At 38.8% G+C, this 144,179-nt stretch overlaps 2 protein-coding genes across 4 annotated transcripts; both read left to right on the top strand.

The window, feature by feature from the left end:
- Window positions 1–59,801: 59,801 nt before the first annotated feature.
- TSPAN2 (tetraspanin 2) lies at window positions 59,802–120,917 on the top strand. 2 transcript variants are annotated; one of them, XM_070745693.1, is made up of 8 exons: window positions 59,802–59,981; window positions 81,957–82,059; window positions 108,653–108,750; window positions 111,597–111,671; window positions 112,292–112,387; window positions 115,312–115,383; window positions 116,931–117,014; window positions 120,356–120,917. In XM_070745693.1, exons 1-8 carry the CDS (start codon window positions 59,913–59,915, stop codon window positions 120,419–120,421), a joined length of 663 nt encoding a protein of 220 aa, XP_070601794.1. In that variant the 5' UTR covers window positions 59,802–59,912; the 3' UTR covers window positions 120,422–120,917. The 2 variants fall into 2 exon arrangements, with proteins under 2 accessions (XP_070601794.1, XP_070601795.1); XM_070745694.1 differs by lacking the exon at window positions 115,312–115,383 and having other exon boundaries at window positions 59,809–59,981.
- A 13,123-nt stretch (window positions 120,918–134,040) lies between these two features.
- Window positions 134,041–143,860, top strand: LOC139165706 (mitochondrial glutamate carrier 1-like). 2 transcript variants are annotated; one of them, XM_070748933.1, is made up of 11 exons: window positions 134,041–134,060; window positions 134,503–134,628; window positions 135,302–135,357; window positions 139,464–139,554; window positions 140,351–140,474; window positions 140,630–140,631; window positions 140,844–140,891; window positions 141,696–141,818; window positions 141,905–142,059; window positions 142,823–142,898; window positions 143,424–143,860. In XM_070748933.1, the coding sequence occupies exons 1-11, from the start codon at window positions 134,041–134,043 to the stop codon at window positions 143,581–143,583; spliced, it is 981 nt and encodes a 326-aa protein (XP_070605034.1). In that variant the 3' UTR covers window positions 143,584–143,860. The 2 variants fall into 2 exon arrangements, with proteins under 2 accessions (XP_070605034.1, XP_070605033.1); XM_070748932.1 differs by lacking the exons at window positions 140,630–140,631; window positions 140,844–140,891 and having other exon boundaries at window positions 140,351–140,469; window positions 141,617–141,818.
- The last annotated feature ends 319 nt before the right edge of the window (window positions 143,861–144,179 follow it).

Below are 144,179 nucleotides of genomic sequence, written 5' to 3'. Positions count from 1 at the left end.
TCTTCCTCTCTCTCTCCTTCCCTCTCACTCTTTCCCTCTCGGCTTCTGGGCAGGTTTGGAAAACTCTGAGTTGATGATGATTTTTAAGTGAGCGATTGCTCACTGCTCAGCTTAGAGGGAACTATGGCGGGACCTCGTCAAAACGTTGCCAGAAATTTCTGAATTCTACACGGGAAGAAACCCGAATATGCCAAGACTGTCATACCTGTACCCGTGAAAATCTACAAAAACAATATATATATAGTGTGCATATATATATATAAGTTACTTAAATGTGTTTCTTGAAACCCACAAACGTACATGTCTTTTATGCATTAAAATACTGTCATACATATATATTTCTATATGTATGACACACACACACCCCAAAACATAATACTGTATAAATATATATGTATGACAGGATTTTGATGCATAAAAGACATGTACGTTTGCAGGTTTCAAGAAACACATTTAAGTAACTTATTAATGCATTAAGTAAACACATTAAGCAAGCATAAAAAAAATAAAAAGAACAATTGTTTCCTTTCCAAGAGAAATGATTAATGAGAACACAGAATGTTATGCAAAAAGAATCCTAAAAGGGGGGGGGGAGAGAAAGGAATGAATTTTATTTTATTTTATTTTTTTAAAAAAAGCTCCGAAAAGGAGGAAGGAGGCCTGTGATAAAAATAGAATGGGAATTTCTCTAACTCAATGTTAAAACATTGCAGGCAAAAGAAAAAAGAATGAAATCTAAAAACAACAGTCCCATTTTTTTGCTCTCCAGGGAAGAGCTGAGCACAAAAAGGATCAGAAAATAACAACATAATGCACTGAATGTAAAAAATAATACAGGACGAATTCCTTGTGTGTCCAATCACATTTGGCCAATTTAAAAAATCTATTCTATTCTGTACTACTAAGATACGATGAGGATCAGTGAACAACGACAGATTTGACTATCTGATTAGTTCCATCATTTCTTGTCTATTTTCACCTCAAAGAGTAGTAGATGCTTAGAACAAACTTCCAGCAGACGTGGTTGTTAAATCCACAGTAACTGAATTTAAACATGCCAGGGATAAACGTATATCCATCCTAAGATAAAATACAGGAAATAGTATAAGGGCAGACTAGATGGGCCAATGTTTCTATGTTTCTACCTCTTAATATCTAAATTTTATTTCTGTATTAATAGATATTAACGTTTTTCCTTTTGTTTTAAAACTTAGAAATCTAGGCTAAAGGTTTTTATTTATTTATTTCCTCTTGAAATAGGAACTAGGTGATTATGAAGATTCCTTCAGTTCTATTTCCTTGCTCTGCAGAATTTGTCTCTATCTTTGGATATACACATCAACCTAAATAATAGATACCTGGCTACTCTATAAATCTATTACAACGTGGATACAGAAGTTATATAAAGGCTGGCAACTATGCATGGTCAGAAGTGGCTTTTGAGGAAATACATAAGTGCCAATCAGATAGTTCTGACAGATTTAAAAAATTATTTGAGATTTTTAAAAGTTGTCAAAAGAGTAGTAAAAAGCATTAGCAGTCATGCTTTTCACGAGGGGTTAACACTGCTGATTCTGCAAATAAAAACAACAACAACAACAATAATAATAATAATAATAATAATAATAATAATAAGCTGTAATAGTATTTCAAAATCTCTCTAGAGTATTTATTTCAATGTTCTATATCTTGGCATATCATAATGAAGAGCCAGTAAAATTATGGCAATGTGCATTTATAATTTTGTGAATTATCCCCTTAATAATTCAAAATGGCAATTTATTTATTAGCCTTTCCCAATCTTTGCCATACTAGTTTGGGATGATGACAATTGTGATCCAATATATCTGGCTGTGCAATTGACATACCAGTTGATTATTCTTTATGCGCTTTACATTTATTATTGTTACTTTAAAATTACATTAATTTGCAATTTCTTGACATAAAGATCAGAGACATGTGCAGGACATAAGGAGGAAGTCAGTAACAATAATTTCATGTTTATGATTTTGAATGAAGGGCAGGTTTCCTCCACCATTTTAACCAAATACATTTCAATCTACAGTATTTTAATAGTTTGTGTACTTTTAGCAAAAGCCAGGCTTTTGTTAACAAAGTTGGTTATTAGTATTAGTATTCGTATTCGTATTCGTATTCGTATTCGTATTCTGCTGTTGTAGGGGATTGTTATAATTTATAGTATTTCTAGTGGAGGGGAAATCATATTTTCCTGTTATTAATTAGCGGTATGTATCTTTCATCAGAGTGTGCATTTACCCAGTGATCAGATTTGGATTCAGGGATTTTCCTTCCTCCCTCATTATGTACAAAAACCCTATTATTATATTTTTATATTTTTTTGTAGAATATATAGGTAATCATACAGTAACACAAAAAGATGAATTAATATAGTTCTCAAAGTGGACCAAAACCTATTTTTGTGGCTCTTGGAAGGCACCCCTATCGCAATCAACAAAAGTAACTGCTACACATTTTGAGGTTAAACAAACCAAAACCATAATGTAATAAATAAATTAAAACGTATATCAACTGACATCCCTTAATCTGCTTCTTCATAGCCACTCACTAGGATCCTCATAGTTTCCAAAACTGTGCAATAATCCGTTCAGCTACCAAAACATTGTTCAATTTTAACATAACACAAAGAGGGAATACAAGAATACAAATAAATGTATTTAAACTTTAGAACCGGAACATTTGTTTCCTGGATTTTTTAGAGATATTTATTTAAGATTGCAAAAGATCAGTACACTTCAGGGAACTACAGTACTTGCTCTCTGAGACAGTAGGAGGTTGAGAAGAGGAGCATAAATCGCCTGATATCATGTCTGGATGGGGCTCAAATAGTGACCAGCAGAAGAACGTCACTGAGTGTGAAACATTCATATTCTCTGGTTAGAGTACATTCAGTCCGGACTGATAAAGGTTTAGAATTGCTCAGCATGTCAAATCCCTGTTTGTCAAAGCTTGTGCAATTGCAGAGCTTCCTGTCACCAATGAATACCATCTGCTTTGGAGAAGCCTCTGTTGACACAACGTCTTGCCTATATTATGAGTTTGCCATAGGTCACTGCAGACTCGGAGGGTGATTGAACAATGCCACCTACTCTGAACACATCTGGGGATGTTAACAATGGTGTCATCACTTTACGTCTATGAGCTGCTTTGACTACTAGGGCAAACGGCAAGAGAAAGAAAGAGGAAGTAAAAGGTCTTCACATCCTGTCTCTGGGTTTATTTCTTACTCGGCAAACCATTAAATGCATTAAATGAATTTCTATGTTTGAGACTGAAAGTCAGGTCTCTGACTGCCTCTTTCTCTATTTCTTTCTCTTTCTCTTCAAGGCGCAATTTGGTTAAAAAAAAGGTGTTCATAAATCTGATGTTTGTTTCAAATACTGTATAATGAATGCCTGCTAGCTTTCGTTAATAATTGAGCTAAGCTACTCTACATAGATTATGGGCCCTTTTTTGCAACCTAATTATGGTATTGTATACCACCAATACATACTTGACAAAACAAAGAAATAAACAAATAAAATAAATATTTTTTCAGCACTTTTGCTTATGTTCAGAAGTACATCTTCTAAACAATGGTTCTCAACCTTTCTAATGCTGTGATCCTTTAATACGGTTCCTCCTATTGTGGTGACCCCCAACCATAAGTCTAGTGCCAATTCTCCCAACAGAGCTTTAAGCTGATTGGCAGAAAGATCAGAGGGACACCCCACTGTAAATGCCTGATAGGTCAGATTGTAAAAATATGTTCCAAGGCGCCAGAATAGAAGCTTTAGTTCCTAACACCATGGGAAATTTGTCTTTTCCCCTGGTCTTAGGCGACCCCTGTGAAACGGTCGTTCGACCCCCAAAGAGGTCCCGACCCCCAGATTGAGAACCACTCATGGTAAATGCAAATCTCCAAACAGTCTAGGAATTGTTTACCGTGGCATAATATTAGTACCTTTAGTTGTAACTAAGCTGATTACATGCACATATTTTGGCTGACTGATGAAGTTTTAAATGTTGGGGTAGGGGTCATAATTAGTAACAATTTTGCCCTGTAGTGATCATAAAATTCAGTTCACAACACTTGACTGATTCAACAGATAAATCCATCTTGATTCAGGCTGAATCAGAAGCTACCAGACTTGAGTCAGACCCTTAAGCCAAAGTTTAAAAGGGCATGAATGCAGTGCCTACCACTGATTAGCACTGGAAAACCTCAAAGGGATATCATTTAAAAAAAACCCATTTAACAAAATGAGAAGATAAAAAGATCCTTCTGGGAAAAATACCCTTCTCCGATTTTAGAATATACTCAATGATGTTAAAATGTGGATTATTGAAATTTTGACTTTTTAATTAAGAAAAGAGCATACATTTTTAATTATTCTTAATTGAATACAAACCCTAACAATACAATTGAAATTGAAATTATCATGAATCAAATGAGCAAAAAAAATTAACAAATGTCTGTTAAGTATTTTACCTTTGTCCTAGTATTGGAGAATGGAAGCTAAAAGTCCCTCCCTCACCTGGGATAAAGCCATTTCTCAGTATCAGATAGTTGGTGTTTTTATAGCATCTCTGCAAGGACTTTTTGTATAGATCCAGTTAAATGTGTTCATAATAAGAGAAATATCCTCAGAAAATGTCCATGGCTTTAATATTCATTACCAGCACCCAAAATAGTCCCTGGCAAGCAACTGATAGCAAATACGTTTTTTTTTTCCAGAACAAGCATATTGTTATCTATTTTGTAGACTTTTTTTATCCCATCTTTATTATTTTTATAAATAACTTCAAGGTCTATGGAGATTCTCAATTATCTAGGTCATGGTTGTCCTAAAGGTGCTTTTTCCAAAAGGCAACTGGACTTGATTATTTTTGGCTTTTGGAAAAGCACTTCAGGTTACAAGGTAATTCAAGGTATATAAATATTATACCTACTACTACTTCTTCCTCTTCCTCTTTTCCCCACAACCACAAACCTTTGAGGCCAGTTGGACAGAGAGAGTGACCCGCCCAAAGTCACTCAGGCCAAACTGGCTCTAGTGATATTGTCAATATACTAAAGGCATCCCATGAACTCCAAATGTTCAGTCCTAGCAGTTTCACATGGATATCAAATCCACATAAGGGACATAATACTATTAACAGTACTTCTTCAGCACCACTTTCTAACAGAAATGAATGCCAGGAGGATATAATGACCAAACATCTCACACTGTTGAGGGGCCAGGAAAAATAGCAGATTTTAGTTATACTCTTATCTAGCTTCCAGTACAGTGGTACCTCTACCTAAGAACACCTCTACTTATGAATTTTTCTAGATAAGAACCAGGTGTTCAAGATGTTTTTGCCTCTTCTCAAGAACCATTTTCCACTTGCAAACCAGAGCCCCCGAAATGGTAACCGGAAAAGGCAGGGAGAAGCCTCCGTGGGGCCTCTCTAGGAATCTCCTGGGAGGTAACAGGGCCAGAAAAGGCGGGGAGAAGCCTCCATGGGGCCTCTCTAGGAATCTCCTGGGAGGAAACAGGGCCAGAAAAGGCGGGAAGAAGCCTCCAGGGGGCGTCTCTAAGAATCATCTGGGAGGAAACAGGGCCTCCATCCTCTCTGTGGTTTCCCCAATCACACACATGATTTGCTTTTACATTGATTCCTATGGGAAAAATTGCTTCTTCTTACAAACTTTCTACTTAAGAACCTGGTCACGGAATGAATTAAGTTCATAAGTAGAGGTACCACTGTATGATCCACTAAGATGGCCTAAATAGTCTCAATGTCATGTTCTGAACTAAATTCTAGAAAGGCTCCAGGTTTTATCCAGATACATCTGGAACTGTGAACTGTCACATTTTCAATTTTTATGTCTAGCAATTGTATATTTAAGGCTGGCTTATAATTTTATTTTATTTTTTTTAATTGTCATTACATCTTGTACATCAAAATTAAATGCCATCTTCAGTGTACATTGTAGCTATAAAAATAAAACACAAACATACATCCTTCACATTCAATACGATTGAATTGGAAACCCTGATATTGCATTAACATTACACTATTCAGTAGAATTCAGTATAGTACTGCTCTGGGATAGAAGCTGTTTTTCAGCCTGTTTGTCCTTGTTCTTATTATCGTATTTATTTTATTATACGTAAGAATAAGGAAATCCATTAAGAGGATGTTTTCCGTAACAATGTTGATTAAATTTGAGACTGAAACACTGATCCAAGGACAAGTTGATTTGTTCATATTCTTATTTAGGTTTCTTTACACCAGTTATATCTGCAAAGTTCAAAACAATACACAGTAATAATATTAATAACAAGCAGCCTAATGTGCTTCAAAAAGAATCAGTATAAACAAACACTTCCTTCAACCCTTAAAATTTTCCTGATAAAGCAAGTCTTGATGGCCTTCCAAAATTTCAAAAAAGTTGGGAGAACCCGAAGAGTAGGGGGAACATGTTTCCATAAGAGAGGGAAGGGTATTTAACAATAGAGAAGATCTTTATCCTCCCTTTATAATATAATTATGTAAATTAGACGGAATGATATACAACAGAAATCTTGGCTGGAAAAGCTTTGGGTCTGCATTCAGGCACAGCAGTTCTATCTAAAGTTTCCTTGGTTTACGCCAGTCTTCCTAAACCCTTGAGCTCTAGATATGTTGATACTAACAGTTCCAGAATTGCAAACTTCTTTAACTTGATGAACAGTTCTGGCAGTTCTACTTTGCAATACGGACGCCATCAGATTGGGAAGATTAGTGCATACCCTTCTATAACATAGTATTCTCTAAAACACATTAAGAACCACTCTTTTCACAATAATCCAGAACACTTAAAATATCCATTATATATTATCACCAATAAAACAACCACTGCAAGAAGATTTCAGTAAATTAATACATTAACTTACCATCCATTCAAATCATTATAATATCACAGTAAATTTAAATTTCATTACAACTTCATCAAAGAGTAGGGCATCTTTAGTATTGGCACTTAAGCTTCCTCCTTGGATGTGATGGGTTCTTGGAATGGATTTCAACCATGAAATGGCTGCTTGGATTTCTTTCTTTGTGCCCTGTTTCCAGTGATGGGCTCCTATGGTCAGGAACGCATTTCCGGTAGTAAAATTTGGAGCTCCGCCCCATAGCACCCAATTTGCACTGAAAGATGTTGAAAAAAATGCATAAGCCATGCCCACAGTGTGGTAGTAAAATTTTTGGTAGCCCATCACTGCTTGTTTCTTTGTGGAACATGTAGTTGCTGAATGGTTGAAACCAGATGTAAACAAGGACCACAATCCCAAATTCATTTTAAATAAATGATTTCTAATACAATTGGTAAGAGTAATAGGCAAGCGAACCTGAGCTGGAGGCAGCCAACCAATGACTGGCTTTCCAACTGTACACTCTTTCCTATGATGGCAGATATAAATCTCTGCTTTGCAACTGTTTCTAATTCACTCTTTTCTTTGTCTGCCAGTTGGAAAATGAGGCTTTCATGTAAGCGTTTTAGACTCGCTTGAGCTGCCAGCTACTGCCAGAGACATTTTCCAGGAGACAAACAAGAAAGGCAGCTTTCTTAAACTGTTCAGAACATTATCCATCTCTAACCCATATGATCTATTCTGACTGGTAACAATTCCCACATTCAGGGGAGAGTTCTTTTGCATCACTTGCTCTGTAATTCCTCCCCTCTCAACTGGAGGTGATGAGGTGGAAACCTCAGCCTTCTGCATTCAACTGATGTGCTGTACCACTGCACTATGGAATGAAGAAGGTTGTTTAAATTATTCTGTCCTACTCAGAGTAGCAAGGGTAAAGAATATAGTTATAAATGTCTGGTTTGCCAAGGCACTTAAACAAAAAACAGATATTTCCTCCCTCACTATACAAAATGAAGAGGCAAATCTTTTTAGAATCCATGAAGCAAGCTCAGATAATTTCAACAAAGGCCACACCAGTTTGTTGACTTGCAAATAATCACATTTTCTGTTCCTCCTGATTTTCTACCATTTCACTTTATGTTCTCAGGTTGGTTCTGTAATAAGCATGAGCTGCCAGGAATTTTGACATGGAATGAAATGAGTTTCAGGTTGAATAACGATTGTTTAGGTGAATGTTTTGCTCTTTGGAATATCTTGTACAGACTCTGAATGTGTTCATTTGTGGCTCTTTCTCTGACTACCAGAATGATAAATGGCTCACACTTGGCTGTTTTGTAGGCCTTGTTCTTGAAAATGTCTGATTTCTCTTTTATTGAGACAGTATTCCTGCCAAAGAAGATAATATAATTTGGAATTCAGTATAGCTGTCCAAACTTTATTCTTGGATTAAGAAAAACCCTGATAGAACCATTGGTGTTAGATTCAGAACATCATACTGCTTTGTGGTCAGCGATTGGTTACATCTAATCAAAATTACTCTATATAAGAAAGTCTATTAATCAGACCAACATATATCAAAAGCTGAATAATACTGGATAGTGCAAAATATACCTCAGCAGCAGATCAGGAGAGTAGCTAAATGCTAAATGAAACCAGACAAGTGATGGGAACTGTTGTATCCTGGAATGGCTACCTTGTAACTCTGTAAATAGTTTGTTCCTCTTTCTAGCGCTGTCTGAGCCGAAGCAGGAAGTCGCTCCTGATTGGCTCAGACGCGGCCGGCTCTAGCTTTGGCGGGAACCGCAAAAGTATAAAAGGAGCGGTTTCTCCAGGCAGAGTCAGTCGGTACTCGCTGAATTGTCACTTTACCTTGCTGAGCTGTCACTTGTTCTCTGAGCTGAATAAAAGTACCGATTGCTTGAACCCTGCCTCTGGGTCTACTTCACTGGCGACGAACGGACGGAAGAAACATCGCGTGCAACATGAACAAAGTCCAGATCGGCCAGGCTCCGGAACTCTTCGATCCCGAGAAAACGACCTGGGACGAATACATGGCCACCTTCGAGATCTTCCTCGAGGCGGCGGGAATACAGGACGCCGAAGCCGATCGAAGACGGGCTATTTTCCTTAATTACTGCGGCCCAGAAATCCGTGGACTGGCCCAAACTCTCACCGAACCGCAGCAAGCAAGAACCGTAGCGTGGGACGTCCTACAGGAAAAGCTAGCGAGCCATTTCAAACCGACCAAACCGGCCATGGTTTTTCGGCATCAATTTTCCATGATGGCTCAGAAGGAAACCGAGTCGATCAACCAGTTTACAACGCGGCTTCGAACGGTACTTGCTCAATGCAAGTTTAAAGACCCGGAAGCTCGCCTCACCGACGCCTTGGTTTTCGGCATGAAAAGCAGCACAGTGAGAAATAAACTCCTCACCGAAGAAGAGCCGACTCTACAAACCGTGATTAAACGAGCGCAAACCGCAGAAGCAGCCGACGCAGCGGCTAGGGAATTGAAAGAGCACGGAAGGCGAGAACTCATTGCCAAAATTGACTCCGCGTCTTCCAGCGCCGTGGAATCAGACGACCTCAGCCAACCAACTCACAGCGGGGACAACTGCCTCCTGGTGCAAGACCAGCCGAGACACCTTAGAGCTACTCACCCAGCCCCCTGCGCGGGCTGCCGGGGAAATCACCAGCGCCATCGATGCCCTTTCCGAGACTCTACATGCCGCCGCTGCAACCGTAGAGGCCACATCGCCATCGCTTGCAGAGCAACAGCACCGGAAGAAACTTTCGCCACGCCGCAATACCAGCGACCACAAAACCAGACCCCCCAATCGCGAGAAAGGAGACCGTTCCGCAACTCGGGTCAAAGGAACTACTCAACCGCTAACCGCAACTACTATAGAGGTAACTCTCAATTTTCCGTGAATAACACGGCAACCAAAAAGGGGGCTAAAATTGTTATCTCATTGTTACTAAATAACCAGCCTTGCTCAATGGAGCTGGATACGGGCTCTAGATACACCATCATGCCCTGGGAAAAATTTAAACTGTATATGCCTAATGTGTCTAAGGCTGACCTAAATCAAACCTCTTTGGTGATCAGAGACTTCCAAGGGGGGGTAATCTCGGTCCTGGGAACAGCAAATGTACCTATTGCATTCAAGAATGTTAAATGTACCCTTCCCATGCTTATTGTAACGGGGGCCAAGCACTCTCTTCTGGGGTTAGCGTGGATGGAACCGTTGGGGATCGAGATTTCGGGTGTGTGTAATGTAAACTGTGATAATATGCCTAACTTTGTGAAAGAGTTCCCTGAAGTGTTCAGCCCCACCTTGGGATTGTATAAGGGGCCCCCTATATCATTCTCTATTGACCCCAAGGTCCCACCGATCAGACTAAAACCTCGCAGGGTCCCCCTTCCGCTTCTCCCCAAACTAGACATACAGCTGGATAAACTCATTAGCCAAGGTATTTTGGTCCCTGTGGAACAGGGGCCATGGGAAACTCCCATAGTTACACCTCTGAAGCCAGATGGTTCTTTAAGAGTTTGCGCTGATTACAAATCGACCCTGAATAAGGCACTCCAACACCACCCCTACCCCATCCCGGTTGTGCAACAACTTCTACACTCCCTGGGGGAGGGGAAAAGGTTCGCAAAGATCGACCTGGCGCAAGCTTACCAGCAACTTCCGGTCGATGAACAAACAGCAAACGCTCAAACAATTGTAACGCACAGGGGGGCTTTCAAATGCACGAGGTTACAGTTTGGGGTAAGCATAGCCCCAGGAATATTCCAGAGCATTATGGAACGCCTATTGTCAGGGGTAAATGGGGCCATTCCATACTTTGATGACATCTTAATTGCAGGGGAAAACCAGGAACAAGTAAACAAAAGAATAAGGGAAGTACTTAAGAGGTTACAGGACAAAGGGTTAAGAATCAAGCCTGATAAATGTGTCTGGGGAACCAACAGTATAGAATTCCTTGGTTATAAAATAGATAAGGAAGGCATCCACCCCACAACAGAAAAGCTGAAAGCAATTAGAGAAGCCCCAGAACCACGAGATAAGAATGAGCTACAGGCATTTTTGGGCCTCCTTAATTTTTATTCCGTTTTTTTAAAGCAGAAGGCAACAGTAGCAGAGCCTCTCCATCGTTTACTCCAGAAGGAAGCCCGCTGGACATGGGGGAAAACTGAACGTGAAGCTTTCTCTCAAATAAAGGATTTATTAACTTCTAAAAGTGTAGTAGTCCAATATAGTGCTTCACTACCCATTAGGCTCACGTGCGACGCTTCGCCGTACGGCATAGGAGGAGTCCTAGCTCACGTTCTACCTAATAAGACAGAGGCCCCAATAGCATTTTTCTCAAGAACCATGACCAGCACAGAGAGGAATTATAGCCAGTTAGACAAGGAGGCCCTAGCATTAGTGGCAGGGGTAAAGAAGTTCCACAATTATATTTTTGGAAGAAGTTTTGAACTAGTCACTGACCACAAGCCCCTACTAGGTCTGCTAGCCCCCAACAAGCCCACTCCACCTTTTATGTCTCCAAGACTAATCAGATGGGCTCTTTTCTTCTCAGGGTACCAGTATGAGCTCACCCACAAGGGGGGAAAGGAAATCAATCACGCAGACGGCCTCAGCAGGTGCCCCATAGCAGACTTAGTGGAAGACCCTGTTCCTTCCACAGATGTGTTAATGATAGAACTCGAGGATAACCCACTAACCACGGCCAAAGAGGTAGCTGCACACACGCAGCAAGATCAAATCCTTAAACAAGTGGTGAACTGTGTTCTAAAGGGATGGCAAAATGATGTTGTGAAACCTGAATTGTGTGATTTTAAAAACAAAAGGTTTGAGTTATCGTATGTTAAGGGTTGTCTGTTGTGGGGAGATAGAGTGATCATCCCTAAAAGCCTAAGGGAAAAGGTACTCAAAATGTTACATGTGGGTCATCCTGGGATTGTCAGGATGAAGAGCCTGGCAAGGGGGCATCTATGGTGGCCAGGGCTGGATGCTGATATTGAAAATTGGGTTTCAAAGTGTGACCCGTGCCAAGAGTCACGGCCTAGTCCCCCCAAAACAACTCCGGCTGAGTGGGAACAGCCTGCTGGCCCTTGGTCTAGAATCCACATTGATTTTGCTGGCCCAGTGGGTTCCCAGTATTTTTTAATAGTGGTTGATGCCTTCTCCAAATGGGTGGAAATAATAGCAATGAACAACATAACCACAAGTGCCACCATCAAGGTATTGAGTAGACTGTTTGCATCCCATGGTTGCCCAGATATCTTAGTGTCTGACAATGGGCCACAGCTAACAGCCAGGCAATTCGAATTGTTCTTAGATGGCCTAGGGGTCAGGCATGCCCTCATCTCGCCTTATTCGCCCTGGGCTAACGGATTGGCAGAACGTTACGTTCGGGTGGCAAAGGAGGCATTGCGCAGGTCAGGCCCTGGGGATGTGCAACAAAACTTGGACCAATTCTTACTAACCCAGCACATTACCCCTAACTCACACACACATGTAAGCCCTGCAGAGTTATTGATGGGAAGAAAGTTGAGGTCACCACTAGACAGGTTAAACCCAAGGTTCTGTGTTAATAATAACCAAATGTGTGTAAAACCTGAAAGAGAAATGTATTTGGGACAAAATGTATATGTAAAAAGTTTTGATGGAAATGTAAACTGGATGAAAGGAATTGTTGTTAAGCAAAATGCACCAAAGACTTATATTGTAAAACTAGAGGATGGTCGTTTGTGGAAACGACACATAGACCACATTCGGAAGCGAACAGAAAATCAATTGCCACAAACCACTGACATGGACTCTCCCCCTTCAACAGACTTTAGTACATTGCCCGAGTTAAGAAACACGCAAAGAGACTTATCGGGCCAGGGGGAACCATCCAGCGACGCCGAGCCATCCTCGTCCTCCGAAGCCTTCGTTGGGCCCGCCAGGCCAAGTCCGCCGCGCCGGGAGAACAGCGGCGAGCCATCCTCCACAGTCAGTGTCGAAGGAGAAATTGAACTGCGCAGGTCAGCGCGAGCTCCTCGGAGGCCCCACCGATTGGACGACTTTGTCACATGGCTTTCATGATGGATGTGTCCAACTATGAGGGGAGGGGTGTTGTATCCTGGAATGGCTACCTTGTAACTCTGTAAATAGTTTGTTCCTCTTTCTAGCGCTGTCTGAGCCGAAGCAGGAAGTCGCTCCTGATTGGCTCAGACGCGGCCGGCTCTAGCTTTGGCGGGAACCGCAAAAGTATAAAAGGAGCGGTTTCTCCAGGCAGAGTCAGTCGGTACTCGCTGAATTGTCACTTTACCTTGCTGAGCTGTCACTTGTTCTCTGAGCTGAATAAAAGTACCGATTGCTTGAACCCTGCCTCTGGGTCTACTTCAGGAACATAAGTTGTTTTCTGCAAGAAGATGGAACATGGTTTCATTTTCTTTGAATAGTAGGGCTGGAGAGGCTCGTTTATACTACCTAGGCCAATTCTCTACTCAATGCAGAAATCCAATGTAGAAGACACTGGCAGAGATTTCTGCCCTAAGAGCAAGAACAGTGCCCTACTGGATTGGACCTTTAATCCATCTAGTCCATTATTCTGCTCTCACGGTGCCCAACTGCTTAAAGAAGACCACTAATCTCCCAGAAGGCCTTCAGATGCAGTCCTCAAAAGCTAATAGCCCTTGAACTCCATCTAGTCACTACTTGGACCTAATATTCAATAAAGGAACACTTTTCTTATAATTCTATCTAGTTTTCCTCCTCTGCAAGCTATGTAGAAATGTGACATTAAAAGTTATAGTTTGATGAACCCCAAAAGATGTGAAGTAGGAGTAACATTTACTACTTCTAGTATTCCAGGGTCTTTGCAAATCAAATAGCCTCTGAAGAAGAAAGTATTTATTTTTATGGTGTAAATCAGGAAACAGCGGGGAAAAGCCCTTCAGGCAATAAAGGTTGATGAACTCATGAAATTGTGTGAGTTCTCTGACAGTGAAATTCGCTATCATGCTAAAGGAATGTAAATGTACAAATGGATCTGAGCAATCACCCTTCCCCAAGCCACAGCTGGATTGCACATCAGGGACAACTCAAGCAAAACAATGAACTGGCACTGAGCAGAGAAAGGAAATGACAACTGGGAGCATTTTGTGGGCAGACTTTCAGAGCAGCTGAGGTGAAAGTGCAAGTTGGAGGCCATAGGCAGCCTAAAAAGATGCTTCACAAAAGAAGCTGGGAAGACAAGCAGAGATTCCTACATTTGTTCTAAGAGAGTATATCTTAGTAAAGCAAAGTGGGAAGGAGAGAAAAGAGTGATAGTTGGCTATTTGTAAGCTGCCATAGTTTTCCTGACATATTGAGGCTCAACTGTAGGAATACTATTTATATTTAAAGCCCACTGCAACAATATCGCCAAAAAGGCTTCCAGAGTTGTTAACCTGATCCTACATAGCTTCTGCTCTGGCAATCTCACACTACTGACTAGAGCCTACAAAACTTATGCCAGACCCATTCTCGAATACAGCTCATCTGTCTGGAACCCACACCACATCTCAGACATCAATACTCTCGAAAACGTCCAAAGATATTTCACCAGAAGAGCCCTTCACTCCTCCACTCAAAACAGAATACCCTACGAAAATAGACTAACTATCCTGGGTCTTGAAAGCTTAGAACTGTGGCATCTAAAACACGATTTAAGTATTGCCCACAAAATCATATGCTGCAGCGTCCTTCCGGTCAACGACTACTTCAGCTTCAACCGCAACAACACAAGAGCACGCAACAGATTCAAACTTAATATTAACCGCTTTAAACTTGACTGTAAAAAACATGACTTTAACAATCGAGTTGTCAAAGCGTGGAACTCATTACCAGACTCAATAGTGTCAACTCCCAACCCCCAACATTTCTCCCTTAGACTCTCTACAATTGACCTCTCCAGGTTCCTAAGAGGCCAGTAGGGGGTGTACATAAGTGCACTGGTGTGCCTAACATCCCCTGTCCAATTGTCTTTCCTTATCTCATATATCATATATATTCTCTCCCTCTCATATACTTCTTTTCTTTTTAAACTTTCTATCTTTATATATATTACTTAATGTCTATTCTCTTCCATATATATTGTATATTGGACAAAGAACAAATTAAAAAATAAATAAATAAATAAAAATCTGCCAATTATCCTAACATGAAAAATGAAATTAGCAATGGAATGACTATATGAAGCATACAACAGTGTCAAGAGGCACAAGCTCAACCCTGACAAGAGGGAGTAGCTGTGGGTTTTGCCTCCCAGAGACAATTCCACCTGTCCTTCCATTACCCTGGGGGTGGGGAATCTTTATCCCCTTAGACAGGGTCCACAACTTGGGAGTCCTCCTTGATCCACAGCTGAGACTGGAACAACATCTCTCAGCTGTGGCAAGGCGGGCGTTTGCACAGGTCTCCCTGCTGCACCAGTTGTGGCCCTATTTGGAAGGGAGTCTCTTCTCAGTCACTCACAGCCTCATCATCTCACGGTTGGATTACTGCAATGCTCTCTACATGGGGCAACCTTTAAAGAATGTTAGGAGACTGCAGTTAGTCCAAAACACATCTGCGTGAGTACCAAGACATACCCATGTTTCATCATAATTCTGTGAGCTGCATTGGCTATCGATTGGTCTTCAAATGCAATTTAAAGTATTGAGTATTACCTATAAAGCCCTACATGGCTTAGGACCAGATTACTTATGGGACCACATAGTGCCTCACGTATCCCAGCAACCGGTTACAGCCCACAAAGTTGGCCTTCTCCAGGTCCCATCAGCCAAGCAATGTCGCTTGGTGGGGCCCAGGGGAAGGGCCTTCTCTGTAGCATCTCTGACTCTTTGGAATCAGCTCCCCCCAGAGATTTGCGCCGCCCCCCACCCTCCTGACCTTTCGCAAGGCCCCCAAAAAACCTCTTTGCCGGCAGGCTTGGGGCCCTTGAGCATTGCCTTCATGCTCCGGCCGACAGTATGAATGACTGATTATGAATGAATGTTAGTTAAATGTTTTTTATTATGTGCAGTTTTAGATTAGGTTTTAAATTGTTTTTAGGTTTTATATTGGGTTTCTCAAATTTTGTAACTGTATTGATTTTATTATGTAAGCTGCCATGAGTCCACAGGAGAAGGGCGGCCTAGAAATCCAATTAAATAAATAAATAAATATATTTGTTCTATCAGGAGAGGGGCGGCATTTGTTCTGCGGAGAGGGGCGGCATACAAATCCAATAAATAATAATAATAATTATAAAATAAAAATTATTTCTAGAAAACTCAGGAAATCATTTATGAACTTTTTGTTAACATGCAGACAGGAACAACATTATTTTTTTAATTTGGGATTGTGGAAATAACTTAATTATTTATCTAATCTTATAAGGAGTGGGAAATATTAATTTGTGTGTACTTGTTACAAGGAAGAACAGAAGCTGTTCTTATTTTTTATTTAAATCAGATCCTTGCTTTAATATTGAGATCACTATAGCTTTAACAGGAACCAAAAGAAAGTCTGAATGTAGTAATTCTAGATTTAGATGAGAGATAGTTTGTGACTAAGTAATTCATATTTTTATGTTTTGCTGCTCCTTGAGCCATGACCGAATCTCTAAATTCTGCAAAGTAGCATTTCATTTGTTTCAGAAAAAAATTCCAGGGGTGTGGTTTTTGTATTATTTTCCTCATATTGTTCCAGGAGAAGTCCGTTATGTCATGTAGTTTTGTCTGTTCCAGAAATCTGACTAATGTAATATCATACACTAGAGTGTTATAAATACCACAAATAATGGATTCTCTGGACTGTGAAAAAGAAAACAAAAAGTTTATTCTGGCAAGTGAAATAACCAAATAAAAAGAAAGCTATGGGATAAAGGAATAATAGAATCATATTCTGGGTCTTCCGAGATTTCTAAATGACTTGTGCACATCATTAATATTTTTTGTTAAAAAAAATGAGAATATTCACAACTTTGCAAAAAAAAATTCCTTCAATTGTCTATTTTTAATCTTACATTATACTGTGTGTGTGTGTAATATTCAACATATTATAATGTTGTTTGGCGGGACCCAGGGGAAGAGCCTTCTCTGTGGCGGCCCCGACCCTTTGGAACCAACTCCCCCCACCATCCTAGCCTTTCGTAAGCTCCTTAAAACCCACCTCTGTCGTCAAGCATGGGGGAATTGATACTTTTCCCTTCCCCTAGGCTTATAAAATTTATGCATGGTATGCTAGTATGTATGATTGGTTTCAAAATAGGGGTTTTAAATTAACTTAAATATTAGATTTGTTTACATTGTATTATTATTGCTGTGAGCCGCCCTGAGTCTGCGGAGAGGGGCGGCATACAAATCTGATTAATAAATAATAAATAAATAAATAATATAATGACACTTATATTCTTTTCCAAAGATCCCAGGTCCTGTTATAAGATATGAGCTCTATCTGCTATGCTACTATTTCATATTTTCTCCCTTAACAGAATTGGTAAAGAGAAAACATGAGATTTACAAATGGGCAACAGCAGGATCTGACAACTGACCCACCCAGGAAAAAGTGTGCGGGTGAAGCAGGCAACTTCGGAATCAAAGTCACATCTGGAAGCATTTTTTGGTCTGAACTATGGAGCAGATTTGTACAAAGAGCAAGATAGAAGCTCCTCCATACTGGGAAATTCTACTGGATTATTGTGTCACAGATGGCCCCATTTGGCTGAGAGCCTCCTGTGGAACTTAAGTCACATAATTGTTCATCTAACTAGAAGTAATTATGAAAACTTGAAAGTAAAAGAGAAAGGAGGGAATTGGAGGTTTAGTTTTGAGGCCTCGTGATGAATCTGTCTTTTTATGACATAAAACAGCCTATCTGAATGAATATGGATTGGAAAGAGGTGAATGTGTAGTTTCTAGGAAAGGTAAAACAAAATAAATCCAAAATCTTACAAATGTACTAAACAGATAAACAAATGCTGTGTTTTGTAGGGTTACAAACAGCTTGTCTGACCAGGATTTCTAGTAGTTTTTCTTAGATAAATCTTTGGTGCCTGTTAATGCAACTGACTCTTTTTAAACTTTGTAGAGGACATTGCTTTTCTAGCTCTGTTTTTGGCAGAGAGATATGTAAGGAGAGCCAGAAGTAGTGAAGTAATTTTCTGGCAAGATGAAACTTTTCTTGCAAAGAGCTTTCGTGTTAAGTTGCAAGATTCATTCAGATGCTCCTTATGTATCAGTGTTTTATTAGCACATGGTTAATCATTAAAGAACAGACCAAAGGAGAGGCAGGTAGTCTGCAAGATTGCCCAGGTTGAGAAATGTTCTTGCCAGCTGCCTGGAATGCCAGATGCAAGTAGGTAGTTTATAAGCTGTAGCAATCTACATAATATGTTCTGACATCGTGGACCTAAAATGCTAAGGTGAATCTCTAACATCTCAACCAGCCCATCCGTAGCTGGTAGAAACTGTGACAGTTGAATTGGAAATGGGTCTGGGATATTGAAATAAAGAAGTCAGAATAGCAGAGGTTCACCACAAGTGGTTGTCATTATTATTTGCAGATGGTTGATCAGGTTTACTTTGACAGAGCTCCAGTTATAGACAGATCATTGGGAGATAATCTTACCAACTGATGATTATTTGGATTCTTTTTTATTTATTTATTTATTTATTTATTTATTTATTTATTTATTTATTTATTACTTAGATTTGTATGCCGCCCCTCTCCGAAGACTCGGGGCGGCTCACAACACGTGGAAACAAATCATAAATAATCTGACAATTTAAAATATTTAAAGATTTAAGAAAGACCCCATATACTAACAGACATACACACAAGCATACCATATATAAATTAAACATGCCCAGGGGGAGATGTTTCAGTTCCCCCATGCCTGACGGCAAAGGTGGGTTTTAAGGAGTTTACGGAAGGCAGGAAGAGTAGGGGCAGTTCTAATCTCCAGGGGGAGTTGGTTCCAGAGGGCCGGTGCCACCACAGAGAAGGCTCTTCCCCTGGGGCCCGCCAACCGACATTGTTTAGTTGATGGGACCCGGAGAAGGCCCACTCTGTGGGACCTAACTGGTCGCTGGGATTCGTGTGGCAGGAGGCGGTCTCGGAGATATTCTGGTCCGATGCCATGAAGGGCTTTATAGGTCATAACCAACACTTTGAATTGTGACCGGAAACTGATCGGCAGCCAATGCAGACTGCGGAGTGATGGCGAAACATGGGCATACCTAGGTTTGCAGATCTTGTGATGACTTGATCAGTTGTTTGCTTCGTCTTTGCCCTTTCAGGCTGATTAAATTTGCCAGATTATACTGAATTCATAAATAAGGGGGTGGGTGATCAAAACAATCTTGACAGCTGGGTTTTTCCACTTAAAATTTTACAACTGCTGCCTACTTAAAGGAATAAAACCTTTCCTGAACACATTATAGCTTTATAGCTCCCAGTGCCTTACGAAAGTTCAAAACATTCTTAAAGATCCATCTCATCCTGGGCATCCTTTTTTTTTTTTAACTATTATCAATTGGCAGATGGTACAGGATTTTATTTATTTATTGGTTAGGTTTGGTTTGGTTTGGTTTGGTGTGGTGTGGTGTGGTGTGGTTTGGTTTGGTTTGGTTTGGTTTGGTTTGGTTTGGTTCGGTGTGGTGTGGTTTGGTTTGTATGCCACCCATCTCCCTAGGTCAGTGATGGTGAACCTATGGCACGGGTGCCACAGGTAGCATGCAAGCTGTTGCCCTAACTCATCTCCAACGTGCAAGTGTGTGCCAGCCAGCTAATTTTTGGCTTGCACAGAGGCTCTGAGAGGGCATTTTTGGCTTCCAGAGAGCCTCCGGGAGGATGGGGGAGGACATTTTTACCCTTCAGAGAGGTCTTTGGAGCTTGGGGAGGGCACATGCCATTTCTGGCCTCCAGAGGGCCCCATGCCATTTCTGCCCTCCCAAGGCATTGAATTATGGCTGTGGGCACTCTCGCATGCGCAATAGACCCAGGGAAGGCTTCTTCAGGAGGGGTCTCACAATTGCTTCCTTTAATGGTTGCAGGAAGGACTCCTCCCTCAAGGAGGTGTTAATCAAAGCCTGAAGCCAGCCTTGTGTCACCTCCCTGTTGGCCGAAACCAGCCAGGTGGGGCATGGGTCCAATAAACACGTGGAGGAACTTGTCCCTCCCATAGCCTTATCCACATCCTCAGGAGTTACAGGCTCAAATTCATCCCACAGAATAGGAATAAGACCTACCCTTGTCACCTTGGTCAGAATTGCCCAATCAAAATCCAGGTCCATCCGATCTGGGTGACTTTATCCGACAGAAACTGAATAAATTCCTCAGCTCTACCCTGCAAGGGCTCCTATGTTCCCTCTGCATTGAGAAGGGAATAGGTCACCCTAAAGAGGGCAGCTGGGCGTGAATTCATGGACTCAATAAGTGTGGAAAAATTGGGATATTTTGCCACCCGTATTGCCACTAAGTAAGTCCTAATAAAGGCTCTTAACAGTGTTCAGTCAGATTCAGAGTTACTGGTTATTCAGCTTGCTCTAGATGTCTCTTCTGGAACTTCATCTCCTGGAGGTCCTCAGAAAACTGTGGAGCTTTCCTGGATTCATTGCCACAGAGAAGTCGCAAAGGTGCAATCCAGTCCAATGCCCTGATGATGTCCTGTTCCAGACAACCACCAGGGACTCAGCTGGATTGTGGGCAAGGGAGTCAGATATTTCCCCAAGCTCCCTCTGGAACCCTTCAGGGTCCATTAGGTGCCTGGAGCAGAACCACTTAATCAGCTCTGTCTCCCTGCAATGGAGGAGTGGTGCCTTAAAGTCCAACCTCAGCAGAAAATGATCTGATTATGACAAGGGAAAAGTCTCTATACCCCTTAATTCCAGATCATGTCTCCATTGCCTTGAGAGGAACACTAGATCAAATGTGTGTCCCCTCTATGAGTTGGACCCTGAACTATTTGGGGCAGGTCCGTGGTTGCCATGGAAGCTATAAACTCTTGAGCCGCACCCAATGATTCGCCAAGTGATGGTAAATTGAAGCCCCCCAGCACCAGGGGTGGGCTACTGCCCAGATAGGGGGGAATGCAGTGGGGAGCTCTATCCCAGAGCACCCAATTTGCACTGAAAGATGTTGAAAGAAAATGCAGGGTGTCCTGCATAAGCCTTGCTCACAGTGTGGTAGTAAAAGGTTTGGTAGCCCTTCACTGCCCAGCACCATAAACCTGAGGAACTCCACCACCAACCAAGCTACTGCCTCTAGCAGCACAGTCAGGGTTGTTGTAACACAGCTGGGAGGCATGTAAGTCAACAACAAACCCAACTGAACTCATGAGTCCAACCTCAAGAGGAGAGATTCACACCCAAAAAACTCTAGGGCAGGGATCCTGCGAGGGCAAAGACTCTTCCGGACAATAATTGCGACTCCTCTACCCCTTCCCTGGAATCATAACTATGCAATACCTGAAACATGTCTGGGCACCTCTCTGAGAGGGGAACACTCCCCTCATGGCCCAACCAGGTCCCAGTTATAGATGCTGTGTATAAATAATAATAAATATTTGCCTATTATTTGCCTGTACAGAATAAAACGCCTCATTTGGCAACAATTTGCATTCCTGAAATAGCTACAGATAAATTATTTATCTGTTCTTCCTGAAAAATAACTGGTCCTTTGGGAATGATACCAAAACTAAATGATGGGAACAATACCAAAAATTAAAGGAAGGAATATACTGCATTCCAAAACAGCAAACTTCCTTTTTCGAGTCCAGATGCTTCTGTATTGCATTTAATATGGTGGTAGACATCACAAATAAATGGGACTGCCGTAGTTGAGGCGTATCTGAGGACTTGGGAGTTGTTTGGGCTTTCCTTCCACTTGGCTGGAGGACATTTTATGTTGCAGAGTTAGAATAAAAGGCCATTTAAATTGCTGGGCAGCGATGGACTGGGTGCAGCAGCAGAAAACAGCCATTTGCTCTTTATGCTTTTAATACTAAGAAAGAGATTTAAAAGGCAGTTACTTGCCACTGATGGACTGCTAATACATTGCTTAGGAAATTATTGGTGTTGGGGACGATTGAGATTAAGCTTTCTCCAATTCTTTGGGGTTTTTTCCCCAAGCAAAATTTAACAATTGAGTCATACAAAACAGACTGAACTAGCTAATAACACTTTCAATGCTAACTAATTAAGTATGCTTGTGAGATGCAGAAAATGATTCCTTATGGCTGCATAAGGCCCCTGGGCCAGGAGTTTCACACCCCTGATTTGAATGGTAATATCAAAAGATAATAATCTGCAAACACTGCAGGTAAGGGATACAACAGAAATGAGAAACACTGATAATCCAGCTCTCACAAGAGTGACAGCAAATCAGGTTCTCCTTTTGCAAGGATGGAGAAGCGAGATGTAGGAGCAGTTCAGCACCTTTAGGGTGCCTCGGTGGTGCAGTGGTTAGAGTGCAGTGCTGCAAGCCAATTCTGCTGATCAACGTATGCCAGCAGTTTGGCAGATCGAATCTCAGTAGGCTCAAGGTTGACTTAGCCTTCCATCCTTCCAAGGTTAAAATAAGGACTCAGATTGTCGGGGGCAATATGCTTACTCTCTGTAAACTGCTTAGAGAAGGCTGTAAAGCATTGTGAAGTGGTATGTAAGTCTAAATGCTATTATTTAGCTATTGCTATTATTTAGCTGAAAGTAATACAAAATGCCTGCAGACTACAGGGAAGCCACTTTTAAAGGCTTTCCTGTAGCTGGCTGGCAACTGCAAGCAGTTTGTTTCTCCTGCTGCTAGACTAACCAAGCGGCTATGCAAATCCGTGCCGCATATAGCCGTATGTAACACCCCTCCCCTCTTAGTTTGCAGATATTCTGATTGTCTCTATATACAAATTACATAGTAATGCAGGTAGTGGAAGGTGCCATACAGTTCTACTGGGCCTGCGTGATTCATTAGTCCCTGGGAATTCGTTGGTGGTGGACATGCCATCTATTGCTCCTGGCTCCATCTATGGAATTATCTGGTGGCAGCCGCTCTCGTGTCATCGCTCTCTAGTCCGGGATAACTTTGCTGGATTCTGCCTGACTCTGGTAGGTATCTGCTCATCTGCTAGTCTCCTCTGGTGTTGAGCCTAAAGATTCTTGGTTTGTCTTGTGGAGTTTCACACCTGCTTGTTTTGCAGGCCCTGCGGGGTGGAGACTCTGGCTGTTCCAAGTTTTTGAGAGGCCAAAACTCATCTGATTGGTGAAGCCATGAATCCCCCAGCCTCCTTCTAAGCTGGTCGATATGTCATCTCCACACCCGTCCATCTTCTAACTCGACATGGTATGATTTGGGGCCACTGACTTTGATTACCTTTGCCTTGGGATCTTCGTTGTAATTATGTGCAAAGACAAGGTCACCTGTTTCCAATGACTGGGATATTTATCTAGAGTCCAAAGATTTCTCTGGGTTGTAGTTTGGGTTCAATCGGTCTAGTTGTGACCTTAATTTATGGCCCATCAGCATTCCAGCAGTGCTTCGATTTGTGGCTCCACATAGAGTTATGTGTTTGATTCTTTTGTTCCTTCCAGCAGGAACTGTTTGATTCTTTCTTGCCAGTTTCCTGAGCTCATTCTAGTGAATGTCCCACCATTTTCTCCATTTGGCCGTTACTGGCCAGATTGAATGGTGGGATGAGGATGTGCCTTATGCCAATTCAGCCAGGAACAACTCCATGTCCTTATCGGTCAGTTGGGGCCCATCATTTGAAATGAGGACATCTGGGAGGTCCTGGGTTGTGAAGATCCTCCTCAGTCCTTGGATGGTTGCTTCTGTTGTGGTGGTGTGCATGTTCATGACCTCCAACCATTCAGAATAGGCGTCCACCACGATTAAAAAGGTTTGTGTTGAATATGTATTAAGTTAATGTAAACAGTTGAATGTGTATTGTTGAACGGTGATTGGTTGAGAAAGTGACAGTTGCGTTTAAGCGGGAAAATGAAAGTATAAAAGAGGCGAGCTGAAACTGTTTCAGTCAGTCGCGTCTAGAGCTGAAGTCACTATTGCAATGATCTTTCCTGCTGCTGAGAATAAAGAGATTTAAAGAAGCTGACTGCCTCCGTATTCTTCAGTTTGCCCAGCCATCAGTCCCACAAAGTCTATATTGACCAGATCACCCGAACCATTAGCAACCCCCCTGGTGATTTTGATGTCACAGATCCGGTTCTGTCTGTGCCGGTCCATGCGCACCGCCATCTGTTGGAGGGATTTTTTAGCAATTATTTTCATTGTTTATATGGCTTCTCCTCATCCTTTGCTGTGAAAAAAGCCTTCTCGGGCTTAGCCCCCGGGTTAATACCGACTTTTCTTTCTTCATCTGTAGCACAGTTGAGCAGCTCCTCAGCTGTGTTTCAGTTTAGAACCACCTTCTGAGCATGCGCGGAAGTGAAATTGCATGAAGGGACCCACATATGCATATGAATGAAGCCAGCGCATGCACATGAAATGTCACAATGCACACCAGTAGCGAAGGTAAGTGGAACTCACCCTGAGCCAGTCATGTTCTTGTGCATCAACCACCAAGTGCTCTAGGACACAATTACTGATCACTGATTTTACTGGTTATTTGTTTGCAAATATGACTGCATGTCAAATATGAGTAATAAATATTTGCTGACTATTCTTCTACTTCCATAAATCTAGTGGAATACAGCTCAGGTGCCCTCTAGTGAGACAAGAGATGCATTGCGTCTGGAATCTTTTCGGGGAACTACAGTATTTACTAATTCTGGAAAAGGAATAAACAGATGAAAGTAATGTTGTAGTTTTTCTCTAGAACAAGAATTATTTTATATTTGTTAATATATAAATATCAATTAATAGTATAGATAGATATATTATTTCATATTACTAGATATACTCAATCTCTAATATTTTGCAATGAAAGAGATAAATATTACACAGTGGGAGAAGCATCCGAGGTGGGAGGGTGGAGCCTTTCACTACTGGCGCTACTGGTTCTAAAAACCAGCCCAAACTGGGAGCAACCCACTTCTGGTACCCTAACTGCAGCTTAAGAAACCATTTTCATGGCCACAAGCAAGGGTTTAAATTAACCTGTGTTTTATGGGGTTTTCCTCCAGTTTATACTGACAAATTGGTTATGTGGTTTGATTTAATTAAAAGAATTTTTATGAGCAAAGTTGCTAAATTAATGTATGTGTAAACATACATTAATTTAGCAACTTTGCTCATTAAATTCTGATGAATACACATATCTATAAAATCACATTGATTATTCCATAAACTTTAATCCACAAAAGAGATAGTGAGACAATTAGGGAGAGGAGGGGTAAAAAATTCTAAGGATTTGTTTTTTTTTTATTTACTTACTTACCTTACTTACTTACTTACTTACTTACTTACTTACTTACTTACTTACTTACTTACTTACTTACTTACTTACTTACTTACTTGCTGGATTTATATGCCACCCCTCTCTGAGGACTCCTCTGATTAGGAAGAGAAAAGGTACAGTACAAAAAGTCCAAAGATGGGGTCTTTAAAACATAGACAGAAACCTGCATGTTGAATCAGTCCTTTCTTTTTATAACAATGTTATTAGCATTTACAAATACAGTATAAAGGTAAAAGTTTAATACAAACTAAGAAAAATATAACAAGAAAACAAAAGTACAAAGCGATATAAAAATAAGGAGAGAAAGAGAGAGAGAGATTCCTCCTTCCTCCCAGACAAGCATAAACAACTTCATGCTTCATTTAACACCTTCTCTGACATTTCACTATAGTACTAAATGATTCTTGAAGCAAAGTTGAATCTCATGGTAAATATTGTCAATGTTGACTGCCATGCAAGGATTCAGGCTATGCTAAATCAGCCAACAAAAAACCCTCTAAGCTATATGTTACCATTAAAACCACAAAGCATTTAACGTGTCTAAAAACAAGTTTAAGAATTTAATACTAAGGAAAAGTCCCGGAAATATGGTACTTAAATCTAAATATATTTTCATATGAATATACTAAATGAGAAGATAATGCTTAAAGTCTGCACTAAGTCTGCATTATTATTAATCTTCTCCTCCCACTAATGACTGTATGACTGTAACTTTGTTGCTTGTATCCTTATAATGTATATTGATTGGTTCCTAATATCATTTGATTGCTTATTTGTACACAGGCTATCATTGTGTTGTGCCTTATGATTCTTGACAAAACCTACCTTTTCTTTTATGTACACTGAGAGCATATGCACCAAGACAAATTCCTTGTGTGTCCAATCACACTTGGCCAATAAAAATTATATTCTATTCTGTTCTCTTCTGTTCTGTAGGATTAAGGACTTGGACTCATCATTTGTAATCCTAACATTTTTATCAGGAATGCAAATACAGTTAATAAATCTTTGACACAACAGAAACCTAGAACCTTTCTTTTTCCATTATCTTCCTTCTAGCAAATCTTAAAATATGTATTGTTTACAAGCCTAATATATGAACTGCAGCATTTTCATTTTGAAATGCAATTTTGGATACTTCTATCCCTTTTGGAAGTATCTTTCTTCCAAAAATGTCCCTCTTTTGAATGCTGCTGCTAAATCGATGGACTTCTCTCTTCCTCTATATATTTGCTAGTACTGTACCTTTGTTCAGTGAATGTTTATATCTTGGCTTGAACTCAGACAATCAGCCAGGAATTTTAGAAACTGACACAGAACTCCCCATCTGCTGATTATTTTGTAAAACATGCCAAACAATGAGAATGATAAGCTTACAAGTTACCAAGACTTCTAAAAGTAATCTCTGTCTACAGAATTGCAGAGAAAGTTTATCCCCTTACAACTTTTGTATATTTGACTTTGCACAAAAAGAATGCTTAAAAGTTTTTATATTCCATTCTAGCTTTTTAGCCCCAACAATTGTCAGTATCCACTGATTTGATTTTCCTTCTTCTGTATATACATATATGAACATATGTATATACATACGTACTGTACATGCATACATATTTGGAAAGGTTTTCCCCACTTCAAAATGTTGGTATTTCTGCAAAGTCTGCTGCTACTTCTCTCTTGTTTGTGAAGGCAGCTGCTCTGGCTTTGTGTGAAATCAAACCTGAAAAATATGACATTTTGCATTTTTAATACTTCCGTCTATCTGCCAGGGATATCCTATAAGGGAGTTCTCTTGAAGTCAATAGCATGCTGTCAACTTAAGTCAAATTCTGTTGCTGTCAACAGAATACCCTACGCAATTAGACTTACAATTCTAGGTTTAGAAAGCTTAGAACTACATCGCCTTAAACATGACCTAAGCACAGCCCATAAAATCATCTGCTACAACGTCTGTCCTGTCAACAACTACTTTAGCTTCAACCACAACAACACAGGAGCACACAACAGATACAAACTTAAAGTAACCCGCTCTAAAGTCGGCTGCAAGAAATACGACTTTACTACTGAGTAATTGAGGCTTGGAACTCACCAGCAGATTATGTAGTATCATCACCTAACCCCCAAAACCTTACCCTTAGACTGTTGACCTCTCCTGATTCTTAAGATGTCAGTAAGGGGTGTGCTCAAGTGCACCAGGGTGCCTTCCATCCCCTGTCTTAATGTTTCTCTTTTACTTAGTATCATGTATATAAATATTATTATATCTTTGTATACCACCAATACGTACTCGACAAAACAAAATAAGTAAATAAAATAAGTATAGATATACCGCAAGCTTTTTAACCAATTGCTTTATTGGTGAAAGCTTTATTGGCAGTAGCAACTTTTTTACTTCCCTGCTCTGTTTACATGTGATCATTTCATGCAAAAGGCAGCTCATGGCAGCTTAGATCTTTTTCTTTAAAAATATATATATTATCTTTTGGTCCGGTAAAACCTTAATGACAGTCATTTGGATGGGAATAAATATATTGGTTCTTTCTTACAAAGTTTCTAGGTGAGCCTTCTCCAGTTCAAAGGCCTCCTGAGGTCTTCCCAAAAGGCCGGTTGGAAATTCCAGTAGTCTCAACATGCATCAGGTTGAAGAAAGCTATGTGTCTAAAGCTTTCCTGGCAGGGCTCCTGCAGCCTTTGTTTAAGGGAGGTGTCCTGTTAATGGAATGGGTCAGTGGTGTTGACTCAGAGTCCCCACAGTGGAAGTGCTGTTTTGTGATTCAAGATGACAGACCTTGACTTACCAGAACAATTTTTTTCCCCAGTTAAGAAAACAAGATACTTACCGTAAGTTCATGAAGCCAGACTTAAAAAGCTGGCTTTCATTCACACATACACTAACATCCTTAAACCTCATCTCCCTTTGATCTTACTTCTTTCTGGTGTTTGCTTTTTTCCCCTAAGTGCCCTGCAAAAGAATGAGATGAACTCGTATCATCAGTTAATATGTACAGTAAAGTCCCCAGAGTCTCTGTGATATCCTGAAAGGTCACTGATAAATAATAATGATGATGATGATGATGATGATGATGATGATGATGATAATAATAATAATAATAATAATAATAATAATAATAATAATCTATTAGATTTGTATGCTGCCCCTCTCCAAAGATATCCAACAGGAATTCCTTACTTTTTGCACCCAAAAAAAATAACAAAAAGTTGAAAAGATCTAAGGTTCTAAAAAGCAAATTATTCTTATGGACAGTAGCAAGCATAAGAAGAGGTTCTTGGATAAGTTCCAGCTTCTGTGTTATCTACTTTGATGTCTATTGTAATTTTGAAGTGGTCAGTTATATAGTTGACCATGGTTGCCGTTGTTCATATTGGTTTTCTCTGTCTCCTATAAGTTTTATTCCTTAGGGATGCCCTAACATCTTACATTCTTTTAAACTCATGCCCCAATGTCAATGAAAAGCCATCAATAGTCACATTATCTTGCAGCTGAAAATGCAGTGAAAATATGCAGGACACTGCAAATGCAAGAATGAATATGAATAAAGGCTAGGCTAATAAGAGATGTATCAGAATAGTCTTTGTTCCCCTTGAGTAAAAGAAACTACCTTATCTGCACTAGCAATAGATACTGCCAAGGAGGAGCTCAACTTTACAATCAAAATTGTTTAAGGACCAGCCCGAGAGCCCTGTAGGAGCCAAGAGAGGAACCAGCCTAGAGCTGTGATGGCGAACCTATGGCACACATTCCAGCGTACGCTGGTCAGCAAGGGAGGCCATTTTCACCCTCCACAAGATTCATGAAAGCCATTGGAGTCTGTGAATAGTAAAAAATCAGATCCAACAGGCCTACCGGAGGTTAAGAAATGAACTTCCAGTAGGCCCATTGGGCCATTTTTTGCCTTCCCCAGGCTTCAGGAAGCCTCCTGAAGCCTGGGGAGGGGAAAAAACAGCTCTGTAAGTCCAGAGTCTTCACTGAGGCCTGTGTGCATGTACAGTGGGGCAGCAGAGAGGTTGTGCATGCATGCATGGGGGGAAGAGTTGCATTATGGGTGTGGGCACATACGTATGCGCTATCACACATTTGCCCTCCGTTTTGGCACCTGACCAAAAAAAGTTTTGCCACCACTGACCTAGAGTCTCTACATAGCCACAAACAGACAAAGCCCAACCTCTCTTGAATTCTGTTGACACTTCTCTAATATCAAAATTGTGCTGTTAGCTGAGTAGATTCTTGTTCATAGTCATGGTAGTAATATATTTGTTTAATTGGAACTTCATATCTAGTCCTGATCTTTTGCATCTTGTTAAGGAGTGTGCAGAACCGTTGAGTAGTGATGGGCGAACCCAACGGTGTTCGGGTTCAGTTTAAATTCGGCCGAACTTTACGCAAAATTTGGCTGAACCCAAACCGAACCCGAACTCGAACCCAAACGGGGAATCCCTCCCACGAAGAGATTCCGGGGCGGAGCTTTGAAGTCACTGGCAGGTTGCTAAGGACGCTAAGGTGATCACTTCCAGGAAGTGATCACCTTGGCGTCCTTAGCAACCTGCCGGTAATGTCAAAGCTCCGAACACCGAACACAACACCGAACTTTGCCCGAAGTTTGAAAACATTTCGCGTTCGGGTTCAGCATACCGAACACCGCAAAATTCAATACAGACCCGAATTGTGTGGGTTTGGTTCGCCCATCACTACTGTTGAGTTATCAAGGAAATGCACAGAGAAAAAAGTGGGATTCCAGCAGACATCCAGGATATATGAGTAATTATTCAGTCATACAAGACAGATACATTAAAGTTTATAAAATAGTGTTTACTTTAGAAATAGCAGTCAAGTTAAACAGTCCAGTCCTACACATTCAAATCAGTTAATATCTCTCAATACAATAATAATATTACAAGCCTATCTTTGTCTTACAGATCAGACATACATTACAGCTTACAAATAAAACAAAACTATCATCAAATAATACAGCGCTTACTACATCGGTCACCGTGAATGAGCAGAAAGAACAAAGGGAGCAGAAAGACAATCATGCTTTCAGCTCCCTCTTATGGCAATTTGCAACACTACCTCTTAAATCTATAGAACTTCAATACATACAAACATTCATTGTTAACTTGTTTATATATTGCAAACCCAACTGTTTTATACATCATCATCATCATCATCATCATCATTATTATTATTATTATTATTATTATTATTATTATTATTATTTAGATTTGTATGCCACCCCTCTCCGCAGACTAAGTACTAACACATCTGACAAATCCCAAACAATTAGTTCAATTTAATGAGTTATGTAGTATTTTATCAGCATATTCTGAGAATTGTAATTCTAAAACATTTGCAAGGACAATAACTTAAAAAGTTCATTTAAATTACTCATAAGGCTTAGCATGCCTCCTTCTTCATAATTGGCATCTCAAGGTTTGCTTGGGTTCTGTTTGTACTTCTACTCTGAATCCACGTAATCCTACTTCCCAGTTGTTGGCTTGTCTCCTTCTTTGTGTTTTCCAATTCTTCTAAATCCCTTTTGCATTTAATCACCTTCCTTGGACCAACACTGAAATCTAATCCTGTTCTGAATTATATAAAATAAATAGCATAACTTGAGTTTTCCAGATTCTCAACAATTTATAAAAGCAACTAATGTCCCCAAATCCTTTCAAGAACCCTTTTGTATAATTGCATTAGCTACTATGTATGTCCAAGGTTGGTCTTATGTTTAAATAAACAAGTACTAAGGATACAATATATGATTGCAAGATAGTAAGGCCAACTGAACTCCATAATTGGTTGAATACACACATAGAGGACTGCTATAAATGTTATTTATTTTGGAAAATCTAACATATTATCAAATCCTAAGAGTTTTACAAATGAACTTTAGCTGCATAATCACCACCAGACTCGCTGTCCCTGTGTGCATCCTGTTCTCAAATTCTCATCATGTCTTCCCCAGCCTGTCCTGTTCTCACCACCTGCCCTCTTTGCTCCCCACCCCATTCCACTTCTCAGTCTATGGCAGGGGTAGGTAAAGTTGGCTCTTCTATGACATGTGGACTTCAACTCTCAGAATTTCCAAGTTAGCATGATTGGCTCATGAACTCTGGGAGTTGAAGTCCACAAGTCATAGAAGAGCCAACTTTGACTACCCCTGGTCTATGGCATCTATCAACCATAACCCCCCCCCCCTCTATTTCCCCTCTATTACAAACCTAGCAAATGTTTGCCTTTGCCCACAGGCATTCAGCAATTTAAAGGCTACTATGCTGCCAATGGGGAACAGACTCCTACATAGGGCCCTTCATGGTCCCTTTCAACTCTAACAATCAATCAATCAATCAATCAATTAATAAATAAATAAATAATCTGCCCCCTCAAATACAGGCCAAAGTGGGTCACAGATCACACCATATAAGCAATCCTTCCATTAATCCTAGGCTTCACACAAGGGAGATCCAATGAGCTGTCTCCAAAAAACTGTTTGTGTCTATGTCTTAATAATTATCATTGATAGGAGCACCAGCAAGGGATATATTGCCTTAATGGACTTCCAATGAGCAGTGGATGATCTGTTTAGGGAAAGAAGGTTGGCTATTGCTATGTTTTCTCTCAGAAATCCATTAGGTAACAGAGCTATGGAATTGTAGGTTTAAGGCTGAACTGGCCTAATGTAGGCTACAAAAATGGTGAAAGGTCTTAAGCATAAAACTTATCAGGAAAGATTTAATAAACTCAATCTGTATAGTCTGGAGGACAGAAGGAAAAGGGGGAACATGATCGAAACATTTAAATATGTGGAAGGGTTAAATAAGGTTCAGGAGGAAAATGTTTTTAATAGGAAAGTGAACACAAGAACAAGGGGACACAATCTGAGGTTAGCTGGGGGAAAGATCAGAAGCAACGTGAGAAAATATTATTTTACTGAAAGTAGATGCTTGGAACAAACTTCCAGCAGACCTGGTTGGTAAATCCACAGTAACTGAATTTAAACATGCCTGGGATAAACATATATCCATCCTAAGATAAAATACAGGAAATAATATAAGGGCAGACTAGATGGATCATGAGGTCTTTATCTGCCGTCAATCTTCTATGTTTCTATGCAGTACCCACGACAATTTGCTCCCCTAAGCAGCAAACATTGCCCTAAAGCACCATATCTACATTATAACCTAATTTATTTTTGCACCTGAAATGATAATTTAGTTTGTTCATGGAGCTGTGCTTTTGGTTAATTTAGCTGCGTATCACCCAGACAAGAAAGAGAAGTGGCTGTAGAACAGCAGAGACCCAAAATCCAGCCAAATTTTCACAATTCATCAAGTCCTGTGCCCACCTAGCATGATGTTGCGAATGAATCCCAGAGGCTCTTTTTGTTAAAAGAAAACCATGCCCAGTGAAATCTCAGGTCCAACCTTAAAGACTCGGCCGGTTGTCAAGATAATAGTGTAGCTGGGTGGCCATTGCCCAGGAAAACAATCTTCCAGCGTATCATTTTTTTTTTCTGACCACATCACCAATCAACCTATTCTGTTACATAAATAAAAAGAAACCCAAGCAAGTATGCAATCCCCTTTCCCTGCTGAGGTCTCTCATTACAACATTCCAGTCTCAGCATATTTTTGGAGGACCACAGAAATGCATACTTTAAAATCTGTCTCGTAAACTTCCTTGACATTGAAGTGTGCACTTTGGAACCAGTCACTTTCTCCCCTCATTCTGCACTTTGGGATGGTTTCCCAACTTCTACTGGTTCAAGGATAGGAACTACCACCACATGCTGCTCTCGAGAGCAGGCAGCGAGTTGAGTCCTTGTGGGACCATGGTGCTGACAGGATGAAGTGAAGTTTAACTGGCTGCAGGGATTACTCTTGGGATAGAAGCAAATGCAGTTCTGCTGCTGATTTATAATGAAGTATAAATGAGTCACAGGGGTCCAATTTTCCACTTACAAACTTCCTACTTACTGTATGGAAGTCACAGCCGCCACCACGCTGCCTCCAGCAAAAGCAGGATGGGTTTAAAGAGGGATCTTTACCCAGTAAAGCAGCACTGAAGAGGTAGCAGCCACTGAAATGTTGAAACAGCAACATTTAGAACGTACAGAAAAAGCATGTCATTGTTTCTCTCTTTGAGGAATATGATCAGTTTTATTGTACGAGACAACCGTTTGTAATAATCCAGAAACTGACAAATATGTCACATATATTTTTTGAGTGAGTCAGTTTCAGTTAAAACGTAATGATTCTGGGAGATTCACAATTCAGAAAATATATTATGATTTTTTAAAAAATTAAACATTTTTAAAAAACAGTAAAACCAGTGAAAAAAAGACCTATTAAAAACATCCAATTCAAGAAACCAAAGAAATTAGAAGATAAAACTTTTGACAAATTGCATATTCTGTAGTAATCTGCATGACTGATGCTAACTAAATGCCAACTAAATGTTCACTAAAAAGAAAAAAATAATAAGATTCATTTGATGTATATTCTAGCATGAAGCCCTCTATAGTATATCATGTGACAGTTCCATAAATCAAGAGTGATGATGATTATTATTTATGATGACCACAAGCTATGATCATAATAGCAGCTGCTCTACCTTTATTTATGTTCTTTTATATGAATGTAGACATCATTTTATCCTTGCAATCCAGATTTAAAAAAAAGAGGCAAGGCAAATTATGGAAGGCTATATTGTCTCCCAGGAGCAAAGAATCTGCAAAAAGTGGTAATCTCCCTATTGCCTCACAATATCCTCATGTAGATTTTCCTATCAAGAAAGGTTAACTGCATGGCTCTTCATCACACAATGCATTTGTCAGATGATGCATTACCCATCTATTCTAAATCACTACATTTAAGGTACTGTTCCTGGAAATGCTAGATTAGATTTTTTGTAAATTAAGACTTAACCACCAATTTCATCATGTACCTTCTGGGCTCATCTAGCTTAGTCTTTATTCTGAACAAACAACTGACCAGGTAAAACCTGGATTTATCCAGAACATCATCATCATCATCATCATCATCATTATTTAGATTTCTATGCCGCCTTTCTCAAGGTGACTCAGTACGGCATACAACAATATAAATGCAACAATATATAAAGAAATCAAAATTACTATAAAAGAATGAGGACCCGGATTGTGGGGGCAATAGGCTGGCTCTGTTAAAAAGTGCTATTGCTAACATGTTGTAAGCCGCCCTGAGTCTAAGGAGAAGGGCGGCATAAAAATCAAATAAATAAATAAATAAATAGATGGATGGATGGATGGATGGATGGATGGATGGATGGATGGATAGATAGATAGATAGATAGGTAGGTAGGTAGGTAGATAAATAAAATTATGCATATTACTAAAGTATTTTTAAAAACTCCACACAGTCCTAGGCATTCATCCAATTCAATCATACATAATATCGGCTGGAGATAATCTCATCACTCAGGGCCCCCATACTCACCAGCAAAGGTAGGTCTTAAGAGCTTTAGGAGGGAGGGGCAGTACGTATCTCCAGAGGGAGTTCATTCCAGAGGGCTGGGGCCACCACAGACAAGGCTCTTCCCCTAGGCCCTGCCAGCCTGCTTCCACCCACACCTTCTGCTCGCACGTCAGGCGGGAGGTGGCTGCGTGAGGCCAGGAAAGAGGAAAGAGGAAAAAAGCAAGGAGTGCGGACGCAGCAGCAGGGGGAAAAAGGAGAGCCGAGCCGAGACCAGTAATCCAGGAAGTGACAGCCACTGATCAGCTGGAGCTGCACACACATCTTCATTTCCGCCGGTGGAACTGCATTCCACCCCGTCTTGTCTGCTGCCTACCCCTGGTTCCGGTAGGGAAAATAGAGCTGCACGCACAGCTCTGCGTCCCCAATGTGCACATGTGTGCATCCGAGTGAGATTTTGCTTCTGCACAAGCACAGGAAGCAAACTCTTACAAGGGGAGGTACGTGCACGTGAGATTTTGATGATTTTTTGCTTCTGCACATGTGCGGAAGGGGGAAAAAATATCACTGAAATCGTACGTGTGTCCCCTGCACATGCGCAGAAGCAAAATCTCGCTTGGATGCACGCATAAGGGACCAGAGTCATGAAGCTCCACAGGAAGCAGACCAGTACCGATGGTAAGTGGAATCCCCCCCTTGGTAGAGACTGGTGGGTGGGCGGGGCTACATTCAGTGCAGGGGTGAAATCCAGCAAGTTCTGACATGTTCTGAAAAACTAGTAGCAGAAATTTTGAGTAGTTCAGAGAACTGGCAAATACCACCTCTGGCTGGTGGGAAGGGAAGAGAAGGGTGATTTTGCAGTATCCTTCCCCCAGGAGCGGGAAGGGAATGGAGATTTTGCAGCATCCTTCCCCCAGGAGCGGGAAGGGAATGGAGATTTTGCAGTATCCTTCCCCCAGGAGCGGGAAGGGAATGGAGATTTTGCAGTATCCTTCCCCCAGGAGCGGGAAGGGAATGGAGATTTTGCAGTATCCTTCCCCCAGGAGCGGGAAGGGAATGGAGATTTTGCAGTATCCTTCCCCCAGGAGCGGGAAGGGAATGGAGATTTTGCAGTATCCTTCCCCCAGGAGCGGGAAGGGAATGGAGATTTTGCAGTATCCTTCCCCCAGGAGCGGGAAGGGAATGGAGATTTTGCAGTATCCTTCCCCCAGGAGCGGGAAGGGAGATTTTGCAGTATCCTTCCCTTGCCATGCCACCAAGCCACTGGCTGGGTGGAGTCACTGAAGCAGTCCGTGTGAACTTAAATAGACCCCAGAGGATGGTAGAGAACAGGAAAGCCTGGAGGAAAATTGTCTATGGGTCATGTTGCATTGGACACGACTTCGCAACTAACAGCAACAGCAAATATATAAATAAATAAATCGTCTGGGTTCCTGAGTTTGTCAAAACATTTTGGGAAAAGAAAAAAGAAAAATTTCCTGTTCCCTTAGTGTGTACACAACTGACTCAGGATAAATTACTTCTCAACACCAGCTTTGAACCTGTTTTTTCTGGGCATTTTCCAGATCCTTTTGATGCCCTCTGGCTCCCAAACCTTCTTGGAAACAAAATATCCCCAGGATTCTATGTATCCCAAGTAAATAACTGAAGCCAAACTTAACATTTTATGAAGCCTTCTCCTATTTTATGACCTATTGTTTCCTTTGGCCTATCAGCCATTAGGGAGAGTCTAGAGCACACCAAATATTGAGATGATTAATTTTCAGGACTAATCATATGCCTCATTCTCCTGCCAACTAAAAGTTGTGCCCATTTTGTGAGTAGGCAAATGCTTCTAGTTTCTCCTGCCTGAAGGGTCAATCCTCCTTAGGATATTTTTTGGTCCTTCTTATTGATGGATGGTCTTTGTTAGAAGATGTTGGTTATCACCTATAAAGCCCTACGTGGCTTAGGACCAGACGATTTATGGGACCGTCCCCTGCCACAAACCTCCCTGAGACCAACACCCAGGGTTGGCCTTCTCCAGGTCCCGTGGAGAATGCAGGTTAGTGGGGCTGTGGGCGAGGGCCTTCTCTGTAGCTGCCCCAGCTCTATGGAACCAACTCCCCTCCGATGTCCAGACTGCTCCCACCCTACTAGACTTTCAAAAAGCTATAAAGGCCTGGCCATGAATGCTAATATAGTGTCATATTGTTAGCAATATGAATGCTAACATACTGTGAGTGTTTGGTATGGACGTTTGTGTGACTGGATATTTTATCGGGTTTTATAACAGGTTTTAATGTTTTTTAGTACTTAATATTGACTTCTTTATTATTGTACTGTATTTTATATTGTTGTAAGCAGTGAAGGCCTACCAAAGTTTTTACTACCATACTGTGGGTGTGACTTATGCAGGACTCCCTGCATTTTCTTTCAACATTTTTCAGTTCAAATTGGGTGCTCTGGGGTGGAGCTCCATTTTTGCTACCCCACTGCATTCCTCCCTGTCCGGGCAGTAGCCTATCCCTGGTTGTAAGCCACCCTGAGTTCCATTTAGATTGGGCAGCATAGATGTCGATTAAATTGAATTGAATTGAATTGAATTAAATAAAAATTAAATTAAATTAAATTAAATTAAATTAAATTAAATTAAATTAAATTAAATTAAATTAAATTAAATTAAATTAAATTAAATTAAATTAAATTAAATTAAATTAAATTAAATTAAATTAAATTAAATTAAATTAAATTAAATTAAATTAAATTAAATTAAATTAAATTAAATTAAATTAAATTAAATTAAATTAAATTAAATTAAATTAAATTAAATTAAATTAAATTAAATTAAATTAAATTAAATTATTAAATTAAATTAAATTAAATTAAATTAAATTTTCCATGGCAAGGCTTTTCCATATATTAGTGCTACCAAAAAGAATTTGGAAAGCTATCTTCGGTCCATAAAATAATGTTTTGCATGTAGCCCTGTTCTTTGGGCCTTTCCCAGCCAGGTGCCTTCAGTAGCGTCATGTGTTTTACCTCAGGGAGGTAAAACACAAAGGGCATGGACAGGATGGGCATGGACAGTTTGTCACTCCTGTCAGGGCCACCTTTGATGGCCCAAGCACTGCCAATTATTCTTCCTGAGCTCCGTTTCCAGTGGCAGAGGATTGGAGGAAGCCATGGCAGTCGAAAATGGAGCTCCGGAGGCCATTTTCACTGGCAGAAGCACCATGAGCCAGGCCCTCGCTGTTTCAAGGGCAATCCCACAGGCAGAGTTGGATTCCACTTACCCTTATCACGGATATGCATTGTGATGTTTCACACAATGATTCAGCCCAAAACACAGCTGAGGAACTGTTTAACTGTGTTTCAGGTGAAGAAATAAAGATTGGTATTAACCCAGGGGCAGGCAGGAAGGCTTTTTCAAAGGAGAGGGTATGGGGAAGTGGCATACAAATCTAATAAATTATTATTATTATTATTATTATTATTATTATTATTATTATTATTATTATTATTATTACTACTACTACTACTACTACTCTCAGGGGTGGCATACAAATCTAATATATTATTATTATTATTATTATTATTATTATTATTATTATCATCATCATCATCATCATCAGAACACAGAAAATTTCAGTGAAAATTCTGAAAAAAAAGATGGCGGCATGCACAGACCGCCAATGACCAAAGCAGATCTGTGACACCATCTTCATGTCACCAGCAGATTACTAATGGTTCGGGCAATATAGTCCGAATTGGGAAGAACCAACCCTTGCCCACAGGCAACATATAAAAGTACCCACGGGCCGGATCTTGGCACTGAGTCTTGATTTGACACCCCTGTAATAAGAGTATTTAGCATTGAGATATTTTGCTCTGAAATTTTATGCTTTATGCTCTAAAACTGTGAAGATAACACTGGGCATAAATAAAGTTACACTTTCTAACTCTCACCAATATATGAGCCTCGGGAGAAGGGTGACATAAAAACATAATTAATAAAAATAAATAAATCATAAATAAATTAATAAATATTTGTTTGGACATTGTGGAAACAAAGTGTTGCTTTACTTTTCTCCTCCACAGTGTCTCTTTAAAATGGTACAGAACTGTCCTCAATGTTTTCTGATTGAAAAATGCTTCCACAAAGGCAATCTCAATAATCTACTGTACCTTGTTTTTTGCTTGTCCTCATGTTCCAGGTCAAGCCACTAGGGGGCGACATATCACAATTAAACTCCTGGAAACTTCATAGGCTTTTATTGGGTCTCTTGTGTATGTGGTGTGGGTGTGTTATTAATTTTTTACACATATACAAATCCAGATGTGTTTATATGGAGAGAAGCAAAGATCATTCATTTAGATTAAGAAAACAACTGCCAGACAGAATATTAACTACAAATAATCTGTTCTTTCCCTTCTTTTCCATTCAAAATAATATTCAATATAAAACACAATTCTAAAAATATTTTTTAAAATTTCCCCCACTGTTATGTTTGACTTAGAAGTATACTACAATCAATAAATGTTACGTTACAAAAGTTAAGACCAAGCTAGGGGTTTAAACTGTTTAGAAAAGCCCATTCTCTTTTCGAACTGAAGTATTTTTCCCTCAGGTTTTTCCCTCTTAACCATTTTCCACATACTCAGTCCATCAATCTGGCTATCATCACGTTAAAAACATAAATATTTGGTTTTACGCACCAAAATTCAACTAATACATCACATTAAGCCAAAGATTGGTTTGTTTGTGTTGTTTCTTTAAATGATGGCCATGTGTGGTTTGACTAACACATCATGGGAAAAAGTAATAATGACTTAGTATAGTACATTAGCCAGTGAATGTGACTAATTTCTCAAGGTGTCATTTCTAACCTCTGGGCATATTGCTGTTTCCCTAGCTTTGGACTTTCAGGTCTCCAAGTCTGGAATGAAATAATTGTACAAAGGACTGAGTTTACTATATTCAACTTGGATGGTTGCTCAGTTCATGAGCCAGGAATTCCAAAACTGGATTAGGGCCATACTGAGAGAGACCGGAAGGATTGAGTAACCTGTGGGCAAATTTAAAAATCAGGTTGCCAGACAGTAGCACAATCATCAACCTAAGATCAATAGCCAATATTTCTAATAAATCTGTATATGTCTATGTGCAAGGCACAATCATTCTCAGTTTAAGGACCGCAAACTGGCACATTTGGCCAATAACAGGCACTGCCCAAGAAAAACAGAAGAAGAGAGGCTGAGGTGATTTGAGCAGAATTAAACCAAGAGCCAAAAGCTTCCACATGATTGCCTGGAACTTGAGATTACCCCGCAATTCCAAGAAAATTGCTCATTTGAGATGGGAGACTAGATTTTATTTCATTTTCTTTTCTTTTAAAGAAAGGAATAATCTTCAAAGATCCAAATTAGTAAGTAATACTACCCACCGAAACAGGAACCTGGGAGAGTTTGTGCAATGGAGAGTCCCAGTTATATTGGGCTACTCACAAAAATATTTTAAAGAAAGAGTCAAGTCTAAAATCTTACTTAGAAGCAATATAGGATAAAAAGTGATAATCCAGAGGATGCATTGTATGTACAAATGTCATGGGAATCACTAATGTTTCTTCATGTGCCCTGTTTCTCTTTAACTGAACATCTCTAGTAATAGTAAATTTAGATTTTCAGATTCAGTGTTCCCTCTACTTTTTTTGGCGGGGGGGGGGGCGGAAAAGTATAGTGTCTGAGCAGCAGTCCCTTCGGGTCTGGGCGGCACAGAAATAATAAATAAATAAACAAACAAACAAACAACAAACAAATAAAAAACCCACCCTGTTTTGCCTCAGAGAATTTCAAAATAAAATACTATACTGTGTGTCTATAACAGTGAGCTCATAATAGGGCAACTCTATCAATATCAAAATGCCACTTAAATAGTTGAGCTAGTTTCAAACTAGATTTTGATTTTCTTTCTCTCTTCCTTACTCCCATTCTTTTTCTTTCTCTTTTCCTTCCTCTCTTTTTTCTATGTTTCTCTCTCTTCCTCTCTTCCTCTCTCTCTCCTTCCCTCTCACTCTTTCCCTCTCAGCTTCTGGGCAGGTTTGGAAAACTCTGAGTTGATGATGATTTTTAAGTGAGCAATTGCTCACTGCTCAGCTTAGAGGGAACTATGGAAGGAATGCATTTCTAAGGACACCCACATGTGCCCCAGAATGAAAGCACAAACCACTCTGTACTCTTAATTGTAGATATATCCCCTTGTATTCCTATAATCAAATACATTGGAAATTGACAACAGAGATGGTATTTCCATTGTCGGTCTTCTGTGATAACTTTGTAAAAGGTGTTAAAGTTTAAATATAACAAAAGAGCTGATTTGGTACTTTCTTGTTTTCAAACAGACACCAAATTATTAAAAATTGTTGTAAGCTGCCCTGAATACCACAGTATTGGGCGGCATAGAAGTCTAATTGAATACATAAATATGTCATTTATTTTCTAGTTTGGTGGGAAGGGAACTATCTGAACTTTTCTGCTGCAGATGGCAAAATAACTTGCCAAACTGGGTGGATTTACTGACTTAAGATGTGAGGGATACCATTCATTGCTATGCTTCATACACAGAAAGATATCTTGGATGTCTATGTGGTTCTACTTACCAATGTATCATAGCAAATTGCCCCCAAAGATATAGTCCCAGTGATCAATAAGGACCCACAGGATTGGCCTTGTCTGGGTCCTGTTGGCTAGACAGTGTCAGTTGGTGGGGCCCTAGGGGAGGGCCTTCTTTGTGGTGGCACCAGTTCTCTGGAACCAGCTGCCCCCAAGAGCCATACTGCGTCCACCCTACTAGCCTTCCAGAAGGACGTGAAGACCTGACTTTGCCGGAAGACTGGGGCCATTGATCGGTACGGTACCATCTAGAGCCAGCCACAAAAGGATATGAATGGTATTTTAATTGGATTTTAGACTGTCTTTTATATTGTTTTTATATGTTGTATGCCACGTAGAGTTTGGAAGAAGTAAATGAGATTAATATTTTTTTAAAAAATAAAAATAAAATAAATAAATAAATAAAGTGGGAAGGTTGCAGGACCATGATGGCTTTTGTGATGCTAGCTAATCCTGCAGCTGGTTAAGCAGGCAGTTGCTACAATTAGGGTCCAAAAGCCAGGCTCCAGAAATCAGAAGAGCCCCTACATAGCATGTCCAAGAAATGTGACATTCACTGGAAGGGTGGGCATCTGTCCCTTGTTACACAGCCACAACACATCTGCTTATAGGCAGATGTTTCCCTCTAGGAGATATTGCTTCTCAACAGTTCAAGAGAGAGGGAAACTTTTGCTGCTGTCACCATTCGAAAGCTAAATTTAAAAAAGGTGTGTTTTGAGGAATTGGCCTGACCACAGTCAGAGTAGATACCTTTGCTTCTCCTTCGTCTTCCCCCTCAAAACCCGCAGCCTACTTTGGGTGAAAGAGTAATTTTAATGGCACAATTCCATGACTTCCCTTAATACATGTCGCTCTTGTTGATTTATAACACAAAGAAAGAAGTTATCTGCAATTGTTTCACACCTAAGAGCCAAGCGAAGTGAGAGTACAATCATATAAAATGCCTACACTACCAAAATGCCTCAAAGACTGTATTGGACAAAGGATATTTATGGAGACTTGAAGTACTACCAGAAATGGGGATCTATTGAGGAGTGCTCCAGCAGGGAAGGCTGTGTTCAGTCAGGCGGAGCTGAGGAATGTAGACATCCAGCTGTTGTGGTGACACAATTCCAATCACATCTCATTATTTAGCAGGCTTTGGGACTAGAAAGTTACTTAAAGATTCCACTGCAATACTGACTAAATTCAAATGCTCCCTGAAAGTTTTCCCTTGCCTGATGGCTCCCTCTGCAGGTGAAAAGTTGAAACAAAAGCCAGTGCAGCAGGTAAGCAATTTGTGGCTTTATTTCAAATCCCTACTAACATGAGGATCCAGCTTAGGTGGTTTAAAACCATGCAGAGACCACAGCTGAATCAGCAAGTATCTCATAATAAACGACCATATTACATTCATCTGTCTTGAATGAAAAAAGAACTACGGTAACCCTGATATTTGTTTTCACCATTTTAAGATTCTGAAGAAGTAATCTGTGGCATAAGCACTTCCACTGTTGTTGTGATAGTCCCTGCCAACAGAAAGGTGTGAAAGTGAAGGAAAAGAGCCTTTTACAAAGTGAAACTCTTACTAACAAAAAACACATCACAACACAATTGTTTCTAGTATTTTCTCTTGGGTCATCTGCATCTCTCCTGGAATAATTTCACCATACAAGGTGTGCAATGGAGGAGAAATAGCAGCCCATTTACTGTTCTTTTCTTTTAACCTGCTCATCATTTTAACCTACCTAGGTATGCCCATGTTTCACCAACACTCCGCAGTCTGCATTGGTTGCCGATCAACTTCCGGTCACAATTCAAAGTGTTGGTTATGACCTTTAAAGCCCTTCATGGCACTGGACCAGAATATCTCCGAGACCGCCTGCTGCCGCACGAATCCCAGCGACCGATTAGGTCCCACAGAGTGGGCCTTCTCCGGGTCCCGTCAACTAAACAATGTCGGTTGGCGGGCCCCAGGGGAAGAGCCTTCTCTGTGGCGGCCCCAGCCCTCTGGAACCAACTCCCCCCGGAGATTAGAACTTCCCCTACTCTACTCTCCTTGCCTTTCGTAAGTTCCTTAAGACCCACCTGTGTCGTCAGGCATGGGGAAACTGAGATATCTCCCCCGGGCATATACAATTTATGAATGGTATGTGTGTATGTATGTGTGTTTAGAAAATGGGGTTTTTAAAATGTTTTTAGTAGAAATTTAGATTTGTTGTAAATTGTTTTTTCACTTTGTTGTGAGCCGCCCCGAGTCTGCGGAGAGGGGAGGCATACAAATCTAAATAAACATAAAGATAAACATATGATCTAAACCAGAGGTGGGATTCACATAATTTAACAACCAGTTCAGCCAGAATCAAAAATGTGGGTGTGCATGCACGCCTTGCGCAAATGCACACTGCATCAAAAACACAGCAATTGTGTAGGGGACGATAGATTCGGTCACGCAGACATGCATGCTGCGTCAAAACCATGGTGATTGTATAGGATGGAATAGCTGAGCACATGCTCACGCCTTGCACACACGTGTACTGCACCAAAAACACGGCAATTGTGTAAGACGGGATCGTGCCAGGGTGGGGTGGCTGACCCCAGCTGCTGGCTGTAACTACCAGTTCACCCCAAAAGATCCAAACCAGCTGAATTCCACCCCTGAAAATTCAAAACTTAAGCAGGCTTGCACTGAGGATGTCCAAAAGCTGAAAATATCTTGGAAATTCCTGTCTTCCATCCATCTTTACCACATTCTTGAAAAAGGAGCTGTCCAAAGCCTTCAGGCACAGATTTCTTCTGCCAGGACGAACTGTCAAGAAGAGCTGTTCTTTCTTGCAAAAAAAAATGGTGAAGAGAAGAATCCAGTGTATTATTTCCTTGTAAACTTTCCACTTTTCCACACCGCAAAACACTTGTAATGTCAGTTTAGGTTTGCCCTGTCATTTTGCGTGTGGTTGCTGTAATTAATTGTGCTGCTTTCAAAAGGTGTCTCCTTAAACAAGGATGGATAAATTACAATTGCATCTCCCAATTATGGTCATATCCAAAGGGTAACAGCATACATGTATGTGAATGCACATCTGCACAGCTTTAAGCAATGATTGTTTAACGCCCCCGAATTTACAGTACCCTTAGATTACAGGAGATTTTTCTCATGATTTCATCAGTAAAATCTAACACCTTGACCAGAATGGGAGGCTAGAACTCCCTCTTGATCTGTTTACATGGCAGTCTTTCCTTTTTCATTATAAGCTTAGTTTAAGCTGAACAGGACTCTTGATTATGTGATCTCATACTACTTGGCCTCTTTTTCTAAGTCAGCATTACTAAACCCCTGAGGCTGATACTTGGAGATCATTATATTTGTGGGCTTGATTGGCATCTATAGTTATACTTTGGGTTCCCTTATTGTAAATGTATTTTGCAGATTTATTTCAAGATAATTATGAGATGAAGAGGGAGAAAGTCTATGTGAAACCTCATAGGAGTGCTTTGCTTCTCCTTTGTATCTCTATACATTCAGGGTCATAGAAAACATTTTTATCAATGTGAAAAGGCTGTACAAAGCAACATGTCCACCTTCATACCTCAGTTGGTAGTTTCTTTTATATATCTATAGATGGTAACTTATATAAATAATCAAAGAGAAAGATAAAAATGCAAGAAAGGGAGGAGAAATAAAAATAGAAAAAAGATCCAAGACTTTCAATCTTAGTTAAAGAAGTTGCAGTAAAACCACAATTATAAATTTATCTTCTTATTCTATGCTTATAACATGGTTCTCAAGTTTTCTATAATCTATCCTCTAATCATCAAACCATATAGCATAAAGTCATTTTTTTCTTTTTACACAAAAACTCTGTAAAATAAATGTAAATATTGTCTTTTCTCTGATTAATGAAGTCAATTTAACCATCTCAGCAATTTCCATAATTTCCACTAACCATTCCTCCATTGTGAGTAGTGCCAAATTTTTCAATTTTTGTGTACACAATAATCTTGCTGCAGTTATTGTATACAAAAATAAAATTCAATGACTTCTTCCCAGTTGTTTGTCCATCAATCCCAAAAGAAAGACCTCTGGCCATATATATGTTTGAATCCAAATTCTAGCTTTTTAGATGTGCACCAAGCATGATAAAATATCTCTTCTTGTGGTTCGCCTGTCATTTAGTTGGTAATTTCTAAACCTTTGCATAGTTCTTGTATAGCAGAAACCAAGAGAGCTGCACAGGGCAAATCAGCATTGTTGAAAATAATTATGATGGATACTAGTGCTTTGTAACATTCCAGCATCTTATTTGGGTGGGTTTTTTACTTAAAAGAATCTTGGCTGGCAGAGAGCCAGGAGGGTAGCAAAAAATTGTTTAAGGTTACGTTGGTATCCCCCAAGCATCCCAGTATGTGCGTATGAATTACTATACTGTTCTCCTAAAGTCCTAAAATAAGTGTGATCATTTTAAACCATGGCAGACATTGTGTCTCTAGTCACTGTATTTGTCTATAATAATAGTTCTTCCTCTGTTTGTGTTGGATTGCTTTACAAAGTTTTTGGGAATGTGATTATGCCAAAGAACCACAAACTGACAGATATTAAATTTATTTCGACCTCTGGCAGTGACGGTTTTTAACACTGGGAGGCACCACTAGCACATAAAGCAAAATTCAAAGGCTGGCCTCATTAGGACCAAGTCAAAGTGTTGTGTTTAAACAGAATCATATGTTACCAAGGGAGTGACAAATTCCATGCACACCCATGGGAAATAGAAGGCTGGGTTCTGTGGCCGAAGCTTGTTTTGAAACAAATGAACGGCCGTGCATCAAAGTGGAACAATTTCCATCCTGCCTTTGTTTTGTTTCCTGCTTCTATACTCTCCCCATTCTAACACCATTATTTTGTTAAGTAGGCAGAGCAGAAAAACATTTTTGGCTTCTCCCAAGGGTCTTCTGTGACCCAGGAACAGGCTGCATCTATGACCTAATACTGAGCATTAAGGAAATTCTAAAGGTTTTGCCAAGCTGGAGGGTCCTTCAGCAAGTGAATGAATTACAAATTTAAAATTTTGGCATCTATTCCATAGAATCTTAGGCAGAACAATGGCAAATCAGAAGCAATCTGATTAGGAAAAGGAAGACATTATGCTTTTCAATTCTTTTCACATTCCTTAAGGAGTTTCTGAAGTTATTTCGTAATTTAGGAGTGCAGATATATGGGAACTATCTAGAGCTGCTTCCTATAGGAAGGTATTTTAAAATGCATGCAACTCTCCCATAAGAATAACAATGCAGATGTTTATTTCATTACTAATGTGTATTTTCAGTAATTACCACATAAACCCATTCTAAAAATCATGTTTATGATACTTGTGAACCTATAAGAAATGGATCAATTCCCAGGCTAGATAAACTATTAGATCAGATCAGGCTTTTCACAAACCAACAAGAGTAATTGTTAATTCAGAACAGAGGCAAAGCCTAGAATTTAAATTCAAGATGGCAAAACTGTGCATATATGACTTCATTCTAGTCCGCACTGAAGTCTAATGTGCCATATTATATCAGAAAGCCTGATGATTCTTGACTAAGGATATCTATAGAGTTGGTTTTTTTTATTTTACAATTTGAAGATGTGTGGCCTTCCACCACCACCACCACCACCACCACCACCCCAGAATTGCACAGCCAGCAAACCAAATCATACAAAGCCTGAGAAAATTGTGTTTTACATGACATTGTACAAACTGCAGCCTTTTAGCATTACTTGCCCATTTGCAAAACAGAGATGTTGTGAGAGTAAAATCCTTAGCATGGTATCAAACTTCAGAAAGAAAAAAAATGTTCAATTATATGCAACACCTGATCAAACCAGTTGCAAAACTGTAGGCAGTGGGACTATAATATTCAAAACAAATGCTATTTTTTCTTCTGCATTTTTAGCTTCATGAGTTAACTAATCCTCCCTACATAGATTTCTTGGGAAATCATAACAAATAAGTTTCGATGTGTAGATTGTTATCCCACTGATAAACTTTTCCACTCAGTTTTAAGAAGCATCCGTTTCTCAAAGTTAACATCAAGTTTTAGCAAGTTATAATTTCATTTTTATGTGACTGATACAATAAAGACACGGTTACAGAATATGTTCAGTGAACATAATGGGTTTACAAGTAAATAAATATCAGTACCTGCATTTTTAGAAACACTAGGTAAAAAATTGAAGGCAAATGAAGATTAATTTCAGTTCAATATGTTTAGCATTACATTATAACAAACACTTACTGAGTCTCTGATGTATAATTAGATGGTAAAAAGAACACCCATAGACACACAAAAATATTTCTAGCTTAATTTGCACATAAACAGTAAACACTGTGAAGAACAAACAGAAAGGAATAAGAATGTAATATTTTTGAACCTTTCCTTATATATTCAGAGCACTGCAGTTAAAGTGTTGATGATCACAGAAAAATTCAAATCTCAAGCTGCATGTAAAATTAAAGAGGTTCAGGCTTGTGGAAAAAATACTTCTTTTATGTTGAAATATCTGGATTAATTTTTCTCACCACTGACTGTTCAGTGACTTCTTAATGTGTTACTGTAAATATCCTTTAAAACAGAATATTAATGGCCATAATCTGTATGAGGGGCGGCATACAAATCCAATTAAATCTTAAATTACCTTCAACACACTCTGCTGATGTTGTGCAAAGTAAAAATGCTGCTTTCACTAAAGCTGTTTACAATCAATACTGATAAGAATAAGAACATTAACACAAAACACTTTTTAACACACCAGAAGTAGAGATCTTCAGCTGACCTATATTTGGATGCCTAAAATAAGGACCCATTTTCAAATATTCATATACATGTACAATTCTCATTAATTACCCCATAGCATTTATTTATTTATTAGATTTCTATGCTGCCCTATTTCTCAGATTCATACTATATTTTTGGAGTATAGGACACACCGGAGTATAAGACACACCTAGAGTTTAGAGGTGGAAAACAAGGAAAAAAGTATTCTGAACCAAATGATATAGTAATATATTATTTAATAAAATACCAGTGTAGCAGAGTACCTTTTACAAACATGTGTACTTTTTACAACTAGGTACACTTTTTACAAACTTTGAACTTGACAGCATTAAGACTTGTGGACTTCAACTCCCAGAATTCTTCCTCCAGTCATGCTAGCTCAGAAATGGGACTTGAAGTCCACAAAATTTGTCAGGTTTGAAGACCCTTGCACCCCTAACACCTAACCAGTAGTGGGTTCCTACCGGTACGGTTGACGCCATCGCACTGGTATTGTGCGATGGCATCAACTGGAGTTCACCCAGTTCAGCTCTTCTTGGCAAACATGCACGTACATCCCAGAGAGATTTTGTGCATCAGCGATTTTTTTTTATTTCTGCGCAACTGACCTGCACTTTTTTCTAAATGTTGGGGTTTCTTCATGGATCATAATCTGATTATGACCACACAATTAACAGCTGCACAAAAATGCAATCCTAATTCTGTATCACAGAACTGTACTCAGGGGTGGGCTGCTGCCTGGACAGGGGGGGGAGCAGTGGAGTAGCAAAAATGGAGCTCCACCCCAGAGCACCCAATTTGCACTGAAAGATGTTGAAAGAAAATGCATAAGCCACGCCCACCGTGTGGTAGTAAAACTTTTGGTAGCCCTTCACTGTATATTCCTCTCTATTCAATGCAGTCAAATCAATGTTACAACTTTTTGTCCAGTTACTGCTCCGAGTCCTCGGAGAGGGGAGGATACAAATCTAATAAATTATTATTATTATTATTATTATTATTATTATTATTATTATTATTATTACTGAGATTAAATTTTATTAGAAAAATCAAAATGATAAGAAGGAAGGAAAGGTCTATGAGAAACAGAAGTATTGAATATGGTTTGGCTTTTAGAAGATTGGCTGGAGACATGTTAGATCAAGGGCTGTCATATAAAAATTGGGAGAGAAGAGAAGCAATGGGTTTAATTTCTTATTTCAGTTGGACATCAGGAAGATTCCTAGCAGTAAGAAAAGACTATTTTGGAAAGAAGGGAGCTTTTACTCTAAATGGAAGTTTGGTGGCTATCAGTTGGGGATGTCATAAAAAAGATTGCTACACTGAGAAGAGTTGAACTGGATGAATTCCAAGATCTTCTCTATTCTTTAAATTCTAAGAAATATTACATGAATGTAAACATTGCACTGCTCTGTTTTAAAATTAACCAACATTGATCTCATTGACAAGTAATCCCATATAATTTTGTTTTCTCCCACCAAACAAGTTTAATCTTGTGCAGTTCCAGGGACTACAGAATTAATATTCCAATGACCAAGCATAGTCTGAAATTGCCTGAAATGGTTCTTACGCTCAGAAACTTACAAATGTATACTTTGATATCTAGCAAGGAAGCTAAAAGAAGCCTTAATCCCAAAGCAGTAAGAAATGCATTCCTTAGCAAGTGTATCTCATGTAATATATTGCTGTTATTAACAATTATATAATTAACTTGACCAGAAACTTAATTTTTGATAAATTTTCTGGGCCTTGAAAATGTGAAGTCTTACATATGCAGAGAACAATGGAGTTATATTTCAGATGAGCTACATTCAGATCTCCATCCCTCTATCTTGCCAAGAGCTTCTCTGGTCTAACTTGGGACAAAAATTTCTCCTTCTGCTATTTCACAACACAGATTAAATACAATGGATGCTGGATAGAGCTTTCCCATGTTTGTTTTGCTATTCCTCACTCATTACACAAAGGAGAATTTCATTTAGAAAATCTTTAAAAAGAAATCCCTAGGGATGAATAATGAGGTTCTTACGCTATTTAGTTTCAATATAAACGAGTATTATGAAAACAGATGTGAACAAATCAAATTATTTTCATCAGACAAATATTAATCTATGAAGATTAAGGTCAGAAATGTTGTGCATTTCCTCTGTAAAATTAAGTAAATTAAATTTAATGATGAGACTTGCGTCATTAGCATTTTGAATGTAAAATATAGTCAATCTTCTTCCTTCTGAGCAACCCTAATATATGGATTTCACATCCAGAATTTTCAGTAATGCTTGTGGAGTCCTGATATTAAAGAGTATCCAAGATTACTGCAACTAAAATATCCCTAATAAGTGATTATCTGTAAGAAAGTCCTGTTCTCCAACATTAATTATTTGGGAAACAGAGACTTTTTGCCAGAGACTGTATTTCAATGTTAACACAAGTATATTAACTTATAATTGAGTAAAAAAGCTGTCCATCAGCCCCTAATTTCCTGAATATTAAATTTACTCATTCCCACACAGAGATGCAAATTTCTGAAACATTTGTCAAATCTTATTCATCTTCCTGTGTTCATTTTCCAACAACACTATATAGAGGTGAACAATCAAGTGCCCTGGACTAAATGCAGCACGTCTGCTAAAAATAACACTGGCAAAGGTTGGTATCCAATTCCTGAAAATGGAGGCAGGACTTCCCATGAAATTTTGTTGGCAAGAAAAACAAAAAGAAGGGTGATTCATTGGAAAGATTTTAATCATCCAAAATAATAAAAGTACTGCCTGTTTGCATGTCATAATGCAACTGTCCTACCCATTAAACACCACGACTACTGGAAAATATAACAAAAACCTTCAGGACACAGTCAATTAAAAGCTGTCAGATCCACTAGTAGTACTATGGCATAACTTGCACCACTATTGACAGAATTGAATTTTTGCAATTGTTAAGATATAGATTATATGAATGATTAGCAAATAAGAAGAATTAATGCTGAAAATGTGATCTGCATTTATTCTAATTGCAGTTATATTGGTTTTTTTTCTCCTGTATATCAGATTGTGATTCTACAAAATACTATTATTTAAAGATTCCAGTTTATCTAATACTTCTGCAGGTCTATTACATCTTAAAATTCATAAGTATGGTAGCTGAATGAAGAATTGCTTAGGTGCAAACCAATAACTGCAGTATTTCTTCAATTATCTTCAAAACAAATCTCTGTTTTGTTACAGAGATTACACTGCATTTACTTAATAACATGGAACTCCAAGATGAACATGGTATATTTCATGTATCTCAATGTCCTTCAATGAATGATTCCTAGAACTATATTTATTATGCTTAAATAAAAAGCTTGAAAGTCCTTGGGGGGGGGGGGAATACTGCAGGATTGTTAATTTTCTTACTGTCTAAAGAGATTAGCTGTTTCTGTTTTAATCTTAAATTCCAGTCAAGAATTATTAGAGGGATTAAGAGAAAAAAAAAACATTTTAGAGCAGTGATGGTGAACCTTTTTTTTCTCAGGTGCCAAAAGATCGTGGACGTACACTATTATGCCCACACCCATAATTCAATACCTGGGGAGGGCAAAAACAGCTTCCCCCACCCCCAGAGGCCCTCTGGATGCCGGAAACGCCCTGGGTCCCAACTTTTGGTGGGCCCAGTAGGCTTGTGTTTCGCCTTCCCCAGGCTCCAAAGGCTTCCCTGGAGCCAGGGAGGGTAAAAACACCCTCCCCCATCCCTCGAAGGCTCTCTGGAAGCCAAAAACACCCTCCCAGAGCCTCTGTGTGAGTCAAAAATCAGCTGACTGGCATGCACATGTATGCTGGAACTCAGCTAGAGCAACAGCTCACATGCCAACAGATATGGCTCTGCGTGCCACCTGTGGTATCCGTGCCATAGGTTCGCCATCACTGTTTTAGAGCATGAGGAAGTTTGAGGTTTTTCCTGCAAAAACTATTGTTTTCTTTCAAAATAATGCTAAACCTGTAGTTTTTTTTTAAAAAATGGTCCATCAGTTTTTCCAAAGGGTGAGTGTGCTTAATTTGTGAATATAAAAAATACTTGCCAGGCATTATTGTGGGTTGTTGCCTTGATCACATCATCAATCACGTAGTAGATGAAACACCCCAGGCATCCATGGCAAAAATTATGTAAAAAGAAGATGGAAACACTTCCTTAGAATTGAGTAATTAAAGATTGTTTCAACTTGCATATGCTTAAGGTGAGATAAAGGCAACAACACGAGAACACTGCATGTAAAAACATTGCTGGGGCATATACATATCTTGGTTAGAACAATGTTGGGATAAGTCCAGAATTCCTAATAGCAGCTATATAAAACAAAGGCCATACTCATCAAAAGGAAAAAAGGATCATAACCTATTACGAGCTGTGATTTGAATTTCTGCACAAAAAAATATTGTTCTGAAATGATTGCCTGGTAATGTTTAAAATTAAACTAAGAGATCAGATGTCCGTGCAATGTTGTCTATAAATAGCAAGCACAGGGATTTATCAAAGAACACACTAATAGACAAAGCAGGGAATATTTTTTTCCATCCAGGTTTTGTTTTTCGCAATTTGGCTATCTTCCCCACATCCAGTGTTTGAGTTGGACTACCCTGATGTCTTTTATAGCCATTCCTCGGACACAGCTCTGACTAGCAAGTTTGTCTGTGAGCTCCTGGCATCATTTTGGTCACTATTCATTGGCCTCACATATTGCACTGAAAGTTCTTTTTATTTGATGGCAGCTACCGCAGCATCTAGAGACTCATTCAGGTCAAGTGCAAGGAGGTTGGTCATGGAAAATGTCATACAGCTATGTATCTTGCATGATATATTCCTTTAGGAAAATAAGTCAGTCTCTCCTATGGGTAAAACATAATTTGAATTCTTCATTGCCACTCAAATGAGTTACATTTGCTATAAACAATATAAATGAGGGTGATACCTTATATAGATTTTTTTTAGAGAGGATCGTCAATAATAGAGCAGAACTTTTGAGTGCTCGGGAATTGACTTTTCCTTAATTAAAAGCTGCACTGAATCTTCATGGTTTAGGAAAATTAAATGATAGAATTCCATTTTGAGATCCCCTCCCTCCAATTTCGATATAGTCCTTTGTAGGCTCAGGCAAAAACCTGTTCTTTGGAAAGAAATAGGACAGGAATCTTTACCCAGGTTTCTAAGCCTGTATGCTTTTAGGAAGAATAGTGAGGTGTAGGACATTGTATGTGCATATGCAGGCTTTGAAAATAGGTACAGTATTATTTTTTAGAAAATGACAATCTGGTTGGCCTGTCTTACAAGAATGGAAACTAAAACCACAATTTCCTTGCTTAATAACAATGCTTGTGGTAACTTACAGCTATAGGTTATGAGGTATTTTTTAAAGAAAAAATAAGCACAAAATACATTTGACCACAGGTATAGCTATACACCATTGAAACTAATCTTAATAGTATATCAAATTGTTATTTATGTTTAGAAGGAAAAGCCAAAGCTTTAATCTTCCATGCATTTAAACCACAGAGAATAAATTCTTTAACTTAAGACAAGACACACAAAAGAATAAGGTGGCCTTTGTCCTACCCAAGGGACAAGACTGGATTATTCATTGGACATAATGGCGCAATGCCCAGATCTTAGGAAACTCTCAAAGGCCAGTAAAAATGTTTTAGCTATCTCAAAGCTGATTCAAAAAAGGTTTTAAAAAAGCTCAAATAACAAAGTTGTGCAGATTTATAGTACATAGACATACGTAGATGCTTATATCAAACTATACACCTTTGTTTATTAATAGATTAGGGATCTACATCAGGGGTGTCAAACTTGTGGTGTCGCATTGTCAACGTGACGTACTGCAACTTTTCCCCCTTTGGTAAACCAGGTGTGGGTGTGAGTATAGGCATGGCTAGTATGTGATGCATCCAGCCCTCAGGTTCTCAGAGTAAATGCAAATATATCTGTAACTCTGTTCTCAGAACATGCAATCACAACATAAAATTTTAAGGGATGCAATAAAAACATAAGCAAGAATACCAAAGGTACTTATAACGTAGAGAAAGCCATAGGATTTAAAACAGAAGAGACCAGAATAAAACTCAGAACAAATGTAAAAAAGCAAACTAAATGTCAGACATTTACATAAACAGAAGTAACAGTAGTTAAGATATCTAGCATTAATTTTTCCTTGCTTGTGCCCAAATATTTTATGCATGAATTTACCTCTTAAGAGGAATGATCCACGCTGAGCAATCCCTTTACTATTGAGGAGCCAAGGTATGTTGCTTGTACTCTTATGCCATTCAGGGCATTGCTCTCTTACTGAACAATACTCACAGGCTTGGAGGCTACAGCACATTGCAGGTCCTGTGGGCATGGCTTAGCTTCGTGGGTGTGGCTTGGTGGGCATGGCAGGGGAAGGATACTGCAAAATCTCCATTCTCTCCTCACTCCAGGGAAAGAGTCCCCAGGCATCTGGGCATTTGAGTAAAGAGTTAACACTGGACTGATGACTGGTGGCACTGGGAGGTGTTGAACTAATAGTGGGGTGAGAGTAAAGAATTTTTTGTCGAGGGTGTTATTCACTCATTTATTCATGCATTCATTCATTCATTGGATTTATATGCCGCCCCTCTCCAAAGACTCAGGGTGGCTTACAACATATAAAAACAATAAAAATATCCTAAATCCAATATTAAAGTTAAATTAACTAATCTAAAATTCGACTTCATTAAAATAAATCACTCTCATTTAAACAATCAGTGCCAGGGTCTGTCACTGCTTTACCACAGCCTCCACGAAGAAATTCGGAATGGGGATCACCTCGGCCTGGGAGGTGGTCTCCTCAAAGATAGGGTCCACCTGGGAGGAACCTACTACAGGTGCCGATGAAGCAGAAGGCAGGTTTGCGGTAGCTTGTGTCTTATGGAGAAGTGACCTGAATAGGCCTGGGTGGAACAGACCTGGGGAGGCCAGCGGTTCCAGCCCCAGGTCTTCATCCTCAGACATTTGGGCATCCCCTTGGTCAGGATCTGATTTCCCCTCAGTCTGATGGCCATCCTCCAGGTCCCTTAGGGAGTCCAGGAAACTCTGGGACGAATAGGATTGCAGATTGTAAACCCACCCCCCTTGGACACTGTCAGAAGCAGGTGCTGGGAATGCCCTATTGAGGGAGATGCTAAGACAGAGAGCTTGAGGGAACCTATCATGGCCTTGATGCCCATTTCTATGCCCATACAGATGGCGGAGTTAATTCTGGATTCAAGGGGGTCCTGAGTGGGGGGGCTCAACTCGTGCCTGACCTCTGCATCACTGGCAGGGTGTGAGGAGACCCAGACATCCACTTCTGGAAGACAAAGGTTGACAGTGTCTAATGACAAGGCATCACTGGATCAGTTTGAGGGATGCTTATGACGTTGATTAGCATGGTCTGCCATGTCTTTTTTCTTATAATGAGCCCTTTGTGGAACTAGCACAGCAGTGGAAGGGACCTTCCTGCGGCTGCGTACAGTCTCAGTTCTAAGGTTACTCCCTTCAGGGGGAATGGACCCTTCAGGTGAGTTAAGGAGGGCTTTAGGGCGATTGGCGGTCTTGCCACTCTGAGATCTAGCCCCCTCAGACAGCGCAGATGATGACTTGGGTCTGGCTGGAGGGGGAGGGGCCTGCCAGTCATGGGGAGAGCGATCCCTGGTTGACTGGGGCGTTGGGGAGGAAGACTCAGTCTTCTGTGATGCCCCTTCTCCTCTCCTGGCAGGGGCGCTTTTTTACTTGGCTTTCCCTCTGCTGCTATGGTCAGCCATCGCATGGGGGAGCAGATGCAAGGGAAAGTCTCTGTGTGCCATTTATTAATGTCTTGCTGATGACTCAAGGGTAGAGCTGGCTCTGAGCTGCTGGAAAGGTGCGTTCACAGCCTCCTGTGCCAAAAAAAGGACAGTGGTGATGTAAGCAATAGTAGCATCATGTGTGCCGACAGCCAGGTGTTGCTGGGCAGCGCAGCCACTTTGTAGAGCTCTCGGCAAGTGAGCAGGTTCAGGCAACCAATTGGAATCGGTGATGACGTCAGACAGGCAAGATATTTGTGAAAAACGGATTGAACTAGAAAACATCATTTCCATCTTTGTTATTTTGTAAATGATTCTCTGACTAAGCTTTTGGGTTCAGGAAGTGCATTTTAATGATTTCGTCAGGTAGGAAAAGTTATAGAACTTATCTACCAAATTTAGTTGTTCAGCAATGTTTATGAGAACCAAATTAAATATCAAATAGTCACCCCTAGTCCACAGAGAGGGGCGGCATACAAATCCAATTAATATATATAAATGATGAAAGTTGTTTATGGCCTTCATACCTCTTTAATTACCTTAAGCAAGGATTTTTTTAAAAAAAATTGGACTTCAACTGTAAATTAGGAATGTGGTGTATTTTTAAAATTGTGTCTTTACTAAAAATAATCCAACAATGATTTTTGTATGCATTTACAGGGAGACTGAGGATCCTTTAATGATAGTTTGTCTATATAAGGATGTGGCTTTAACGTTTAGACAAGCTTACGTGCCACATAATGAAACTTTCCAGGTTGCAGAACAATTTTATCAGAAAATCTTTTTGAGAAGCAAACCACATAGGAGTTTTAGAGAACAAAACAGCCTCCCGTATAAACATAATTGCAGATTATGTTGTGTCATTTCTATGTGAAGACCCCAAATCCTTATATCTTATTTTTATTAATATTGCTTCTTCGTTGCTTATTTGACCCCTATGACAATCATTAAGTGTTGTACCACATGATTCTTGACAAATGTATATTTTATTTTATGTACGTTGAGAGCATATGCACCAAGAGAAATTCCTTGTGTGTCCAATCACACTTGGCCAATAAAAAATTTATTCTATTCTATTATATATGAAAATATTTTTTCTAGGAATTTTAGTTTGGTGGCAAAGCATCTCTTTGTTCTATATTTAACTTGTAGCTTTTTGAGATAGGTGAAAGCTAAACTATACTGGGGCATTCTAGTCCTCATGCATTTGTTCATGTCATCTCATATTCTCATTAAGCATTTCCACTTCTATGACTTTGAAAAAGAACAATTTGAAGTATCTTTTATAATAATCTGTTTTAAACGTATAGTCCCTACAAAATTTAAATCAACAAACTCCATGCTAGCCTTTATTTTGCCGCACTACTTAAGAGGGATGTGTGAGCATGATAACTTTTTAGTACTGATGATGATTCCTAAAATGGGAATCGCTTGTTCTCAGAGATGGGGAAATGTCACACCTGATTCAGGAAGTGCCATGTCCCACCATGAAGCAAGCAAGTTCAAATATCCAGCTGTGCAGCCACCATGGAATTTTTTTCCCCTTCCCTCTTGATGATGGAAAGACAAGCAGTTGCCTCCTTCTTTCCTGTCCTGTGTTTCCCTTTGGAGAGGAAATCCAAGCCATTATTCCCTGCCTTCCACACACATGGTTTAAAAGCAGCAGAGGTGAGAAACAGTCATATTTAGCCCCTTCTGTGATAAAGCTTGGTGGCCAAAACTTGACTTCATGGGTCAAGTTTTTCTAAAATTAGGAATATGTGGTTAAGAGCCAGTTTGGTGTATTTTTTTAAAAAAGTTATTTGTTTGTTTGTTTGTTTGTTTGTTTGTTTGTTTGTCTGGTGGAATAAGGTATTTGTTGCGAGCGGAGGAGTGAAGGACTCTTCTTGTGAAATATTTCTGGACTCTCTCGATTGTATCTGATATGCAATGCAGGTTCCAGACTGGTAAGTTGTATTCTAGAATTGGTCTAACAATTCTAGTAGTGTAGTGTAGTATATAGTATCTTAAACACTGCCAGTGCTTAAGCTAATTGGGTGTCCTTGGGCTAGTCACTCTCAGCTCTAGGAAGGAAACAGTGGCAAACTACTACTTAAAACCATACTAAGAAAACTTCAGGGACTTATCTAGGCAATCACTTGGAGTCAATATAGACTCCAAGGCACCCTCCCCAAATGCTATTGTAAGTCCCTAATAAGCCAACAGTGTTCCAATTGGTACCTTAACTTAGATATTAGACCACGGACTTTAATATATTATTGTGGTAATTAGGCATACAAATCCATCTTCAATTACATGCTGAGATTATTTCTCCTTTTAAATATATACTCATTAAAAGCAGTGCCCTCTTTTAATACTATCCAATAATACTGTAATATGAAAAATTGTTACAAGTAGAAAAGTGATGCCGTGCACAATGCTGTAAGCCAATTTTTTTTCCTCCCTAGGAAAATAAAATCCATTTGCAGAAAGCTTTGAAAGCTTTAATTTTTAATATGAGAAAAGCACCTTAGAACAGCATCAGCGTATGCAGCTGCAAACTTCCTTCTATATTCCCTGGACACGTGAATTGAATGACGGTCTGCTTAAATAATCCGGTTTTCTGCAGCTCGACTGAACCATAAACTGTCCAGTGTCAGTGTAGGCTAAAATGATAGATTTGTTTTGCTCAACTGTCTTTTGTGGGAACACAGCTGCTATGAGGACAGGGTAGCTTTTATTCCCAGCCTAGTTATCAGATATAGGGGTATCTCTCCCTCTCCCTCTCTCTCTCTATATCTATCTATCTATCTCTATCTATCTTTATCTGTCTGTCATCTATCTAGCTACCTACCTACCTACCTCTCCGTCAGGAGAGGGGCAGCTTATAAATCTAAATATCTCTATCTATCTATCTATCTTATTTGACCCCTATGACAATCATTAAGTGTTATATCACATGATTCTTGACAAATGTATATTTTATTTTATGTACGTTGAGAGCATATGCACCAAGACAAATTCCTTGTGTGTCCAATCACACTTGGCCAATAAAATTCTATTCTATTCTATTCTATTCTATCTGTCTGTCTGTCTGCTTGTCTGTCTTTATCTATCTATCTACATCTGTCTATCTTTATATATCTATCCATCAGGACAGAGGCAGCTTATAAATCTACCTACTACCTACCTACCTGTCTGTCTGTCTATCTGTCTGCTTGTCTGTCTTTATTTATCTATCTACATCTGTCTATCTTTATCTATCTATCCATCAGGAGAGGGGCAGTTTATAAATCTACCTACCTACCTATCTATCCAGAAACATACCTTGGACAAGAATTAAACGTACCCTGAAGGCAGCAAAAGAGATGCAATATCAAGGAAGGAATCTAGTGCCAAAATTTAATCTTGGAGGCGGTTCCCACGAGCTGAATTTTGCCTCAAAGGCAGGCATTATTCCCGCCAAAACGCGTCTCTCGTTCAGTCCCAGTTAATACATAAGAAAAAGCTGGCGCAATTCTCGGCCCCCGCGAGCCTTTGTTTTGTTTTGTTTTTAACATTAGAAGCCGAGTCCCGGCTAAAGCCTCCGTTGGGAGCGGAAGGTCAAAGGGCCCTGAAACAAACCCGGCGCTCCGCCCCGCCTCCTCCTCGCAGGCTCCGCCCCCGCGCCCTCCCCGGCTGGAAAGCGGCAAGGGGGGTAAAAAGGCGCCTGGGCGAGAGAGCTCGCCGGGCTTTTTTTTTTTTTTTTTAATTTCCCCTCCCTTCCATTCTCTTGACTGCTGCCGAAGGAGGAAGAAAGCCCGCGAGGAAGAGCTGCCGCCGCTGCTGCTGCTGCCATGGGGCGAGTGCAAGGAGGGATGCGCTGCGTCAAGTTCCTGCTCTTCCTTTTCAACTTCATCTTCTGGGTCAGTGCGGAGCCGGAGGAGCAGAAGGGGTCGCGGGGGGAAGAGGGGGTTAAGCCTAAAGGTTAAGGGGGCGAGGGACCCCTCTTCGCGCGCCCGTGTTTATACGCGCTTGAGTGTGCGCGCGCTGTTGAGCAGGAACTGCGAAGTGAGGTGGAGAGACAGGCGACCTCGCGCCAGGGCTCTTCTTCCGCGTGAGGCGGCTGCCGGTGGGGTTTACCTGTTCAGCGCTCTCCGCCGGGCAGGTACCCCGCGCCGTCCCGACCGGCGGGTTCCCGTTGCTCCCTGCAGCCGAGCATCCTTCCCCCCCCCCCCCTCACGCGGCGCCACGTCTTTGGGTTATAATCCGACAGGAGCACAACAAAGGCGAGCGGTGTAGCCTGAACCTCGGGGCTTCAGCAGGGAATAAATGACAGGACGTCTGGGCATCGAGGAAAAGCGGGCTTGTTTGGGGGTTTTGGAGTCCCGCTTCTGGTTTCTTCCTCCCTGAAGTAGCTTTTGCACAAGCAGCCTAGAGCAGTGTTTCCCAACCTTGGCAACTTGAAGATATCTGGACTTCAACTCCCAGAATTCCCCAGCCAGCATTCGCTGGCTGGGGAATTCTGGGAGTTGAAGTCCAGATATCTTCAAGTTGCCAAGGTTGGGAAATACTGGCCTAAAGGGTTGTCTGGAAGTAAGCTTTGGTATATGGTGAACAGAGGTGCGCAATGGCCTTCCTGGAGAACAACACAGGGGATCCCACAAGATCACCCGTGATGCCAAAAGCCATTTTGTCTTGGATAATATTTCCCACCCTCTCTAGCCAGGGTAGGGAGAGGCTGTCACCACCATCATCATATAATAATAGTAATAACAATAATAATAACAACAATAGTAGCAGTAATAAAATTTTATTTATTTATTTATTTATTTGGAATTGTGTGCCACCCCTCTCCGAGGACTTGGGGCGGCTCACAGCATATATAAAAACAGAACAAGAATATAAATCCAATTAATGTTACATTTAAAAACAATCATGTAAATTCAATTAAAAAGAAAAAAAACTTATCAACCAATCATTCAACAATCATACTTTAAACATTCATTGGTCAGGAGGAAGATCTAAAAGTCCCAAGCCTGGCGGCAAAGATGAGTTTTTAAGGTCTTTCGGAAGACGAGGAGGGTGGGGGCAGTGCAAATCTCCAGGGGGAGCTGATTCCAGAGGGTCGGGGCTCCCACAAAGAAGGCTCTTCCCCTAGGTCCCACCAGCCGACATTGTTTGGTCGATGGGACCCTAAGGAGGCCAACTCTGTGGGGCCTCACCGGTCGCTGGGAATCATATAATAGTAATAATAGTAGTAACAACAACAAGAGTTGGAAGGGACCTTGGAGGTCTTTTAGTCCAACCCCCTGCTTAGGCAGGAAACCTACACTACTTCAGACAAATGGTTATCCAACATCTTAAAAACTTCTAGTGTTGGAGAATTCACAACTTCTGGAGGCAAGCTGTTCCACTGATTAATTGTTCTAACTGTCAGGAAATTTATCCTTAGTTCTAAGTTGCTTCTGTTTAGTTTCCATCCATTGCTTCTTGTTCTATTCTCACGTGCTTTGGAGAATAGTTTGACTCCCTCTTCTTTGTAATAGCTCCTGTGATATTGGAATGCTGCTACCCTGTCTCCACTAGTCCTTCTTTTCATTGAACTAGACATACCCAGTTCCTGCAACCATTCTTCATGTTTTAGACTCCAGTCCTCTAATAATATTTGTTGCTCTTCTCTGCGCACTTTCTAGAGTCTCAATATCTTTTCTGTATCGTGGTGACCAAAATTGAATGCAGTATTCCAAGTATGGCCTTAACAAGTGGCAAAGTGGTATTAACACTTCGCGTGATATTGATTTTATGCCTTTTGCTGGGCACAGGTGTGCTTGATCAATTCAGAAGAGGGGACTGGCAGGTATCTGGGTGCATTAACAATAATTTCATCCCATATAGACATAGACATCCAAACACCTACCAAATAATGGTGTGTATCACCAAAATACTGGAGTAGAGGTTTCCTCTTCCTGTTATTTGAAGTTAGTCAAAAGCCACTCTTACAAGTTTTAAATAGAAATGTTGTATCTAAATGTTGGTCAAAATGCTTCAAAGAAGCCAAGGGACAATTTATCAACTTGGAGATTCTTTGTGAGAGCGCCTTTTCCCTTAAATAAAGATAGCCCAGGTTAATAACTTTATCTTAAAATAGTGCTAGCTGAGGATGATGGGAATTGTGGTTTAAAAATGGGGAGTGGGCAGATATGGAAAGCTGCTTTAGCATACAATGAAGTTTGGGCATGAAGGATTTTAGATTGCCTTTTACTATTATACGTTGTTGTTCAAGATATCTGTGTTAAACAAAGATATATTTGAGAGGTCAAAAAAGTCAAAATGTCAGCCACAACTTCACAGAGTTCTTGACATAGGTCGCGTGCAGTAAGAAAAGGGGGTGGAGCTTTGATCATGTGGCCACCATCGTGACTGCTTAATGCAGTGTTTCCCAACCTTGGCAACTTGAAGATATCTGGACTTCAACTCCCAGAATTCCCCAGCCAGCATTCGCTGGCTCAGGAATTCTGGGAGTTGAAGTCCAAATATCTTCAAGTTGCCAAGGCTGGGAAACACTGGCTTAATGCACCCATATTAGATTAAAAATTCTGCATTTTTAAACTTAAATTTTAGATTACTTCTGTAGGTGGTTTTTTAAAAATGTAAACTGGAGTAAGCTTCTGATGTCAAGGAGAAGAAAAAAGCATGCAAGGCTCTTTCCTTGATTGACATCAATTGATTATCTTTATTAAGTCTCCAGATAGCATCATTAATTTATCATCTGCGATCAAGTTCTGTTATTGATGATTCGCTTTTAGGGATATTTTTGAGAATCATATGTTCAGTGGACTAATATTCTGCCTCTGGCGTTGTGATCACATTTCTGATCTGTTAATTTCAACAGCTCTAATGAAGCCAATTTCATTTTAAGCTATATAGTTAACATAAGTTTGCTTTTTATCTTGCTAAGTGTTGGAATTAAGCTTCAGAAATTTTCCAGTGAGCATGAAAAAATCCAGTGCTTTGATGTCTCAGCCATACTGTTTCCATTAATAAAAGAACGTCCTTTCATTTTTTTTATCCTCAGTTCTAAAGAAACGAACATCACTTTAATTGCTAGTAAACATCACTCTATAACTTGTGTATTGATTTTATTTCCTACTGATTTATAACTTGTGTATTCATCATATTTCTTACTAGCATTAACCTTAGTAGTAAAAAAACCCTTGGCTGAAACCATAGAAACAACAAAGGAAATAAACAACCACAATGGAACACATTTGTTAATCCTTCACACTCTGCTATCAACACGTCCAGAGATATATGGCTTTCTGTACTTGATCAGTGGCAGCTAATCACCAATTTAGAGAGATACAAAAACAAACAATCCATAAGGAAATCATTATTGAATTTATAAATGTGGGTACACATTACATAAACCTGAATCTCATAAATATGCATTTGCCCTGTGTGATTTTTCTATTACATATTTAGATTTGGAGCTTTCCATCATGTCAGTGATCAATGGAGTAAAAAGAAATATTACAGACTGACAGAATATGGTTTTGCATGTCTAATCAAATGTAACCTCCACTGATTTCAAAGGGACATTTTCATTTACATAAGGACTACAGCCTTAATTTTCAACTTACAAAATAATCCACAACCACCCAAACTCACCAACACTATGAACATAAAATCACTCCAACAAGCCTTGCAGATCATCTGCACCAAGAAACCAAACACCCACTATTCAAAAAAGTGTATTTTGTCACGGGTAAACTAAAACCTATTTGTGTTTATTATTCCTTGTTTACTTCTTAAAAAGTAGATAATTAGGATCAACAAAGAAAAGCATCCTCAATATATGCAAAACCTTTTTTCTAATATTTTTATTTGTTTGTTTGTTTTGTCAAGTGAAAATATGATAATATTAAGATATGTGATACTAGTAAAAGTCAAAAATTTGAAAAAGAGTGTATTAGAAATAATAATATTCAAATACATGCAACTAGTAAAAATGAAGAGGGTATACCAAAAGGGATATTTATTATATACTGTAATTTACACTCAATATTTACATTCATTGCCATTTTCTTCTATTAATTTCCTTTATAATGCATCAACTTTGAACATTCCTAAAAGTAGGAACATTTTCTCTAAAAATAATAATAATAAAACATTGTGATTAGCCTATGGGACCTGACATTTCATATACTCTATATATTGTATTGTCTTTCCCCTCAGTGGTGAGGTGAGCTGAGAACTGCAGTTGCAGTGACATCTTAAACAGAAGTTGTTCAAATATCATTTTTATACACACACATACACACTTATAGGCATCCCAAATCTAGAAAGCTAAACAAAGAGTTAAATTTTCTCAGCTAGTGATGCCAATTAAGGTAATACAGTTTATTCTGCTGTAGAGGGGAAAATGTACCAAATCCCTGCCCATAACATATGGAAATACTGCATGGCATTTCTGGTTGTGGTTATTTAACAATTTTTCCCATATATTTTGAGCTTACAGTCCTACTCAAAAAGTCTAGAAAGCTGATGGTTTGAAATATGAATGTAAAGTCTTCTGGAGCTCTGCCTACTATTGCCAGGCACAAAATTTCACCCTTTGGTCATTGCAGGATTCCAAATGGTTTTTACTCTTTCTTTTCTCTTAATAATAACTCTTTCCTGCTTGATACATAGACAGTGTTCTCCTTTAACTCCCTCAAAAACTTGACAGAAGCTCTTGCATTCATCCCCTCTCCTGTTCACTCCCTGCTCCATTTATCTGATGAAGTGGAATGTCAATCACAAACACTTAGATGGTCATTTTCAGTTTGTTTATCATTAAGGTACACAAGACACCACATTGTTTCAGCTTTCAGAAACAATCACAGTTATCCTTCTGAAAACCCAGACCTTTTTAAAAAAACAGCTTTTTTGAAATATGGGCGCAAAGCAAGGACTTTGGTCATTTCTTTTGTACTTTTCAAAGCCTTGCTGAAAGTTTAAGCTGTAGGTGGGATGTCACAGCCCATTCAAGAAACACATGGAGAATGACTGCTCAGCTTGATCTTATTACTTCGCAGCAGTGTGAACAGGAGAAGAACATGCCACTGAACTGTGGCTGATAGTGTGTTACAGTAGCATGGAGAGGAACATTGTGCTGTAGAAACAATTAGAAATTTATTTAATCTGATAACATGGCAGGGTTTGAACGTGGTAGTTTGAAAACACCTTTTTTTTAGAAAACGTTGTGCTTTTTTGGAAGCCTTGGTCAGCTAGAGATATTAATACTTTTAAATCAGCTTATTTCCAGTTGAGCTTCTAAGTTATTTGGATTTTCTTCCCTTAGGATGGAAAAAAAATCTGTAATTACCCTACCTTCTGTGGAGTAACTTTTGGGCTGTCCAAAACACGAACTGACCACCTCTGTCCACTGTTTGTCACATTCTTGTAGCAGTAGGTCCACCTCTTACCTTTCTTTTATTTTCTTTTGCTTTCTTTTTTTCCTCTACTGGCATAGCCTGGGCACTTCTTGGCCATGGTGGGCACTGTGCTGGCTGCCAAGCGGCTGCCCATGCTGCTGCTAGCTTTGCAGGAGCTCTTTACCCTCCTGGCAGGGCAGGGGAAGGGTGGAGCGTGTCAAGAGCTTGGCCCGATTGAGGCCACAGGGAAGCAGACAGTGGGATGGAGAGGGCGGGGAAGGGGTATCTGCCCAACCCTGTCACCAGAGGGAGGTGAAGCTTTGTCTGCTTGCAAAGGGGACCCTTTGAAAATGGAACTAATTGCTCCATTTTAAACCATCCGCTTTGCAACCGCACAAAGCTTTGAGCTCTGTCATTTCTCTGTCTGGGCGAAAAGTGTTTGGTCACCCATGGGGCAATTTGATCCATTCCCAAGTACCAGGAGGTGAGTTTCTCCTGGTTTGGATCGGTATGCCCAAACCAGTAACGATCCGCTGGTGATGTCACGACATCACAGAACCGGTTTGGTTGGTGCTGGTCCATGGGTGCTACCATCTGGAGTTTTTTAGAATTTTTTTGGGGGTGGGGGAATTTTCTGGGGGGGGGGGTTCCCAGCATTGTGCATATGGTCATCATCTTGTTTTCAGCTTTTGGGGGGGTGGTGTTATTTCTTAATTTTTATTTTATTTATTGGAATTTTTTCTGGGTTTTTTTTTTTCCCTTCTGCACATGTGCAGAAGCCAGGTTTCCAGCACTATGCATGCGGTCATCATCTTGTTTTCAGCTTTTTTGGGAGGGGGAATTTTTATTTTTTAAAATTATTTTTGGAATATTTTTCTGGGTTATCTTTTCTTCTGCACATGTTGTTTTCAGGGGTTTTTTTTTTTGGGGGGGGGGTATTTTTTGCCACTGTAGCCACAGGCTGCATCAGAACCCACCATAGGTCAGTGTTTCCCAAGCATGGGCACTTGAAGATATTTGGACTTCAACTCCCAGAATTCCCTAGCCAGCGAATGCTGGGAGTTGAAGTCCAAATATCTTCAAGTGCCCAAGGTTGGGAAACACTGCCATAGGTGACCAAACACTTTTCACCCAGACTGAGAAATAATGGAGACTCAAAGCTTTGTATGCTTGCAAAGAAGATGGTTTGAAACGGAGCAATTAGCTCCATTTCAAAGCATCCCCTTTGAAAGCAGACAAAGTTTTGTCTGCCTCTGGGCAAAAAGTGCACAGCAGAGCCAGGTGGAGGAAGAGGCAATCCCAACATGCCGCCCACTCCGTCGAAGCATTTCTCGGCTTGCCTGCAGCTGCACTGAACAAACATCCATGTGGGAAATTAGGATCAACTGCCTCCCCCATGCCTCTGCCTGCTGCCTGTGCTGCCGGGCAAGCCTCCTGTGAGCCGGGCAGCCACACAGTATGTCTGGATCACCTGTTTACTACTTCCCTGCCTCTGCCTCTTTTAAAAAAAAAAATATTTTTATTGATTTTTAACAATTTTAATATACACACAACATAAAACAGTGTATAGTGAAAAGTGCCCACCACCCCGACAAACACACATACCCCACCACCATATCAGGGGTGTTTCTTGTATAGATCATTTTAACCCAAGAGCAATATATCTATTTACATATTATAGAGTGATTCCAATTTATTCCTTGTAGCTTGGTCTCGGATTCCCTGCCTCTGCCTCCATGCTCAGACTTATCGGTATTTGAGCTGCACCAAGGGGCTGGAAGGCTATGGCTATGCCAGACACCATTGCCTCCCCTGCTGGCCACACCCATCTCCCAGGTTTATTTTTGTGGTAGGGCTTTCCATTTTGTTGTAATACAGTACGTATATTGTATACATGCTTTGTTTCTCTTTTCTGCTGTTCAGGGATGCTGGAGTGCATTTGTGCTTGTCTAAATAATATAGCTTCTCTTGTTGTTGCTCTGGTAGTAGAGCACCTAGTTAGTATGGATGAGGGTTTTTTGTTACTTGTGTTTTTAGTTTGACATTATGGTCCCTGCAGATCAGGTTGTTCAGAAAGGATAGTGAGTTGTTGTTTTCTTCTTCTCTGATAAATTCAGTTCTTTTGAAGATGTTGTTGATGATTCTGTGGGTGTTCTCTAACTGGTCGGTTTTATTATGGTGAAATTGTGTACAGTGGTACCTCTACTTAAGAACTTAATTCCTTCCGTGACCAGGTTCTTAAGTAGAAAAGTTTGTAAGAAGAAGCAATTTTTCCCATTGGAATCAATGTAAAAGCAAATAAGGCAATAAGGCAATGGAAGTTTTTAAAGTAGATTTTTATGGATTGTTTTTATGTATTAATTGGATTGATTTTATTATTGTCTCTTTATATATGTTGTGAGCTGCTCCATGTCTCAGAGAGGGGCGACATACAAATCCAAATGCTTCTATTGCTTCTATTGTTTTCCTAAAAACACATGCTGAAAAAAAATCATTACCAGCCTGGATGAGTCTCTACACAAAACATTGTAAATCAAAACATTTACTAGGCTTAATAGTTATTAGTGAAACCTTATGTTTTGAAATCTTCATGCCTATCCTGGAAGATAATTAGCTTTAATCACAGGTAACATTCTTCAAATTATCTTCAAAGTGATGGTAAAAAAGGGCTGTTAGTTCTAAAGGCAGGTAGACAATCAGTGTGACCCAGACATTTAGCCTGGATGGTCCCTTTGACCTGGGGTTCTTCTTATATTCTTGTAAACAAAGTGCTTTACATATTTTGTGGCAAGGGAGCTTTTGATTACATTGCTTTAAGAACAGCAGCACCTCATTCAAATAATGACATTAATCCATTTAAGCGCACCAAGAACTGTAAGACATTCAGAAGCAAGCACTCAGCTGAAGTTGCATCTGTTTGATGTATAGTATGTGATATTCAGAAACCTGGGAGGTAAAAAGATTTGATCAAGACAAGTTTGGCTTGTTTTTAAGGGAAAAACATGTAAGAACAGATTCAAATTTTCTACTTAGCTTATTACCAAAATGGGCCATCCACAGAAAAATATTTAAGACTTTGAAAAATGGACGGATGACTATTATTGTAGCTATTGTGATGACAAAAGATTTCCAGCATATCACCAAGGGAGAATATTTTTTATTGTTTTCCTGTACATGAAGATGTGATAAGAAGAAAAGATGTCCAAATGCTATCCTAGCCCACTATCTTCATATAATAACCTGGTTCACCTGATGTGGATTGGGGCCTTCTGACCTTCTGCAAGGCTACAGGAAAACATTTAGCAGTAGGATGGTGTCATTGGAAGGAGTGAAGCCATTTTTTTCATTGTCTGAGAAATCTTAATTCTGAAGGTAAAAAAAAATTTGCCACCAAAATTCCTGCTTTATCATTCATGAATTGTCTTCCACTTTGCTAAGACAGTACAGTAGTTGACTTCCTACAGCACTCTAAACCATAAATGGTGGAAGGCTGTTTTAGGTTAATTCATATTGTAGAAACCAAGAATATATTTTGTGGTTTGCTCTGGAAATGAGTCTTGCCATATTCCTTCTCTATTCTGCAATTGGGTTTTTAAAAAAATGATTTTTAAAGCAGCCTCTGTATATATGATGGTTGTTCTCTCCCTGAAGTCTGGAGAGTATATAATGCTATTTGAATGAATTGTGATGATTAGGATCCGTAGCACAACCCCCAGTGGCAGACTCCTGATTTTCCCCCCCAGTGTATGCAAATTGTAGTGCTTATTCTTGCTCCAAGCAAGATCTATTCTGCCTCTTCTTTTTTACTTCTCCAAAGCAGAAGCTGAGTTTCCCCATCTTTGCTCTGCAGACTCATGCAGTTATTAAGCAAATTAGGTGGGGGGGAGGGGGCAACATTATAGCTTTGTCCTAGAATGCCACATGTAACCTGATCAGAGAACTCCATCTTCCTTATGTAAAGTTGGTAGAGTGTGTATGGAACTGTTTTCCCAGGTGAAAGAGTTCTACTCAGGACTGGAAATTGGACCACCTTCACCTGCCCTTGAGTTGGGAGATGCCATCCCCTTTTTTCCCTCCTTTTCCATTTCTCCAACCTCTGTAGGAGTAAACCTATAAACAAATAGCTCCATTTTGCCTTTTTTCGTGGTAAGTTGACAAGCAGTTTTGAACTGGCCTAGTAGAAATACAGCACTGAACTAACAGTGAATAAAGTACATTTATATTTAATAAATGCAAGGGAATAAAACTTTGAGAAATTGAATGCTAAACCAAATTATATGAAATCTAGACATTTAAACAATGAAAATAAACACACACAAAATAAATCTAGACAACTAAACAAAGCTAATTCTACCCAATGTTTCTGACTATTCTTCTTCTGCCAATTTTATCCTAATGGTACCAGTTTGAAGCAGAGGATCTCAAACTCTGAAAATCTCCATCTCTATCCCTTGCAGTTCTCAGGACTTAAAAACCAGCAGCAGACTGGGAAATTTATCGAGCCTTTTCCTGTCTGAATCCTCTTTGAAAGAAGGAATAGATTCTTAGTATTATAGTAGTGGTATTATAGAATAACTAGTAATAATATTCTATAATAGCTAGATCTAGCAAGACCTCTAACCTACTATGCCACCTATGGATTTTGGACTTTTAATACTCACCAACTCCTGACCTCTTAGGAACTTGGTGAGGTCAACGGTGGATAGTCTAAGGGTAAAGTGTTGGGGGTTAGGGTATGATACTACAGAGTCCGGTAGTAAATTCTTTTGCTATAAATGTTCTTTTGGCCTCAGATGTCTGGCAGTGTTGGTGGATCAGCATGCACCATGTTGGTCTATCTTGTGCCAGGGTTTCCCAGGAGGTGGTGTCAATATCGAGGAACTTGAAGGAGGCTTTCAATGTGTCTTTGTATCACTTCCTTTGTCCCCCATAGGACCGTTTTCCTTTAGACAGCTCACCATAGAGGACTGTTTAGGCATGTGATGGTCTGGCATCCTAGCAACAAGGCCTGACTAATGTGTCTGGGCTTTCATCAGCTGGGTGGAAATTGATGGCAGACCTGTTCTGAAGAGGACTTCAGTGTCTGGGACCTTATCCTCAGAATTCTACGGAGGCAGGTCATGTGGAAGTGGTTCAGTTGCCTAGCATGTCTCCTTATACCGTCCAAGTCTCACTGGCATATAACAGTTAGCACTACTGCTCGGTAGACTTTGAGCTTTGTAGCAAGGCTTATTCCATGTTGGCTCCAGTTATCTGTTTGTTTAATCAGTGACTTCATCAAAATAAACTCCATCTGATGCCATGTCGACAGGTCTCATCCCTATTACATATGAAGCCCTACTCAATGCCATCAAGAACTGGTTGCCAGCCCTAAAATTAATGATCAAGCTAACTCTCCCCTGGAATACATTGATCTCTAATAACATTAGGGCTTAACTGTATTGAAAACCTTTATGTTTAAGCAACCCCTAATTTGTGTACTTTTATAATAAAGAAAGCTCTAATGAAATCTTAATTATTGTGGAGTTTCTAAAATCAGTGTCTGAAATGCATGAAAAAAATAAAGCTACAGGCTTAATTTGTTTATCTTTGACCACAATTAACCATAATTAATGCCATTAAAGCTTCCCTATAATCAATGATTAACATACTGTAACTGTTCTCTTTAATATCTCATCCACCGATAATTCTCACGCTATTTTGTATTTTTTTGAAATAACTAAAGCCCCAATGAAGTTATATTTGTATTTATATTTTAAGTTTTAAAATCAGTGCCTGAAAAACAGGGGTGGAGATCATTGAAATCTATTCTTTTCTGAAAGTTAAAGACAAATGTTTTTGCAAAGATTGACTGGTGGAGCTAAAGGCATATACCTATAATTAGAAACACACATACGGCCTTAAATGAAAAAGTAAATGGAGCAGAATTCCCTCTGTTGAGCTTTTCTTTTCAACTTCTGCTTATCTGCAAGTCTGCAACTGAACAATCCCCTTCCCCATGATTTCAGGCATGCAAAGGAGGTTTAATACATGTTCGTACTTGCCTAGAGTTATCACTCTGGACATGACTGGACATTTAACAAACCCCCCCCCCCCCCTTAGTGCTTGCCCAAAGTACTCTACACTGGATTTGCAGAAAAGCCTACCAGAAAAGAGAGTTTTTAGCCCTTGCTGATTCTTCAGTTTCTCTAGCAATATAATAATACAACTGTCATAATAATGTTTATTTTTTGTTTGATTTATGGTGATGTAATGGAATTGTTCACTATTAGCAAATTATTTCTTTTCCGGCCATGTTCTTATATTTAATAGATTAATTGTGTGAATTAACAAAGAGGCAGGAAGGACAAACTGTTCTAAATAAGAAGTAGTGAAATAGATTCTATAAAATAAGTAATAAACATCCAGAAAATAATATTCCCAAATGGTGTTTTTTTAAATTTCCAAATGGATGAATACGGATATGTATAATGTAAGGCCTTTGCAGGACCAGATTTGACTTCTCAAAGTGTACTTCTTTAGTGTGTGTGAAGGAGAGCCCAGTGCTTAGAATATTTGGCTAAGGTTGAAAATATCAATTTCAATAGTACATCCATTCCTAAATCATCTAAATTCTCATGGATAAGCCAATAGCTTATATTTAGAAGCTTTTTGTGAGGATAAAATATGAGGAGAGAAAATTCTTACATGTGGGAAGTTGTGGAATGAGACTGAAGAGATTGTGCATAAAACTTTACTATAAAATAGGGCTTTATTTATTTATTATTTATTGTTAGAGTTGAAAGGGACCATGAAGGCCATCAAGTTCAACCCCCTGCCCAAGCAGGAACCCTATAGCACACCAGTCAAGTGGCAGTTCAATCTTCTCTTAAAAATGTCCAGAGTAGAAGATTTGGCCAGTTAACAAGAAACAAAACATGTTGAATGTTTATCACAAGTAGGAATAATGGGACTCTGTGAGGAAAATTATGTATTTTCTATTTAAATCTCCCAATATAAGAGAACATTGTAGCTCAGGATTGAATTTGGTGCTCTCTGAGCTTGCTTGTTATGTTGCAGAGGTTTCATTACCAAATTAGGTAACATCTGTGCTAAAAGGGGTTTGCTCTTTTTTTATATACTAGTGGCTTGCCCCGTAAGTAAATAATTTCCATTTTACTGTACTAATGAAATGATTGAAACAATAATCTACTTGATATTCTTTGGAATGGAAGGCTTGTATTAAAAGAAAGAGAATCTTTACATCTCAGATATTAAGACAGTACTTTTAAATCTTGCCCACTTTTAAGATACTGTATGTGGACTTCAACTAGAATTTCGTAGGTGTTAAAGTACTTACATTTTAAAGTTGCCAAGGTTGAAAAATAGTCTTAAGTGAAGATAGTCTGCTCCACTTTAAATGGACCACATATTTCCCTTGATAGGGCCCTGTGAGAATTGTGGTGATCGGAATCATTAAATAAATAAACCTCTCACTTTCTTGGGAAATCTGAGATCCTTTTTAGTGTAGTGCTAGATTTTGTAACATACAGTATTTTCAGCAACTTGCTTGCAGTTTCCTTGACATGGATTCTCTTAGATAAAATTTATTATCAAAACTTCCCTAGGGTCAGACAAAATAGTAGGAGCAGTAGGAAAGCTCTGGTTGTCTTTAGAGTTTGGTAAGGTAGCAGAGGTTAGCAGAGTATGAAAGTGTTGTGTGAGAAATAGTAGTAATATTAATCAATTTAGACAAGTTTTCTGCTTGTACAACTGGGGAATGTTTGGGTGTCTACCCACCAAGGGATTCTGTTCCTATCAGAAAAATAAACGTTAAATTGCAGTTGAGGGAATTGGGATCTTTTTTTTTTCTGTGTTCAGGGAATTAGTAATCATATCACTAGGGGAAAATAGAAGTATCTTATGAAGGCATTAGAAAAGCTTAGCTCTCCAAGTAGGCTTCTGGCTGCATAAGCCAACCAGACTATTTTGGATTCAAATATGTATTGTTCCATTAAAATTGGGTCCTTTTGGGGTCATCTTTACAGACAGTAACACATATTTCTATTTTGAGAATATAACCCATTGTTTCTCAAGGAATATCAATCAATCATACACAGTTAAAGTGCTCTGGTATGTTTGGGAAAAATGATGTTCCTCCACTTTAAGTGGGCAAGGAGAAGATCATAATGTATTGGTAAATCTGGATCAATAATGATTTCTGATGCCTAATCAAATACTCTTAACACAAAAACTATAAAAATGTAAGACCTATAAATCCAGAGGTCTTCAAACTTGGCAACTCTTAAGACTTGTGGACTTCAACCCCCAGAATTCTCCAGCATAGCATAGCTTGATGGAGAATTCTGGGAACTGAACTCACCAAGTCTTAAGGTTGCCAAGTTTGGGGAACCCTGAATAAATCCAAATAATAAATGAAACCTTAGGAAAAACCAGGAATAGTTTCATTTGCAAAAGAGGTGTAGAATCATAGAGTTGGAATAAGCCTTTGAGATCTTCTAGTCCAGTGATTTTCAACCTTTTTTGAGCCGCGGCACATTTTTTACATTTACAAAACCATGGGGCACATGGGGGGGGGGCTAAAAAAAGTTTGGACAAAAAAATTCTCTCTGTTCCTCCCTTTCGCTCTATTTCTCTCTCCCTCTTTCTCTCCCTTCCTCTTTTTTTCTCTCTTCCTTTCCTCTTTTTTGCTCTCTTTCTCCCTCCCCACCTCCCTCTATGTCTTTCTCTCTCCCACCTTCCCTCCCTCTCTCTCTCTCTTTCTTTCTTTCTTTCTTGCTCTCTCTCTTTCTTTCTCTCTTGTTCTCTTTCTCTCTTGCTTTCTTTCTCTCTCTTGCTTTCTTTCTTTCTTGCTCTCTCTCTTGCTTTCTTTCTCCCTCTTGCTTTCTTTCTTTCTTGCTCTCTCTCTTGCTTTCTTTCTCTCTCTTGCTTTCTTTCTTTCTTGCTCTCTCTCTTGCTTTTTTTCTCTCTTGTTCTCTTTCTCTCTTGCTTACTTTCTCTCTCTTGCTTGCTTTCTCTCTTGTTTTCTTTCCCTCTTGCTCTTTCTTTCAATCTTTCTCTCTCTCTCTCTTGTTTTCTTTCTCTCTCTGAGCTTCGCGGCACACCTGACCATGTCTCGCGGCACACTAGTGTGCCACGGCACACTGGTTGAAAAACACTGTTCTAGTCCAATCCTCCACTCCTGGGTCAAGACAGAAATCTTTACAAATGATTTTCCAGTATATTCTTGAAAAAAATCCAGTGATGAAGCAGTTCTAGGAAGCAAGCTGTTCCACTGAATAACCGTTCTTGCTGTGAAGAAATTTCTCTTTGGTTCTAGGTTGGATCTCTCTCTAATTGAGCTTCCACCCATTGCTTCTTGTCCTGCCCTCAGGTATTTTTGAACTCATAAGTTTGGAGAATAATAGGAATAAATAATTATTCATAAATACATTTATGAATGGTTTATAAATTATATAACATAAGACATCGCTTTTAATCATGTTTTTCATGTATGACAGTGTTTGTTTTTAAATGTAGGAAAAAGTTATCTTATATATAGTGATGGGCTACCCGAATTTTTACTACCACACTGTGGCCGTGGCTTGTGCATTTTGTTTCAACATCTTTCAGTGCAAATTGGGTGCTCTAGGGCGGAGCTCCAAATTTTGCTAGCGGTACTGTGTCCCTGACCGTACCTGTAGGAGCCCATCACTGCTTATATAGCTCAGATCAAAACAAGCAACCACATGGTATAATAATATACAAAAGTCAACTAAACCCTCCAAACACCTTCAGAAAACCAAAAGGCTCAGTAGTCCAAGATGGAAAAACAGGAGTCATCTACAACATATTGTGTAAGGACTGTAACAGCCACTGTTTAGGACAGAACATGCAGAAGATTAGCAGAGCAAATCTATGAATACTAATTAGCAATCAGAAGACATAATGAAAATTCCTTAATTTCACAGCTCATGGACCAATTTAATCATAGTTGCAACTGGAAAACAGAGAGATCAAGCTAAATCCCAAACTCCTAAAAAATTCCTGGATGCTTCAAACTCAGACAAATTAGCCACCAACAGGCACATAGACATAAATAACATACAGTATGTACAACATTTTTAAAAATACAGTATTAAAAAGAAAACATAAAAACCAGAATATTGCCTCACCAGCTATCAACACCCAGGTAAACATGGCGAGTATTCTGAGCAGAGACAGGTTACAAGCGGTGTGCCACAAGGGTCTGTTCTGGGTCCTATTCTTTTTAATATGTTTGTGAGTGACATAGGGGAAGGTTTGGTAGGGAAGGTTTGCCTATTTGCTGATGACTCTAAAGTGTGCAATAGGGTTGATATTCCTGGAGGGGTCTGTAATATGGTAAATGATTTAGTGTTACTAGATAAATGGTCAAAGCAATGGAAACTGCAGTTTAATGTTTCCAAATGTAAAATAATGCACTTGGGGAAAAGGAATCCTAAATCTGAGTATTGCATTGGCAGTTCTGTGTTAGCAAAAACTTCAGAAGAGAAGGATTTAGGGGTAGTGATTTCTGACAGTCTCAAAATGGGTGAGCATTGTGGTCGGGCGGTAGGAAAGGCAAGTAGGATGCTTGGCTGCATAGCTAGAGGTATAACAAGCAGGAAGAGGGAGATTGTGATCCCCTTATATAGAGTGCTGGTGAGACCACATTTGGAATACTGTGTTCAGTTCTGGAGACCTCACCTACAAAAAGATATTGACAAAATTGAACGGGTCCAAAGACGGGCTACAAGAATGGTGGAAGGTCTTAAGTATAAAACGTATCAGGAAAGACTTAATGAACTTAATATGTATAGTCTGGAGGACAGAAGGAAAAGGGGGGACATGATCGAAACATTTAAATATGTTAAAGGGTTAAATAGGGTTCAGGAGGGAAGTGTTTTTAACAGGAAAGTGAACACAAGAACAAGGGGACACAATCTGAAGTTAGTTGGGGGAAAGATCAAAGGCAACATGAGAAAATATTATTTTACTGAAAGAGTAGTAGATCCTTGGAACAAACTTCCAGCAGACGTGGTAGATAAATCCACAGTAACTGAATTTAAACATGCCTGGGATAAACATATATCCATTGTAAGATAAAATACAGGAAATAGTATAAGGGCAGACTAGATGGACCATGAGGTCTTTTTCTGCCGTCAGTCTTCTATGTTTCTATGTTTCTATGTTTCTAAACAGGAATTAATGCCAGGATTAACACCAAACAATGAAGCAGGGAACAATGCCCCCATCAAGGATACCAAGGAGAAAACAATACCTCCACCAATGCTGACAAGGCAAACCATTGTGTATTAACTAAACAAGTGTATATAAACTAAACTAACAGACCCTCGGTGGCGTACTGGTTAGAGTGCCATACTGCAATTCAATCCAATTCAATTTATTAGATTTGTATGCCGCCCCTCTCCGAAGACTCGGGGCAGCTCACAACAACAAGCTACAAGAGCCTTCTCCATGGGGGGCCTGACCCTCTGGAATCAGCTTCCCCTGGAGATTCGCACTGCCCCCATCCTCCTTGCCTTCCACAAGAGTTTTAAGACTCATTTATGCCGCCAGGGTTGAGGCGATTATACCCTAGCCCCCTGGCCGACGAATGTTATGTATGGTTGCTGTTGAATGGGAATGATTGATTTTTAATATAGTTAATTATTTTAGAGTAGTTTGTTTAATTTTACTTAATTGGATTTAGCGTATTGTACTGTATTGTTCTTTCTTATATGTTGTAAGCCACCCCGAGTCCTCAGAGAGGGGCGGCATATAAATCCAATCAATCAATCAATCAGTCAATCAATACTTCTGCTGATCACTGGCTGCCCGCAGTTTGGCAGATGGAATCTCAGTAGGCTCAAGGTTGACTCAGCCTTTCATCCTTCCAAGATTGGTAAAATGAGGACCCAGATTGTTGGGGGCAATATGCTTACTCTCTGTAAACCGCTTAGAGAGGGCTTTAAAGCATTGTCAAGTGGTATATAAGTCTAAATGCTTTTGCTATTGCTAAAAAAGCAAACCCAAATTTAATTCTTCTATTACTGAAGATATTACCGAGTTGACTAGTGAAACTCCACTTCCCTGTCTCGTATGACTACTAGTAGATCTGGGAAAAACTATTGTTTTTCCATTCTTCTGATCATTTGAACTAAAAAGGGAGGAAGGGAGTACTATATTTTCACTACCGTCAATGATCTTATAAGAAAAGAATAATCAATATTTTGATATTCTCCTATGAACTTTTTTTTAATGTACAGCAGTGGTGGATTCCTTCGGTTCTCAGAACCGGTAGCAACAGCTGCAGGAAGCTCCACCCAGCCAGCCGGAATGCTTCTACGCATGCACAGAAGTATCGCACGCACAAGCAAATGGTTTCAGAACCCACTCACCACTGTGCAATTTGAATCAGATTGCACAAGTTGTACCAAGCTGTTCACTTTTCCCCTATTTGTATAATAAGTTTAAAGTGAAGAGAGGAGGAAAAAAAGGAAACTCACCAATTGGGATCCACCCCGGAGGGGTCAGACAATCACAGTTAAATGACCTGAGGAATAACAACTGGAAGCAAGAGGTTTCCTACCACAGCACAAGACAGTCAACTGGAGTGGTAGCCTTTGCCTACAATGAAATGAAATGGGGAGGGTGAGCCAGACAGCATTGCTGGTGCTGGCACAAGTCAGAAAGCACTACTTTTGATGCATAGATGGAAAAATCTGTTAGTCTCCCGGTAAGCTATGGAGGATGACATCATGTGTTCCTGGCCTCAGGACAGAGCTAGTGATCCTTTATCTGTACCAATCCAGTAAAAATAAAACGACATGCTCCAAGATCGAAGTAGGCCCGTCCCTACCTCAGAGGCTGATGCTGTTCTTTCTCAAAGGGGTGAGACATAACTCTACTACAATGTAAAGAAGTACAGATTTGTAAGGTTGGTGTCACTCAGCTGCAGCTGGGATTCCAACAGCAGCACAAAGTGGTGTGTTGTTTGGCTTTGCACAAGCCATTGTTTCTTGTTCAGTCACTCTGTGCCATGAGGGCAAAATGGGATTGCCTTCTTTCTCTCTCCTTCCCCCCTTCCCCCCTTCCATTCGATTGGAAGAGGCACATTCTCTGTCTGAAGTCCTTATGATAATTATCATAATATAATAATTATAATCAAAATTATAATCAAAGGATTGCTTGGCCTTTCCTAGCAAAATGTTCAGAAACTACAGATCGTGCAGAATGCCGCTGCGAGAGCAATCATGGGCTTTCCCAAATATGCTCATGTTACACCAACACTCCGCAGTCTGCATTGGTTGCCGATCAGTTTCCGGTCACAATTCAAAGTGTTGGTTATGACCTATAAAGCCCTTCATGGCACCGGACCAGATTACCTCAGGGACTGCCTTCTGCTGCACGAATCCCAGCAACCAGTTAGGTCCCACAGAGTGGATCTTCTCCGGGTCCCGTCAACTAAACAATGTTGCCTGGCGGGACCCAGGGGAAGAGCCTTCTCTGTGGCGGCCCAGACCCTCTGGAACCAACTCCCCCCAGAGATTAGAACTGCCCCCACCCTCCTTGCCTTTCGTAAACAACTTAAAACCCACCTCTTTCCCCCTAGGCCTTTACAATTCTATGCATGGTATGTATGTATGTATGTTTGGTTTTTATATTAATAGATTTTTAATCATCAATACCAAATTACTATTGTACACTGTTTTATTGTCGCTATTAGCCGCCCCGAGTCTCTGGAGAGGGGCGGCATACAAATCCAATAAATAAATAAATAAATAAAATGAAAAGGCAATGCTAGCCATATTGACAGTGAGAAAGGAATATCCATAAAGGTTTTATTAAACATCTGGGTATTGATCATTTAGTAATAAAATTTCAATCTCCTCTTCATAGAGCTTAGACTCAAGAGCAGAGGCATTAGCTCTCACCACCAGTGTGAGTACACTAGGTACTTTAAAAGGATGTGAAAAACAGATTCAACTATGCGTTCCAACAAAATTTGTACCTATAGCCTTAGTTTCTAGAAACTATGGTGGAGGCACAGAATAGAAGGAGGTAAAACTGGAGAAAATCATGAAATATAAAGGCCTGCAAATAGAAATAGAATTGTGGCAAAAGAAACCAAATATAGTACCAACAGTAATAGGCACCTTGGCTGTACAGTGTTCCCTCGATTTCCGCAGGGGATGCGTTCCGAGACCGCCCGCGAAAGTCGAATTTCCGCGAAGTAGAGATGCGGAAGTAAATACACCATTTTTGGCTATGGACAGTATCACAAACCTTCCTCTAACACTAAATTACCATTTCTCATTCCCTTAATAACCATTTACTCACCATTATTACTGGTACTCACCATTGAATATTGATCCTGATATTTATACACATAATTATTTGTTAACAATATTTTTTTTTTGTTATTTATTTGCAAAAATTATTAGTTTGGCAATGACGTATGACATCATCGGATGGAAAAAAATGTGGTACTGTATAGGAAAAAAAACACAAAGTATTTTTTAATTAATATTTTTTGAAAAACCGTGGTATAGGCTATTCGCGAAGTTAGAACCCGCGAAAATCAAGGGAACACTGTAATCTCAAATCAACTGGAGCATCACTTGAAAAAATCACCATCAGTCAATTGCAAAAGGAAGCTTTATTTGGAATAGCTTGCATTCTGTATACATTCTTTAATATTACTGAATAACAACCTTTGCCTTTGGGAAGGACTCGGTGGATAAAAATGCCAAATTGAGTCTATATTAGTTTCTGCTGCAGGAAAGAGTATATAGCTAAAAGGAACATTCAATTAATTTAGCCGTATGTAATAATAATTTTGGTTTGAAGTTATGGCCTGAGGAACAGTGATTTACCATCTGTTGCTGAAGTTACAATCACTGTATTATCCTGCAGACGTGTAGTCTCAATTTGAGTGTTTAGCAACTGGTTCATATTTATATGAGTTGCAGCATATTGCAATTTGTGTCTTTCCCAGCCAGCTTCTGACAAGGAAAGTCAAGTGGGGGAAATGGATTTGCTTAAAAACTTCAGTAAAAATGATTGTAAAATATAGCCCTGTCGTGATCACTTGCTGAATAACCTCATAAAATTCCAGTCCCAATAATGGACATAAATTGAGGACTACCTTCATGGTCTTGTTATTCAGTTTCTGCTACTATTTTCAAGTTGGAAACACCAAAGTGTTTCCATGGTGAAAGGATTTGCCAGTGCCATCATCACTGTCTGGAGGACGCTCAGTTGGGGACTCCTTTTGTGTATCTGTGAAGTTGCCCAACAAAGTGGTACCCATTTATCTACTTACCCCTTTTCACCGTTGAGCCGGCAGGAATTGGAGCATGTGGCAGGAGCTCATCCCACCTCACAGCAGCAACTAGGCCTTCAACACAAGCTTGTCATTCTTCTGCACAGCATTCTAACCTCATGAGCCACCATGCTCTTTCAGTTAATGGAGCTATTCAGTTAATGGAGTAATAAAGAAGCAGGCACATTACTATTGTATAGTAATATTACATGTATATCATTTTTAAGAATATTTAACAGTGCAATTGGTTTCCTTTGTAATAAAAAATTAACCCATATATTATAGTCTTCGGAGAGGGGCGTCATACAAATCTAATATATTATTATTATTATTATTATTATTATTATTATTATTATTATTATTATTATATAATTACAAATAATTTTAGCTTCCAAAATACATCTCCAAATTTGGGTTTACCTTATTCAAATATGGGTTTATCTGCAAGTACTGTATACTAATATTACTGTATCATAATTTTTTTAAATACCCATATATCCCATACATGCTGGTATCCCATACAAAAGACCAACTTATAGATAAATTAACACACCAAAATACTATGAAAAATGAAAAATCTATTCCTTGCAGATAAAGCAATTGTAAAAATAATATAAACATTTTGAGGGTTGGCTTAGCTGTAGCAATAGCACTTAGGACTTATATACCACTTCATAGTGCTTTACAGCCTTCTCTATATGGTTTACAGAGTCAGCATATTTCCGTCAATGATCTGAGTCCTCATTTTAGCGATCTCAGAAAGATGGAAGTTTCAATCAATCCTGAGCCAGTGAAAATTGAACTGCTGGCTGTCGGCAGAATAAACCTGCAATTCTGCGCCACCACAGCTTATCCACAATGGGCTTATTTGCCGTATATACTGTATATACAGTATATATTTTATCTATTGTATATATTGTAGTTTTATCAAACTTTCAAAGAGTACTCTGTCCCAAAAAGAGTTCATAAACCCTAGAAAGTACAAAAGGGTAATCTTAGCATGTGAATGACATTCACCATCTGTGTACTTTAGGAAGATGAGACGTGAATAATGGCTGTAGGAGGCTTCAGGAAAAACAACAAATGGTTTGCAGATTTGTCTGTGCTTGCCACCCATCTTTCTTCAGCACTTAACTTTTGCTTTGCTTTTCCAGTTTGCAGGTACAGCTGTTATCGCATTTGGACTATGGCTGCGGTTTGGAAATGTTATAAGAGATTTAGCAACTGATGAGGCCTCCCCGGAATATTTTTATATGGGTAAGTTCCATATCAAATATTACTGTGTAAATATATTTTTTCTTTCATCGCAACAGCAATAATCATGCTGGAAAAGAAAGCTTTTTCTTCCTGAATAACTTGGGGTATATTTTATAGATTTTTGGCTATTGACCATGAAGATAATCTATCACATATCATTAATAGAAGAATAATGGAGAGAGATAAATTCTTAATTCTTTTTTTCCACTTACGTTTTTCACTGATAATTTCATCCACAATCAAGTCATATGTTTTTTCTTTCATAGAACGCCAGCCTTATTTTTAAATAAGTTACAGCTTTCTCAAAATATCATCTTTGGAGAGAATATTTTTCCTTATCACCACCATCACCAATTAGATGATCCAAGTGATGTCACATGTATATTCTACCTTCTAGGGTTGATTATTTTTCACTTTTGAGAAGTTTACAGTTTTTGCATTTCATATGTTTTATAAATGCATTAATATGTTCTAAAATTTAATAAGAGATGTCTCCTGGAATAACCAACAAACAAAACTACTTATATGACCCTACATAAAGTCCCTGCACCAAATCAAAACTGTGTTATGGTCATTAATTCTACCTAATGATAATTAATTTTGTCTACCTACCATATTTTTCTGAATATAAGACACACCTTTTTCCTCCCTAAAAGAAGCTGAAAATTTGGGTTTGTCTTATACTCTGAATGTAGCTTTTTTTTTTAATTTGAAGCTTTTTTTCAGCCCTAACTAGGTGCTAACAATCTTCTTACCTTGCAGGCTCTTTCATTGTTATTCTCTAAAGAATGTTTTTCCAGGTCTAAGTCTTTGCAGACTTTTTTTCATTGCTCTACTTTCTCCAAATAAGTTTCTTTCCAGCCCTAATGAGGTGCTAGCAATGTTCCCAGCTCTTACCAGCTTGTAGGCTCTTTCATTGTTACTCTCGCTGAATAAGGCTTTTTTAAAGCCCTTACCAGGAAATAGGACTTAGTTTCCAGTCTTTAATAATCTGGATTATTCTCGTTACTCTTTCTATGAATGTATCTAAATGTGGTGTCCAGAACTGTACACTGTGCTGAAGAGTACCTCTGACCAGTGCAGAATAAAGTGAAACTAGGATTTCAAAATGATGTGTCTTGAAATAATGAACAATGATAATATCAAGGCTGTTAATGAGTACTAGAATCTAGACATTTAAGTATCATTCACATGATGCAAAATATTGCAAAGCTGTATAATCTTGTTTAAAGATTGTTTAAATATTTAATCCAATCTTGAACTGAAGAAAATGTACCAGCTTTTTTAACAGGCGGAATTGCCCAGTGAGCCCTAGATAGACTGATATAAGAAAGGCGCTAAAATACGCTAAAGCATCTATGACAAAGCTTTTCTTTCTCTTGCCTATGTCTAAATACTGTTGAGAGAGCTTAAGTGTTTTTTACGGAGTGAAGTCCTGGCTCATAGCCCAGCCTTTCAGGGATAAAGATCATCAGATGTGACGCATTACAGAAACCAAAATACCCAATAATTGGCACCTCTCTAACATATGCCCTTAGCACCAGTTTCTCAACTTAGTTTGATTTCTAGCAGATATTGAACTGAATTATTTTAGAATATCTTGAAGTCCAAATAGTTTTTAATCGATATGGTAATGTAAGATACACTTTGTTTAATTGGGAGGGGGGGTTACATAGTTCTTGAATTCCATGTCTAATTAAGTCTCGACTAAATCTCCCCCCATGTAACACCTTGAATTATCTGAACCTGAAATTACAGTCCCATACAGATATGCTAGAGATCAAGCTTCATTGAATTCAGTGGGAATTAAATATCCATATAGTGTATAGGCTTGCACTGTTAATATGCATCACTTTAACCTTCTGTTTCTTTCTAAATCTTACTGTTAACCTTCTGGCAGGGAGAAATATATAAAGTCCCAATTGCTAGTTAGAATATATTAATAGTTGCTAGCATTCAGCACTCAGAAGTTTGCCCTTTTTTGTCCTGTATTTTCCCGTGCTTTCCTTGTTTGTTTGCTTACTTACCTTTTTTGTGTCTGCCTCATTAAACAAAGAGCTACATTGCTGGCAAGACTATTTTGAATAAAACTCCCTCCCTCCTTCCCTAGATGTCTATTGTTTGATCTCCAGATTAAAAACAGATGCATTTCAGCCTGGTCCTGCTCTGTGGTCATCAATGTGGCATTTTGGCAAGGATTGATGCAAATTGTAGCCCAGTACACCTGGAGACCTATTTTACTAGCAAAATGATGTTTCTAGAAGGTATCTTTATTTGGTTATCTGTAAAGGAGTTGTGCTGCACAAGCCCTGTATATCACCTTATTTACCAAATACTATATATCATAAATATCTTTGGACGTATTCCTTCTTTAGTAAACTTCACACAGAGAGAGAGAGAGACACTAACTATAGATATTCCTAAGTGCAGCCCCCAAAGAAATTCCAAAATAAGGAACTTTAAATTCAAGATTCCACCATTTTAAAATTTTCTATTAATATTTTTTCTAGGCATATTTTGATAGGAACTGTGACATATACTATAATAGTAATGACTATTCTATTAGCAGGATCCTGCTTTAAGGGTACTATAAAATAAGCGCCTTATTTGGCCCCTTGTTTCAAGGCCAGTTTACTGGAAAAATCTGAGAATAAGGAAAGAAGAGTGATAGACATTGCCTTGGTTTTACTATGTAGCTACAGTTGTTTCCAGCGGTGGGCTATGAGCCAGATTGCTAAATTGCACTCACCGCTGCGGCTTGTAAGTTCTTGCAGGACCAGCACAATTTTGCTGCTGCACCTGTGAAGGTAGCAAAATTGCACACGGAGCCACAGGTAAAACCTCGCTGAAACACAGGCGCAATTTTGCTACCTTCACAGGTGCAGTAGCAAAATCACGCTGGTCCCGCAAGAACTTATGAGCCACCCCGGCGAGCGCAATTTAGCGTTCCGGCTCGTAGCCCACCGCTGGTTGTTTCTATCCCACCATCCTTCTGAAGCAAGTTTTTTACTTTGCAATGGCTTAAAGCTGGTATTACAGATGCAATTGATGTTCAGATGTAATATTAAGGGCTGATCGAAATCAAAAGCAACACCTGATTTCCTCATAGGTATGTCAGAGCACAAAAGCTCATTCTCTAGGCTACAAGATTGTAGAAAGAAGTCTTCGGGCAGCAAATCATTTCAATATCTTGACACTTTTGACAAAAATAAAGATATTAGCTTGATAAATGTTTCGTTCTTAAGTGAGGTAACTCATCCAAGGTCAGGAAAAGGCAGCTTTATTATTGTGGACTACAGCTGAATCCTTTGGGGATCACAGTGTAACTACACTTCTTCCAGATAGTATATAACTATTAAAATTTATTCATTTATTTATTTAGTCAAACATATATAAGATTACAGTAAAAATATAAACATATACACATGAGATGATTTTTAATACATGGGAACATTAGGACAGTGACAATAGGTATGAGGGTGCACTTATGCACGTCACTTACAAACCTCTTAGGAATGGGGTGAGGTCAACAGTAGATAGTCTAAGGTTAAAGTTTTGGGGATTTGGAGAAGAAACCAGAGTCCAGTAGTGTATTCTAGGCATTGACCACTATGTTGCTGAAGTCGTATTTTCTGCAATTGAGTTTGGAGCGCTTTACCTTAAGTTCATATCTCTTGTGTGCTCATGTATTGTTGTGGTTGAAGCTGAAGTAGTCAGCTTTCTAAGAAGACTTTTTAAAAATAAACAAAATTTTTATTATATAATTTTTTAAATTTGTTATAGAACTTTTTAATATAATAATAATTTAAGGTTTGTAGTTTCTTTAAGATATTAACTAAAAGAAAAATGCATTAGCAGCAAAGGTTAAACGAAAGATATAATTCTTAATAATAGAGTGGCAGACTACTTTTGTAAAAAATAATCAATAACTTGATAGGCATTCGATCAGAGGTCTTCGATTTTGGCAACTTTAAGACATGTGGAGCTCAATGCCACAAGTTGAAGTCCACAAGTCTTAAATTTGCCAAGTTTGGGGACCCCTCCATTAGATCCACTGAGATAGTGAGTGTCTTCTTTAAAAATGACTTTAGTATGACTAGCTTCAAGATAAATCTTCCCTACATTGTCTCATTTTTTGTCATGGTGATCCATCTGGCCAGATTGCTTTTTAATGATGCTGTGGAGGAAAATTGTATTAAATATTTCATCAACATTGAAAATTTGGAAGCAAGCATAATTAGAAATCAAATTCAGTTCTTGACATTTTTCTCCATTAACAACCATTTTAGAAATTTGCCCTTGACTATCAGTTGTATTATCATATAACATATATCGAAGCAAGACTTTATAAAATTGTCTATTTAAAATGCCTACCCATGATGGCTGCCACAATCCATAATCTCTCAAAGATTGGGCAAGTTTGGCTGCATTCTATGTTTTGAGGCTACCTATGCAATTCACCAAAGCTACTCTTGCTTCTTCTCTGGAGCCTAAGAACCTCATTCATCATCTGAGTGGGACACATAGCAAGATTACTATTTTACCGCTGTTAACACCAGTGCACTTTCATGTTCTTTGGCCCGTTTCAACTGACAACAGCCTGATGTAAGAGTTATTTGTGGTTGCATTTCTGCAAGGCTACTATTCAAAAGTTTGGTGAAAGAAAGAATAACAGGCAATTCATGTGACAGAGAGAGGTAAATCTGCTGAGTTATGTTAAACATCTTTTTTCCTAGTTATTTACATTGGCATTGTTACAGCTATTCACTGGCTTCGCAGAGCCAAGCATCTCCAATGAAATCAGTCCAAGATAATGCTATGTTTCCTTCTTTGGGCATCTTTTTTGATCAGATACATGTTTTTGAGAATCACAGTCTTTGTATTTATACGAAGGATGCAGTAGGTTGGTTTTAAATGGACCCTCTTTGGTATGATATGACTTTCCTGAAGCAAACTCCTCAAAAGAGAAATTAATTGCATTTCTCCCCACTTTTGCATGAAAAGTCCTCCATAAGACAAGGTGTAGTGTATAATGAAATTATGCGTTCTGCCATATTTTTCAGAGTATAAAATGCACTGGAGTATAAGACACACTTTAGTTTTTTGGGAGGAAAATTGGGAAAAGAATCTGCCTACCAGGTATTCATCTGGCTAACACCCTTAGCCAGCATATTATTTTATCCCCTGGTTAGGGCTTAAAAAAAACTTTATTTGGAGAGAGTAACAATGAAAGAGCTTGCAAGCCGGTAAGAGCTGGAAACATCATTAGTACCTGGAAAGAAACATTCGGAGCAAGTAGAGCAATGGAAAAAAAACCCTACAAAGACAGGGTTTGGAAAATATTCTTAGCAGAGAGTAATAGTGAAAGAGCTGGTAATCCGGTAAGAGCTGGGAACATTGTTAGCACCTGGTTAGGGCTGGAAAGAAACATTTGGAGCATGTTGGATCAATGGGGAAAAAAACCTGCAGACATAGGACTTGGAAAACATTCTTCGCAGAGAGTAACAATGAAAAAGCTTGCAAGTCAGTGTGCACTGTGGTGCCTATCGTCCCCTGTCCAATTCTCTTTTCTTACCTCTTTTATCTTATATATTCTCTCCTCTATATATATTCTCTTCCTATCCACTTCCCTTCTTTTTACTTCCTATCTTTATATATATATTCCTAATGTATATTCTCTCTCATATGTATTGTATATTGGACAAAGAATAAATAAATAAATAAATAAAAAATAAATAAAAATAAATTGTTAGCACCTGGTTGGGGCTGGAAAGAAACTTACTTGGAGCAAGTTAGAGCAATGAAAAAAACCCTGCAAAGACTTAGGGCTTGGAAAACATTCTTCACAGAGAGAAACAATGAAAGAGCCTGTACGATAAAAGCTGGGAAGATCATTAACAGCTAGTTAGGGCTGAAAGAAAATGCTACATTCAGAGTATAAAATGCACCCAAATTATCAGCCTCTTTTAGGGAGGAAAAAGGTGCATTTTATACTCTGAAAAATATGGTAATTTCATTATCTATAGAAACTTCAGAAGTGGCCATCATGTCTACATACTGAGGTGCACAGGATGCTGTTATCTTCCCACCAATTGGTACTTATTGTGGTTTCTATTTTATCTACCTGTATTTGCATGCTTTTGAGCTGCTACATTGGCAGGAGCTGGGGAAAGAACAAGAGCTTATCTCATCATGTGGTGCTTGGGTATTAAACTACCAACATTCTGGTCAACAAGCCCAGTACAAGGAAGCACAACCATCATATTTAAATGGTCAGTCATCTCACAAAAACATGTGTCTGAATGGACAGATTTGTCAGGTCCCTGGTTTTATTAGCCAACTGAAGACTCATGGAAGTATCTGGAGAAAATGTATCTTCCACCCAGTGATGGGCTACCAAAATTTTTACTTCCATGCTATGAGTGTGGCATATGCATTTTGTTTCAACATCTTTCAGTGAAAATTGGGTGTTCTGGGGTGGAGCTCCATTTTCGCTACCCCACTGCATTCCCCCCCATCTGGGCGGTAGCCCACCCCTGATCTACTATATAAAGTGTATGTACACACATGCGCGCACAGCTCTTCTAAAATTATACACATTCAACCTCATTTACTGTGATAAGAAAAACATACCCAGATCCCAGAAGAGAAAAAAGAAAAAAAGATATCAAAATGTTGCTACCGGTACTGCCCACCACTGCTTCCACCTGAACTTTCTCATAGCGAGTAGCTATTTTAGTAAATAGAGCTGTGCAAATCCTTTGAAATAATTTTTTCACATTGTAATGTTTGGAGAAACATCTTTCTCCAAATCATTGAAGCAGCTGTATCTTTTTCTGGGCTCTTTGAAAACATTCTCCTGCTGTCTCCAAATGCTTTCCATACCCAGCTAGTATACATCAGATTGAGTGTAATGATTAAATTATTGAACAAGTAGACTCACATTTGAATCTCCCCCAGGGACATTTCTACAGAACTCATTGGATAATTTTTGTACAATCATTTTATTTCACTATAACCCCTCCTACACTGAGACCTCTGGACTGTCAATAAATAAATAAATAAATAAATAAATAAATAAATAAATAAATAAATAAATAAATAAATAAATAAATAAATAAATAAATAAATAAATAAATAAATAAATAAATAAATAAATAAATAAATAAATAAATAAATAAATAAATAAATAAATAAATAAATAAATAAATAAATAAATAAATAAATAAATAAATAAATAAATAAATAAATAAATAAATAAATAAATAAATAAATAAATAAATAAACAAACAAACAAACAAACAAACAAAAACACCTATTTCATATAAAATATGGTTCGGGTTAGACTGAATTTAATTTTACAAATATTTGTAAATGTTATGCTGATATTTGGCATGAATGTAATTTTACATTTGCAAAATCTTGCAGAAAATTTCACGTTACTGTGAAACTCTACTTTGTTTAGTACAAGAACAGGAAAACTCTGGCCAATCCAAAGTTCCTGAACTTTAACTCTCAGACATGCAGTAATTGAGGAATGCTGGCATTGGGGGCTATTGATGTCCTTCCCTTGTTTTTAATGTAAGCAGATTTACCCATTTTTCTTGATCAGCTAATAAAAATCTAGAGCAACATCTGTGGATGAAGGACAAAACAAAACACAGTGAAATGAGATACTAGGAATGTGAGAAAACAATAATAACAAATAAGATATTGATAACCAAATGAAATAATAGTGAATACCAATTGTTTTTCACCAGAAAATAATTTGATACTAGAAGGGATTGTATTTTCCCTCCTCGCATGAGGACATTAATGATATATTCTTCATTATTTGTTTATTGTTGTTATTGTTGATGTTGTTTATTGTTTTGTTGTTGTGGTTTCATTTTTGTTTGTATTCTTCCTTTTTTTATATTTTGCAAATATGTAAATGTATATATGTTTCTTTGGGGTTTTTTTACATTGGTTATTATTATGTTATTATGTTGTTTTTAAAATCAATTTAATAAAAAATATTTTTTTTAAAAAAGGAATGTGAACTTTAAAAAGTCACTACACATAGTCCTCAACTTACAACAATAGAGCCCAAAATTTCTGTTGCTAAGTGAAACATTTGTTCTGTGAATTTTGCCCCATTTTATGACTTTTTTGTCACTGTTGTTAAGCGAATCACTGCAGTTATTAAGTGAATAACACAGTTGTTAAGTAAATCTGGCTTCCCCATTGCCTTTGCTTGTCAGAAGGTCGCAAAAGGTGATCACATGACCCTGGGACACTGCAACCATCATAAATATGAGTCAGTTGTCAGGCATCCAAATTTTGATTGTGTGTCCATGGGGATGCTGTAATGGTCATAAGTGTGAAAAAATGGTCATAAGTCACTTTTTTTCAGTGCCGTTGTAACTTTAAACCATCACTAAATGAAATATTATAAGTCAGAAACTTCCTGTAGTTTCTCCTCCTGCTCAGGTCAGTTTTGCTGCTCTCTGAGTAGCAATATGAAGACTTGGTTACAACTGCTAGAAAGTGTCTGGAATTTTCTTCCTCCTTTCAGGCTGTTGTGTATTTTTGGACAGGTCCTGCTAGATCGGCCCTATTTTTAACTTTACAATAATTTACAATTATAGTCCTGTACTTTCCATTGACTTGGCACATGCCTGCTGGGTTAAGCCCCATCGCTGCCCACAAAGTAGGCTTTTGCTGCTGGATCTCTTTCCTGGGCTTATTCTGAAAACCTGCTCATCTTTTCCATCCACTGGCTCCGTCCCCTTGGCAACAAGCTGGCAGCTGTGCTCATAGCTCAAGCATGCATTGCAGGGTAGGAGTTGGGCCATACCAGGTGGAATAAAATCCCTTATTGACTTCAATTAAATTCCACCAAGGATGTCAGGCAATATGAGCTCCCACCGTTCCATCTCTGCATAATCTATCCACCTGTCAACCGAGTGCGATTTAAAATCTCAGAGATTACAACCAAATGACAAGCGCTTGGGAACTAACAAACTTACACGGAACTGGCTATCTATAATCAGTGCTTTAGGATTCTCTGGTCCACTTAAAGAGTCTCAGTGTTTATACATTATTTTGCAAGCTTAGCTTCTGAAAGATGGCTATAAATAAATTAGCCATCCACCCCAACCAAATCTAATAAGCTATTAATCATGTCAGAGGAGCTTATGATTTAACAGTTAAACTAAATTTCACAGAGTAAGATTTGAAACTTTTATTCCCAAAACTCCGAAGATCTGACACTAATCAGAGGAGGTAGTACTCATTCTTAATCCAATGTTAATATTGCTAGTCCACGACAGGAAACATTGTGATAGTACCTTTCTGGTATCGTTTCTGAGTCTCTGATCCAGGGGCAACCACTGATAGAACTGTAATGACAAATTAGACATTTAGATTTTCATATATCGCCATTCCAGTTTGTGAATCGTAGCACACAGTGGGGAAATGGCTCCCCCATTTTGCATATGACTCCACTTTCAAGCTGTTTTTAGTAGCAGCAATGGATTGTGACTTCAAATCAACTCTTTATTATGGCAGTACAAGTACCAAACCAGTTAGGACTCAGACCTCACCCTCCACTCATACTTCTCATTTGCTCCCTGAAATAGATATGGGAATAAAGGCTGCTGTATTCGGGCATCACAAATCTGAGCATACATAAAATGACAGAAAAGGGAGACAGAAAACTCCACACGTTTGCAATCCAAATATGTTAACCCTACTTGGAGGAGACAACTTAAGAAACAGAAACAATGTTATTCATAAATTGGAGTGGAAAATCAGGACCCGTATTTATGTGGTCTGGGGTCCCTTAGTAGCGATGGTCTTTACTTTGTTGATGTATCAGGTAGATGATACATCATAGTAATGCCCAATTATTTTACTTTCTTCTCCACATTAAAACCTGTTTTATTTATCAATGCTCTGTCGCGGTTTGTAAATGATTAAAGTCCGTTAGAACCTTAACCCCACTGAGTGGATGGATAAAAGCCTTAGTCATTTTTTCAAACAAGATATATTTATTGTAAAAACAGAAATAAAACATGTCTCGAGGGGCAACATAACAAATATGTCTTTACATGATGGAGGATAGGAGAGAGGAGGGTGAGGAATGAAGAAGAAGGAATTGAGCTGGCAGGATATTGCATCATAATAGGAGGATTTAATAAGGCACACTTTAGTTAACTCTTTCATTACTAAATGTCTCTGAAAGGCTGTCAATATTCAGCGTGACAGTGTTGCTCCTTTTTATTGAATGTTTTTTTGTTTGTTAATCTTGAAACTTGCTAATGACCCTAATTCTTTTTAATTTCTCATTATTCTTTTTAATTGCTTATTAATATTTCAATTCCCTTTAAGGGATTTTCCAAAACTAATATCAAATTTCAAGTCATTTCTTTATTTAATATTTATTCCTACAAACCTCTGTTCCTGTCGTATATCTCTATTCAAAATCTTAGGAACCAAAATACAGAAGACAGGAGATAGTGGGCAGTCCAGTCTTGTTCCTTTGGTTTTTTTAGATTGCCAATAACAATAATTTGTGCTTTCTATGGAGTATAAATCAACTTCACTCATTTTATAAATTTGCTTCCAAAATTAATATTGCCTGAAATTTTAATTATGAAAGTCTAGTTTGCATTGCCAAAAGTTCTCTGTGCATCAGAAAAAAAGGAACACAATTTATTTTTTATTATGTCAAATATTCTAGAATGTCCAATATAGTTCTAACATGGTACTTGGTCTTTGAACTAAAAACCACAGTTAGCAATGAGTCTAAAAATCAGTGACCTTCATGAATAAATTCCTGAAAAATTATTTTGAATCTATCAACTACAATTGTTGTGGAAAACATTATCATTATTCAGTAATGGCATTGATCTGTAATTTCTTATTAAAGACAAATCATATCAGTCTTGCTATGTTAGCCTCTTTCAAAGTTCCTCTAAAATAAAATTCATTTTTTGTAGAGTTTATAAAAGTTTATCTTCAAGCCATTTACATTAAAAACATGATAATCAATCTGGTCCAGCCATTTTTCTTGGCTTAATCTTTTTAATAGCTTTATAAACTTCCTTTATTGTTATAGGTCCATTCATAATTTGCCAGTTTCTCTGTAATCCTTGCTAGATTTTGTTTTTGTAAATATTCGTCTATTTTCTTTAAAAGAAATATCATGTCCTTTATAGTGATGAAACATCATGTCCTGATAATAGTGATAAAACATTTTTGCATAGCTATATTATCTGTTAGTGCCGTACCTCCTTCTTGAGTGTCAGTATAATTTTATTTTCCTTTCTCGTTTTATACAGCAACCATTTTCCTGGTTTACTTGCAAATTCTTTTTTGTTTTTTGTTTGCTTTACATAATTCATTGTTATTTCCATTTCTCTTACTGTTACTCTTAATGTGCAATGCTGTGAAAGTTTAATTTGAGAAATACTTAACTTCTCTTCAAATTTCTCATGACTCTTCTTTTGAACTGAATTGCTGTATAAAATAACCTCTCATATAAGCTTTCTTGTACCCCAAACCATTATTGAAACATTGCCTTGCTTATTTCTGTAATATTTCATTGAATTTACTGTAAAATAACTACTTTTCTTTTTGTAACCCAAACTCATAGGATGATAATCAGAAAATATTCTTTTCTTTTTTACAAAATTTTGTTCAGGACAACGCTTTCTGTATTATCAATCTTCAATCTTGTATTAATATGCTGTTGCAGAATTTGATCCTCTGCTTTCTTCCTCACAATTACCCAAATTTTTCTCCAATCATCTATTTATAACTGTTGTCTTACTCTCCAAATTTTCCACTCTATTGTTAACTTAGCTTGGTCTAGTATAGTCACTGTTTCATAGTTGAAACTACAGTATAGTGAAGTCTTTAGTTGGTTTGTGTGCTAAGGTGATGCCATGTGGATCTAATAGTCTGGGGCTTGTTTTTGAAATGTTTTTTATACATGGCAACATTATATTTTTCACACCTTGTGTTGGCTGTATTTTGGGGGGTTGAATGGTCAGGCACTTTTTGATAAAGTTGTGTGGGTATCCATTTTGTTGAAAAATGTATATTGCATTAAGCAACAATCAAACCAAAACATTTGGGAATTCTTGAGTAGAAGTCATCTTCTTCCTAGCCTTCTTAGCATCTCTTACCTCCTCTGTTGGGTTTATTTGGAAAGAATGCTCACAATTCTCTGCCCCCTTATTATTTCATGGTGCCAGATTTGCTCTGAGTAAAATCTTAGGTAGGGAGTGGCTACCCTTCCTTTTCCAACGCTTTTCAACTGCTGTTTGTTTTAGAAAAATCTTAATGGGACAGCTTGTGCTTTTAGGATATGAAGTCATGTCTGCCCTCAAAGTTAGCAGATTTCCTCCTTGGAAATGGGTACCTACACAAAAGCGTAGCTAAAATAAGAGCAAGTTTCCTCTTGTTTCATCCATGCCCCTGGTAGCTTTCCTTCTCTTGTAAAGTTAAAATTATAATCTGTGCTTTACTACTTTTGATTAAACCCTGCTTATTGACTTTGCAAACTGCGAAAGCCAAATGAAATCTGAAACTAAGGGGAAGAATTGTCTCTTATACGATGTCAAGAATTTGCTTATAAAATTAGCAGGGTGGAAAGGAAACAATTCTCCTGCTACCCAGAATGTGAATTATATCAATTCTGTGATAAGAAATTACAAGGGAAGGGGAACATTGTTGTTTAAAAGGGCATATAGAAGTGGAGTACAGGATAAGGCAAAGAAGTATTGGGAATGGATAAGGAGATGGCTACATCTACAGGAGAACAAATAGCATTTAAACCTGAACTATTTTTATTAGCAGTCATTAACAATAAGATAAAGACACAAATCCAGTACATCATTTTACAAATAATAACAGCAGCAAGAATTGTAATATGCTCAGTACTGGAAACTTGAAAATAATCCAAGTGATGAAAGGTTTATACATAAAATACCCAAATGTGCAGAGATGTACAGGCTCACTTTGAAAATGAAAGGCAAAGAGGAAACAGGATTTTATGAGATGTGGAATAGGTGGTATAATTGGTTAGAGCAGAGAAATAAAGATGTATGGAAATAAATGTAAATAACCATATGATATATATGACACAGTACTGTTAAAAAAGTTTATTGGTTTGTATGTTAAAAATAAATAAACAAAAGAACTGGAGTACAGGAGAATGAAATTTGACAGCAGTTTTGAACATACAACACCAAGCCATGTGCTATGACTTGCTAGGCTTGTTTCATAAGTTACATTAAGCAACAAGGAAACCAAATAATAATATAGTGCTACTATAACAAGGAAAAACAGATGTCTACCTCTAGGGAAACTCCCAGCGTTTTTAGCTGCCACCTACTATACAATGATGTCATTTTAAAAGAAGGAAATAAATCCACCAATAACCAGATTTTTTTCAGCCAATGTATATTGTTCTGCCGGTGTGTCCTAACCGCCCGTAATTACAGGGTAATTAGTCCAGAAAGACACACACCACACGATAGAAGGAAAACCAAAAGTCTTTATCAACAGAAAAACAGAAACAGCTCCCTTTTTAAATGTCAAAGGGATTTTCTGATACACACAAGGCACAGGTTAAATGCAATCCAATTTCTCACCCAATAACTGGGAAATTGAGTCCAATTCTAAAGTCCAGAAAGTCCACACACAAACTCAAACAGGGAAACAGCAAAAACCACGATCTTGACGAAACTATGAATCAGATAAAGTGCCACGAGGCTAAACCAGCACGTTGCTCTTTTATCTGTAGCACTAATTACAGCAGCCCCACCAACCACAGGTGGCCTCACTTATCTCCTGTAATAATCCTTCAATTGTTCTCTCCTATGCATCACTCTACGCATGCGTGGAACTGTCATAAGTTCTTGTTCAGAATCCAGGGATGATAAGGATGATTGATCTCTTCCTGGGCTGTCTGCCAAACTCCCCTCTTCCCTGCTACTCACGCTTCCTTCGTCAGAGGAGCCTTCGTCAGGAGATTCTATTGGAAGCAAAATAGACCTGTGGCCTGTGGATGTTTCCCCCACCTCCACCTCCACATTCCTTGGGGCAGGAGCTGGGCCAGAGCCAACCACAACATACATCAGGGGGGGAAATATGTTTGTCTCCCTCCTTTTGCTTTTCCATAAAAGAGGAGGATTCCCACTCACCTCCCTATAGACTGCAAATTGCAGCAAGTGCCATGGGAGACAAGCAGTCTGGGTTTATTCTGTGTCATGTACAGCTTGGGAACTCACTGGCTTGTGATGTGGCCAGATTTAGCATAATATGTAAATCTGGAAATAAATATTATTTACTTCCAGATCTGCCACTGTCATACTTTTTTTACATTTAATCAGCTTTAACACAGTTTTGAAGGTAATTCCTGCAGACATATGCTTAAATTAGCAGCTTTCTACTTTAGGTAATAAGGAACAAGTCTAGTATTTTATAACAGGAGTGTTTTGAAAAGAGGTAAGGTATTTGGTTGGGATCTAAGTTTCATTTGAGATTTAACCCGGGCTCTGTAAGTTAAGAAACCATGAGTCCTAGTTTGGCCAACTGGGTGATTGTGGGCTACTCACTTTCTCTCGGAACGAGGCAAAGAATAATTTTAACAAGCAAACTGCAGGGACTTGTCTAAGCAGTCTCAGAGAATTGATTAAAAGGGTGGGTGGGTGTTGGATGATGTCATTTTAAACAATGTATGCAACGTGCTGTTTGGGTCACAATGCCTACTTGAAAAGGTAGGTCGAGTTGTCCTGATCTTTGATAAACAAAAAGATTAAAACACTGTTAAGGCTGTCCCAGACTGCCATCTTTCTTTTTCATAACGACAAAATTATTTTAAAAATTAATTAATCATTTAAAGCTACTACTGGGTCATTCCATGTGAAGTGAACCAATGGTCCCCATCTTACCATTTCAGATTTTGATGAAATTTGGCACATAGTTTCTTTATGATATAAAACTATGTTGTGCAAAATTTTAGTTCAAAAGACTAAAAATTGGGAGTTCTAGGAGACCTCACTTTTACTACACTTGTATTAAAGGTGCAGTGCAGAAATCACAGGCTGCCCGTAAAAAGTTGAGGACATTTTTACAATCCTTATATGAAGAGACACCAAAATTAAAACAATATATTCTTAAAGAGGAGAGTCTGCTCTTTCTAATGGTGCTAAACTGAAGAGGATTGAAGCTGTTCCATAGGATCAGAGATAGCCAAAATTTGGCAAAAACCCATTAAATACCAACTTTGAACTCTTATATTTTTTCAACAACTTGAAGAAAATTGCTGCAAATTGAAAGTCCTCATTGCAACTGTATACTTAGTACACCTGCCAAAAATCAGCCTGAAAGGCCAAGTAGTTTTGAAACTACAGCAGCCTGAAAATTGCTGTAAATTCATTTTTGAGGGGTTTTTTTTTGCAAAGTTTGACCCTGAACCATGTAAAACATAAGAGGACTAGGTGCATGGGGTTTTGCCAGTTTATAAAGCCTTCCAAGATGTGCAGGTTCTCCAAATATCTCCAACATACTACTGAAACTGCCGCATTTACAGCTTCTGGAAGTTGGCCCAAAATGTCATTTTTTGCAGACTCAGCATTTTGCAACCCTTTACTTGAGGTTTCCTAGAACTCCCAGTTTTTAGTCTTTTGGACTAAAATTTTCACAGCATAGTTTTATATCATAAAGAAACTATGTGCCACATTTCATCAAAATCTGAGATGGTAAGGTGGGGATGTTTAAAATTGATCCACTTGACATGGAATGACTATTATGAGGCCACTTTACAATGCAGTTTTTAAGATACTGAAATTTCCTTATGGATTTTGTGGCTGCAGAAAACTAGAGCATTACTGGATAACAGCGGACAGATATAGTAAGTTCTCAATGGTTCTCTGGGAACCATTTTTTTAAATATATATATAATATATCTGTCTGCCATAGAACTGGTTAGTAGAGAAATTCAGATACTTTCATACTATGAACTATCCCCAAATAAAAATTTGTGGTAGCAAACATGCTCTATGCTCTTGGGTGCTGAAAGTGTATGTTTGCATGCTATCACACGTTTGTGTGCACCCACACCCATAATTCACTGCTCCCCATGCCTTGCCCCCTGTGCATGGGGGTTCATGTGACCCACACACACTAACACTTCCCTATGCATGTGCACATGACCCCCCCATTCCCGTGTTTCCCAACTCCTGGGGGACCCGGTAGGCCCATTTTTGCCCTATCAGGCTCCAGAGGCTTTCTTGGAGGCAAAAAATGATCTACCCCTACCCCTGAAGGCCCTCTGGAGGCTGAAAATGGCCTCTGAGAGCCTCCACGTGAGCCAAAAATAAGCTTGCCAATGCGCACATGCGCATTGAGCTAATCAAGGGCAACAGCTTGGGTGCCAGCAAATATAGCTACGCATGCCACCTGTGGCACATGTGCCATAGATTCACCATCACGGCTATAAGCTATTGCTCCTACACTCCAAATCTTTAATTACATTAGACATTTTAGCAGGCATAGAGAAGTTTTGATACAATATGTATACAATGTTTTTCCCCAATTGTGAGCTGATCCTCTAAAATGCTTTCAATTCCTGCTGCAATTATAATAAGTACACAAATAAATCTAGATAATACTTTCCTCCAATTCACTGGCAAAATTGTGAGGGAACAGAGAAAAGAAATATAATTACCTTGCTTCTAATTATCTTGAGCCATTAGGTCTCTGCATTCTCTTTCAAAACGAGGAGATCTTATTCTTAATTTCTCTTTTAATATCTTTCCCTTGTACGCAATTGCATCTGTGGGAGCTGTTTGTGCTACAAAAACCTATTTAAAATTCTTTGCTATAAAACTTGGAAAAGTATCCACTACGAAGAAAATAATTGCTGAAACCAATAGTTTAAGATACTAGTTCCTTCTTGGTGTGCTACTGTCAAACCTCAGCTTCATAATACTGTCATGATAAAACATGAGCATGCAAAAATACAGGAGGGAGTTATAGCTATATTGTTCTTGAAGCTTGAGACACTCCAGTGATAGGATAGAATAGAATAGAATAGAATAGAATTCTTTATTAGCCAGGTGTGATTGGACACACAAGGAATTTGTCTTTGGTGCATATGCTGTCAGTGTACATAAAAGAAAAGATACATTTGTCAAGAACCATGAGGTACAGCACTTAATGACTGTCATAGGTACAAATAAGCAGTCAGGAATCAATATTAATATAAGGATACAATCAACAAGTTACAGTTATACAGTCATAAGTGGGAGGAGATGTAAAAGGAATGATGAGAAAACGTAATAGTAATGCAGCCTTAGTGAATAATTTAAAACATAAAGAAGGCAATTCACCTCTTATCTCTGTTCTGTTGATCAAGTGGAAAGGGAATGGCAAAGATGAACCTATTGTAAACAAGTCCCAAACTTCTAGGGATTTTTGTCTTTTTTGTTATGTGTTTTGGGCAGGAGAAACATTGATGTTTAAAAAAAAAGTTTTGAGTTTTCTAAACCTGGATGTTATGATTAAATAGCCTTTCACTGGGTTATTTGGAGCAATTTATTTCCTATCCAATTTGGTCTTTTGTTATTAGAAAAATAGAAACATAGAAGACTGACGGCAGAAAAAGATCTCATGATCCATCTAGTCTACCCTTATACTATTTCCTGTATTTTATCTTAGGATGGATATACAGTATGTTTATCCCAGGATGGATATATGTTTATTTATTGTTGTTCAGTCACTAAGTAGTGTCTAGTGCTTTGACCAGAGTCTCCTATTTCCCAGAATTTATCCAAATTCATGTTCATCTCTTTGATGACACTATCTAAAACCATCTCATTCTCCTAAGCCCCTTCTTCTTTTGCCTTCAATCTTTCCCAACATGAGAGAGTCTTTTCCAATGAGTCCTCTCTTCTTAATTGGTGGCCAAAGAATTTGAGCTTCAGCTTCAAAGAACAGTCGGGATCAATTTCTTTTAGGATTGACTGATTTGATCAAGGGACTCTTAAGAATTTGATCAAGGGACTCTTAAGAATCCTCTCCAGTACCACAATTCAAAAGCATCAATTCTTCAGTGCAATTTGACCTTACAGACTGGCTATTAGGATAGTAGTAGATACCTCTGCAGAGTTTGGACTTATATGCATATCCATAATTATGTGCAACACATTTGGAACACCATAAATAACATGTTATTCAGGAGAATTTAGTTTTGGAAAGTTTTTGTGTCACAATCTGAAGCTGGTCTAATAAGAAAAGTGAATGTTCTAGAGCTTCTTGGAACATTTTAGATGAGATTTTTGCATGACATACATCATTTTGGGAGCAAGGACCATTGTGTGGACATCATATTGATGTCATTAGAAAAACTAAGATGCAACTTTAGGCTCTTTTGGTTTGTGGGTTCAGGAAAAAAATTGTGACTTAAAATTATAATTCTTTACATAAGAACATAAGGAGAGCCATGCTGAATCGGGCCAAAGCCCATCGAGTCCAGCATTCTGTGTCACATAGTGGCCCACCAATTGTCCATGGGGATCTTGAGCAGAAAGAAAAGGCAAAACCCTCCCTTTCCCTTGACCCCCAACAAATGGTACCCAAAGTAATCCAGCCTGCTTCAACCAACATAGAGGATATCCGTTTCAGTAACCACCAATACTCTTGGCATCCATGAATCTGTCTAATCCTGCCTTGAAGCTATCTAGGCTGACAGCTGTCACGAGCTCTTCTGGAAGTGAATTCCCTAAGCCAATGACCCTCTGGGTGAAGAAATATTTCCCTTTATTCGTCCTCACTTTCTTACCTATGAGCTTTATGGAGCGCCCCCTCATCCTAGCATTGTGTGATAGAGAAAAGAATTTTTCTCTACCCACCTTTTCTGTCCCATGCATGATTTTATAAACTTCGATTAAGTCAAGTTACTCAATCCAAAAACTGGCTGCAAAATTATTAAAATAGATTAAATGTATTATTAGTGGTTTGATGCTGAAGACTCTGTAGATAGCAGGTACTGAAATATTAATAATAGTAACTGATGATGACATTGACAAGTTGGAGGCCACAAAAAACCAATAGCTTGCAGTGCCCATCTCTGAACAACTTCCAAAATGTCTCCAAATTACAAAGACAAATGGTTTGTTTCACGTTCCAAATTATATTCTGTTGTGATTAGCTCTGGCCCAGCTCCTGCCCCAAGGACTGTGGATGTGGGGGAGACATCCACATGCTGCAGGGCTGTTTTGCCCCCGGTGGAATCTGCTGATGAAGGCTCCTCTGACCAAGAAGACATGAGTGACAGGGAGGAAGAGAGTGTGGCAGACAGCTCAGAAGGAGATCAATTATCTAGCCCCTCCTTGGATTCAGAACAAGAGTTAATGATACAGCCACGCATGCGTAAAGCGATGCATAGGCAACAACTGAGAGATTATTATCAAAGAAAATGAGGCCACCAGTGGTTGGATGGGGCTGTGGTAATTAGTGAGGCTGCTATAAAGAGCAGCCTGTGGGTTTGGCCATTGTGGAGGATTATCTGATCGTTGTGTTTCATGCCTGCTTTGCTGACTTTGATCTTTGTCTGCTGATTTTTCCCCGCTTTGAAACTAAACCAGAGCAAAGTGTGTTTCACTTTGTGAAAGAATAAGGACTGTGAATTGCCTCACAGCTGCAAGCTAAGTATCACAGAACTGATAAGGGACTTGTACAAATTACCAATTTGTTTGGAGACAAGTGCTCTTTGCTATACAAAAAGAGTGCTTCGTTTATTTGCATTTTTCGGTATAAAGAACATTGTTTTGAATTTTCAAACATGTGTGTGTCTGAAATTGTATCTGGGCATTTTGGGGAGGATTCTACCAGAAAGCTCGACAGAACAATATTCTATTGATGGAACATAACAACACTGGAAGTGTTGATGTTGTTGTTTGTCTCCAAGCAGCTATAAAGGTGCTACAATAAATATTGTATGTCTTATGATTTCTTTGGCTTGGCTTTTTAAATCAGCTTGTATATAAACCAACCAGAGAGCTCCTTATCTAGTTGTCTGTTGTCTGGTCTCTCCAGAATAGTTGCAGTTGCTAGCTTTGCAAAGAAGGACTTACATCATTAGACATGGTGTAATTGGCGCTGCGGGATTTAAGTAAATTAGATATCAGCTGCATAAACAGGGAAACTTCCTCTGAGGTTAATTGTGTGTGGAAACATAGCTGAAAGTTTGCATGTCACCTTAGAGACAGGGCTCTGAAGCGGAGAAGAAACAAAGGAAGCCCAGCTTTTGTGTCTGTAATATAGTAGTTCTTGTCGCCAACAATGCTACACACCCTGTGCAGCTGCAGAGTCCTCTCCAACCATCCCATAAGCAGTGCAGTGAGATGGAATTCTGCATTCACCACTTGAGACAAAGACGGTCTTCATCTTCGATGGTCATACAAAGTGCTCTTTTTCTTGCTTGCTCGATTGTTTGGCCTTGTTGCAAGGCAACTGATGTCTCTGCCATACTCAGATGGGACTCTCTTATTGCTAAGAGCAAATCAAAGGGGAAAAAGCTTTGACCTTAAGTAAGAAGAAATAAGCCAACTTTCCTTTTTTTTTACTTTTTAGGCAATTTTGGGGGGGGGAAATAGAACTGAGATGGTCATGTCATGAGGATACTTTATTTAACCATAGAGGTTCTTCCAAGGATGTTTGTCACACAGAGGGTGTGCATCCTCACCATAGCTACCTACTTAGAGACATTCAGCTCTTGAATAGCATGAAAGGAGCCACAAACATTCATGCAAGATTTGACCAGGAATACACACACAAAATGAGGAAATTGGCAAATGAAAAATTAAGTTTAATTCTATTCAGATTAAATTAAAATATGGACATAATTAAACATTAAATACAGATAATGTTATTCTCATGCATCAAACAATTTTTGATTCATTGTGTAGCTTTGCCTTAATGACAAGGGCCACAGAGCAGAGGTACCTAAGAAAATTGTTTCTAGTTCATTAAATCTATGTAAGTATCGAAAGTGTTTCATGTATGAACACTTAATTGCTCAATGACCTATGACTAGTGGTTCTCCTTGCTCAAGGCAGCCCCTGCAAATCCCTTGGCCTTACCGTGATTTCCCTACAGTGGGGGTTTATTTATTTTTATTTTTTTATTTAGTCCAATACATAATACACATTGAAGAGAATAGATATGTAGTAATATAACTAAAGAAACGAATAGAAGAAAAGATATAAAAGTATAGGTGAACAAATTTGAAAGGAAGAAAAGATAAATGAGATAAGGAGAGACAATCGGACAGGGGACGGAAGGCACACTGGTGCACTTATGCACGCCCCTTACTGACCTCTAAGGAACCTGGCGAGGTCAATCGTGGATAGTCTAAGGGAAAAATGTTGGGGGTTAGGGGTTGACATTGCTGAGTCAGGTAATGAGTTCCACGCTTCAACAACTCGGTTGCTAAAGTCATATTTTTTACAGTTAAGTTTGGAGCGGTTAATATTAAGTTTGAATCGGTTGCGTGCTCTTGTGTTGTTGCGATCGAAGTTCTTTTCTTCCCTTGAATGATGTTTTACTGCAGAATAGTCCACTCCAGTGGTAGGTTACTACCGCATTGGGCAAAGCAGTAGCAGTTGTGGGAGGCTCCACTCACTTGCCCAGGCATCTCTGCACATGCGCAGAAGCTTCTGTGCCAGAGGTTGGGTTCCTCCGGGTTCAGACCAATTCGTCCAAACTGGTAGCAACCCACTGATGATAACACAATGATGTCATGAAACCGGCTTGATCAGTGTCAGTCTGTGGGCGCGACCATCTTTTTTTCCCCTATAAAAAAAAAATTTCAGAATTTTTCCCTGTTTTTTTTCCTTCTGCGCATCCATAGAAGCTGCGTTACTGGAACTGCCCATCTTTGTTTTGGCTTTTTGGGGGGGTTGGATATTTTGCCACTGCGTATGCGCACTTTGAGGTGTGGCCACACGGTGTGAGAGGAAGTGAGCCTGCAGCAAGTTTAGTTAGAACCCACTCCTGTTTTCCCATACATAGAAGCACCTCATGCATACTCCCAATAGCGAACCGGTAGCAATGGTAGTTGAAACCCACTACTGGTCCACTCAGAGTTTTGGTTACCAGCTGCCCTTCACTGGTGCAGCTGTTGGCATTTCGCTTGTAGAAGTCACTAAACTAGACTTCCACTTTAGCTAAAGCTTTCTCTTTTCAGGCTTGCTAACAGGAAGCAATAGGAATCTCACTCCCACCATTCTCTCCTGGAAGAGCAGGGGCCTGATGCTCTACGAAGGGCTACCTCCAGAGAAGGAAACAAATGGCAAATTAGCATTCTTGGACAGGTTTGGCCCTGCCTCGCAAAGTTCTAATAGAGCCTGGTACTGAATTGCATCCCTCCCTCCATTCATGGTGACATCATCTGGAAAATATGAATGAGAGAAATTACTCAAACAAGATAAAGTCATTTTGGACCCATGCATTTTGTTTTTATCATTCACAGCGTATTTAAACCACAGATGGTGAGCTTATGTATTCTGAGAGGCCACAGTGAAGGGCCGAGGAGCGAGATTTTTCAAGCTGAACCTCTCTTCCATATAAGGAGTGCCATGCTCCATAGTTGACTTTCAAGAAGTAGTTGGAGTGAAATGAAATTGCTGATAAGGCAGCCCGCTTGGGTTCCCTGGTTTACAGCATGCAAAAGGCAGAGTATATTTTATTTATTTATTTTGTCCAATACATAATACACATTGAAGAGAATAGATATGTAATAATATAAATAAAGAAAAGAATAGCAGAAAAGATATAAAAGCATAGGTGAACATATTTGAAAGGAAGAAAAGATCAATGAGATAAGGAGAGACAATTGGACAGGGGACGGAAGGCACACTGGTGCACTTATGCACGCCCCTTACTGACCTCTAAGGAACCTGGAGAGGTCAAGAAGAGCCCTTCACTCCTCCACTCGAAACAGAATACCCTACAAAAGCAGACTATCAATCCTAGGTCTAGAAAGCTTAGAACTATGTCGCCTAAAACACGATCTAAGCATTGCCCACAAGATCATATGCTTCAACGTTCTACCTGTCAATGACTACTTCAGCTTCAATCGCAACAACACAAGAGCACGCAACAGATTCAAACTTAATATTAACCGCTCCAAACTTGACTGTAAAAAATATGACTTCAGCACCCGAGTTGTCGAAGCATGGAACTCATTACCTGACTCAGTAGTGTCAACCCCTAACCCCCAACATTTATACTTAAAATGCATTCTGTCAGAGGGACTGTTGTAATGCCTGCACCAAAAATATCTATGACCTTCAAAAGCAGCACCCATGATTCTTGTTCAAGATTCATCATATTTTAAATAACTAAATAATTTTTTAAAAAAAAAAAGTCTTGTCAAATTATTCACATATTGTTGTGTCTCTGGTAATGTTCAATTGTATTTGGAAGAGAGAATATGTAATTATAGCTTGCACCATTGATTCTACAGAGTAATTGGCAGAAAAAGAGGATAAGAGATAAAACCATCTTGAAAAATCTGATTTCTGCAAAGATCAGAACTTTCTGAAAAATAGCAAGGTATACATATAACAAAGATTAGAGTAAGCTTATCCTTTAAGGTGGCTTTAAAGATTGCACCAGATTGCAAGGATTAGTTAATAAGGGTCTCTAGTTTACACTTTCAGAATAATTCTATTTAATTTATGCATAATGTAGGATCAAAATTAATTCTCTGTGTTATGGCAGCAGGTTTATTCCTTGAAACAATGGTGTGTTTTTAACAAATTAATTTATAATAATATATATATATATATATATATATATATATAACCTCTTAAAGAGTTAGTATATTGCACCCTCTTGTGTAGCAATGGAGCATTGCATCTATTTCAATTCCAACTGCAAAAAGTACAGTATTTTAAGGTATCACCCACCTTTCAATCTTTGTACTCCCAAGTCAACTCTATCTTCATATTTCTATTCAATGTGATTTATCGCATTATCCTTTTGAACAAGTGAATTCAGTGATATTCAGTATATTATATTTCCTAAAGCAGGTTGCTATACCATTCAATTCCTAAAATTTTGGATGAAGATGTTCATTTCAAATGAGTTAATTATTAATCATAATGCATTTCCAAGACCATAAGTTGTACTCTTGTAAGTACTTAATGCTTGCTTTACTTTTATATGTCAGAAATATTTAATACTAAGCTTATTAGGAAGAAGTGTTTGGGGCCTATCCATTATCTCACTTTGATTACTCAGAACATATATAGAGGGAACCATTGCTCTATTCCAAATAATTTTTTCTAACTTTTTATTGTAAGATAGATTTTGAACCATTATCTAGTTTATATAGTCTCTGAACTATCTTGAATATTTCTCCTTTTTTTAAAAAACTTGTTATATTTTCTCTCTCTTGATTAATTAATTTATTAATCAAATTTATAATGGCTGCCGGTCTCACAAAAAAAACCATTTCTGGGTGATGTATAATTATTCAGTAAATTGGTTTGTCAAGAACTAACTTCTGGGACATGTTGTGGAATTAACATCCTTTCTAGATTAGATTAGATTTATTGGATTTATATGCTGCCCCTCTCCGTAGACTCGGGGCGGCTCACAACAATGGTAAACAAAACATAGTAACAAATCTAATATTTCGCAATCTAAATTACAGTTTTAAGTTAAAAAATCCAAAAGAACCCCAATATATAAAAAACAAGCACACAATCAAATCATACACAAAAACTACATGGGCAAGGGGGAGATGTTTCAATTCCCCCATGCCTGATGGCAGAGGTGGGTTTTAAGGAGTTTCCAAAAGGCAAGGAGGGTGGGGGCAATCCTAATCTCTGGGGGGAGCTGGTTCCAGAGGGTCGGAGCCACCACAGAGAAGCTGTTCCCCCGGGTCCCGCCAGACGACATTGTTTAGGTATTTGTAAAAACATTCCTCGACATTTTTTCATCGGGTAAAATTCTGAGAAAATATATTTGAATAGTCTAAATAACATAATCTTTGGCAAAAGAAGCTGGAGGCAAAAATTAAGATCTGTACTTCTACTCAAGTGGGAGCATTAAATAAAGTGTAAAGATGGAAGCCAAAACTACAAAAATAATTCAGTGGGTTATTCTTAGCTATACTGTATTTTATATATTACTCAGCAAGAATATGAAGCAGCCGTATTTTTTTCATAGCCATATTTTCTTGAGTTGCAGGAAAGAGCAATGTAGATAAATTTTAAGGATACAGAGCAGTGTTCATGAATTATGAAGGTAGCTTAGAGGCATATCTGGGTGTCGTGTCTTTCACTCTCCTTCACTCTCCTGTCCTTCCCTAGTTCTCCGTGCTTTGAAGAAATCCCAAAACAAGACATCACGAAGACACATCCTGATTCAATCATCCTGTTGAAGGAGAGAAATTCTTGGAAAATTTATTCTTTCCTTAGAGAAATCATTCACCCAACTCTTGTGTCTATAATTCTGGAATTTTAGGAAGTTATTTATTTCTATTTGGCCATCATAAAAAAATATTGCTATCTATTAAATTTTACTTTCTCTCTTATTTCATCAAACCATGCAGCAAAGAGTGGTTTGATTGTTTTCTGTTCAGTTATTTCAGGAGTTAAGATACCCCTGATGCTACAAGAATTATTTAATTAAAAACACAACAGCAATGCAATTGATCTAGAATATTGTAATGTGCTTTTAATTTTTTTTAACTAATCAAGTATCTATCACAATTGTGGATACCTTTAAATATCTATAAAGGTAGTTCTTTAATAACACTTGGGGCTGGGGCTGGCCAGTTGGTTGTTAAGCAAAATAGTCACCAAGTAAAATCTTGTACTGTTCCTTTGATCTTACTTCAGCTTTCCTTTGCTTTGCAGACCTGTAAAGGTCATACCTGCAAGAATTATTTGTAAAATTATTTTTCATTACCATTATAACTACAAACAGTTGTAAATGAAGAGATGGTTAAAGGACTATCTCAGTTCTGTTGGGTGAGAACGATAACAGTTTTAGATACAAATGCTACATTCTAACATGTCCCCATGTATTTCTCTGCTCCAGATAGATAAATTAGATATACATCTTGACAACCTCTAGATATTGCTATCACTGAGCACCAAGATGTGAGTAGTTCCTAAAGCCAACATACTGCATGTAGTCTTCTAAAGTGCAAAGGTTCATGCATTCAGTTCCCAGTTGAGGGTTTGAACCAATAGTGGGTTGTAAAACTCTTTACTACCAGTTCTCGTGCTTGGGCGTGATGCTTTTGCGCATGCAATAGGTGGAGCCTCCCACCACCAGCGCTACCACTCAATTGAACTCCACAGAATTTGGCAACTACATCTGAAAAGTCCCAATAAAGGAGAAACTTGTCACATGGTGCTTCCTGGTGGTCAGTGTGACTGTGTAGCTTAGAATGATTTATTTACAGGAAACCAGGACTTGTGGGTTATCCATAGTGACAAAAGTGCTATCTGATTCCCAGCTAACTCATGGGAGTTTGTAAATAATATGATCATTCTGTCTTTCCTTACAGGACTGTATGTACTGATAGGAGCAGGAGTGCTGATGATGGCAGTAGGATTTTTTGGATGCTGTGGAGCAGCACGAGAGTCTCAGTGCCTGCTGGGAGCAGTAAGTAATGGGCAGGTGATCTGAGGTCTTTTTCAAATGCAAAATCACTGTCAAACATCAGTTAAAATCCCTTTGCTAAAGTATGTGTATTTTGCTTTATTCCAAGTCCAAATCAAGGAAATCATGTTTTTACATTCAAATATCAAACTGTCAACTAAAAACAGATCTATTCCTGACATAACCAAGAGCAGTTCAAAGCTGGCATAGGGTTGATATTCCTGGAGGCGTCTGTAATATGGTAAATGATTTAGCTTTACTAGATAAATGGTCAAAGCAATGGAAACTGCAGTTTAATGTTTCCAAATGTAAAATAATGCACTTGGGGAAAAGGAATCCTCAATCTGAGTATTGTATTGGCAGTTCTGTGTTAGCAAAAACTTCAGAAGAGAAGGATTTAGGGGTAGTGATTTCTGACAGTCTCAAAATGGGTGAGCAGTGTGGTCGGGTGGTAGGAAAAGCAAGTAGGATGCTTGGCTGCATAGCTAACTCCCCCCAGATATCAGAGTTGCCCCCACCCTCCTTGCCTTTCGTAAGCTCCTTAAAACCCACCTCTGTTGTCAGGCATGGGGGAATTGAGACTTTCCCTCCCCCTAGGCTTATAAAATTTATGCATGGTATGTTAGTATGTATGATTGTTTTTTAAATTGGGGTTTTAAATTAACTTAAACTTAAATATTGGATTTGTTTACATTGTATTATTATTGCTGTGAGCCGCCCCGAGTCTGCGGAGAGGGGCGGCATACAAATCTGATTAATAAATAAATAAATAAAGGTATAACAAGCAGGAAGAGGGAGATTGTGATCCCGCTATATAGAGCGCTGGTGAGACCACATTTGGAATACTGTGTTCAGTTCTGGAGACCTCACCTACAAAAAGATGTTGACAAAATTGAATGGGTCCAAAGACGGGCTACAAGAATGGTGGAAGGTCTTAAGCATAAAACGTATCAGGAAAGACTTAATGAACTCAATCTGTATAGTCTGGAGGACAGAAGAAAAAGGGGGGACATGATCGAAACATTTAAAATATGTCAAAGGGTTAAATAAGGTTCAGAAGGGAAGTGTTTTTAATAGGAAAGTGAACACAAGAACAAGGAGACACAATCTGAAGTTAGCTGGGGGAAAGATCAAAAGCAACATGAGAAAATATTACTTTACTGAAAGAGTAGTAGATCCTTGGAACAAACTTCCAGCAAGCGTGGTTGGTAAATCCACAGTAACTGAGTTTAAACATGCCTGGGATAAACATATATCCATCCTAAGATAAAATACAGAAAATAGTATATAGGGCAGACTAAATGGATCATGAGATCTTTTTCTGCTGTCAGTCTTCTATGTTTCTATGTTTCTATAAAAGGAAAAGAGACTTTTTTATATAGTGTGTGGGTCTAACATCATATCCAGTTAAATAAATTACAATTTATACAATACAATATAAATACAATACCTGTATTTAAATCAATCTGTGGTACATTGAAAGAGGAAGGTGGATCGTGTAAAACCTTTGTATAAATCCAGTAACTTTATTATCTACCCATAATGACCCTTAAGCCTTAATCAGGACATATTTGTATCTAAGTAGTTATAAGAATTCATGATGCATTAATTAGCAATTCTGTATTTGTTTATTAGAAATCAGCATCTTTCAATGTTGTGAGATTTACCGCTTCAGCAAAGCATAAACAGAATTCTGTTGCAAAAGCTTTGGATATGTTGCAGTGTTAAAAATACTTCTTTGATATTTCTTTATCCCATCCTTTCCTTAAAGTGCGAAATTATTCTAATTTAAGAAAAGTTGAGCTAGAACCTTCCCTTTTTGCATCATTAATTTTGTCCTAGGTAGAGTATTTCTGTTATTAAAACTACTACAGTAATACCTCATGATACGAACTTAATTGGTGCAAGGAGGAGGTTCGTAAGACGAAAGGTTCGTAAGACGAAACATTGTTTCCCATAGGAAACAATGTAAAGTCAATTAATCCGTGCAACCAAAAAAACCCCCGCAAAAAACGGCTTTCGGCGACTGCTGGGAAGCCGCGCGGCTGTTTTAAAAGGTGACAGCCAGCCTGGGGGGCTTCCCAGCACCCCCCTGAACCCGGGGTTCGGGGGGGTGCTGGGAAGCCCCCCAGGCCAGCTGCAACCTTTTAAAAGAGCCGCGCCGCTTCCCATCTGTCTCCTGAAGCCGAACGGCAAAGCCAAACTTCCGCATTCGGCTTCAGGAGACAGGTGGGAAGCGGCGCGGCTGTTTTAAAAGGTCGCATCCGGCCTGGGGGGCTTCCCAGCACCCCCCTGAACCCGGGTTCGGGGTTCTGGGGGGTGCTGGGAAGCCCCCCAGGCCGGCTGCGACCTTTTAAAACAGCCGCGCCGCTTCCCAGCTGTCTCCTGAAGCCGAACGCCAAAGCCGAACTTCCGCGTTCGGCTTCGGGAGACAGCTGGGAAGCGGCGCGGCTGTTTTAAAAGGTGACAGCCGGGCTGGGGGGCTTCCCAGCAACCTCCCAAACCGAACCCGGGGTTCAGAAAAATTTTGCCTCTTCTTATGAACTTTGTTCGAGTTACGAACCGGCGTTCGGGAGGCTTCTGGGAAGCCCCGCCGCCCGGCTGTCACCTTTTAAAACAGCCGTGCGGCTTCCCAGCAGTCTCCGAACGCCGGTTCGTAACTCGAAAAAAGTTCGTAAGAAGAGGCAAAATTTTTCTGAACCCCGGGTTCGTATCACGAGTTGTTCGTAAGACGAGGGGTTCGTATCTTGAGGTACCACTGTATTTATAATTTCCAGATATGGATTTACATGTTGCATTCAAGTTTCCACAAAAGTTTAATCTGTAATTTTATCTTCATTCTTTTGTAGTTTTTTTCTTGCTTGTTGGTGATTTTTGCTGCTGAAATTGCTGCAGGAGTTTTTGCTTTTCTGGGCAAAGAAATGGTAAGAGAAATGCTTATTATGTTCTACCGTAAATATCTTAAACTGAAAAATAGTTTAAAAGAGTAAAATCTCTTTAAAATTATGCACAACCCCTAGTGATTTCATGGGTGTGTCTTGGCAAATATACAGAAAGAGTTTTTAACTGCTTTCTCTGAAGAACATTTTTCTTTACTTCCTAGGCTAATTTGCAGGTATGGTATTTCCTAACTGCATATTCTGTCATTGGTGTAGCAAAGTTTTTTATTGCCCAACCTGCCCAGACAATTTCCTTTTGCATCCTGTTAGCTATGCCCCATCCATCAGTCACATTGCATCCCAGCTGAAGCCTAGAGGTTGCTTTCTTGTGCTCCCAAATTGCTACAGGTTCAACCTTCATGTCTCTCTGTAAAACTTTCTACCTTAAGTGCAGCCCCCTTTGTTGCACATTCTCAAGTGGTAGAATAACCAGAGGACTGGAGGAAAAGCATGGGTTTCCTGTTACTGAAATTCTGCTGGTTTCTTCACTTTCCTTCATATCTAATAGCTGCCCAGCATCCTTCAGGAATTGGGCAGCATCGATATAAGTAAGTAAATAAATAGGTAAGTAAATAAATAAATTGCTGTGGTTGTTATTTCTGCAGGCTGTCAAGGAAGTCCAAGTTATCTATGACAAAGCTTATGAAAACTACATCAGCGATCAAAGCAAAAACAAAACACTCATCAAATTTCATGATGCGGTGAGTAATAAGAATTCAGAAACTTTGTTCACCAATGTTGCCTTTAGATGGTTTCAGAATACCATGATTAGACAATGAATCCAATGATTCGGGTTATATAATGTTTGTCTTTCCCCTTCTTCTGGAAATTTTATTCTTATTGAAATCAAGCAAGATTCCGTGTGGCATCTGTTTTTTCAGTCCCTTTTGTGGATTCTTAACTTATTATAAAGATCAGCATCATTTAAAAACCATACAACATAAGCAATACCATACATAAAACTATATAAGCCTGGGGGAAATGTCTCAATTCCCCGATGCCTGGCAATATAGGTGGGTCTTAAGCAATTTACGAAAGACAAGGAGAGTGGGGGCAGTTCTAATATCTGGGTGGAGTTGATTCCAGAGGGCCGGGGCCACCACAGAGAAGGCTCTTCCCCTGGGGCCCGCCAGATGACATTGTTTAGTCAACGGGACCCAGAGAAGGCCAACTCTGTGGGACTTTATCGGCCACTGGGATTCGTGCGGCAGAATATGGTATTTATGTGGAACTAGGAGGTTTGGGGTGCAGGGCTATTTTCAGATTAGAAACTGAGGGCCAGTAAACACTTAAAGCAGGTTATTGTTGTGCAGGTAAAATCTGGACTCCTCCAGATTTGAGAAAATATAAACCAAACAAATAAGGTAATACTGACCAAAAAAAATGAAAGGTGGTTCCATGTAAGGTGCCTTGAGCTCCAGAGGGTACAGAGGATGGAATAGACAGACAGCCATATAGAAGAGAGAAGAGAGAGAAAGAGAGAGATCAAAATTATAAGATCACCCATCTCACAAGAAATGAGATGTATGGGGTACAGCAGAAAAGTATTAAAATAATATATTAAATGTAGTCATATTTTTAAAGAGCACACATAAAAGACTTGATCAGCATTTTCAAATCTATCCAATGGATTAATTGGATATCAGAACTCAAGTACTTATCTGGGTCTTAAATATGTGTCTTTCTTTACACCCAGTGAATCATTTATCTTGTCAGTTGATCTATGCCTCATTTCCTTGGTAGGTTTCAGTCTTATTAACCACAGAAACAGCTATAATACGGTACCAAGTTTAGAATAACTTCTTACCACACGTGTGACCATTTACTGATCCCTCTTAATTAGTTGTAGTAAGTATGTAAGTCCGGGGACAAGACTTAGGGAGGGCCCAAAGGAGCCCATAGTTTGTTTATTTTGTATGCTTGGCTGAGCTTGAGTTCTTAAGAGACTATTAGAAACTGAACTTAATCCAATTCAACCTGATTCTGCTGCATAACACTGGACTCAGCAGCTAATATTCAGGAAAAAACACCAATTATTTTATTTCCAGTGCCATAAAATTTAAATTAGCATGTTGCTTTTTTAGGTTAGCAGGTCAATGGATTCAAAAATAACAGATCCACAAATATGAGGTAGATATTTTTTTTTAATTAAAATAGACCAAAATAATAACTTTTAACTGCAAAGTTTAACTTACATGATATATTCACAGATTTAAAACAAGAAACCAAGAAACAGTAACATTCACTTGAAGAATGTGAATGCAGAAATTCATGTTCTTTCAGCTGTTGGGAGCCCCGTCCTTGTCACAGACAGTGTTGAATGTTCCTCTATTATGTTGGCTAATGTAGAGCACATTTCCTGGGCAGGCCTGTGTTGAAGGTCATCTCTGTACTTTAACAAGTTTTTGATTGTTTGTGCATACCATTCCTCTCTTGGCTATCAGATGCTGGTTAGCTCATGATTCAAACGCTACCAGAAGTGACTGAACTTTAAATTAGCAAAGCTACATCACAAATAAGAAACAACTGGAGGCAGGGGGATTGAAGGGGAATCTTATCAGCTTGCTTTTAAAAATCTATGTCTTTATGGAGAAGCAAATAAATGTTCACAATACCAACAGAACTCTAGAGCAGTGGTTTTCAACCTTTTTTGAGCTGCGGCACATTTTTTACATATACAAAATCATGGGACACATTGAGCAGGGGGGAGTGGGGGGGCTAAAAAAAGTGTAGACAAAAAAAATCTCTCTCTTCCTCCCTTTTGCTCTATTTCTCTCCCTCTTTCTCTCTCTTCCTTCCTTCCCCTCTCTGTCCATCCCTTTCTTTCTCCCTTCCTTCCTCTTTTTTTGCTCTCTTTCTATCTCTCCCTCTTTCCCTGCCTTTCTCTCTCTCTTGCTTTCTTTCTCTCTCTCTCTCTCTCTCTCTTTCTCTCTTGCTTTCTCTCTCTCTTGCTTTCTTTTTCTCTCTCTTTCTCTCTTGCTTTCTTTCTTTCTCTCTCTTTCTTTCTCTCTCTCTTTTCTTTCTCTCTCTCTTTCTCTCTTTCTCTCTCTTGCTGAGCTTCACGGCACACCTGTCCATGTCTCGCGGCACACTAATGTGCCACGGCACACTGGTTGAAAAACACTGCTCTAGAGGACATTTGTTTCATGCTGGACTTGCTAAAACTTCGAAGTGTTCTTCAAGTGCAGCCTCATGTACAACATGTCACAGAAATCAAGCCATAAGATAATTAGAGCTTATATAACTGTCAGGAGGACCTCCAGGAAAGGGCACAATTGGCACCCCAGATGATGCTGTGCAAAGGTTTCCCTGGCCATTGCAGCCGCTTATTCAATAGGTAGGAGCTATGAGTCCTGGAGGATCCCTTAAATTGCATACATGTCTCGAATGGAAAATTGCTATGCTATCTAAGGTTAAAGGTGGAATATCTCCAGACCCAGACAGCTCTAATATCCATAATCACACAGACTTGAAGTTGATTCCTTTCCAAATTGGATTGAACTTATTAATATATGTTATACTTTGCAATAAGTATGAATTCTGAATAATATATTTTGGGTTTTCTGAATCATTTGAAAACGATTATTTTTGAAAGATTTGTAATATATTATCTCTCTCCCTCCAGCTTCAATGCTGTGGGAAAGACAGTGATGTTCCAGTAAAACCCACCTGTCCAAAAGATATTGGACCATCTAAAGTAAGTGCGTCTATTCTGTCATAGCACTCTGACAGTGACAAAAATAACCCAGGAATGGGGTAAGACATGGTGGGAATATCATCCCTGGAGCCAGAGGAGATGACCTGGACAGGAGCCATTTGGCACCAAAGTAGGATGCCAGCAAGATGACTTCTAAGCAGTTTGTTTGCTTTGCCAATTATACACACATTGATATATCTGAAGAAGACTGCAAAAGAAAGAAAGCATCATTTATTGCAACCAACGTGTTTCTTCAGCCCTTCCAATTTGCTTGCAACCTCCTGGGATGTCATAACTGGTCATTACCATTTCCTGGTTGCCATAAAATGAAACATCTTAGCATAACTTTTTTTTTTTAAATTACTTGTTCTGCCAGAGAAACTTTCCTTCTATAACAAGTATTAGTAACTCACTTCTTTTTATTTTTCATTTTCAGTTTTAAAAAGTGCATAATAGGTTTCCAATCTTTATTAAAAATATTTATCTCACTGTTGATCAAACAGGTCAAGTTTGCCATTTCCACAAATTCCAACTTTATAAACCATCCTTTATAAGGATTTCAGTTTTTTTCCCCATTTTTGTGTATATGTATGTTATCAATCTCTTTTCATTGGGAAAAATCCTTACATTAAACCAACTTTTGGATATAGTTTTCACAAACTGCATTGATTTAAATAAAGAGTATATATTTAATGAAATTACACATGAAGTGAGGACCAAGTATTCCCATAGAGTAGGAGAATGGCATGAGATCCTGACCTGACAAAACTGCTAAGTATTTATGATTCTACACAAATTCAAATGTCTTGCAGTTGTGCATCTTCTTAATGAATCCCTCCTCATATAATTGGCAGTTCAGGATTTGCACTGCAGCTATAGCAAAGGCAATGAAGGAAGGGTGGAACAAAAGATACAGCCATAAACAGTGATGGCTGTTCCCAGGGCACTGATTAAATTATTATTGTTAGCAAAATATAGAAGAAATTGGAGTAGAAAGAATGTTCTAGCATCCTTAGAATTGGAGAAAGAAAAAAAATGGAAAAGGTGCTGGATTTGTTTAAAAAACACATACAGTGGTACTTCTACCTAAGAACGCCTCTACTTACGAACTTTTCTAGATAAGAACCAGGTGTTCAAGATTTTTTTGCCTCTTCTCAAGAACCATTTTCTACTTACAAACCCGAGCCTCCAAAACTGTAACCAGAAAAGGCAGGGAGAAGCCTCCGTGGGGCCTCTCTAGGAATCTTCTGGGAGAAAACAGGGCTGGAAAAGGTGGGGAGAAGCCTCCGTGGGGCCTCTCTAGGAATCTCCTGGGAGGAAACAGGGTCTCCATCCTCCCTGTGGTTTCCCCAATCGCACACATTATTTGCTTTTACATTGATTCCTATGGGAAAAATTGCTTCTTCTTACAAACTTTTCTACTTAAGAACCTGGTCACAGAATGAATTAAGTTCGTATCTGACACAGGTAGAGGTAGTTGTTTAGAATTCATATTAGTATATTTAGGAAAGGATTGAAGATTTTAATGTTTTTCATGTCTTCAACAGAACTGCCTGACTGAAATAGAGAGTCTCATTAACTCAAATCTTCATTTACTTGGCATCGTTGGGATTGCAATTGCTGGAATCACAGTAAGTAATTCTGACTGTATTGACTATTGTTTTCATCATCATCAACAACAACAACAGCATTGTATTTACACAAACCCGAAATCTTTCCAAACCATTGAAATTATAGCAGATTGCTGGAGAGAAGAGAGTATCACTGTAAGCATCCCTTGCTTGGACCTCAGCTGACCTGCTGATTGGGGGAATTCAGGGGGAGGAAGTCCACTCATCTTAAAGTTGCTGAGCGTGAAAAATACTGCTCTAGAAGCTATGCAAGATGTAAGATTCCTTGTCCACTGTAGTCACAATACTATCCCCAAATCATGACTTGGGGACAAACAACAAACTGTTTAATAATAGTGTCAGAGTTCCAGAATAGAGCCAATAGTGAGACTGTTTGTTTGTTTGTTTGTTTATTCAACTTCTATGCTGCCCAATACCGAAGGACTTAGGGCAGCTTACAATAATAAAAATACAATATGTCCAGCCAACGAAGCAGTGGAAGTGATGTGCCAGTGCCTGGAGGATGTTGGGGCCTGGATGAGTGTCAACAAACTCAAGCTCAACCCAGACAAGACGGAGTGGCTGTGGGTCTTGCCTCCCAAGGACAATTCCATTTGTCCATCCATTACCCTGGGGGGAGAATCACTGCCCCCCCCTCAGAGAAGGTTCACAACTTGGGTGTCCTCCTCGATCCACAGCTCACATTAGAGAAACATCTTTCAACTGTGGCGAGGGGGGCGTTCGCCAGGTTCGCCTTGTGCACCAGTTGTGACCCTACTTGGACCAGGAGTCACTGCTCAGTCACTCATGCCCTCATCACCTCGAGGCTCGACTACTGTAACGCTCTCTACATGGGGCTACCTTTGAAAAATGTTCAGAAACTTCAGATCGTGCAGAATGCAGCTGCGAGAGCAATCATGGGCTTTCCCAAATATGCCCATGTTACACCAACACTCCGCAGTCTGCATTGGTTGCCGATCAGTTTCCGATCACAATTCAAAGTGTTGGTTATGACCTATAAAGCCCTTCATGGCACCGGACCAGATTATCTCAGGGACCGCCTTCTGCTGCACGAATCCCAGCGACCAGTTAGGTCCCACAGAGTGGATCTTCTCCGGGTCCCGTCAACTAAACAATGTCGCTTGGCGGGGCCCAGGGGAAGAGCCTTCTCTGTGGCGGCCCCGGCCCTCTGGAACCAACTCCCCCCAGAGATTAGAATTGCCCCCACCCTCCTTGCCTTTCATAAGCTACTTAAAACCCACCTCTGCCGTCAGGCATGGGGGAATTGAGATCCTCTTTCCCCCTAGGCTTTTACAATTCTATGCATGGTATGTAACCCACCTCTGCCGTCAGGCATGGGTTTTTAATCGTTTTTACTATTAGATTACTATTGTACACTGTTTTATTGTTGCTGTTAGCCGCTCCAAGTCTCCGGAGAGGGGCAGCATACAAATCCAATAAATAAATAAATAAATAAATATAAATAGATACAAAACGAAGAAGTTGAACATTATCTAAAACTAAAACATCTAAAACTAAAACCCCATTAAAAGGTTATTTTAAAAGGCAGTCACAATCATGCACATGCACACCATTCATAGAGTTGTATGGTATGTACAGTACAAGAGGAGATAATCTCATGTCCAATGTTTTTCTGGACTTTCTGGTAGGTTCCATCTTGGCTGAGTCACAGGCATTGTTATATCACTATGAGGGGCAAAGGACCCCACTGCCACTTAGAAAACTACCTCTTTTCTAGGCGTTGAATAATATAGAGAAACAATTACTGCAAAGATGTGATTAATGTGATGTAATAAGGGCATTATAAGTTGTGCTGGGGTTTTTTAAACATTATCCCCATAGACTTTGTATACAGAAAATATCACAGCTATTGAAGCTCTGCCATTTTTTTTATTCCCATGTGTTACGTTGAGTGTTTCTTGAAAACAATTTGTCAACACAGGCTAGACTGTAAAATTATTGTGACTGTAAGGTATATCTTCCTCCTATCCCCCAATAAGTTATTTTGAGTGAGTCCATAAATTTGATACTAAAATAAAAATAATAAAAGCCAGAACAGAATATTTCGGAGAAGGCATTAACTGGACATATCTTTTCAAATGCTGCTCTACACAGAAATCTATGCAGAAAGTAGAGCAGATTGATTACTCTCGGAATATGTTATTGCTAGATATAGTTCACAAAATATTTTTGGTTTGTTTCTAGTAATGAATATTCAATTACAGTGAATCATGAAGAATCTCTTAAGCTGTTTTTTGACAACCCTATAGTTTTGACAGAGACAAACACTATATTTATTTATTTATTTACTTACTTACTTACTTACTTACTTACTTACTTACTTACTTACTTACTTACTTACTTACTTACTTAATTTGATTCTTATGCCGCCCTTCTCCTTAGACTCAGGACGGCATATAACATGTTAGCAATAGCACTTTTTAACAGAGCCAGCATATTGCCCCCACAATCCGGGTCCTCATTTTACCCACCTCAGAAGGATGGAAGGCTGAGTCAACCTTGAGCCGGTGAGGAGATTTGAACTGCTGACCTAAAGATCTACAGTCAGCTTCAGTGGCCTGCAGTACAGCACTCTACCAGCTGCGCCACCCCGGCTCATTTGTTTGTAAAATGTTGATTTTTTTGGCTGTGACAAATGAAGCAAAAAAAATATCTGTAATCTAGGTATGCAGTATGTTTATAGGATTTTAGACCTTTTTTCATATTTGTATCTCTTGGGTTTTTATCAAAATGAGAATATGAATGCGCCAAGTTATAAATTAAAATATGCAATCTTGTTCCTTTTCTATGGATCTGAATTGGTCCCATACAATCAAGATCAGGATCTTGGCAGTAAAAGGGCTTTCTTCAAGGTTTAATCTTCCATATTTATAGCACTTCATTATTTCATGTATTTAATCATACATGGCCACTGACCATTAAGAGTTCCAGGATAGGGGGTCAGACGTTAAAGCAAAATCGCTCATAGCACTGATGATGTTACCTTTTTTGGTAATAAAATGTCTTCAACAAAACAACCAAGTTCACAGAGCATCAAGAACCCCCAGAGTTTTATTTGTCAGTCAGAATAATTCATATGGGCCTGGCTGGGAACATAATCATAAAATAGAAAATCAGATTGATTCCTCGAGAGTTGATTTTTTTTCCCCTGAGAAGTGAGGGGGGGAAACCCTTTACAAAACACTTGATATCATATTATGACCTTGAAGTATCCAAGATGTCTAGTGAACCATTCCAAAGAACAATCACTCAGATTTTCTGAAGCATTGCTCATATGTGACAAATGTTTCATCCTTTAAAATAATGCTCTCATTTTTCAGATCTTTGGCATGGTTTTCAGCATGGTCCTTTGCTGTGCTATCCGAAACACAAGAGACATGCTTTAGGACGCTTCCTGTATCACATTATTTTGAACCCAGGACTGAATGAAAAGCTGCAACACAGTTCTGAAGAAGTGCTTGCCCACTCAACTTAACAACTTTAATCCATTTTTTAATTAGGTGTTAATCAACTGACAAAAAAGGGGAGAGTTTGGTGAGTCCAAGAGTTTCCTGTGGTTGCGTTTAGAATTTTAAAACAGTTATGACAGGAGCAAGTAAGATAGGCTAACAATGCCTTTTTAAGGCCAACAGTGACATCTAAAACTAAAATTTATTTGAAGTATGACTTTGCACAGCTATGGAGGAATAGGCCCTGTTTGTGCACTTATAGCTGTATATACAGTCCCTTTGATTGTATGTATGTTTTGTGAGTGTCTCTATCTGCATGCATATTTCTGCATTATTATATATTTTGCATGCACATGTGTGTACACACACACACACACACACACACACACACACACACACTTGGGTACATTTCTTAATAAAAAGTTTTAAACAATGGAGTCCTCTTTACTTTACAGGCTCCAGAGGCAAAAATTCCCTCCCCATCCTCCCGGAGACTCTCTGGAAACCGAAAATGCCCTCCCAGAGCCTCCGGGTGAGCTGAAAATCAGCTGGCTGGCACATGCATGTTGGAGCTGAGCTAGGGTAATGGCTCACGTGCCAGCAGATATGGCTCCGCGTGCCACCTGTGGCACCCGTGTCATAGGTTCACCATCACTGTTCTAGGCTGATTCCTCTTTTGACTCTGCCCCCCGGAGATTCTACCACTCCTCCTAATAGCTATATTTAAAGAAATGTGTTCTGCTTCTAGGCAGTCTCCCTTGGAAGATTGTATGTGTCTGTGTATGTGGTCTATGTATTTATTTATTTATATGTGGAAATGTTTTTATGATAGAGATTGATTGATTGGGGGACTCACTGGCCTTTTTAAAGCAGAGCAAAACCCAAAACAAGCAGAGAGCAGTTGAAGCTTTCAGTTCAAAACAAACTTCCATTGCAACTGAGATGTCCTGTCCAGTCATGACTTTATGTAGGATATATTTAAAACATGCCCAGGTACCTCGATGAGGAACATACTTTCACTCAAAAAAATGTTCCTTGCTTGTTTTTCCTCCCCAAAAATATTTAGTATTTATTGTCCTAATTATTTTTAAATATGGACCAGAAAGCCTTATTGTAGTATAATCTAAAATTGATGCTCAAATTATTTTACATAGTTACTTTGATGATTATTCAGTGCCTAAATGCACGCCGAATCCCAATCTCACGCAATTGTAACATATCCCTTAATGTATGTTGATACAAAATTGATTCTTGTTCATTGGGACTGTTTGATCAGAACTGCAGCTAATTATTTCCTGCAGGGACCATAATAACCATAATGCTGTTTGCAACCTTTTATTTGTTATAACAGTTGCACGCTGGCTTTACACAATAGGGAACATACCTAACACATAAGTATTTATCATTATTTTCATATTACATTCAAAGTTAGCCATGTACTTTCATTGAAATCAATACCTGAAGTTTGGGTTAGTGTATACATTTGCAACATTTAAAAAAAATGTTCTTAAAATAACATGTCCATCCACAAATATGAAAGGCAGCCGACGTATGGCATTTTGAAGGTCAAAGTAAACTTCAAAAGCATGAGACAATTACTTCAGAACAGGATTATCTGTATAGGAGAATACAGACAGTTCCTGAAGACACTGAACAAATGTTCACCATTACATTTAAAAATAAGGAAGAGGAGTTGTCATTAATGATGTCAGGAACAATAACCAGTAATGATGACAGTTATGCAACCATCCCAGGCACAGAATTCATACCAGGCTTCACGCTTCAGTTGTTTGAAATGTGGGTCCTAATACATTTGGGAAGAAGTAGAAAGCTTATATTGAAAGATGAGAAACTCTACATATTTAAAATTGCCTTGCATCTTGTACCTAAAAAAGTGATACCAGACAAATTAACCTTCAGATTTCAGTTTTTTGCTTTATCTATGTTCTCAGACTGCTAGAAGTCAGTGCAGCCAATTTATGCTGAAAGAAAAAACTATTTGTTCCTGCCAGAAATGTGTATAGCACATGCCAAACCTAAGATCATAAAATTAAAAGCCTGTCTTTGGTGTTCTGGCTATCGAACTAAAATTAAAACATTGAGAGGTGAGTAGTTCTATTTTAATACACTCCATTTTTATTCTCTCTAAAAATCTAATTACAGCATGATATTTTAACAACATAAAACTTTTATCTAGTCCTGGCATGACTATTTGAAACTGGATAAATGTACAGGGTGAGTTCAAAAGGTAATGCAATTTTTTTTTTTAAAAAAAGTAATTTATTGAACAGATTTGCACAAACATTTAAAATTCTTCAAAGTACTGTCCTCAAGCCTCTACACATTTTTTTCAGCAACTCTGTCATGACCGGTACGTGCCCTGGAAGGCGTCTTCAGGGACCTCTCGCAAGGTCTTCGTCACAGATGATTGGATCTCTTCTATGGACAAAAAAATGCACCTTGCCACAACGCACTATGAGTCCACGACAAACACCAGGTGCCAACACTGCCCCACCCACCCCCTATAGTCCTGGTATCGCCCCAGCAGACTTCTTTTTGTTCCCAGCCCTGAAAGGAACCCATTTTTCATCCATAGAAGAGATCCAATCAGCCGTGAGGAAGACCTTGTGAAAGGTCCCCGAAGACGCCTTCGAGGGCGCATACCAGTCATGGCAGAGTCGCTAGAAAAAATGTGTAGAGGCCCAAGGACAGTACTTTGAAGAATTTTAAGTGTGTGTGCAAATCTGTTCAATATATTACTTTTTTTTAAATAATTGCATTACTTTTGGAATGCACCCTGTAAAACTGATATAATTATCTTAAAATACCTCAGGGCTGAGTTTACAAATTATAACTGTGCTTTGTATTGTTTATATTTATTTTTACTAAATTACATTAAAAATAATTTTGCAAAATTAAGCTACAGAGGAAAGTCATTGTGGTACAGTCTTAATATACTGTATTATAACCAATGGGGTTCTACCACTGACTTAAATGAAAGTGCATTGTGGGAACTTTTAAATGGCTCTTTCCTGACAAACTATAATTTTAGAAATCAGAACTCAAGCAATAATTCAGTCTCTCTTTTAAATTGTTTAATTTTTAAACAGTTCTTTAATTTCCTTTTAAATTTCCTTTTAACTAGGCCATCTAAAACAATGTGTTAGGAAATTTTCAGTTGTTAATAAAACACCGTCTTAATTAGATTATGTGTTTCATGCACATTTTTCCAAATACATTCAAAGCATATATGATTTCAGGGGAAGCCGTTTTACTGAGGTCTTCATATGAAATTCAGTGTGCTGAGAACTCTACTTAGGTATCAGGAAGGGCATCCAGCCAGTAAATGCTCAGCTCCATCCAATTGCCGACTCTATCCTGAATTAAGGGATCACAGGGTTGTAAAAGGGGACTTACTCAAGTGTGTGCATGTGTGTGTATGTCAAAGAGAGAAAGGGACAAGTGCCACAAGTTTTGTGAGTTGTTCCCTGCTTTCCCTCAATCTTTTATTGTGTGTATACTCCATCTCTCCAACAAATTTCAATTAACTCTACTGCTTGGCCCCGATAAGTTATTTGAACCCATTAGAAAATTTCTCAACTGACAGGAGATATACCATAAAGAAAGGTATCAAATGCCTAATTCACCAACTGCCCTTGAGACCAATTGGAAGCTGGGAGCTCCTGAGGTCCAGGTGAAGGTCTTTTAGTATAGAAGACATTACTAGAGATCTGAGTAACTAAATGGACTGTCTGGTTATTTACGAAGCTGTTTCATCAGTTCTGCAAGTAGTTCTTACCAGGAATTTAACAGAAACAGAAATAAATGTATAATAATTTTTAACTTTAAAGATGCATTTGGTATGAGCTATCATAAAATTAAGACTGTGGAATCAGTTTCTGCTAACTTTTTGATTTGAAAATGATTTCTTGAAAATGAAAGGACTTAAAATGGAACCTGATTTCCCCATAAAGTTAGTTTTTTTGTTTTTTTAATACAAGCTGTCCAAGTCTTACAACAGTTCATTTAGTAGTCACAACAGCACTGAAAAAGTGACTTATTTTTCACACTTATGACTGTTGTAGCATCCCCATAGTCATGTGATGGCAATTGACTTGTGCTTATGGCAGTTGCAGTGTTTCGGGGTCCTGCGATTTTTTTTTTTGGTGACCTTCTGACAAGCAAGGTCAATGGGGCATCCAGATTCTCTTAACAACTGTGACAAGAAGGGTTGTAAAATGGGACAAATTCACTTAACAAATGTCTCATTTAGCAACAATAATGTTGGGCTCAATTGTGGTCTTAAGTCGGGGACTACCTGTAAAATGTCCTTAAATATAGTCCATCTCTTCCATTATTATGCCAGCTGTTCTCAAATGAGACCAGAACCAATCTAAAAATGGAACCAAGGTGTGAAAACATTGGAAAAATGAGTAATTTCTGAATCTCTTTAGAGATCACTCAACTCTGCTTTGTCCCTGCTTCTTCTGTTTGCCATCCTGTTTCATACAGACTGAGGGCTCATTCAGTCAAATCACACATCAGCATATGGCAATGTTATTGTTGTTGCACTACGTTGTCATTCTATGTCCCAGCTTTCAGAAGTCTGTGAGCAGTTGCTTCATGTCAGTCCATGTAAATGGTATGAATGTGTTTGGGGAAATCTTTGGGAAAGACTTTGAGAAATCTTCTGTGTTCCAAATGTTCCACATCAGGAGGAGGAGACAAATGCTATTTAATCTGTGCTCCTGTTTTTCATTTTTATTGTTTTTTCTCTTCTCATTTGGGTTTTAGAAATGATGGGTGAGCTGTTGCTATAAATACAGGAGGGAGGAAAATCCTGTTTTATTCTGGTAGTTGCATTTACAAGCTGGGAAACTGAGCTAGATAATGTTATCTAGCTCAATTTCCAGCTTGTAAATGCAACTACCAGAATCGGTTCTTGTGATGGCACCAATAATGTTACCTAGTTTGGATACCAGGTAATATTATCAAGTACTAGCCCAAAAATAGTAATATTGAACAAGTACCTGGTCATAAATGGGTTCCAAATTGTCTGCTGGTGTGATTTTTTATGAAACGACCTCCCTTACTGAACAATGCTGATAAATAAACTGTGGCTTAAACACAGCTGGATGGGCCGCCCCGAGTCTACGGAGAGGGAGCGGCATACAAATCTAATAAATAAATAAAATAAATAAATAAGGCAGGGAGGGGAATATGATAGCTATGAAGATGGATTGAAAAACATGCACTGTCTGGTAATGGAAAAAACAGCAGCAGAGATCTTCCTCCATACATACATGCCATTGCTTTTTAAGTGGGGGATAAAATGGGATTAGAGTGCTCGCAATTTTTTTTTTGTTGCACTTGTGTTACTGGAGAAACCAGTCTTGCTTCCCAAATGTTTTCCATTATTGCTTGGCTGCTTCTTTATCTTTAAGTGCCTTTTGAGGAACAGGACATAATACCAATTCTATAAATAGAATTTTGAAATTAAAATCAAACATGAAACTTATTGAAGTGAGTTCCTATTTCCTTGCTTGCAACACAGTCTTTATTTTTATGGGTATAATTGTTAACACTTGTCTTACTCCTAAAAATAATAAAAGAATATGTGTTTGACATGCAAGTCAGAATTAAATACATATTCTTTATGTGGTAAAAAAAACCCACCTTACCAGTGCCTTTAAAAACACCATGGCTCTGTTCTTCTGATCTTACAATTTCCAGTGTCATTTTGTTGGGGGAGTCCCTTACATTGACATTACATCTCAAAAACATCATATCTTAAATATTGGGAAGGATTAATTCTAGGGGGTACCTTTTTTTCTATGGTGTATAAATTATGTATCTATGCTATTGACATTTAAATTTTCTGAATTGTTTCATTGAGAGGACCAGGTCAGACATGCTAAGAATGGTCCAAAGCCATGAGAACTAGCCCATAGCTGCTTTTCCAGGTTTGGGTGATACAGTATGAGCTATTCCTGATAATAATTTTGCTACTGGGGTACATGGATGTCGTTTTGATTTGGGTTAGGTACATACACCTTTTGAATTATGCTATTGCCTCATTGACTGAAATTTGACATTCTCCTTCTGATTTTCAGCTGTGTTAAGGAATACAGTCTTTCTGTACCCTAACAAACGATCACCATAAATATACTAGAGGCAGTAGTTTGACCTCAGCATTATGACGCTGCAAATGTGTAAAACAGTGCCTTATTTTAGGAGAAAAAAGCAAATAAATTGAAGAGCCTTTTAAAAACCGATTATTAAACTTTCTTTTGAATAGCAGTTTGTCCTAGTTTTGTTCTTTTATAAAGCCATGGGCACATTATGCATCTAATAGATGCTCTGTCCTGCTTAATACAAATTCTCAGTAACTCTAGGAATTATTATACTGAGTTCCAGAGACCTTTCACTGTCTTTAGGGAGTAGTGGATTATATCTGCTGGAAAAACTGGGCTTCATTCCTCCCAGCAATTATGCATGGATCAAGCAGGACCAGAAAGATACAGCTTCTGAAGATAGCTGTGTGCTTACTCTGTAGGTTCCCTTTGTGGAATCCATTATTTTATTTAATAATACATTACTTTCTATTGCAGCAGTTGTATATAACTAGAATTTTCACTCCTTGAAATGTGTATCTTGGAATTTGTGCAAAAGACTTCATTAATTATCCAACTGTTGACAGAAATGTAAATAAACATACTCCTCCTTCAGGTGTTTCTGCTATCTAGCAGCATTATGCATCAAGCTGTTTTCATGGGGATCTAAGCATCTTTCCCATGTAATCATTGTGTAAATGTTATTAGCAATTGATGTTATTGAAACATATTCTGTTTTCTTAATGCATTTTTATCACTGTTTCTCTACTGAAGTTGATGCAAAAAAATCTAATAAAAATAATCTGAATGAAAAGTAATGAGTGAGGGTATTTGTTAGCTTACTTTACAAGATGTGTCCTACATGCAGTTTCCTTTCTCAGATATATCCACTGTATTCTGCAATAAATGATAATATTCTGGAGATAAAAGAAGATAGAAATACAAATAGAATGCCTACAAAATGTTCTATCGGTAGCATCTATTGCCGACAAGACTGGCGAAAGCTTCGTCCAAATTGTCACTAAAGTGTTGGAAATGTAAAAAAGAACTGGGCACATACTACCATATGTGGTGGATGTGCCCACAGGCCAGGTATTATTGGAGACAAATCCAAAGATGGTTGACAGAAATTATATCACAAAAGATAGATCTTAAACTGGAAATGTTACTTCTAAGTATTATGGATAGAGAAATAAATTAAAACAATCAATACCTGGTTATACATATATTAACAGTGGCAAGGATTACTTATGTTCAAATGTACAGAAAAGAAACAGTTTCTTCTAACCTAATGATTGTAAACAAGATTTTAAATGTGCCGAAATGAATAGGCTAATGATGCATATAAAAGAAGAGGAGGAAACTGACTTTTACAAAATCTGGGATAAACTATATGACTGGTTGAATCGTAAAAATCTAAAAAAGCTGTGTTATAGATGTAAAAAGAATAGGATAAGGCTATTACATAAGGCTTAAACATAAGAGAATATTAAAGATGTAAAGACACACACACACATAGGAGGCCTCCAAAACAGAGTGCCACAGCATTCTGGACTAATTATAGCTTCTGAAAGTTCTTCAAGGACAGCTCCATATGGAATGCATTGCAATAATCCAAGCAGGAAATGACTAGAATGTGAGTGATTGAACACAAGTTCCCCCCAATCTAGAAAAGGGCAAAAATGGTACACCATACAAATTTGTACAAAGGAGACTAGCCACAACTGCTAACAGGAGTTGGAGCAGGAGTCTTTCATCTAGAAGAAACCCCAGGTTTTGTATCTGATCTGTCTGGAGTAGTGCCACCCCACCCAGAACTAAAGATGATAAGCCACTGGATCTCAAGATTCCAAATACCCACAACTGCTTTTATTGATATATGCAGATTTCCCTGGATGTACAGTATATCTTATTCCAGAGTTCACAGTGGAACAAAAAGTACACACCCAATCCAGGATCAAAAACTAGCAGAAACTAGGTGAGTATATCAGGCATTGATGTAAATTGATTGCTGAAATTGGGCTCTTTGAATGTAACAACTTACTTGAGCATATCATTACTCACAGATGACTCTTCAATCTTCTGTGTCAGCTTGTGCTCTTCCCTCATCTGAGGCTATCATATATCTCATTGCTTTCCCTGGGCTTTTCGGCTGGAAGTCAAATGTTAGTATTTGGGAAATACTTTTTAATTTTTGTAGTGTTTTAGATAAATATTGGCTTCAATGTTTATCTAAAATACTACAAAAGTGTGTTAGATACAGAGTTTGTTATGAATACATTTATAAAAAAGCTAAATTCAAAGGATTCCTTTCCCTTCCGGACTCTGGGCGGCATACAATATAAAAACAATCAAAACTATAAAACCCCTAAATGTAAAACCATTCATTCTTCTTGACCAGAGCTGGATGATGATGCTCAACAGCCCCAAGCCTGCTGGCAAAGCCAGGTCTTCACAGCTTTTATGAAGGCTAGGAGGGTGGGAGTGGTACAGGCCTCCGGGCCAGAGGAGGCCCCACCAACCAACATTGTCTAGTCAACAGGACCCCCGAAGTAGGCAAATCCTGTGGGCCCTGATCGGCCACTGGGAGGTATGCGGCAGAAGATGGTCCCATAAATAGTCAGGCCCTAAGCCAAATAAACACTGAGTGTTTATTTGCAGAGGTAATATTGTTAGATCAGGGATGTCAAATCTGCAGCCCACAGGCCAGATGAGTCAAGTGTTGGCCACGTCCATGACTAGTTTAGCAAAGGGGAAAAAGTTGTGATACATCATATGACAATGCCATGACAACATGAATTTAATGGTGAAATCCATCTTTTTTTTTTACTACTGGTTCTGTGGGTATAGCTTGGTAGGCATTCCCACCCCACTCCAGCGGCAAGGATATTGCAAAATCTCCATTCCCACCTCACTCTGGGTCCAGCCAGAGGTAGTATTTGCTGGTTCTCCAAACTACTCAAAATTTCTGCTACTGGTCCTCTGAACTACTGAAACTTTCTGAACCTACTGGATTTCACCCCTGATTTAGATTGTATTTTTCCCCCACAGCTAAGTTACTTCATGTATCTTTTGCATTTTACATCTTTGCATATTTTCTGTTTTCATACTGAAACTACAATATGTCTTAAAATTATAGATAATACAACTATTAAAACTGGGGGGGGGGGGGGGAGAGGCAGCACAACCACTTTTTACTGGGGAACTTGCTTCTACTCCTCTGCTCCACTCGGGCATGACCAGTGCTACAATCAGAGGTGAAATTCAAAAATTTCCCCTACCAGTTCTGTGGGTGTGGCACAGGGCAGATACTGCAAAATCTCCACTCCCACCCCATTCCAGGGCAAGGATACTGCAAAATCCCCATTCCATCTCCACTCCTGGGAAAAGGTTGTTGCAAAATCTCCATTCCCACCCAACTCTGAGGCCAGCCAGAGGTGGTACAGTATTTGCCAGTTCTCCGAACTATCAAAATTTCCACTACTGGATCTCCAGAACCTGTCAGAACCTGCTGGATTTCATCCCTGGTCACAATGAAATCACTGCAGTCGGCAGGGATAGTGATCTACATTTGAAACGATGAATTTAAAGGTTGAAATTACATAATTAATTTTAAGTTTGTCCCTGTTAATATTGTAACATTTTAAGCTTTGCCAATTGTGAAGTTTTGGGGGTTTGGGGAAGAAACCACAGAGTCAGGTAGTGCATTCCAGATGTTGACCACTCTATTGCTGAAGTTGTATTTTCTGCAGTGAGTTGGGAGCAATTTACCTTAAGTTTGTATCTATTGGGTGCTCGTGTATTGTTGTGAAAGCTGAAGTAGTCATTGACAGGTAAGACATTGTAGCAAGTTACTTTTATGTATTATACTTAGGTCAGATTTATGAAGGCTGAGTCTGGATGTTTCACAACATTCAGAGATGTGAGCCATTTGGTGGCATCAGCAAAGAACAGGCAAGAGTTTACAAGCACCAAATTGTAGACACTTCCAATAGCACAGCAGACTTTAAACACACACTCACACCAGTGAGTGATTGAAATAGCAAGGCTTATAGATCTGGTTGTACTTACCAAGGTAATCACCTTGGTTTGATTACACAAGGTCTTGGTTTAAGTTGCTTATGTTATGTATTTATTAAACTTTAAGCCCAGTCTTGCACAACACAGCCAAATTTACAACCGAGTGGCAGCTTCTGAATATACAGCTGGTTGGAGGGAGGATATGAATATCTTCACACTTGCCCATGTAATGGCTTGAGAAGCAGGCAGCTTTTTCCATCTTACTACTGTTTTTCCATCTAGTAATAGAAAATGAGTTGGGACTTTTGGCATAACTCAGCCATCACTGAGTTAATATAAACCATAAAGTCTACATCTCAGAATGAGAACATGTTGAAATACATAAACATTCCAAAATCTATGTGTCAGGGGGTTTTGTCAATAAAATAATATAACCTTACAATATAATTACCACCTTATGATGGAAAATAAGTGTTCACAAACATTCAGCATCTCACAATGAGGAAACTGTAATAAAAATCCCAACAGCAATGTACAGTCAGTGCTTTTATTAGACCAAAAATCACGCTACCAGGTAAATCTATATTATCAGACTCTCATCTCTCCCCACCACCTACCCTGCAAGCCCTTCCATCTCAAAACCTTGAATAAAGGTATTTATGATACAGGAGTTGGGCGGCTTATAAATCAAATAAATTAAATTAAATTAAATTAAATTATGGTTAATGACCAAAAATCATGAAATTTGTGATCTAACATGTCTGGGAAGTGCCCAGTTGCCCATTTTTGTATGCTCCTCTACAAACTGTCAACGGCTACTTCAGCTTCAACCACAACAACACATAAGCACACAACAGATACAAACTTAAAGTAAACTGCTCTAAACCAGATTGCAGGAAATACGACTTCAGTAACCCAGTAGTTGATACATGGAACTCACTACCAGACTCTGTAGTATCATCACCTAGTCCCCAAAACCAAGACAATCCGTTGTTGACCTCTTCCAATTCCTAAGAGGTAAGTAAGAGGCGTGCATAAGGGCACTAGCGTGCCTTCCGGCCTCTGTCCTAATGTTCCTCTTATCATGTATATAAGTATTATTATATCTCTGCATACCACCAATACATACTTGACAAAACAAAGAACAAAAATAAACTCCATGAAGCAGAAATAAATAAAGGAACAGCTGAACAAAAGGAAGAACTACATGGATGTAAAAATTCTCCGGAGCTTTACTCTTAGGTAAATGTGAGATTACTTACAAGTGAAACTGCCCGGTGGAGAATCAGAAAGGGAGCCACGACCGTTCAGTGAAAAGGCTGAAGCACTAAGATGACAATAGGGTTTAAACAAAAGGGCGGGAAATTGCAAGTAATCTTTGACGTATTGTCAAAAGGACCTTGCAAAGAATTGGCCCTTAAGAAAAGATGGGGAAAGGTAAAGTGTTGAGGCGAAATATGCAACGTCTTGTCATTGGAGGAGCTATCAATACTGCAGCCAATGACGACGCGACTTTTCTGGAGTAGGGGAGGAGAGAACGCACTGGACGCTTCTTTTAATTCCTTGGTCAAATGAGTTGAAGCCCGGCAGCCAGTGAGTAAATGGGCGCGAGAACCGTCACCTGACACAAGGAGATCAAGTTGCAATGGGATCTCCCTTTTTTCACGGGCACCTCTACGACCGCATTTCATTTCCATTACGTGTTTTTGTCTCGCGACCCCGACGCTAACATAGAAAAAAAAATCGTACTTAGAAATATGAGAGCCTCCTTTTCATTAGAGAAGCCATATTATTGTTGTTGTTGTTGTTGTTGTTGTTGTTGTTGTTATTATTATTATTATTATTATTATTATTATTATTATTATTATTATTATTATTATTATTATTATTACAAGTGGGGCGAACCCGTGCTTAAAACGTGGCAAAAAGAGGCTTGTTACGCTGAGGAAGCTGCACCTTTGACTTCTGTAGCCGTCATTCAGTTTTGAAGTAGATGCCCAAATAGGGTTTTTTTAAATAAGAAAAAAAAAGAAGTCTTTACTGTTGGAGGGCTTTCTCTGTAGGAAAAGTGCAAATAATATTCCACCTTGGCCCCAAGGTGGGTGCCTCTTTTTCAAATGAATGGTTCCTCGACATACATTATACCTATAAAATGGCAAAGGTCTATAGAGGCTAAAATAAAACACTCTTGTTTATAATCAACAACAAAAGAGAAGTAATGAAATAGAAGTCAAATATGCAGGTAACAGATGCATATAATTGGAGTTGGGATGTTTAATTCACAATGGAAATAAACACACACCTCTCTACACTTCCAAGAAAATTGGCAATAGTTTTTCCTATATATTGTTTGGTATCAAGCAGTTCAAAAAGCTGCATTTTTCTGAGGGGCTGACAGCAGCAAGAGAAGAAAATAAAATCGTCATTGGGAAATATGATGGATTGGTTTCACCTGCCATTTGCAGATGGTGCTTTGTGACCCAATGGCAATTGGATATTTTTTTCCCTCCTGTTCCCCTTTCTTGGCAATAGGTTTCCCACCCCTTCAGCCAGCAAGACTTTCAGAAAGGAGCAACTACTATAAAATGAGGTATTTCTAATAATGAAGCCTTGTTCATTTCATTTCAACCTTGTTCATCATCTACAAGTGCTGGATCAAAAGGACTTCCTGCCAGAGCATTCCCTATTGCAGCTCAGCAGAAAATATAACACAATGTAGCTGCCAACTGGGGTGGCAAATAAATGTCAAAATAAATGAGATACACCTGAATGTGCAGCTTTTTCTGTACATTCAGGTGTGCAGGAAAAGCTGCAAATGTGCCGTGGTAATTCTGTGACAGGAAATCTTTTGGCAGGCATGCAACATTTCAGGAGACCTGACAACATTTCTGCACACAGTGATTCATGAACACTCCAGGAGAGGGGAGAATGGATTAACCAAGTTCTAGAGTTTCAAACACAAATATGGCTTTCATTTAATTAAGGCGGAATATATGAAACATGTCTTAAGATTTCTTTCTAAATTAATTTCCCCGTGACTTTTGATTCATCAAAGAACTATTCTGTATAATTTCATAGGTATTATGTAAAAAGTATATTGCAACAGTTGAATCTTCTTGGCATAAATTAATCATCTAGATATTAATAACTGATGACACTTGGTGTAATAGTAGTTGTGAGAGCCTATTCCGATTTGTCATACTGAATTTGAGATGGCTTGGCATATTTGAAATGCCCCTATGCTCGAACAGCCAATGAGATATCTCTGGTTATTTATAGAACAACTAACAGATTTTAAGGTATGGGTTCAGTTTGCAGAGATTAGACAGAATTGTCTCTTCAAAGAACCAACTTCTGATCGGCAGCTTGTATTATTTTCACTGACCAAAGAAAACTTGGAGCATTCTTCCTTTTGAGATGAAAATGGCTGAGAAACAGATTAGGTATGCCCCAATCTAGATTTTAAAAGATAAAGTGATCTTCGGTATAGATGTCAAATCAAAGATATCAGATGTTGGTATATGGTAGCTTAAATTCTGTGTAAAACGCGAGAGGGTAAAAAGTGATGGAAGAAAATAAGATTGTGATCATTGCAAGGTTGGAGGCTGACACAGTTAGCTAGGGTTTTTTTAAACTGAGGTGTTATCTCAAATTTAGGGGAGAAAGAAAAATATGTAGCAAGCCTGAAGCAATGACAAGCTATTCTACAAGAATCATGAAATTTGAAAGATGTTATTCCTATTGATTATGTTCTTAGTTAGCAAAACAGGACAAAGCAGATGATTTTGTATGGATAGGAATAGGGAAGGGACAGGCTATGGGAAGAGAGAAAAAGTAGGCTACAATTATGAATTATATATTTATATTATACTTTTTTCTATTTAGTTTGCCCGCTAAACTCATCAATGGAGGAGCTGCTGGGATCATAGGTGTTACTTGTGTATTTCCAATTGACTTGGTTAAAACTAGACTACAGAATCAAAGAAGTGGACAGCAAATCTACAAAAGCATGTAAGTGACCTTTGGAAAAACATCTCAAGCCAATAAAACTTGTTTTGAAGAGTATATTTTTCAAAAGCCCTTTTAAATCTTGTCTATTTCTAGGACAGGAAACTTCTTCAACAGCTCAGGATTTAATTTGATTTTTTGTAACTATAAAACTGATATTACTATATTTATAAATTATTCAAAGAGCATTTTTTATCATAGTGGATAACAATTGATGGAGATGCTGGAGAATAGAAATATACTATTATTAATGGAATGATTCTGTAATTATTATAAATATATATTATATATCTCAAAGTCTTGAGATGCTCACATACCTGGCATTAAGTTATTTATTGTTGCTAATGCTAATTTCTACTCTTTTAAGAATTTTAACTGGAAGTCATTTATGAAAATAGCAAAACATTTGTAGACTACATTGCCTTTTGTATTATGTATAAACATGGATAGACATCATTGAAAAGACTAAAAGATATTAAAATAATAGCTGAAATTATTCCAAATTATGTAAAAGCTTACAAATCATTTTTACTGATGTTCTAATCCATTTGGACTGACTAATTCTATTTAAATACAGATAGCTATCACTTGAAAGAAAAATATATATTAAAATAATAGTATAGTTTTTAGATGGCATATAAAAACTTATGAATTGTTTTACTGATGTTTTCATCAGGTTGGATTGTCTAATGAAAACTTTACGTTCAGAAGGCTATTTTGGCATGTATAGAGGTAAGTATGTTTTGTTATTAATATTAGCATTAATTTTGATGGCTAATTGGACTCGTCTTGGAATGCAGTTCTGAATACATTTCTAATATAGTAAGCCATGTTTCCAGAACTTCTGAGTAGAAGTGAATAGCATTTTATTTTTCAGAGATTAAATACAAAAGCAAACAAATACCAAAAAAAAGAGCTTTTTAAAAATTTGCCAGGAATTCTTGAGCTGTGATGGTGAACCTATGGCATTTGTACCACAGTGGTGCATGGAGGCATTTGTGGGCACGCAGAGTAAGGAATCTGAGGCCGATCAGAGGTTACTGAATTACCATAAAGCCCAGGAGCAAAAAAAAAGTGGGAATTTTAATTCAACGATATTTAAATTACTGCCCTCCAGTTGCCTATATATAATAGTCACTGGCATTTTCCAAGCATTTGTCTTACTTGATTACTAAGCACTCAGGATTTACTCACTTTTCAAAGAGTGCTGAAATGGAAAAGACTTTTTTCTCCATCACACTCCGAGTCTTCGTTTCCTTTCCAACTTTTCCTCAATATAAAAGAGAAAAATGTTGGGATCGGTTGATTATGGAGAAGAATAATAAGACTGAGTTGCTTTGAATGCATTGTAATGATGGTGAAGATTTTGAACTTTTTGAACTATGGTTTGTTAACAGTGGAGTGACTAGAGCAGACGTGTCAAACTCATGTCATGATGACGGTGTCACATGAGATATCGGGACTTTGCTTAAACTGGGCGTGGCCAGCGTGTGACACATCCGGGCCACAAGACAGCCCTGGACTAGAACAAGGCCAAAACAGCAGAGAGGGTAGACAAAGGAGCCTGTTTTTAAGGGACTTTCAGAAGAATAATATATGAGCCGAGGTGGTGCAGCAGGTAGAGTGCAGTACTGCACGCCACTAAAGCTGACTGTAGATTTGCAGGTTAGCGGTTCAAATCTCATCACCAGCTCAAGGTTGACTCAGCCTTCCATCCTTCCGAGGTGGGTAAAATGAGGACCCAGAGGGTCCTGTTAAAAAAAGTTTTAAAAGTGCTATTGCTAACATGTTGTAAGCCGCCCTGAGTCTAAGGAGAAGGGCGGCATAAAAAATTGAATGAATGAATATGTAATCCTTCATCTCAAAAGAATAAGCATTGGAGACGCATGACGTCTGTGCTATAAAGCAAAGGCAGAGATGATAGACCAGAGATTGATTGATTGATTGATTTATTCATTTGTACAATACACAAATACATAGGAAGAAAAATAGACATGTAGTAATATATATAAGGATAAAGTGAACTTAGGGGAGAGGATATATGAAAGAAAGAAAATATATATGATGAGAGAAAGGAAAGACAATTGGACAGGGGACGAAAGGCACACCAGTGCACTTATGTACGCCCCTTACTGGTCTCTTAGGAACCTGGAGAGGTCAATCATGGAGAGTCTAAGGGAGAAATGTTGGGGGTTAGGGGTTGACACAATTGAGTCCAGCAATGAGTTCCACGCTTCGATAACTCGATTGTTGAAATCATATTTTTTACAGTCAAGTTTGGAGCAGTTCATATTAAGTTTGAATCTGTTGCGTGCTCTTGTGTTGTTGCGGTTGAAGCTGAAGTAGTCATTGACCGGTAGGACGTTGCAGCATATGATCTTGTGGGCAATATTCAAATCGTGTTTTAGGCGCCGTAGTTCTAGGCTTTCTAGGACCAGGATTGTTAGTCTATTTTCATAGGATATTCTGTTTCGAGTGGAGGAGTGAAGGGCTCTTCTGGTGAAATATCTTTGGACATTTTCAAGGGTGTTGATGTCTGAGATGTGGTATGGGTTCCAGACAAATGAGCAGTAGTCTAGGATGGGTCTGGCAAAAGTTTTGTAGGCTCTTGTGAGCAGTGTGAGATTGCCTGAGCAGAAGCAGAAATATGAGCTGAGCTGAGCAGAAGTATGGGCTGCAGAAAGTGAGGAGAAAGCATGAGCTTGCCTGACCCGAAAATCAACTGGTCAGTGGGAGGCTCTTGCACATGCGCAGTGGAGCTGAGCTTGTCAACATCTCCCATGCTTGCAGAGAGGGCTCCCTGTGCCACTTGTGGCATGCATGTCAGAGGTTCATCATCAGGATGGTAGACCATCCTTCTGCTAATTTTTTTTAAAAACTCTAAGAAGAAAGAAAGTTGTTTTTTCTAAACAGTCATTTAACATATCCCAACAACTCTAATAAGCATCATCTCCAGAAGCCAGGAAAAGTCCAGGAAAGAAGAGGAAGGAACTTTGGTTTCAGCATTCAGATGATTTTTAAGTAATGAGTAAATGTTTTAGGTAGAATTTATTTTAAATTTACATTTTCTGCCCAAATCAGAGTTCAGCCTCTTTATATCTCCATACGAGTTGTATGATTGTATAGTTATTCAGTTCCTCCATGCATAAATATAAATAAATAAATATGTTATATATGAAAAAAAAAATCCCCAAATCTCTCAAGTTAATAAATTCCCCCTTAGAATGGTTTTGTTAAAATGTAGAATGCAACAATTGTAACAAATCAGTGCAATCTTGTGGTTATGGGTTTTAAATTCAGTCAATTTCCCAATTGCTGTATACAGTAATACCTCGTCTTACGAACCTAATTGGTTCCGGAAGTAGGTCCGTAAGGTGAAACATTTGTAAGACGAAACATTGTTTCCCATAGGAAACAATGTAAAAGCGATTAATCCATGAAAAAAAATATCCCAAAATGGCGCTCCGTTGGGCGCCGCCGCCCGGCTGTCACCTTTTAAAAGAGCCGGGGGGCTTCTCGGCGTTCACACGAACACGAACTTTTCGGGTTCGGGAGGCCGCTGAGAAGCGCCACCGCCCGGCTGTCACCTTCTGAAACAGCCGGGGGGCTTCTCGGCGTTCTCCCGAACGCTGAACCCAGACGGACATCTTCATGACCTCAAAGCTCCGCCCATGGAATTCCCTATTGGGATTCCCCACCTCCTTTCTAGCCTCCAGATTGGATGAAAACGCCACCGCCAATCGCAAAAACGGTGCTCCGCTGAGCGGCGGCGCCTGGCTGTAACCTTCTGAAACAACCGGGCGCTTCTCGGCGGCCTCTAGAACCCGAACCCAAACTTCCAGGTTCGGCGTTCTGGAGAACGTCGAGAAGCCCCCCGGCTGTTTCAGAAGGTGACAGCCAGGGGGCGATGATTCTCGCCGGCCTCCCGAACCCGAAAAGTTTTAAAAGGTGACAGCCGGGGGGCGGCGCCCAGCGGAGCGCCATTTTGCGATCTGCTGTGGGTTCGTAAGCCGAAAAAAGTTCATAAGAAGTGGCAAAAAATTTCCGAACCCCGGGTTCATATCACGAGGGGTTCGTATCATGAGGTACTACTGTACTATAAATTGGGCTATTACCTAATTCAGATTCTGCATCAGTGCATAATTGCATTTTTAAAGCTTAAAAATCAAAAAGTGATGTTTATTTTTTTCTTCTTAAATAATTCATTTTTCTTCAACTCTTCTGAGGTTAATCTAACTCTAATTTCCATCTCCCCATTTTTGGAATATTCCCCCAGCTCAGGCTTATGGTCCAGTTTTGTATCCTTCTCTTACAACACACACGTATAGACATAAAAGATGATAAATGACAGTGGGAGGAGAGAAAACATTTTAATGTACCTATGTGACTATCCCCAAGACACATCGTTTTATTTTTGGTGGATTATTTAAGTTACTTGATAATTTGTTTTAATTAATTGTAGTAAAAGTTACAATAAATTACTAAACATTCCTGAAAGCAAATATATTTAGGGAACTATATTAATGATATTTTTTGGAAATTCATTTCATTAACTATTTAAGCTACTTTTTAAATTATTTTATTAAATTGATTACATTCTTTAGAACATGAAGAATCGCAATTTAAAATACTGTACAGTGAATGAATTTATTTCCAGTGATTATTGAATGTTTCTCTTTCATTGTTTCTGCAATCGTTACCTTCTTTTACTTAATTCTAATTCTCATTTTCTTTTCTTTATAATAACGAGAACTCAACTTTGCACCAAACTTGTGTGGAATCTTTTTTATAGAGTAATGTTAACTTTATATCCATTGAACATGTATGTTTATTTATAGGTGCAGCAGTGAACCTGACCCTTGTAACACCTGAGAAGGCTATCAAACTGGCTGCTAATGACTATTTTAGACACCTTCTTGCCAAGGAAGGGTATGTTATTTCAGTTACTAGAATATCACTTGTATCTTACATCCATTAAATCTCATAGCTGAGTTGAGATTTTAAAACTAGTTTCAAGTTCTATATTTTTATAGCGCATATTTAATATTTTTAAACATATACTTTTCTGGAATTCATTTTTTTAATCAAGGCATATTTTAAAAATAAATAGTAACAATAATGTAATAACAACTAATTTAATTATTCTATAAATGCCACCGATGGGATTAGTTGTTCAAACATATTTGAAAGGGGTAAACAATAATATATTTTGAAACAAGATAATGCGAGCACCAAGTAAATGGAGGTATAACAGGAAAGGGAAAATATTGTACTTCTGTCCTATATATCAGGAAAGCAGTTCTTTGGGATTTGCCACAGTTAAAATTGCTGAAAATGCTACCATTTTAGAGGGGCATTACAATCCACAGACAAGTGAGAGGACATTTTCACATTTTTTTGACAGAAGCCCCAGTTTTATCCTCATGTTTCTTTTAGATACAGAAATATGAAAGGCTCTACACAGGGTGAAGGGAGTCACAAAATAGACAGGAAAAGTGTATAGTGATAGGGTCACCCTCTTAGTAGAGACAGCTGAAGAGATAAACAGAACCTCACATACATTGCATTATTCATTTTTTAAATTTTTTAAATCTGTTCCTTTGGAGAAAACCTATGTATTTCCATTATACAGCCCATTCCCACTGCTAGAACTCCAATGTTGTGATGTTCAAATTAATGTAAAGTAATATGTTTGACAAATCTTCTTATTCTTTTTCCCTTTCAGGGTAGGTCTGTCTTTATCTAAAGAGATGCTAGCAGGCTGTGGTGCTGGAGTTTGTCAGGTCATTATTACAACTCCTATGGAGATGCTAAAAATCCAGCTTCAGGATGCAGGGAGACTAGGTAATGTTGCCTTGGATCTCTCTCCATATATTACACTGATCTCTGAGAAATAAACTAATCATCTTACTATGTAGGATTTCACTGCAAAACTCTTACATATTGCACCATTTTACCTTGGAAGATAAAAATACAGCTGAATTTAAAAGATGGGTACAGACAGCAGTGGGCTACTAGCCGGAACGCTAAATTGTGCTTGCCGCCACAGTTCATAACGCTTGCGGGGCCAGCGCGATTTTGCTTCTGCGCCTGTGGAGGTAGCAAAATCGCGCATGGACCACAGGTGTGCCCGTGTTTCGGTGACATTTTTTTGCTTCCACGCATGCCGAAACACAGGCGCACCTGCGGCTCCGTGCACGATTTTGCTACCTCCACAGAAGCAAAATCATGCTGGCACCACAAGCACTTATGAGCCGCAGCAACAAGTGCAATTTACCGTTCCAGTTAGTAGCCCACCGCTGTCTACCCATCTTTCAAATTCAGCTGTATTGAAACTGTGTCATGGTAACTGTAGTGCCACAACACAACCCAGAATGCTATAAAATAGGGAACAAAGTGGCAGGATAGTATTAGGAAATGTAGAAAATCTGCCGTGCCTTTTGTATGGTTGGAGACAATAGAAATATAGTCAAGACACAAAAGACAAGATAAAATGAATATAAAGAATTAAAAAATTGATCACTCTTGGAGAAAAAATCAAGTGGTTACTAAGAGTCAATATTGACTTGGTGAAGTATAGTCAAAACAATCACACAGATCAAAGTTTTCTTTGTCAAAAGCAAATCCTTTATCATCTAAAACCACAGAATTGCTATAATTGAAAAAGGAGCTGCATACATTGACCCCATCCTGCCAGTTACAATATCTTCTTTAGGTCTATTGGAGGGAGATTTGAAAAATGGAATATGGAGTTTGAAATTCTGATTATCCTATACAGATCATAATGATATATGAAGCTAAATATATCAAAATTTTATTCCTTTGCTGGGAGTAAATAGGAATTGTTCTGAAACATAAGACTTATTTGAGCATCCAAACTCGTATAATTACAAGTAGTTAGATAGATTCTCAGAATTCTAATACTCAGATTTAAGTTCAAGTGAGATTTTTCAAAACAACATGTCTTATGTATTTTCTATTATCATTTCAGCATCTCAGCAAATTGTGAGCCGAGTTTCTTGTTCCACTTCTGGATGCAATCTTGTAAATGTCAACCCCATCCTGACTAGAGCATACAATGTAAGTCCTGTGGTTATCCCAAGGAAGATATCTGCTACCCAAATAGCCAGTGAGCTTCTACAAACCCATGGCATCAAAGGACTCTATAAGGGTCTCGGAGCCACTTTATTGAGGTAATGATTTTATGTTTACCTAAGCTTTTTCATTCTCAGACTAGTTTTCTGCATTGCTTGAAAAGGGGATACATTTTGTCTTTCAGGGATGTTCCATTCTCTGTCATCTACTTCCCACTATTTGCCCATTTGAATAGAGTAGGACAAGATTCCTTGGAAGGGCGAACAAGCTTCTTTCACTCTTTTCTTGCTGGGTGCATAGCTGGCTCAGTGGCAGCTGTATCTGTGAACCCCTGTGATGGTAAGAATGACTCTATGTTTACCTGTGGGCTACTTTGTCAAGAGGACTTGTTAGAAAAGGTTGAGGATAATAACCAGGGGTGGGCTGCTAGCTGAAACACTAAATTGGGCTCGCCGCTGCAGCTCGTGAGTGCTTGCGGGGCCAGCGCCATTTTGCCTCTGCACCTGTAGAGATAGCAAAATCGTGCACAAAGCCGCAGGTGCGCCGGTGTTTCGGTGAGGGGTTTTTGCTTCCGTGCATGCCGAAACAAGCGCACCTGCGGTTGCGTGCGTGGTTTATCTTTTTTCTTTTAAAAAATATTTTTATTGATTTTTTAAAATATAAACACACACACGACATAAAACAGGTGCTCTGTGATTAGCGCCCACCGCCAGACAAACATTCACACCCCATCACCAAATCTTGTATTTGTGTTTCTTGTATAAACCTTTTTAACTGAAGAACAAAGTATATTACAAAGTGATTCCAATTTGTTTCTTGTAGCTTGGTCACCAAGCGACCAGACCAGACCGTGCGGGATTTTTCTATCTCCGCAAGTGCAAAAGCAAAATCGCGCTGGCCCTACAAGCACTCACGAGCTGCGGCGGCGAGCCCAATTTAGCGTTCTGGCTGGAACCTACCCACCCCCGAGGATAACCTATGAAAGCTAATTTATATTTTTATCTTTATTAAGGGTTTCTTATATAGAGAAGGCCATTGTTTTCATAATACAATAATAAGTGATTAATTGACCAACATATATCTCTTTAACATTTTTTTCCAGTAATAAAGACTCGTCTTCAGTCAATGGGCAAAGGAAGAAATGAGGAGAACTACAGTGGAATTATAGATTGTGCAAGGTAAAGTCTACAAAACAGTTCACATTTCTTGATTCTAAAGACAGCTTATTGACTTCCACATATTTGTCAGACCATTTGAACTGATTTTTCAGTTGCCCTTATCTTACTCTGACCCCTCTGTAGATATAAATCTTGTTAAAGTAATGAGTAACCAGTTGCCCCAAGTGCATAGTTATAATATGTAGAAACCACTTTTATGTGATTCAGTCCAGGCTATATTATGGTGCCACATAGCCTATTCATGTGGAATATTACAATTCAGAATTAGTTTTCCATATTAGTTCTGCACCAAACATTTGAATTGGCTCTCATAAAAATGCTGGAATCATACCACTTCTTGGTATTTCACCACTCTTTCATAAGATTTATTTTTGTACGACGAGATATATATTGGCAAAGTCTTGCTAAGTATAAATAGACAAATTTTGCTGGGAAACATTTAACATGCTGAAATATTTTTAAATAATACACTGCAGAATGTTTTAACCAATTAGGTATTATTTGCTTTTATTTTTGTCTCTACAGGAAGATTTGGATGAAAGAAGGTCCTTCAGCTTTTTTAAAGGGTGCTAATTGCAGAGCTCTTGTCATTGCACCTCTCTTTGGTATAGCTCAAGTAGTTTATTTCATTGGACTTGGAGAATTTCTCATAAATCTATGCCAGAATGGAAAACTCTCCCCATAGACTTTCATTCATTGAATCTCCTGGAATATAATCACAAGAACCCAACCATCAAGAAACAATAGCAGTTCAGTCTATTGACAACTGTGTTTTTTTCTGTTATTAAACTTGAAAAAGACAAAGCCGCTATAAAGGCACCAGTCATAAAACACCAAAATAGGGGCATGTCTGAGTTTAGGAAACAAGAATTCCAAGAGTGGAATGAGAATAACTACTCTGGATAAGTGGAAGACATATCTACAGAAATGTTTTGTGTATGTGAATAGAACAGGAAAAGAGGGGCCAAATCTTTGCTGAAATGTTGAAAGGTGAATTACCGGTAGGCATTTAGTTTTTCTTAGGGTTTCATAGATGCTGTAAATCTAACCCACTTGCTGTCTTTCCAGTTGTATGTCTGCTAGTGTCTCACTTGCTTAATTGGGAACAAAGATGTATGAATTTTTATAGATTCTGTTTTTAACCTTACCTACACTAAAGAATTTGGTTCCTGTGGTAGCTTAATACAAAATAACTGAATCCAAATATTACCAGCAAAGTAGACCAGTTCCTTAAATTTATTATTTAAAAAGTTATAATCCATTAATAAAAAAAGTGGAAAA

This window comes from Erythrolamprus reginae, chromosome 3 (genome assembly GCF_031021105.1).
Source record: "Erythrolamprus reginae isolate rEryReg1 chromosome 3, rEryReg1.hap1, whole genome shotgun sequence".
Classification (NCBI taxonomy): Eukaryota; Metazoa; Chordata; class Lepidosauria; order Squamata; family Dipsadidae; genus Erythrolamprus; species Erythrolamprus reginae.
The sequence above is the reverse complement of the archived record's forward strand: the minus strand, read 5'-3'. Positions and strand labels throughout refer to the sequence as shown.

Excerpts from the sequence above, each read along its gene's own strand:
- TSPAN2 (XM_070745693.1), top strand. The coding sequence starts at position 59,913 with ATGGGGCGAGTGCAAGGAGGGATGCGCTGCGTCAAGTTCCTGCTCTTC. Across the intron at positions 59,982-81,956 it reads TTTTCAACTTCATCTTCTGG|TTTGCAGGTACAGCTGTTAT; the intron begins GTCAGTGCGGAG and ends TTGCTTTTCCAG. Across the intron at positions 82,060-108,652 it reads CCCGGAATATTTTTATATGG|GACTGTATGTACTGATAGGA; the intron begins GTAAGTTCCATA and ends CTTTCCTTACAG.
- LOC139165706 (XM_070748932.1), top strand. The coding sequence starts at position 134,041 with ATGGCTGAGAAACAGATTAG. Across the intron at positions 134,061-134,502 it reads ATGGCTGAGAAACAGATTAG|TTTGCCCGCTAAACTCATCA; the intron begins GTATGCCCCAAT and ends TTTTCTATTTAG. Across the intron at positions 142,060-142,822 it reads ATCTGTGAACCCCTGTGATG|TAATAAAGACTCGTCTTCAG; the intron begins GTAAGAATGACT and ends ATTTTTTTCCAG.